Below are 144,179 nucleotides of genomic sequence, written 5' to 3' on the forward strand. Positions count from 1 at the left end.
TGTCAACCGTTGTTTCTTCTTCCGTAGTTTCATCTTTGTCTTCTTCAGTAACATCCTCAGGGACAACTTCAGCTGTACATTCTCTAGGTAATGGTATCGTAGGATCTAGTATTTAATAGAGTTACATATTGTTTATACATTGCTTTATCTTGTATTTATGAAATTGAATTTTAACAACGTATTATTAACTTTAAATTTAATCAATGAAGGATACTGTTTTTAACAACTTTGACAAAATTCCTTTTTAAAATGTTAATGATGTAGGAAGGATTAAAACCTTGTTTGAAAGACAGAGTGAATATTCCTTTTTCATAGGCTACAACATGAATCAATACATTAAATGCTCTTGTAATTGTATTATAGCTGAGCCATATTTCAAATATTGTATTTTCGAATAATGAATGCTTTCCTGAAAATACTAATCTTATTTTTAAACTGTTTGTTGAATAATTGTTTTATTATGTCATAAAATGTATTCACGTTTGTCAAAAGTAGATCTAAAGTGTACAACGTACAGCATTTAGAATATACTAACCAAATTCGCACAGTATCTGTATGTGCCTTTCACATGGTATTGCAAACCACTGTCCTAAATTAACTTTCATTGCGGCACATAGGTCTCCTCTTTGTGGTTCTCCATTTGTCCACGCTGAAAGTAATGTAAAATTATATATATAGGCAAATTACTGAAAAATGACAATGCTGTGGGAATCAGTGACTGGATCTCAATAGAGATACAAAAAAAAAGCGAAAAGTTAAATCAAAACGATAAAGTAAAACAGCCTGAAAAGTTAGCAGAGCTTTTGGGCAACCGCCCGGTGATGTACTGAAATGTAATTAATTAATTTGAAACGATAAGATGAGGAAATCTGTGACAATGAGAAAAATCACCCCAACCGAGACTCGAACCCAGACCTTCTGCTTGATATGCAGCTGTCCTAACCATTAGACCACTGTGGCTTTCATAGTATTGTTCAAACTCGATTGGATAGCGACTATTTAACATTCTCGGCGTGGTACGATGGAAGAGCACTAGTCCCTCAATTGTACGCACGCGCACCAGAGATCATATTGAAACGCCCTCATCTTTCAGTATTTTATTCATGAGGCGGGATCTCAGAGGAGAGACACTTTTATATACATAAACATCACAGGCAAAGAATAAATTCTGAAATACTGAAATTTAAGTAATTATTTAAAACGATAACGATGGAAAAGGATGAGGAAATCTATGAGAATGAGAACCCCCGCCCCAACCGAGAACCCGGAACCTCCTGCTTGATATGCAGATGTCCTAACCATTAGACCACGTGGGCTTTCATGGTAATCTCGATTGGATAGCGACTCTTTAAAATTCTCGGCGTGGTATGGCGGAACAGCAATAGTCCCAAGAGTCTCTATCCAATCGAGTTTGAACAATACCATGAAAGCCTTTTGAGTATTAGTTGTGGAATGCGTTATTGTCACCTCACCCACAATCTAAGGAACAACTCAATGTCATAATTATATAAAGGAACATGCTTTGTTTAGTGCAATACCTTCAAATCGTGATGTCTCTTCAGTTGGAATCCAACGATATTCATCAACCTGTGAAATGTAACGGTAGCCTATCCAGATAAGCTTCGTTCTGTAACCATCGTCAATAAGTCTTTCTTGCAAAAAGTCGTTTTCATCTTGAGACGATATGACAACAGGCCTGGCATTGCATCTTTCCTCGTTACATTGTGCGGCAATGCCCTCAAACGGATTTGCGTTTGCCACAAAGAAACAATTATTTCCATAACTGTAGGTTTGAGCCGGACATTCTGTGAAATTAATAACACAAATAATGTTTCAATATCTAATAATGTTCCCATGTTATTGTCTAATATAAATGTGTATTTTTTTTTTATCACGACAGGGTTAGCAAATATAAATTGCTCCGATACTCTTTAATGTCTTTAATGGAGGAAAGTGCTTAGGTTAGGAAAGTTTATTTCGCCGTTTTTGTCATTACCAAAAAGGCAGCTTCACAAGGAAATAAGATATCTTGCTATGTTACCATGATTATAATGGTAGCTGCATGAAGATGTGGATTGATTTGAGTTCAGCCCGACGACAAAAATACAATGATAAAAATGTCTTACCTATCATAGATTCTGGCGTCCTTTTCTCTATTCTATAGTTAACCTATATAATATAAATATATACACAGTAATAGATATTTAATCACCTTGAAACAGCAATGTAATGTAACAAGCTCAATTATAGCACCTAACTCTTAAAGAAAGTTAAGCTACTCTATAACCTAAATACTCTTTTCCTATATTAAGTGAGTCAAGTGGCCGAGCGGTTAAGGCAGGATCACCGTTTTACCATGCATCGATTCGAGGCCGTCTAGCTCCTAGTTCTGGTGGTGGAGGAACAAGTCTTCAGATAATAGTGGGGAACCTAATGTTCCAAATATCAATTCCGTGAGATTTTAATGCTCAAGTTGAGTTCTTGGCAGTTTTGGAATCCTTAAGACTAGTAGAATTCATTGCAACTAGGGGCCAATTTTCCCGACCTAATTTGGCCGCCATCTTGGATTTCAAAATGGCCACCATTATTTAAAACTGATAGTAGCTCCTATTTTAAACCTCGTACGAAAGTGACAAATCTTACAAGATTATGATAAATCAGTCCAATGGTACAATTTATATATTAGTGGGGAACCTAATGTTTCAAATATCAACTTCATGAGATTTTAATTTTTTTTATTAATATAATTATTATAATAATAATATAATATTATTACAATCATATATAATTCTCAAAATTTACTGACAATGCAATACAAATAATATGTCAAACAACAATAACAATTATTTTAACAATATTTATCTAAAGTTTAACTTCAAAGACGAATAAAAACATACCCTAAGTCCAATGATGTATTTACCAGGAATTGGTTTCTTGGCTTTGCGTAATGGTGCTAGGGTAGCACTGGCGACAACCACCAACAAGAGAAGACAAAATACACGCATGATGTAGTCTAGAACAAAACGAACATTTAAACAAAATTGGTACAAATTACAATGTTATTTGTAAATTACACATTTTATATTATTCAAAAATCAATAAACATTAAACCTAAACTGGACTATGAATAATATTGACTGAAATGACGACATCAATAAATACCTAGTATAGATGTCAATAAGATGATCAATCAAATCAACAAAACAATATGCAATGAACTTAAAACTTAAAACTTGAAATTAGGTATGTCTAAATTAATACTATTACGAAAGAACCAATAACTGATCCTGTTGTTTGGCCTACCTGATCAAATCTTGTCCTATAATGTGATTGAGAATGATGGTCCGACGAGCTGCTGTCCTTTAAATACTTCATTCTGTCCAGAGGCGTGGTAATCAATGGTACAATTTATAATAATAGCATATGGCAGCCATATTTTGATGATTAAATACATAAATGCATACATTATATACGTTTTTATTGGCGGCCATCTTGGAATTTAATGTGGTTGCCATATGCTATTTTTATAAATTGTAGCGTTGGACTAATTTATCATAATATAGTAAGATTTGTCACACACATTACGTTCGTACGTGGTTTAAAATAGGAGCTATACTATCAGTTTTGAGTAAAAAATAGGGGCCATTTTGAAATCCAAGATGGCGGCCAAAGTAGGGATGGGAAAAATAGTCCCCAGTTGCAATGAATTATACTAGTCCTAAGGATTCCAAAACTGCCAAGAACTCAACTTGAGCATTAAAATGTCATGGAATTACATTAGGTTCCCCACTATTAGGAAAAATCTGCATATCAAGCAAACTGTTCCGGTTTCGAATTTCGATTTTGGTGACTTTTCGATCTTTATCGTTTTGAATTTTTCTGTGCCTGTGATGAGTATATGTATAATATAAATATAAATTGAATTGAATAGATATACAAATATTTTAATATTGATGTATAAAGTTATTTTAAATCTTTTTATTAGTATAGATATATACTTTAAAAAAAAGTTTTACGTCCGGGTAAGAAGAGCCAAAATACTTTTTTGGACTTGCACAGTGTATGGACTCTAACCTTACGGTTTTAATTAATTTTTATCGTATTTTTATTGCCATTTTGTTACTTATTTTATATATTTAAATTACTTTTTTTGTATTTTTTAAATGTAAAATAACGAATGTAAATATGGTTTTAAAAACATCAAAATCCATCATTTTATGTATTATACAGCAAATTTTTTTATCACAACTACTTTTAACGTTGTAACATATAAACGAGAGGAAAAAATATGCTTAAACAATATATTATTTATAACAGAGTATGATAATAAAAGTTTAAAAAAGTTAATAGTCCTGTTTCTGTTTTTTATTTATTATTATCGGTTGATAACCATTATGTTAGTCAGGATCTTTTTTTTTTTTTTTTTTGGTTATCAGCAACTTTTATTGCGGATAACCCTTATTATTGTCATAATGGGGAACCTAATGTAATGCCGTGAGATTTTAATGCTCAAGTTGAGTTCTTGGCAGTTTTGGAATCCTAGTAGAATTCATTGCAACTGGGGGCCAATTTTTCCCGACCGTACTTTGGCCACCATCTTTGATTTCAAAATGGCCCCTATTTTTTACTCAAAACTGATAGTAGCTCCTATTTTAAACCACGTACGAACGTAATGTGTGTGACAAATCTTACAATATTATTATAAATCAGTCCAATGGTACAATTTATAAAAATAGCATATGGCAACCACATTGAATTCCAAGATTGCCGCCAATAAAAACGTATATAATATATACATTTATGTATTTAATCATCAATATATGGCTGCCATATGCTATTATTATAAATTGTACCATTTGATTTGATCATCTTATTGAAATCTATACTAGGTATTTATTGATGTCGTCATTTCAGTCAATATTATTCATAGTCCAGTCTAGGTTTAATGTTTATTGATTTTTGAATAATATAAAATGTTTAATTTACAAATAACATTTAACAATAACATCAAACAAATTTGTACCATTTTTTTTTTAAATGTTCATTTTGTTCTAGACTACATCATGTGTGTATTTTGTCTTCTCTTGTTGGTGGTTGTCGCCAGTGCTACCCTAGCACCATTACGCAAAGCCAAGAAACCAATTCCTGGTAAATACATCAATGGACTTAGGATATGTTTTTATTCGCCTTTAAAGTTAAACTTTAGATAAACATTTGTTAAAATAATTTTTATTGTTGTTTGACATATTTATATTGCATTGGAAGTACATTTTTGAGAATTATATATGAACATATATACTTATTATGAAGTAGTACTTAGTTGGTAGGAACAGATTGCTAGCCTTGTCTTCATACTTCTCTGTATCCTGAGATACACGAGACTGTCATCTGTGCGTGTTTTCTTTCTTCTTCTTTCTTTCCACGATTTTTGCGGCGGACAGCATATCTCCAAATATTTGTGAACATAACTTTGCATAACTATGTCAAAAGATTGACTTTGAAGTGTAGATGTACAGCCAAGCTTTTTGACGACTTTATGAATTTCTATGAATAATCATAACTTTAGAACAAACAAATATTTTTTAAGGAAACTTAATGAAATTTATAATTCATATCATTCAAATCCATATCATGGGGAAAATTTCTATGGAGTAAAAAAAGCGGGTTCAAACGAAATTTCGCGCGTAAAAATTAATTTCTAATAAATTTTGAGATTTTTCACGTTTTGCGCACAGCTCGTACAAAGCGTAGAAACATGTTTATTTGCAATTGATTTTTGTTTTTCTTACCGTACCTTCTGTAGAAGATTTCATTCAAGTTCATGAACTTTAATTGCAAAATAATAACTCTTCAGGATGGCAGGTTACCCCGTTTTTTAAAATGTATTATGGAAGCTAATGAGTTGTAGATATCAATTCATTTACATTTCCTACCTACAAGGATGTTTTGACTTCACCATAATATGGCCACTCGAATTTTAGAAATTGATTTTTGTTCTCTTTTGTAGGCCTACTCGTTAATCCCATTTAAAGATGTATTGTCCCTTTGAATAATTCCAAAAAAAATAAAAAATAACAAGATTTCGAAAAAAGGTGGATCATTTTGAAGTATCATAATAGTTATTAAGTTTCACCTAAAATTAATCGAAAAAAAATCATTTAACTGAAATACGTACAGACGTTTTTTTGATCAAAACATATCCCATAATGAAACGCGCTTGTTTGGCTACTCGGTATGCATAATCATAAAACTTCCTGGCGATCTGTGTGAAAACACCTTCTCAACCGTGACGAGTTGTAACAATCTTGAAATCTTTGTTTACTTTCGCTCGCGACGATTTTCCAGACGAAATGTAATCAAACTAATTTACCTGTTAGTTACGTAAACTTGTTTTGTTTGGCTCGAATTTTCGACTTAAAGTGAATAACTTTAATATTACTTTGATATGGCCAATTTAAATTTAGAATATTTTGACATTCATTTTTTGTGTTTCAAATACATCTTTAATAAAGCGCATCGCGCTAAAGCGTTCCAAATTTTCTCCTACATTTTTATATGTTCTTGCTAAATCAATTTTCTTGATGAGTTAAAAACATTTATATTTTTATTACGTCGTCGTATAAAAAAAAAATAGAGTGAGTTACGTGAGTTACTTAATTTCATCTATACAGTATATTTTAATCTGTTATATCTCATCGGAATGAAAAGTGACCTACGTGATTAAACGTATTATGGAAGTTGTTGAATTGTAGATATGAATTCATATATAAATCACACTGTCAAATTATTGAAGCAGTGCTCATATTTGGAACATGATCTCATAATCGCGTCAAGCATAGCTCATCAGCTCGCGGTGAAATTTCCATAATTTTAATTGTATGAAAAAATGTCGCTGGCGGGATTCGAACCTGCGATCTCTCGCTTACAAGTCGAGTATCATACCACTAGGCCACAGAGCCAGATTTTCACCCACCTGATACATTCTCTCATACAACAAACGTACTCACAATCAGTGGAGGCTTAACTAGTCAGAATAAATTCCAACTTTAATACGCAACGGTTTAAAACAAATAATATTGTGTACATGTATTGTGTTGCGTAGCACTGTGTAAATTATATATAAATCATACTGTCAAATTATTGAAACGGCGGGATTCGCCGATGAGGTATGCTCGACTGCGTGATTATAAGATCATGTTCCGAATATGAGCACTGTTTCAATAATTTATATACAGTGTAGCATAGATGAAATTACAAGACCCATCTTTTTTTAAATCCAATTATTAACACGATGACGTCATCAAATTGACGTATAAAGATTAACTATAGTAGAAGATAGTATCTGAATAAACACACTAATGAAAATTTGAAGGATTTTGGGCACGTAAAAGTTAGATGCGTTGTTGTCTTTTAAAGGCGATGAGCTTTTACGAAAGAGATGAAAATCTGACTTTTTGAATTTAACTGGCCATTATGATGACGTCATGACATCAGATAGACAACATTTGTATATGAATTCATATATAAATCATACTGTCAAATTATTGAAACGGTGCTCATAGAAATTACCAGAATGTTTCACCAGATACATGTGATGTTTATATAAATAAAAGTATCTCTTCTGAGATCCCGCCTCGTGAATAAAATACTGAAAGATGAGGGCGTATCAATTTGATCTCTGGTGCGCGTGCGTACAATTGAGGGACTAGTGCTGTTCCGCCGTACCACGCCGAGAATGTTAAAGAGTCGCTATCCAATCGAGTTTGAACAATACCATGAAAGCCCCAGTGGTCTAATGGTTAGGACATCTCTTGATGTAATCAAGCAGACGGTCCGAGTTCGAGCCTCGGTCGGGGCGACTTTTTCTCATTCTCACAGATTTCTGTCGTTTCAAACTAATTAATTATACCGACCAAGAACTCATTGCGATTGTGGTACACGGCGAAGAAAAAGAAAGAAAGAGAAAGAACTCATTAACGACTCTTTAACACTTTCGGCGTGATACGGCGGAGCAGCACTAGTCCCTCTTTGTTTTGAGCGGTCCGAGTTCGAGTCTCGGTTGGGGCGACTTTTTCTCATTCTCACAGATGTTCTCATCTTTATCGTTTCAAATTAATTAATTACATTTCAGTATATCACCATTTCGAATTAATGTTCATTGCCTAATGTGTGTGTATATATATATATATCATCTATAAATAAAATTTAATTATGGTTAATTCTGACATTGGAAAACCTTCGGTACAAATCCATCTATAAATAATGGTTAATTCTGACAATGGAAAAATTTCGGTAGAAATCTCCGCCGTGGATACTTACCTGATCTATCTCAGATGTACCGCGAAACGTAGATTTGATAACATTAATTTCCACTATTACGATATTGTTCCATATTTCTATCTTAGGAAGATAAATTATTATAAAGGGTTTTATAAGACAATTTCTGATTCAATCGGTAAATTTTAACTCTACGCGCGGTAGAAGTAATTTCCGGGTTCACGGTAAGGTGTGTCAATCACCTTGCAACTTCCCTGCATGGTTGGTTTCAACCAGGGAGTTCCTCAACTAAGTTGGCCGTTGGTGCTTGTATTGGTGGCGATAGCCATTTTGTTTTTTTGTTTATTTTCGGACCGCGCGTGTGAAGGTATAGTAGTATAAAGATCAAATTAATTATATTCATAAAACATAGGAGTAAATTCTGAGAAATTATTATATAAAATTACATCAAGAGAACTGATGATAAGAGCTTTTGTTTGAAATCGAATGAAACCCCGATAGCCGAGTTGTTGAGTAAACTACCAGGACTTTATCCTCCTAAAACATCCTTTATCATAAAACATAAAATACTTGCAGATATTGTCGAGTGCAATTCGAGATCTAACATTGTATTTCATGTTTTAAAAATAAATTTACATAATAATTACAAATTAGCAATTATTCAATTCATTCAAAGATGTAATCCTGTAATATAAGATACAATGTTGAAAAAACGACAAATATAGTTAATATTAAATTATGATTATTTTAAGTGTAAAATCGATCGCATACTTTGGTAATCGCACTCGTGGATAACATTCTATTTTTTTCTCCTTTTTTCATCTTACCATTTATTGGTCCTCTGTGGTTTTCCTATATAACTATGCTTTCGGTAATCCTTAAAATATAAATACTCGAAATAATAATTAAACAAAAATAAACAGCCGAAAGCACAAGCATTTATGCCGAATGCTATGTTGATGACATGTATGCAGGTGCGGATAAAAACCGAGATGGTAAATCAACACATCAACCAGCCTGGCGTCACCAGCGAAGCATGCCAGTCCATTCCAAAAATGACGTTACAATGGGTTTACCGGACGATGCAAATGATTTTCAGTGGTATGTCAAGTCAGGAAATTTATAAAAAAATCTTTATTAGCAGGTACGGACCAGACTGAACATGGATAAGTTTTGGCGAGAACTTATTACCTCGGTTGAGTGTCAAGCCAAACAAATTAAAGACTCACATGCTGAGTAAATTGATGAGACCACTAGACAAGGGCTTACGATTAAGTATACAGGGTAGCAAAACAAGCGGTCAAAACAGATTTAAATCTTGAACAGTGATAAAAATAAATTGGAGATATATTCAATAAGAAATAATATTCGGATTGTTGGCTACAGGGAAGAAAAATGGTGAACATAGGCCTATAGAAATTGTTTTCGAACATTATGATGATAAGATTTTTGTTTCATTATACTAAAACAGTTGACCGAAATGGTTACATCATACATACATGCTCAACATATCAACAATTATTCTACATGGCTGCAGTCGCGTGCTCATAAAAGTTAGTGTTTACCGACCCACCGAACGACCAACCAACCGACATAGTGAGCTGTAGACTTGCGTTTAAATTTTATTTAAAAAAAAAAAAAAAGATTTCGAATAAAAGTGGGTCATTTTGAAGTATCATAATAGTTATTAACTTTCACCAAAAATTAGTCGAAAAAAAAATTCATTTAACTGAAATACAGACGTTTTTTGTTCAAAAAATAACTTTGACTTCCAGTCAAAGTTTTCGATCAAATCATATCTCATAATGCAAAGCGCTTGTTTTGCTACCCTGTATACTTAATCATAAAACTTCCTCGCGATCTGTGTGAAAACACCTTCTCAACCGTGACGAGTTGTAAACAATCCTAATTAGCATCATGCATAATGCATACTCGTGGTTTGAAATCTTTGTTTATTTTTGCTTGCGAAGATTTTGTAGACGAAATGTAATAAAATTAATATACCTGTCAATTACGTAAACTTCCTTGTTGTTTTTGGCTCGAATTTGCAACTTAAAGTGAATAATTTTAATATTACTTTGATATGGCCAATTTAAATTAAGAATATTTTGACCTTCATTTTTTGTGTTTCGAGGGACAATACATCTTTAAGTTATCATTTCGTTAATTGGATAAAAATCCGGATAACAATCCGGATAATAATCGTAATGAAACTTAATCTCGAGCTGGATATGCGGTCTCTTACTATACTGAGGAGCTGCGGTAAGCTTGGATATTGTGTTCACATATCTATAACCATATACGTCTATTTAAGATTTGTATTGCTCTGAACATGTTTTGAATACGGTTCGTATAAGAGCAGACTTTTATAAGCACACTGAAACATGGATTGGCAAAAAAATTAGGAATAAATTACGTTAATAATAATGTGTAAAATACTTTGTGAAGGCATTTCTAAACTTCAAGATCCTATATTTACACTGTTAGCAGTGGAAATAGACAGCTGGTGTATATAGTTCATTGAAAAAACATTTTAAGGAAGCGAATGGTATTTCTTTTTATTTAATTAAAAAAACTGTAATAGTTGTTAGGGTGTATTTATTATTATATATTAACCTCGACCTTAAAGGGGAAATTCAAGGTGTCACATCAGTGGGTACGACGTCCGTTTTCATTTATGCTATAGGCGACACCATTTTTTATCACCAGTTGAAATCTGTGAGCCCTAACATTTTTATAGTATATAATTGTCCCTCGGAATTTGTTTTTAAATTTGTTTGTTGCAATTTTAATGTCACAGAATTGATTTTTACCAAAATTGGGATCGCAACAAAATTATCTACCTGATAAAACGGTAATTTAGGCTAAAGCAAACACAATTTCAAATGGGGTTATAGTTAATTTTTCCGAATTGTTTTTGTACTTTTATTTATGAAATGTATTTGAAAGCCCTAGTGTTTTGTTTTTTTATTGTGTAATTTCTTTTTCTTCTATTTTTTAATCGCGTACGTGCGTGCAACGCGACTCTACAGCTCACTATGTCGGTTGGTCGGTCGGTCGGTAAACACTAACTCAAATTTGCGACTGCAGCCATGTATATGGCATTTTTAATTGTTACATAGGACATCACATATTTTTTTGCTTATAACTATGTTGATATGCTTTTGCCAATATAATCTTTTAAACACTATCCTCTATTTTTGATATATTATATGTATTCATCTTTTCCATTTATTGTAGACCTCGAATGAAACATTGTATTTATTTATTTAACTTCTTTTTTTTTCAATAATAGTCAGTATAATTCTAAGTTTTTGTTAATATTATCAATACTGTAAATAATAAATGTATATATTTTTTTTTTGTAAAAATCACTGTACTATACACGTTGTTATGGTTATTATTATGAATTTACGATTGATTGAAAAAATGTTCACAAGAAACACATCTTTACATTCACAGTTTATTTTATCATATTTTGTATAGTATAAGCCTATATCATCATAATAGCTATACATACTTGTTGTAAATAGACATATTTTGTTTCATTTAATATCCTTAAATGGTTTTATTTGTAGTATAATGAGATTGTCAGTAGAAGGTTTAGTCGTTTTTGGGTATAAACCTGAACTTGGCATAGACAAAATGCAGATACTTCTCTTTTAATTGACAGTAATTTACCGGCTGTTGGGATTTGTTGCACTCCTCTTTGAGATTAGTCATCGTTAATAATTGTACCCAAGGTTGTCCCTCCCATCCACTTATTTTGGCACCAGTCAAAATGAAGTCACGAATGTTCCAAAATTTGGTCAGACTGTCCTTTGAACCGGAAATATCTGATATAATTTAATGTATCTAGATAAGTTCGTGTCAAACTTATTTATATAAAGTATTGCTAAATCATAATGTTATTTTGAAAAAAGAAATAATCTTGTAAAAAAGATATGTAATTATGGAAACTGCATAATGTACGTTTCTACAACTCTAAAACATTTATTATTGTTACTTAGGATTGTTTAAAGAAAATAAATTAAAATTTGGTTTTAAACGTTTAAACGTTATTCAAATTTGCTTGCACCGTGTTGATGACTCTAAATAACTAATTTAATTAGAATTACCAACTTCCTGTAGCACTTTTTATATAATTAACCACATTTACTGGAATAACGACTTCATAAGAGACGCCGGTGATATGGTAAATACGAAGTGTGAATGCGTTGGATGACATGAGGTTGTTGATAGTTGAGATTACATCTGCAAGAAGATTGTGATTGTGTGTCTACACATGTCCACAAGTGTTGATTTTTTCGAATCATATTGCTACAACATCCCTGTTTCTGAAAGCAATTGGATTCCGATTGTATTTCTTATCCGATTGACAAACGGATTGAGATAACTGTTCGAAATATCATGAGAGTACGGCAGGATGATATTAGTTTTCAACACTGTGATTGCATAGTATGCTGGTTAACTTCATATGGTTTTCTTTTTACTGGCGCCCATCGACACGGAAATGTTAATTATAAACAATGTCATCAGTAACGAATGGTAGATACAGTAATGCAATTCTGCAGTATACGAATAGAGGCCACAGCCTTTCACGTTTATTTGATTTTTATTCTGTTTAGTACAACATTTTGGCATAACATTTAAATGAGATATGAACTATTTAGACCAGTGTATAAGAGCAATTAAGTAATTGAATTAATAATTTGCTTTTGGGAATAATGAGTTCCGACAGATTTAAGCGCTTGTCATACCGACTCTTTGTCAAAGGTCTGTGATCAAAATGCTTAATGTTAGATCTAGCATGCTATCAGAATAAAATTATTATTATTAATTAAAAATACTATTTAAACGAAAAGTACACCGGTAGGTAATGAAACATAATAATGTGCACAAATTAAACTACGAATAGGCCTCTAATTTTTACATGTAAATCATAATAGACAAAGGCATCTTCTTGCCATATTCATTCAGCAAAAGTTAGTTAGAATTCTTCTTCTACACTATGTATCAATATTGATACCAGTATCTATCTATTTTATCATACCAAAATAAAAATATACAAAAATAAATTTGAGTCTTAGTGATATTATAATCTTTAGGACAGTTGTAGTAGGCCTATATTCACAGCTGTTATATTGCATATAAAATCGTCATTAGAGTACATTGTAGATTGGAACTCTTGTATCGATGTATTGTCTTAACATTGATGTATTTATTGTAAAATGATGTTGTTGTTATCGACCGTCAGTTGCAGCTTTTAACCCTTATGTAGTGTGTTTTTTTTTTCAAGACTATTGCGATTGTGTGTCTACGCAAGCGTTTCCTTTTCCTTGTCTTTTACGCATAAGCTTCATTTAAATTTTAAAGATATAGCCTATTGTTCCCTAAATAATATATTTTTTAATGTGCCATTTTAATGTCACAATAGTTATTCACTTTGACCAAAAACTGGATCAAAAGAAAACAATTTAAAGCAAAAATACCTAAATTGTCTGTCAGAAAATTGTTTTTGGTTAAAATTAAACGTTTCTTTTGTCTTTTTATAAGTGAAATAATAATTGTTTTTGTTTTTTTTTTACAAACGTGAATAACGTTATTAAAACTGCAAAAAGGCCAATTTAAAGTCTGATTTTATTAATCCTTATTCTTCATGTTTTTTTGGGGTACACTGCATCTTTAAACATATAAGGTAAAAAAATGCATTCTTATCGTTTAGTTTACTATTTGGTATATACCACGTGGGTATAGATGTAATAAGACAATGATGTGCTGAGTAGCTTTGCTGTCAAACTAACATAATTATACTACTGTGTGTAATAGTAGAAATAGTATTGTTACAAATTTCATGATTTAAACAAACGATTACAAAAGTCAAATTCCTCATTTTATTCACAGATTGACAGAACTAAGCTAGCAAAACATGCTTATAGACAGGTAAAGGAAGAAATTAAAATATACTACATTGACTTCAACTACATTTCCTACTAATCTCAATCTTACTAGGCCTAATTTGATTTGTTCGATATGATGTGTGGATTTAAACCAAAATAGCTCGATGTATGATTAACATTAAAAACAGTTTATTTTTCTAAGTTAAGTTTCAATTCACATTCGAATCTGATTGGTTGAGAAAAAAGTGAAATGAACATGATTACGAATACCGCTACAAAGTTGAGCAATAGAGGGAGCCAAACATTATCGTTTACACTTTATTATATTTTTTACAAAGCGTGAAATAAATATTATTATTATTATGATATAGTAATTAATTTTGTCAAAAATAGAAGGGTCAAATTTTTTGAAAAAAAATGAAAAAAATCAAGAAATGGGCAGAACCCAATATGTGATTATGCGCATGTCATATTAAGATGTTTCAACTGTATTTAGTAACATAAGCAGAACACAATAATATGTGATTTTGCGCATGTCACACTATAATAATATAGTAACAGGGCAAATTTTGGCCATATTAGTTCTATAGTATAGGCATTTTTTGACAAAATGTTACAAGGCAAAATGTTGACCTTTTTATTTTTTGACATAACTGCTTACTATGCGTCTATAAGATGATGATAACGCAATATACGCATATATATAGTAATATTATTGCATAATAATTGAATTTTTTTTAAACTGCATATTTTGCCAATTTTTCGTAAAATGGCCGATTTTCGACCCCTTTTATTTTTTGACATAAATGGTTACTATAGTATAACAAACATGCGCAGAGTCGAATAATGGGTTCTGCGCGTGTCAATTGTGCTATAGTAACCACTTTTGACATATATGGTTACTATAGTATGATAAACATGCGCAGAGGCGAATAATGGGTTCTGCTTATGTCATTCATTCATTCATTCATTCATTTATTCGGTTATAATCAACATAAAATACATGATTACATAACAATGTTACAATACAAAAAGTTAAAACTTGAGACTCACAATTAAAAGGAGTAAAAAATGTTATAAACAATCTAAAACAATGCAAATGTCTAAAATGATGGTTAAAAATGGTTTAAAAAAGGTTTAAAAATAGCATAAAAACAGCATTAAAACAGAAACCGTTCAGTACCATAGTTAAAAAGTCATTAAAAATACAAATTATAAAACAATAGAATATAAAAAAGCGTTCAGTTAAAAAGTAAGAAACAGAATAAAGTTATGAACATTAAGAGAAAAACAGTTAAGTTGATTTCGACCAGGATAGCCCAAAAAACCAATTACCTAGGTTTATTTCCGTTGGGGTCCTGTAGAATTGTATTCATATCAATTGTGCTATAGTAACCAGTTTTATCGAAAAATTAAAATGTCGACAATTTGCCATTTCTGTGCTATACATGGAAATTTTCGAAAAAATCGCTGATTTTCGACCCTTTTATTTGTTGACATAAATGGTTACTATAGTATAATAAACATGCGCAGAGTCAAATAATGGGTTCTGCGCAGGTCAATTGTGCTATAGTAACCACTTTTGACATAAATGGTTACTATAGTATAATAAACATGCGCAGAGGCGAATAATGGGTTCTGCGCATGTCAATTGTGCTATAGTAACCAGTTTTATCAAAAAATAAAAAGGTCGACAATTTGCCATTTTTTGAAAAATCCCTGTGCATGGAAATTTTCGAAAAATGGCCGATTTTCGACCCTTTTATTTTTTTACATAAATGGTTACTATAGTATAATAAACATGCGCAGAGTCGAATAATGGGTTCTGCGCATGTCAATTGTGCTATAGTAACCACTTTTGACATAAATGGTTACTATAGTATAATAAACATGCGCAGAGGCGAATAATGGGTTCTGAGCATGTCAATTGTGCTATAGTAACCAGTTTTATCGAAAAATAAAAATTTCGAAAATTTGTCATTTTTTGAAAAATCCTTGTGCTATAGTACATGGAAATTTTCGAAAAAATCGCCGATTTTCGACCCTTTTAGTTTTTTTACATAAGTGGTTACTATAGTATAATAAACATGCGCAGAGTCGAATAATGGGTTCTCCGCATGTCAATTGTACTATAGTAACCACTATGGACATAAATGGTTACTATAGTATAATAAACATGCGCAGAGGCGAATAATGGGTTCTGCGCATGTCAATTGTGCTATAGTAACCAGTTTTATCGAAAAATAAAAATTTCGAAAATTTGCCATTTTTTGAAAAATCCTTGTGCTATAGTACATGGAAATTTTCGAAAAAATCGCCGATTTTCGACCCTTTTAGTTTTTTTACATAAGTGGTTACTATAGTATAATAAACATGCGCAGAGTCGAATAATGGGTTCTCCGCATGTCAATTGTGCTATAGTAACCACTATGGACATAAATGGTTACTATAGTATAATAAACATGCGCAGAGGCGAATAATGGGGTTCAAATGTTAATGATATAACATCAAGAGCCTCACGTAGACTATTTTCACTATGTATCCTGAAAAGGTCTAGTGCACCAGTCAGTGACCTGGTTACAGTATTTACATCATATATCAGACCTGTGCTGGAATATGCCTGCCAGGTTTGGCATTCATCATTAACTGTTCAGCAATCTAATTTAATAGAAAAAATTCAAAAACGGGCTTTGCGCATAATTTTGAGCCCACATTATGTTAGCTATGAATTAGCCTTAGAGCAAGTAGGTTTGCCTTCTTTAAAGTCCCGTAGAGAACAGATTCTTCTCAAGTTTGGCAAGAGTCTTTTAGAATCTACCAAATTTAGAAATATGTTACCAGCATATAAATCTGATAGGCATTCAAGATCGTTAAGGAGCAATACTAGTTCAAAGTTGGATTCTTGCAGATGTCGCACTGAAAGATATAGGCGGTCTACTATTCCACACTTAGCACGAATCCTTTAAGTTTAATGTTTAGTTTAGATCTTCTTTGATGTATTTTATTTCTCAGTTGATTGTAATCCAACCTTTTCAGCTCTTGCTGCTGGTTGGAATTTGATGTTTTTATACCTTAATAAATAAATAAATAAATAAATAAATAAAAAAATGGGTTCTGCGCATGTCAATTGTGCTATAGTAACCAGTTTTATCGAAAAATAAAAATTTCGAAAATTTGCCATTTTTTGAAAAATCCTTGTGCTATAGTACATGGAAATTTTCGAAAAAATCGCCGATTTTCAGCCCTTTTAGTTTTTTTACATAAGTGGTTACTATAGTATAATAAACATGCGCAGAGTCGAATAATGAGTTCTGCGCATGTCAATTGTGCTATGGTAACCACTTTTGACATACATGGTTACTATATAGTATAATAAACCTGCGCAGAGGCGAATACTGGGTTCTGCGCATGTCAATTGTGCTATAGTAACCAGTTTTATTGAAAAATAAAAAGTTCGAAAATTCGAAAAAATCGCCGATTTTCGACCCTTTTATTTTTTGACATAAATGGTTACTATAGTATAATAAACATGCGCAGAGGTGAGTGGCCGAGCGGTTAAGACAGTGGAACCGTAATCACGTAGCCATAACATCGGCAGGGGTTCGAGGCTCACTCACTCCATGGTTCTGGTGGTAGAACGAGTCTTCTCGGATAAGGACTATAAACCGTAGGTCCAGTGTACACAACTTGCTCGTGTGCACTTTAAAAAACCTAGTACATCTTTCGAGACGAGTAGGGGGTTACCCCGGTGTATTAGTACATCACAGCCACTGATCACCAACTGGGCCCTCTGGGAGACCAGTCTTTGACTGAAGAGGTTACCCAGTATAAATATATATTTCAATTCAATTTCAATAATGGGTTCTGCTTATGTCAATTGTGCTATAGTAACCAGTTTTATCGAAAAAATAAAAATGTCGACAATTTGCCATTTTTTGAAAAATCTCTGTGCTATAGTACATGGAAATTTTCGAAAAAATCGCTCAATAACTCAATATATACCGGTAGTAATTTATTGTATAATAATGCATATTTTGGCCATTTTTCGAAAAAATGCGCAAATATTCACCTTTTTGTTTTTTGACTGCTTACTATGCGTCTATAAGATGATGATAACGCAATATACGCATATATTAATATAGCAATACTATTGCATAATAATTGAATTTTAAAAAGTTCATATTTTGGCCTTTTTACGAAAAATCACTGTGCTATATATAGTAGAGGGATTTTTTAAAAAAAGGACAACATTTTGACAATTTTATTTTTTGACATAACTGCCTACTGACAATACAATAGGTATATGGCAACCCAATAATATTAATATGCACTGAGGTAATATGCGTAGAAAACACAATGTGATTATGCGCATGACACATTATGATAATTATAGTAACTGATTATGCCAACAATAAAAGGGTCGAATTTTGGCAATATTTTGAACATAATCAGGACACGTGCAGAACCAATAACTGATTTTGCGCAATGTCTCTTATAGGCCTAGTTATTGTTTTTTTCTCATTATTTCAGTATGAGTTTTCTCTCTTGCCAATCGCCAGAACGTGCCGCTATTACAGAAACGGCTGTTTTGTACAGTACATTGAATCGTTTTATCTTGATTGGCATATCGTGACGTGTTTTTTTAATTGATTAATTATTGATAACTGGTTTGTTAATTAGCTTTGACATGCCTTACAAATTGTATTAGTAGGTATTGCATTGTCACGCCCATCGTGTCGTGTTCAATATATTTCGATTAATTAACTCGTCACCAATTAGGAAAGTTGAATACTGTACTATCTTACAGTAATATGTAATTGATATTTAATTAGTAATGATAATTAATAAATCATTGTTTCATTCTTATTCGTATTATATTTCCAGTAACTTTATTTTATTTTGTTATGATAAATTTGGAGAAAAGCCATTTAACCGTTCGGAGATACACGTAAACATGTTGAACGATGAGAACTTACTGTGATCTCGGCGTGTGCAGATACCCAGTGATGTGTTTACCGTAGGTCCAAATAAGTGAATCAAGACAGTAGTGTTTCACTCTTATTGTTAAATTTTTCGTTAAATACAATAAGTGTGTAAAAACAATAATAACAAATTCAAATATTAATATAAGATTACTTTGAATTACTGTACAGCATTACTTTTAGACAGAGGTGTACTTAGAGGGACTATTAGTGATCATTTGAATACAATATATTATACACGCATATTTTCACACACGTTATAATAATGTCATAATTTGGAACGCATCGATTAGACACAGTGACAGCCAGAACGCTGCTGATGATGAGGCGTTCAGCAATATTTATGATCATATAAATTTAATTCGTAACCTAATCTAACCTAACAATAATCTACTTTTTATTTAGTACAATATGTTATGTCGGCTTTGAGGACCATCATCTTTACACACCTTTGCACACGGCACGTCGATGTGAACTTCGATGTGATGTTGGTATTTGTATACAGACATTTGGTAGGTCATGTTTAAATTATGTTCCACACTTCATTCCATTTTAGGTCCTCATTCCTTATTTAAGACAGGGCACCGTTTACCGTACCCAAAGAGCCAACGACATCGGCATGTTCGAGGGCAACTTGTTCCTAGTCCTAGTGGTGAAAAAACGTCTCGGAAAAGTGTACCCGTTGTACTTTAACGAACCCCGGTGAACTGTTTCTCAAAATAGCCATATCTGATAGAACTATAAAATCCCGGATACTGGCAAATAAGGTAACATTACGGTAGGCATATACAGTCCCAGTAACGAAACGACAATGGTATACATGTGTCTTGTTAAAGTAGGTTCGATTTGTAAACTCAATAAAAACATTACATTTGCTGCTGTTTCAAATAGCCTACTTTTTCTAGTTGTATATATTGAGTAGTACTATGCCTAAGCTATGTATGCAGACGGAAGGGCACACTAACCAAGTGCTCATTACTCACGGATACATTCTATTATCCATTCAATTTGTAAGTATGTCTACCTGAAAACTGGAGATGACGACCAGCGAATCAAATTCCCTGGGAATGTCCGAGTCATCTCACCGCTGAAACTACCTGAATCGTGACAAAAAGGTGGCTTCAAGGTACAAATATTCTTCTTCATGCCCCGCTTAAAGAGTCCTATTTTATCTGACCTTATTTATACAATTGTACATTTCTACCCATTGCTTGTACTTTTGTTGAACTAAGTCCTTAGAATTACATCTAATAGACAATTGAATATTGTAGAAGGAATGCATGCTATTTTTGATTGATTACAATTTAATTTTAATTTACGAACATGGGAATCAAGTACATTAATGTTAACCACATACGATTCAATTAATTACATTACTTAAGTTTTGTTTTAATAATTAAATTAAGCTATTTACATAGTCGACAATCGATAATGAAATCATGAGTAGGTTTTGTATAGATAATAAACCCTATATTATTGTAATGTGACCAATTAATTATCTCATTATTGTTTTGAGTTAACACTTTGTTAGCTTTGAATTAGTTAATTAGTTCTTTGTCAACATTTTAATTAATCAGTCAACAACAATGTCATTTATCCCATCATAAATTATATATTTGTTTAAATAAGTAAACATTAATAAGTAAATTTAATTGTATTAAAATAAAGTCTGACACGACTGTAATTGAAAGAAAACTTATCTCTACAGTAGGACACGACTGATCAACGTATGAGGCTCAATGCCAACCTCCTGAAATCATGATGTAATTTAGTACGGTAACTGTTTTTTATTTGATGTTCCTCCTAAAATCTGAATGTGTAAATTAAGGACTTTCTATTAAAAATTGTCAATTAGTCGTTTTGTTATGCTTTGTTGTTGAATGCTCTTTCTTTCTTTCTTTTTTCCCCTGTAGTTTAGATTTCTGATGATATATTTGTGTGGGTGTACATACACCATGCTGCCATTCGTACTGTAGTTCATTTTAATAACATTAATTTTGCCGAAATGACAACCTCTTGTTTAGAGACAGGTAAATATTTCACGAACGAAATGTTGAAGTAATTAAGTAAATCTTTCTTACTTGGCGTTCTCAAAGTTTATATCTGAATGTGTTAAATCTTAATGGCTTTCTGTCAACGATTGTCAATTGGTAGATTGATGCTGCTCTTTTTCTGAATATCAGTGGTTGGGTTATATTTGTCCTGGTATACATGCTTCGTTTTGTAGATGGACCATGGTGGTTGGAATATTGTTCATCAGCAATACTAGTAATATTGTTGAGTGGCTTGAGCGTGCACAATGCGATCCTAGAAAGGCTGTTATTATCATTGTCGTTGAGTGTACAATGCAACTCCAGTCATTGCAACTCTTACAATTGCCTTACAACTGCATTGGTTTTAGAAAGTACACTACGATTTTATGACTGCTGGAAAAACAGTGTTGTTGGTCGACATCATTGCATTAATGGCAAAATGTATATCAGATAAAAAGGTCTCTTATAGATGACGTATTAAGCGTAAATTGAAGTTCTAAGATGTTAACAGGCGTTTTTACTAACGGAGTTTCGTGCAAAGTATGAGCACTGAAGTTGGTAAGTTAACTGTTGGTGGTTGATGTAATTCATATCCATTATTATAAATTATTATACATTATAAAGCAGTTGAGTGATCTTCTACCTCTGGTGATCAAGAGGGTCTCGTGGAATCAGATACCCATCACGATCACTACCTCTAGAACAATTTGACATCTGTGACATATTTCTTTTCATTGTACTAAATTTTAAACTTATCTCATCATACTGATTGTATCTTGAATGATCTGATATTACATTATCGTCAAATCTTTGATAGAATTGATTATGGTGATTTTTGGCAGAATACTGAGCCCGTGGAAGTGTACGTATATTGTAGGCCCGGCCACCTGGATGGTGGTCATGTGTGGCATGTGGGGTACTATATTCAACTTGATGCATCCGGTTTCTTTGTGAACTTGCATATCGTATCGGTTGGTAATCGTGTGGTCCAGAATCTATTATTAACGGCTTTTGTTTTTTATTATTTTCTAATGGTAAATTGACGTATCGTGGCTTAGTTTCAGCTGGCATTGTCTTTGTTGTGTTAAAGCCACACATTCCACCTATCCGCTTAATGTTTGGTTTTGGCTTTATAGGGGGTTTAAAAGATGTTATAGGTCTTCTGCTATAGTCGTTTAAGACCACTTGTTTGGTTGAATGCAGACGATGAGGAAGGAGATTGTAGTAACGATCATCAGGAGCATCTATATAAAAAGACGTCATTCTTTTTGCCCGGTTTAGCATTGTGACCCTGTCCGACATGACCTCATTCACGTCTTCTTTTTTGCTACCACTTGGAAGAAAAGAAACAATCAATCAACCAATCGTTCGATGTATACAGCGCCATTCCAATACAATTATTTCAATAACTAACCATCGAAAACATATTGTGGTTGAAAAAATAAATAAATTGTCGTCGACTTAGCTGACCTGACAATCGCTGTTTTTTAAACGGTCATTTCTAATCTTTGTGTCGTCTCTTATGATATTAATAAATTTACATCCATTAAAATAAACATATACATACAAATAATAACAACACTGTTGTTTCCCCTCATTTCCAAACATCTAGTTCCCCTGAATATAAAACTCAACGCACGGTCACACTTACCTATATATTCTACAAAATACAAATATCACCAAACCCATCATGATTACTCCAAACACACATATAACAGCAATCAACAAATCTGTAATACATTTAATATTGCTTTACTTAACATATAAATCACCAAACTTTTAAGGGGACGTGTTGGTTGTTTTAATTACGTTACGTATTTTAATGTTTTCTTCTACGGAGGGAGTAAGCTTATGAGAAGGAACGAAAGTAGGCTGTTTGGTATTGTTTCTCGCTGTACATTGTATTAAATGGTATTATGTTGCTTCAGTATTGAGAGCTACCTATGTAAAGGGTGTGTGAAAATTATTATAAAGCGGTTAAATACCTTTAGAAAAAAGTTTTTCCGGATGCATTTTATCTGGATAATTGGTATCTGTATATTGTGGCGTGGTTTGAATTATATCCGGATATACACTTGGACGCTGACTTGGTTTTGGTTCCATACCTTATTTAAAAAAGGTCAAGTCAAACTATGTTATTAAGTAGCTAAATGTGAAATTTTCACTGAAATCACATGATCGTATAACCATGGCACTCATAATGTTTAGGTCAAAATGAAAGATGAAGCAGAAAGATGTTCCGGCCAATCGCCAATGTTACACCTTACATGATACAGGCACTGCATGTGATAAACATGATAATGGGGAAATACTGTCGTATGTGGAGATACACAAACTTACATAACTGATAATCAAAAAACAGTTAATTATCATCATACCTAAATTTGTCTTGTATTGCATTACAAATCCGCGCTGGGAAATATAGCCTTTAGTACTAGTTTCCAACTCTACTATTAACTCTGACGTCACAACTGGATCAATTACTGGAATAACTCCTTGGAATTGATCTCCTGCCAATACCAACCTGCGATTCATTTTAGTCGTCAGTGTCATATTATCTGACGACCCTAGTTGAAACATTTCGAATTTAAGATGGATCACGGAAGTACCGCGTGCTTTAATTGTCCATTGGCAGACAGAGTTGTAGGTGGATGTTGACGGGAAAGACGGAGATGTTATGTAACCAGAAGGGCTGCTGTATACAGCACCGCATGAACCTATTTCAGCTGACAATACAGAGACAATCATAATGTTATTTTAATTTCACGTGATAAAAAAATTACATTAAAGTTCCGCAAGAACTGAAAGTATCATGACTCGTACATATTGGAGTGCCAACGATGAGTGAATATGGAAAAACATGTTCAAATTAATTCCATTGCTTCATCATAATTGTTAAAACTTAGTTAAACAAGATATTCGAAATTAAATGTTAGTAATTGTAACAATATTATATAATCTATATCCTGTTTCTACATTTGTTGAAACATATTTTTCTTTTCACAGAGATACATTTTGATGTAAAATACGAGAAGCTATCTATTCCATTTTACTCATGGTAAGGTACTACCCAAGTACAGACAATCCGTGAAATTAACTTACATTTGTAAACGGCTATGTGTAAAGCGCCACCACACGCTTGAGTACTATCCCCAGCACATGGCAATGCGCAGTTCCAGTTTTTACGTCTTTTTTCGGGAAATGATTTCGGATCCTTATTGTCACAGCAACACTCTTGGCCATGAGTTACACCTGCAAATACAAAACCCCGCCTTCTGCAGTATGCAGCGCACACATTAACCGTTATAGAGGAATCCGATGTACATACTTTACGTAGAGCTAACCCGTTTGATAGATGACTGAAGCAACCTTGATATCCAGGAACTAAAAGGAAATATCAAAATGCATTTTGAAAATGAAAATAAGACAGGAAGTAGGTAAATGAAACATGATATCAATTGTGTCAAATTACTAATAATTGGTAAATAAAACGAATGTAAAATTAAAATGTTATAAATCCTGTAAGCTTTCTGATACATTGTTTGAGCGGAGATGTTGTGTGCGTGGTGAGAGAATTAGAAAGGAACAAGCAATTAATGATTTGTATTTTTGTAAATGGACTTTAATATGAGTTGTCATAAGAGTGTTTGTAGTGAGGTACTATAAGAGTGAAACAATGTGTGTAGTCATGGGTGGAACAGAGTGAAGGGTTGGTGAGTTAGACTCATATTGTTCTTCTTTTATTGCAACCATATTTAAATATCACCATCACCGTATGGACCAACAGACCCTCAAAGAAATAACATATTCATGATAAAACCCCCCAAAACAAAATATTTAAAATAGGGATTATTCTCATTGGTTAAAAATTGTGTTTAACTTTCGCTGAAAATAAAATTGATTCTTTTTTTTCAACATGCTATCCTTTATTGGATAGAATTCCTGTTTTCTGTTTTGCGAAACTTATCTGTTATTTACTACAGCTCAATTAGAATGAGTGTATTAATCAGGTAAAAAAACTAGGAACAGTGAACCTAAACGATTACTACAGTAATTGAATGTTTCCCCTAATATGCTGTCAGTGAAGTAATTATTTTCTTTGTTTCGTTTACTTTTTTACTAATTAAAAAGGTATTTTTATATATGTATATTTTGTTCAGAGTATGTATTCAATGTCATTTAATTAAATTATTATTTTTATTCTCCAGATTTTCCCAAGGGCTGTACATTCTGTCATGCACTATAGTGAGTCGCAATAACAGGTTTCGTTACATGTTTAATATTTATCCGTCATCGTTGATAGAATGTATTAGATGCTTGTTTTCCATTATATTAAAATTCTATAAATCAATCCTTTTGTGCATAAAACAAGGAGATAGTTTATTTATTAAAGACAAAAAAACGTTGGGCCAATGGTGAGTGAAATAGAGTTTAGAGATTTTTGTAAACATTGTTAGTTTAGAAATAAAAAAAATGTAAAATAATATAGCCAACATGAAATACATAGGCCTTACTCATAATGATAATAAGTGATTATAATAAATTCGGGTTCTAAAAACATTATAGGCCTACCATTGCACGTTACTCCAGCTGCCAGGCCCGCTGCACATTCTTCTTCTTCAACTGCAGAGTAATCGTTTCCAGTGAGCACATTTCTATGATTGCAATCTTGAACAGTTGACTCGAGGCCTGTACATGCTAAATTTGACAACATATATTTGCTGCGGCTCTTGCCGTTCTTGCCAATCTTGATAAACATGGCACCTCTCCAATAACCTAAACGACATGCATCATTATACAATCCATGAAAATATTGAAAAGGCGTAAATTCTCTTTTGACCTCAGAGTAAACTTTGGAGATGTTGTTTACTAATTTGACCTAGTTAAAAATATATTTAAGCTTAAAGCTTAAATAAGAAAACAAATATATAAAACGATTTATTTTGCAATCTATGTATCTATGTATGTTGTAAATTTTTGTTTTGCTCTTTTAATTTATGTTAATAATTGCCAAATTTACAGTTCATGGACCAATATATAATCTTGAATCTTCTTGAGTTTAAAATAAAAAAACATTATACTGTATTGTATATACCAAGTTGTCGACAAACTACTTCGGCATCTTTCAAATCCCATCCTCTATTGCAGATACTATCCCATGTTCCATTGCGAAACACTTCTACTCTTCCTTCATAAGGGGTGTGACCATCTCGGAGACGAACATATTCTACGAAAAAATGGTATACAGATTACAATAATAATTTTTCTAAATGTTTTTATTATTGGAAAAATTATGAAGAAATATACACAGAACTAGGTAATTTAGTTTAGAAAATATATCTACGGTATATTATAAAAAGGAAATAGAACATAATTACTGTATCCATGCGTCAAGTACAAATAAAGCTGAATAAAACATCCGAACAAGGTTCAACAATATGTCTCCGATAACTGTAGCGTATTGTCCATCTGAAGTCATCGTTTGACACTAACATTGATGGAGTCAACAAAAGGAAATAGACTAATTTCTGTTAATTCTGTAAGCAATTCAAAACACGAAGTCTTTCTAACAATCCCAAACAATATTGTGTTTGAATTGAGATTTCCACAGAGAAAAACAAAAATAAAATGAATATCACTTATTTCTTTTGTCACAAGAAATGACAAATTATATCTGTATGTGTATGTATGTATATATGTATTCAGAAGCTAAACATTTTTTTTCTCTTTCGTGGGATAAGCCCACTTTTATTCATTATTCCATTCATGACAAGGGTATACAAAGATTACATATTTTATGTATGTGTTTATAACATGTATGTACAATTATATGGTTAAAAGAGATATCTTTTTTAAAACATAACATACTTGGATATCTTTTAAAACCTAAACATAATTGGTTATATTGGCACATACCCTCTTATAAAATTTGGCTAAAGTATTGAAGCATTGTTTTTCTTTCTATATATCTTTCCTTCCTTTTCATCTTTCTGTTTTATAGTAAAATACAATAAGTGTATTACAAAAAAAATTACTTTTTGTATTCTTTTTAATTTTTCTCAATATAGAAGAAAGAAAAAGAAAGAAAGAGAAAAGAAAAAAAAACTAGTTTTCATTTCGATTTTATGAAATGTGATTCATTAATTTATCTTTTACTTTAGTCCATTTAATGTGAGCTTTATTTACATTACAAGCATATTGGTTAGCTAATACATTTCTGAGTTCTATTCGGAACAAGCTCCAAATCACTGTTGATCTTTTTGTATACCGGGTATTTTTCTGAAGATTTGATATTTAGAGATTTATAAATACAGAAGGTTAACAATGAGATTAACAGGTGCGGATTTGGTACAAAAAACATCGTCGCGTTGTAAAACATCAAGAATTGTCAGCGCGTACGTATTTTTTTCAAACAATTATGACGTCATTTATGAACATTTTGATTGGTCAGTTAGTTTTACCGATCGTAACGTTGAAGTTGAACTCGGTTAAACTTTAAAAAAAATTGATTTTAACGATTTTTAATGTTGATTTGTACCCCTTTTCCTGTAAAATCGTATGTAAATGGGTGCATAATATATATATATATATATATATATATATATATATATATATATAATACCAAGGGGAGGGGGAGGGGGTAATTATTTCATTTACATTGTTACTTTTGTTTTAACTGTTATTAACTGTTTTGTTAAAATGTATAGCAGTCTTAAATCATGGAATTAAAATTATTCCATGCAAGTTGAACACTTTTAGGCCTACACTTTAATAGCATGTGTTTGAAGTTAAATATATTGTACTGGATTTCAATTCTCCAATACTCAAAAGCACGGTACACAATGTGTATACTGGGCTTAAAATAGAAATAAAACGTAATGGTAAATTCAAATTCTACAAACAATACTAGGCTAAATTAGTTTTGATATTTTATTTTGTCAAGTAAAACCATTCTTCTTAAAGGTGGTGATCCGGTTCAGGTAAACATACACACTATGTAGGGCTAACGTTTCAAACTCTTTGAGAACGGTTTAGTTTTTTTGATAATTGTTTTTGTCATGAAAACAATCGGACAGGATTTGTTGCCGACCATCTTAACCAAAAAAAAAAATTTCCACTCCACTTATGGAAGGTTATACATGCACGCTAAGCAACTAGCTGACATTATTTTAACTGACATGTTCTCGTTTTTGAAAATCAACTGTATGTTTGATGGTAGCAGTGATTAGAACATTGTCTATATACGGTATTATGGAGCGATGAGTTAAGGTTGTTTCACTCCAATGTGACAATCTGATAAGCTATTTGAGCATTACTCATGGAGCCACAAAAATACGCTTCACCCCTGCTTGCCAACTTTGTTGAAACAAATCTATGTTTCCCTAAACGATTTCTAATCATTTGACTTTGGATTTCCAATGGCTTACAATAATAGGCGGAACATTGGATTTACATTCATCCTCATTCCCTTGTACAGGAATAATCTCGCTTATAAAGTTTTAGGAATAGACATGAAGGTCAAATTGATATGTGAAATGCTGTCCGCTCCGAAAATGTTGTTAATGCCTAATGTATGATAACGTCTATAGGTTCACAGTGAGTGTTTTAAACTCAGCAATGACCCAAACAAACCAAACGATGCATTATAATTTAATTTAATACTAAGTTTTATCTTTATGTATATAATCATGTTTTGGCCTAAAGGCTTTTTATATCTTTATCATTCTACGATATGTTGTTTGTTGAAGGGGTTGTGGATACCAATGTGTTTAACCCCAATTAAGTCGAATAAATAAATTAAATACATAAAATGAAATGAAAGATTGTTCTACAGTATCCCAAAAACCCCACTTTATTTTTCAGTAAAAATTTAATTACAATAGACATTGTAGAATAGTAAAGTATTTATTAAAGTCTTCTTGTTAAAGGCAATTAGTGTGTTTCCTGTTTATGACAATGTGAATTCTAAAAATAAATTAAATACTTATTACTTTACTAAGTTGATATTATAAGTAAATTAGTTTTTATTTTTTAGTAAATCACTGAATAATAACACTGACATCCGACATGGATTTATAACAAGACCCACACAATTAGGGCATCTTGAAAAGATCTCATCCGCAACATTACCGAGAGCGGAGATTTACTTACTTTACCCGGATGGATAGATTCGCACCATACACATTTAAAATTCAAAACAAGTAAAGATCTTATCTGCAACCTTACCAAAAAGCGGAGCACTCATCGCAAAGGCAAACTATAGCAACAACAAAGATATAGCCCTAATACCCAATGTTGAAAATCACGTTTCATATAGTATAATGTAATTGTGCGGTCCTCCGCCCCACCCCTTTTTTGTGATTTGTCATAGAGATATCAGTGTAGGTATCAGGATTTGTTTTGTATCTCGTTGAATAAAATATATTTGTGTTTTTTTTTTTTTAAATGTTTAAACGTATAGACGACCTACTATCTGTCTAAATTCTCCAGTTGTAAACAGTTGGGTGAGGTAATGACGTAATAAGTAGTATAACATTTCTTTAAAAAAATAAATTAAGACGAAAAATGATTAGGATAAACAAAAACCAGATGTAATTATTTCACAATATAAAACGCGTAATTGTTATCAATAAAGTCGTCATATAGGCAATTATAGTTGTTTCCCTTTTTTATGACTTCGTCAGTGTGATTTTGCTGTCACCCACTTCGTTGGAGTTATGCCTATTATGCCTAAACATCAATAATGATCTGTTTCCTTTATAAAATAGCTATCACATGATTTTGTATCCTGAATTTCAACTCAATGTTGAATGTCAGTTCTACAGAGAAGGTTAATTGACATGTTCCATATTGGCACAATAATACAACATTACAGTTTTTTAAAACGGTTATCAATCATTACGAATGCGAATTGAGCTTGCACTTGAGCGACAGTTTGCTATCTAGTGTAAATATTAACATTATTTTAATTCAATTTCAATTTATGATGTGTTTATTATTTTAATAATTCAAATAGATAATTTACAAATGTTTTATATAAGAACAAGCTTACTAATGTTTTTAAAACATTTCTGCCTTTAATAAAACTTAAACAAAGTTATTTTCGGTATAAAAAAACAAGAACAAGATATAGAAATATAAAAGATGCTGCGAGGAGTTTGACCAATTACAGTCAGTAATTGGTTTATTACAATACATAATAAAAATAACTTTATTACATAAGTTTGAATAATAATAATGACCCAATAAATACAACAGTTTTACAATTAAATGTATACATTTCTGAAACAAACCTCTCTTTCCATGCACCAAATATATAAAGTTTATTTTGAAATGGTTCTATAAACGATACTTATATTTTTTTAAACTTGTTTTTTTATTTTAGAAAGCGCTAATCATTAGTTTATCTTTATTACTATGGATACATTTTATCCAGATTGTTTTGTTATCTAAGGTTGTACATTATATGTACAAGGTTGTTTTCCGAAGGATGATACAAAAGTAACGTCCCTGAATATTTCAAACAAAACACACGCATTGAATTAATTTAATCAAATTCTGCATTGAGAACTGAAGTTCAAACTACTTGATTCCTAAATGAAAAAAATTAATATAATTTGCATATTTTAATTATTTTTTAATGATTTAAAAAATTGATATAAAATACCAATTTGATGTTGACCTTAGGTAAATATATATCTACTGATAAGGAGAAAAAACATATGATAAATTATCAAAACCAAAAGTTATAAGTTATTCATAGACACATGACCTCTATCCCATTTCCGTGTGATGGAAGCATGACTCATGAGTTCACAAAAAAGGAGCAATCAAATAAGAAACTGCATCGTACCACAGTGACACATCTCAACAATGTTATACTATTTGAACTTGAAAGTTCTCTCCCATTATATGAACATAATTATTAGGACCATAGGCATGGAACTATCAGTAAACAGGGTATAGTCGATCTATTATTGGTCAAAGAATTCTAAACACTATACAATAATATTAGATAGATCGTTGCGATTCTTTAAATTGAAAAACAACATCTACGGAATACATTCTGTAATCAGGCCGCATAGCAGTTAATATTGTTCCGGATAATCTCGCAATTATTTCGTTGGTTTGATCCGGCTTCTCACTGTGGAGTTGTACCGATGATCCTTTAAACCTTAAAACTACTCAATGTTGTAGCCCTACATTACTACGGATGTTTTGAATAAGGATGTTAGCCCGTGAACCCTGGACCATAATAAGTATACCCTAACTATGACTCTTATACTTTGTAGTGCCACTAATCCACATTTAGCAACACCCTGGGTTATTTGGTCCTATCGGCAAAAGTCATTACCATACCTGTCATTTAATTTAATGTTTAGAACGTTGAAGTTCAATAATCTCCCCTAATGGCGATTTTGAATAATTCTAATGACCTAGACACACAGTGTGCAGATTTTAGCAGTGCCAGAGGGGACATAATCCAATACACGTGTACAATGAACCTGTTATAGACTGATATTATTACAGAACTGAGATTACAGCGATTTTAGAGATTATAATATTCGTATTCTGGCTTTGAAAAGATTGCAATTAATTATAAAATATTGTTGTAAATGAAGGAGCACCAATTGAGTTACTCAAAATGTGTTTTTAAAACTTTTGCTCGCGTACTCTTGAATTTTATCGAGCACTGTGACTTTATTTAGATGTTTCCTAAGTTGTACAGTGCATCGTCTGCGAGCACAACCTTAATTGTGCATATTAAAACAATGATTGTGCATGATGTAAATAATTATGAACGGAAACACTCATCTGCTGAATATTCCCATCTCGACACACACTTGCGGTTCCGTAGGCCCTCTCAAATTAATTCGGTTTCAAATGGGATATTTATTTGAAAGACGCACGCTTGAAGTCTGTAAGTATTCATAATTGTTTTTGTGTGTGAAAGAACAATAACACACTCTAGTATCAAAGTATAAAAAAAGATCGTATCCTATTGTCCCTGAAAAAAATCCATTTATTAATACATTTAGCGATTTTAATGTCATATAATATTTATCCTCTATGACCAAAACTTAGATCGAAAAAAAAACCATTATTTACCTGAAGCAAATATGTAAAGCAAAATATCTGCCAGCCAATGGATTTTTGGTTGAATATTTAACCATTTATTTTAGGAAACATTTATTTTTAGGTTTTTTTTCTATGGAAGTGATTAACTTTAATAAAACTACAAAATAACTTATTGAAAGTCTGATTTAATTAATCTTAATTTTGTTCATGTTTTTGGAGGACAATACATTTTTAATAAAATAATTACCAAGTGCATTATAACCTACCAACTAGTGGGCCTACTAATTACGAAACGAATGTGTTCATAAGTTGGAAAGTTAGTATAAAAAAAAAACAATACATTCCTATTTTTTTCTTTGACTTTGAAACTAAATTTCAGTAAACTGAAAATTCACGTTTTTTTAATAAATTCTCTGTTTACAGTGATCAATCACGTAACGATTAAGCTGTAATTTTTGACAGTACTTAAGGCGGGTCCTTTCTTGTGTTATTCGCCTGCTTCCCATCGTTTGATAATCTTCCCTTTGAGATACATGACAGATTTATAAATCATGTGTCATGACAGGTTTAGCAGACTGGGTGTACAAGGTGAAGCAGATGTAATGTTCTATTATGTTTTTTAAACATCCCCCCTTTTTTTATTTGACCTAGATAGAACTACCTGTAACTGAACTTTCTGTTTCTCCTTCCTATAAATCTAATATTACATCGATGTATACATCGCCGTGAACATTATATTGTCATTACACTTTTATTTACCATAGTCATAGATAGGATTGGGGATATTCATTCATATAGATTCATTGGCGGAAATGGATGGGGGAGGGGATGGAAGACTTAAGTGGCTAGCCACCTTCCTTCGCCTGTAGGATTAGCGCAAGGGTACCATTTCCGATATTTTATTAATGTTTTTCCATGACCGGGATCTGAGTGTTTGTGTAATTTACTAGTAAAGCTGTACCGTATAATATCGATTCATTCATTTAACTAGGATGATCAAAGCCAGAAAAAGTATTAAATAAGTTACAAATAAGGAAATAAGCAAACATAAGAAAATAGAAATAAGACTGGTCTCCCTCGGTCTTCGTAATGGCGAATGTGTACAATATAAAAGTAACATAAAAAACAATTTACAGATTATAGACATTTAACAAAATATTACAAAATTTAAGTCGTTACAATCGTAAACTTTAAAAATTACTTTAACACTATATTAATACTGTAGTTTAATCTACTTACATTTATCGCTGATGTTATTGCAAAAATATAAATACACAAATATGTTGTTATTATTATTATTAAATATTTATACAATTAAAATCATCCTCTCTCGACGTTGAGATTAAATATTTATATTAATACTGTAGTTTAATTTACTTACATTTATCACTGATGTTACTGCTAAAATATAAACACAAAAGTATGTTAAAATGCAGATTTCTGTGTTATCTTTAATCGATGGTACCTCATCTACCGTGTACAGTGTTAACAAGAAAGATAAATGCTTGGATCATTTTAACTTTTTATATATTCATACTTTACTTTTTACTTACTCGGGAAATCGATGATTTGTACTTTAAAAAGCATACAGAGATGCAAACAATCAAAACAAATATGTCTGTGAGAATGCATACAGAGATGCAAACATTATCAACAATCGAAACAAATATGTCTGTGAGAATGCGGCAAACTTCTCCACCGAGAAAGTGGAAGGAAGCGTTTTTTTAAACAATAAACAATATTATAGTGGTTACTTTCAGTTGATGGACAATGTTAACATATTGATGCTATGACAGCAGCTATACGAGTATTACCAGATAAAACGAATTACCGGTTATTAAAATATATATGAAACAGAAATAACATTAAATTTAAATCTATATTACCAATTATGTATAAAAATGTGTGTAAAACAGGCATTTCTAAAGAAATAGCTAGGCATGGGAAAAAATCAATTTTAGCGAAAATGTGCGACTAACACTACTAAATGTTAATATCTTTATTAATAAAAATAACTATGTCTAATCGGCAACATACTAATTATATCATAATGTATATCATAATGGCAATAACCTTTGACTTTAAAGTCCGATTCATTTCCACTTTAATTATAGTTGAAGACCATCAATTATCCATCTTTGAATTACGGCATTGGCTATGTCAAATTTTAAATCATACACTACAATATGCAGGAAGAAGGAAAGAGGGAGGTGGAGAATTGCCTTTATGGTAAATACACAATTTTGCTTAAAATGCTAAAACAAATTACTTTAAGTAGGGGTTACCCCCACTCATCTTGTATCCCGTATGAGCATCCTACATCTCGACAAAACTTGTTATTATTGAAATCTAGGCCTACTTACCAGACGAAATTGTTTGTATAAATGTTATTCCAATCCAATTCAGTATTAGTATTAGCCCTTTACATTGCATAGTTGATGTTTTACTAGCCTCTTGCTTTTTTCTACTGTAATTAAATTCGAAAAAAAAGAAACTGGTAATTATATGAAAACACAGAGCACAGAAGCGTGATTCATCAAGTTACCGAGGCATTGCTGACACTATAGTGACTACTGTGAGTAATAATTTATAAACCGACAAAACAAACTCGTGGTGATTATATTCAGGCCACAGAGCCGTTTATACAGTAGCATGTTACGTCATGGCCAACACCGAATCAACTTAATGTACGGATCAAGTTATTCTGGTATCACACTTCAGCATGATTTCATACAAAAAGTGATTTCTGTATTGTACAAAATGAGTCCAAAAATGTTTATACTCGTTGATTAGAATTATCTAGATGGCTTATTTAATTAAGGTGCGTCCGGCATTCTCATTTTAGTTTCTCTTTCTTATCTTATCAACACATGAGAAGCAACTGTTTTTATTTTCTCCGTGAATTAACCTGAACGTTTGCCTGCATTTTCTCCATTAATCACGCATTATTTTATTATTTGACGCGATATTATCTGAAACCATCAGCCTACCTTATCATTTCTGCCGTTTTAGGTAAACTGCAAACAATTAATAATCATATATTCATTGTGGCTAAATATTAGCATCTTGATGTGATGTGAACTGTCCTTTACTTAAACTTCAGTTTCTAAGCTTTCGGATTTACTTAATATTGTTACACAATTATTGTTAACTTGAAATGTCCGGTAATAAATCCTAATCGAAACTGAAGTTACACAGTACAACTTAAGTCTTGTATTACATTACTCGCGACGTTTATTAGATTTTTAATTTAATTAATTGATCATTTAGCCAATAAATTACCCCTTTTTAGAGTATGATTGACATATAGACGTGATCAGGGCAGGTATTTCAAAATACATTAAAGTAATTCAATTTATTTTATATTTCAAAATTGCTTGAATCCTATTTTCTTTGTTTCCTCTATACGCGTAATAGTTGTTATCATCAAATGTCTAAAATTAGTTCGAGTGAAACATTTTGAGTTTATTTCGTTTTCTAATTGAATGGTCTTTTTGGCTCGATGAAACTGAATATTTTATTTAAATAAAGAGTAAAATTAGTCAAAAATTAGTTGACTTTTAATTTGGACAAATCAGGAAAAATTCCAACAACATTGATGCTTACTCGTGCACATGAAAGGAACACATACAATGTCCGAATGCATTTGCTAATGATAATAATTCAGGAAAAGTTTTTACACTTTTCAATCAGTAATAATATTTTAACTTAGCGTACTTACTTTTCTTCATTAAAATTGTAACATTGATATTCTAATTTAGATTTTCATTAGCGAAATGCAACGACAAATCTAGGTAATAAATATATTTTATTTATCAAATGTAGGCAGCACACGTTGTAATATCCGAGAATGTAAATAGTGTGGCTCAATACCACGGTTAATTACCTCCTAAATGTAATTACTTATGAACTTACTAAATTACTTGATTTGTATCAACACAAACCCAATTTTATATCAAAATCACGTGAATAATTCAAATATGTTCAAAGTTGTAAATAACTTTGAAACCTTTTGCTAAGTTGAAAAAGAAATGCTCTTAAGTAAACCGATAAAACGTTTTTTTAATGATCATACTAAAAACACATTTTTAGTACCTCAAAAAAAAAATGTAAAATTGTAACCATTTATTGTAGTATATGTGATTTTTGTTTTTTTATTTTCCAGTATCGTGTTTGTGAATATAATTGACTGGATTACAATTAATATGTTGTCATTAACGTTGTGGCAGAAATTGCTTCCGACGAACGTATTGTATGTTAATGCATTTTTCATTATGTTAATTTATTTGTTCATATGACGAATGCATATAATAAAAATGTTTACAATATTTAGTTTATGTTTAATAGCAGTGATTTAAAATGCTTTTAAAGATATAAAATTCAAATTAATGATTAATTAATGATTAGCCTATTTTACTTCTTTTATTTTTTTTAGATTTAAAATACAAAATTATATATATTTAATGTATCTCAGTATTTTATTTTAAAATTCGGATTTATGAGTTCCTCCTTATTTTGTTATATTTTTCTCTCACGCGCGCGATCTGGTTACCATGCAAACTTACGCACATATGCGTTACTTAGTTTCCAAATACAAAAAGCAGCAGCTGATGCACGTTGTACATTTGTTTTATAGCAAATTATTTTTTTGTTAGTCTTTCTTCCAGTTTTTGTTTAAATGATGTTCACCTTATTTCATAAAACAATCGGACACGGTGTTAGGAATAATGTAGAAATCATGGCACAAATGATGTGCATGCCCTCTCTGCTGTTAGCGACAAACAACAGACAGATAATTTGGAATGTTTCTTCTGAAAACGAATCCCGACGACGAGGAAGAATTCTTAGCGGCAGTCTTGCACACAATGTTGGCTTACACACTAACTGTATAACTCATTTTTGTCAGAAGAAAGACGCAGATAAAGCTGTTGTCGTGAATCCTAACCATGTCCAATGGCAAGTAAGTAAGGTTCTGAAATGAAGAATGCATCAAATCAATGAAATAAATCTAGGCCTATTCATAAATTGGAGTATCTGGTGGGGAAATTTAGTAAGAATAACAATTATTATAAAAGCAGTAGGCCTATATTCGGGAACGTTCCTAGATCGAGATAACTGAAAATTGGTTTTAAAATCTTGCGCAGTGGAAATTTAATGCATGTTTATATTATTTTTACCTAGTCTAATCTAGAGCCACTTCATGTAACCAAAAAAATAGGCTATATTAATAAAAACTAAATTAACTTACTGCTCTAGTCGAGAAAAGCTTAAACTTGTTAATGTTTGATGTAACCAAAAAAGCATATCGTACTCCACCTCAAAATGTTCTAAAAATAGTCACATCGTCACTTTCCGCCTATAATTAAGATTAGACATAAAAACAACATACACATCTACAGTAATTAACGACTGGCATATCTTGGAAAAAATCTGTCTCGCGTTTATTTCTCCCATAAAAAGTTGGTCTACCCACAACTTCGAGCTTTGTCAGGTGTTACCGTGGGGTTATGACTAATAACACGAGGAACAAAGAGTTATTTTCAAATGGTTCATGGTATAAATACTTATATTTCTTTGGTATGAGATTGCAAAATCCGGGGCACTCGGAATGAGAGTGACCGTTGACATGGGATACTACCTTTCCACTTTTAATGTTCTTTTAATATTACATTTTTGTGTGTAGGTATTTGCAGACCCAACGTTATCAGAAACCGTCCGCCAGAATTGCGTTGGAATTGAGCGCTTGAAATCAAGAACAGAGTCACTTATCGAAGACATCAACGACTGGGGATTCGAATTAGCAAAACTGACAGATTCGATCGAAACACTCAAAAAATTATCACTTGATTTCTCGACAAACAACAACACGAATAAATCTGATATTGATTATTTTCAAGAAGAACTTTCTAAGCTTATTCTCAATGCTAATTATGCGAACGAAATTGCTGTTGCACAAGATCAGGAAATCGACGACATTAAAGTAAAAGTCGAAGACACTTTTTGCTTACTAAAATCAGTGACGATGAACTTGGACCAAACCAGAGATGACGTTGATGGTTTGTTTAAAATAAATAATGAAATGAGAAATGATATTGACAGTATTCGCAAAGAAGTATTGGAGATTAAATCAACCAACAATAAAGAAATAAACTCCTTCCGATCAGAGATTCAAGAACTCCAAACCATTGTCAGTAAAGATTCTTTCACTTCATCTTAAAAAAACAAAGTGAAAATTGGAAAGAAATAAATAAAAACTGTATATTCATGGTGAAATAAAAACAAAACGATTTAAATGTCATTTGTAGTCAAAAGTTCATACACGACAATTCTCGTTTCTATTCACCCGGCCATAAATAAGTCTGTTTTATATAGTATAAAATAGATTGCATTCAGCTATTTATGTCATTTTAAAACCTATACACACTCAAATATTTTCGTATGTGTAGATATTGTCTAAAAAAAAGACTACAGAAGTAACATTATGCAATCAAAAATGTATTTATTGAATCTTTCATATAAATACTGTCTGTTTCTTTTAGTTTACTACAACACTGTAGCTTTTACATTCAGAATACTGTTGCATACATCTGGTCCATTTAAACATCATGATGTCGAAGTACCTGGAATATGAAAGTCTGGCACATCAAACACAAGGTTTCTTTTTGTCGTAGTAGTTTCCCGTTCAGCTGTATTTAGTTAGTTACAAAAAATAACTTTAACAAATTTATCATAACATAATCATGTGTAAAATGAGAAACAGGTAACTGTATACTTGTCAATCAGAGATGTCACACGTTTCATGTCTCAACAACATCAATCACACATTAAAGGGCACTTCTATGTTTTAACTATTATATATACTATATATAAAGTATTGTAAAACTGTTATAAACGTGGTTATTAGATATATCATTTGTTTTTTGGTCCTTTTTAAGGCACTTTCGCCATTGGCGGCCATTTTCTTTAAAAAAAAACTTATTTCCCCTACCTGGATTTTTTTAGATTTTAGTATGTTCATATAGGGACCTTATAGAAATGCACTGTGATGAAACATATTCTGTTGCAATTTTTTCAACCATATTTCATAGTTTTCCTGTACTATATTGTTTTAGATGTTTGTACCATTGTGTATATCAAATATTTTTCTTAATTTTTGTTTTACACAGTGAGCGAAACAAGGCTAGGCTGTTTGTTGACAGACTTGGCTTAGCCTCTCATTAAACTTAGGTGTTATAAAAAAATATTTATATTCGTGCAATGGAACAAATCATTTCATTCAGGACTATATTTATGTAATTTATTATATACAGTAACTCCCTTGAAGGATCTAAATATTATATCACACTTTTAAGAAGGCAATATCTGTATACTATAATGTGTAATTTTCAATCGCATTGATTAAACCAAACAGGCGGTGAAGTGCTCTAATTTGTGAAATAAACTTCCCCTTTTTGGTGTTTAGCTTTTTCCTACAGATAGGAATGTTTTCCGATGACTTGCAATTGTTAATTGGGTAAAATTATATAATAAAAATATCATAATCTTATAAACATTTTGAGTATTTATTTTATAATTAATCAGATGTTATTTCCTACTGCGACGTAATTGAGAACGCTAAAAAAATGTTTAAATATTGGGTGGGACTTGAACCCACGACCTCCAGATAACCCAAGAATTACTTGCACATTTGTTTGAAAATAGAGTATAATTATGAAAAACTAGGGCAAAATATCTCACAAATTAACCTTTAATTAAGCTAAATTAAGTAAAAAATACCTAAATTGGGCATATTATAATTTGATTTCCTTATTTAACATTAGAAAAAACATTTTTTTTTAGCTTATTTGATTTAAAATGTTATTGTTTCCATACACATAAATAATGATAAATTAAAAATTTGATACGGCCTCAAGAAATCTAAATGTTGGTGTAACCCCACTCTATACTTGCCCTAAAAACATTGACTGATCCTATGAACTTTTATTTATTTTTATATAAAACTAATTTGAAAATTAATATGAAAAAGGGGAAAAATATATCGATAATATCTATAAATATATCAAGAAATTATTAGGGTAAGTGAAAGAAAAAGTATTATTAATTAAATAATAATTTTCACTGGGATATCTAATGAAATACAATAAATAACAATTTCAACAAAAACCTTAATCCTACCTGTACTGTACCTACCAATCTATGTTTCTTTGAAGGCTTGTAACGTTGAAATAATTTTGGCCTAATAACTCTACTATTTCAATAGGCCAGTCTAATTGGTGCTAATTTCAGGAATTGGTAAAAATCAAAATATCAGTGTGGGTCAAATTTACACTACATTTTTTTTGTATTAGCTGATTAAGTCATATCAATATGGGAAAGATAAATCATAGGTACCTGTTTTGATCATTTAAAAAAAGGGGCGTTTTCCACAATCTCTTCGCTGTTGAAAAAAGTGCATACTCATCAATATGGTGGCAATACACATGGCGAGTACTATACACGCTAAAACTTGGTTCTCATTTGGACGCAAGGCAAGTGAATTGACCAATTACAAGCCTAGAGTTTGGGTGATTCACCCATTGTGATTGGTCAAATTATTTACGATGCGTTTACAGCCTTGCCTTTTATCCCGGTGGGAAACAAGCTTAAAGAATCAGCACATATTTAAAAAAATTAATATATTGTGAGGAACTGTTAGTATAACTAACTAAATTCTGTAGTAAAGGATATTTGTGTAGAAGTTTAAAGGTGCCTGTACCAATAGTCATTGGTATTCCCATAATAATACATTCACTAACACCTGCAAAAAAAATTTAAAGAAAAAACCTTGACAAGCTTCTGTCTGCTTCTATATGAAATGTAGGAGGATATTGGTAAATAAATTAAATATCCTGTTAGTTGGTTAATTTAAAACCATGAATGGAAGTGAAACAAAAAACAGTAGTAGTGGCACTGTGGCCTGGTGATCACCGTGCTTGTTTATCAGGTCTGGTTCAAATCTGATCAGAATTGTTATCATGACAATACAGTGCTATCACCTCATGATGTTACTGTAGAAAGCATAGGTTTATTTTTTTCTGTAATTGGCAATTGACTTGGCTGTTGAATGTATGTAAAGTGTGATAAAAAAAAAACTACTCTATAATTCCAACAAGATAAAAGAAACTGACCACATATAATGTCCCTTTGACCGTGATATGCTGCATCAAATAGATGATCAGCAGTCTTCTCAAACTGAAAAACAAAATGATGAAAAAAAACTGATTGTTATGTTCAAGTACACTAAATATTGAAAGCATTCCCTAACGTTTATCACTGGAAAAAGTTATACAACACTTCCTTAAGAGCTTTTTCTACAATGTGGGAAAATATGTGTAAATTATCTATAGTAATTTTAGACAAAATGATGTTATGATTGTTATGAAGAAGTACATATCCATATCTAAGCAAAATGTCCTACATTAAAGTTTTAGACTGCTACAAATATATTACATGATCAGAAAACAGAAATGAATATTCTATATTTATGATTTCTGATGTAGATAAAAAATGAAATAAACAAAAAGAAAATCCTAATGTACCACAGATATATTACAGGATCAGATACTGTTTGACCAATACAGTTTTATATGTGAAAGTTCAATAAATCTTACCGAGGCAAGCATAAGAACACTTTCTTTCATTTTGGCCAAACCAAATCTTGTGATTCCGAGAACTTCACCCTGAAAATTACCATGTGTAATAAAATAATGGTTTTTATTTTAGAGTGAAAGAAAAAAAAAACTACTGTGATAAAAGTCAAATAAAACCAGCCCAGGACAGTTGAATACATCAATGATAAATACTTAATTTGTTTATGGTCTTTTTAAACAAGATCAACAAACCCATAAATGAATATAGCTAGTCATGCAAAGCAAGAACAAAGTAAAAGGAAATGAATTTAAAGGGAAATCTGCCCTTAAACTTCACTGTTTAATTACTATTCAACCTTGTCGGTGGTGTATTTAGGTACACATGGTAATGCTTGTCAATATTAAATCATTGTCATTATACAGAACTACAGCTGGTTTATATCAACGTCTATCACAAAACATCATCAAACAGTGTCGTATAGACAACTTTCACAATACTGGAAAACTATAGTTCTGGATTTATGGAAAGTATGGTATTACAAATATGTTTTGGGACCTTTAGAAATTCTAGAAAGGTCTGGATTTGGAAGATTTTGGGGTTTTCAGGGATTACAGTATTGGGAAAATTGACTGTATAAGCACAGACTAATGATAGCACATGGGGAAATAAGAATAAATTGCAATATGCCTGCTTAGGTAGAACAGAATAGAATATCCCATAACAAATATATAATGGGATTGAGCAAGCCTTAAATAAGTGAGTTTTAAGGGTTTTATATCATACATTTACGCACAAGCAAAATTATATTCCCTGGAGGAAAACCGCTAAAACTCATTAACATAAAATCTAGTACATACCCTGTAGGTCATAAGGTCAGCTAGTAACATCACATGTCGATAGTCGATGCTCATTCCATGACTCACCATGGTATACTGAACCTCATTCATAATGCATGTTCTATAAAAAAAACAATTAAAAAATACAACATTACAAATTATTTGAATAAAGGCCTAAATAACTTATTTTGTTACTGTCAGCTTCCCCTTATTCACTCCTCCCCAACCCCACTCTCTTCATCTAAAAATTTAATTTTTTTAAATTTATTAATGTGACTATGCACAATTTTGCATTGGTTAAGATACATTTTAATAATGACCAAATATGCTAATCCAATAGTCTTATCAAAAACACAGTCAGTGCTCATAAACTTTAGATCATGTGTCATCGTACGGAAATAGCAAATTCTGCGTACAACATATATAGCAAATATTCACCAGTACCCTACTTTTTCACCATGTGCAGCTTTACTAAAGACACCTGGTCTAACGTTTGGTATTCATTATTTAAGTTTTTAGTTGTTCCTTCAAAGTTGATTTTCCTTTGTTATCACTCTTAAGCCTATGAAGCACTTTCTGTCATGTCAGGTGTAGCTAATTATCCAGGTAAATTGGTTTCAAGGGCCAATTATTGCAAAGTTTGTTGGTTCGGTCACCGACTTATTCAGGTCAGACATAACATACACAAAACACTTAGCATTGACAAACAGATCAATACAAATCTATTTAAAGACAGTTTCATAGTCATGTCATTGCAGAAACAATACTCACCTTGCTGCTTCAATACCTAATGTTTTCTCCATCTCATATGTATTATTGGAATAACATTTTGTTCCATAAACACCTCTTGTTCCAATAACTGCTCGAAGATTGTCGCCCTCTACAAGTAGTTTGTATTCTTGTTTCCCTCCTTTCTCGTCAACATGAATTACAGCCCGAGAAACCGCTGGAATACCCTACCCAATTGAGATAAATTAGGAAAATATATAGTATAAATTAAAATGTTTTTAAGCTCAAGATTTAGAAATGAACAGTGATGAGGATAAGGTGACTGTGTTGTACATTGTCAAATAAAAAAGACACGTTTCTTTAAAGTGGAGCTCCACCCAGAAAATTACTATTTTTCATACATTTCAACTATTATTTAAAAATATCATCCCTCATACTTCATATTTTTTTGAAATTTTTTTCAATGAGTACGATTTTCTTGAAAATCACGCCTTTTTGAGTTTTGGGGGGATACCTTGTAATTTCCTATTCTTTTACATGCAAAAGGGGGGTATATTTGAATAATCCTAAAAAATTTATTTCTTCACTAAAAAAAAAATTTAAAAAGTCTTTTTATGTAATTTTTCCAGATCTTTCTATTTCTTGTATTTTTATCGCGTATACATTGCGCAATTTTGCGTAAATAGACACTTTCCCCCGTTCGGGTCCAATTGGGTTTTTTATTTTGCTAGGGAGTCTGATCACGTGACAATTTTCACAATCACACTACTGCAGAGCTGGCGATCTGTTATTTTGTCGCGATGTTATTTTTGACGGGCGAAAAGTATATTGAAACATTCTGAATGTGACCCTATCATGTTTCACAGTGTAATAATGTGATTATGAGACTATTACTAAAATGTCAAATTTAACGAGATTTGAGAAAGACGTGGCTATATATTCAATAAAGCTAGGCCTAGGCCTACTAGAGTGTAGGTATGTACCGATGCTGTTTGGCCTCTAGCTAGGCTGACAGCAGTGAAGTTTGTTCTGTTGACACCCAACTTCGGCCTACCCATGGGCCATGATAGGGTGCCTGAAAAGTTGCTTTTCAGTCAGGCCTAAGCTTCCACATCGGTCATCGCTTTACTACTCTTGTTCTGTATAGGATTTTGTGTTTCACAATTCTTGTGAATGTGCGAGAAAACCCAGGAACGATAAATGGGGCGAAACGACCAAGCATTTTCAAACCCATGAATGCCATAGGCTTAGACAAAAATTCAAGGCTAGCTAGGCTGAGCAGAGACGGCTTAGCTAGGCCTAGCTTAAAGTTAATAAGCAATCTGATAAGATTAATTATGCTGTTGTTGTACATTGCAAATCATGAGGTTATACATGTAAATTATACTGACATTTTTATCGGAAATATTACTTAGGCCTAAACAAATCGTATTAATTGTGTGTATAAAATTTATTCCCCATTTTTCGACACATAATTTACCAAAGGGGAGACAGTTCACCGGCGACTAAAACGCGTCAGTCGCTAAGTATAACGCGTTTCGCGACGTATTGTAAACTAATAACCCCTAAGTTACTGAAAAAGTGTAATGTATTAAAAAACACTATTTTCTAACCGATTTTTTAGAAATGGGTTTTTGAAAAATATTTCCGTGTTTTCTCTGTTTTTTTTATGTAATCACTTTCAATTAAACATACTTAAACATAATATAAGCTGAGAAAGTCTGAGTGTAGCTCCACTTTAAGTAAATGCGTGTCCTCAATATTAAAACAATGAAATTTTTTTTTAAACAGCCAATCAAAAAATGAGAATTTGTTTAGCCATGTATACTACAAGGAAACTACAATCAGAGTGAATTTATTCCTAGCAAAGAATGTTCTTTTCAGATCCAAGGTTTTAAAATAATTAGTGGCATAATGTAATTGACATTCTCACCTGTATCACTATGTTTTGTAGGGACTTTTTGAGTGACTGTAATGTGTAGTACATTGAACTTTTTGCTGACTCATGTGGCTCTACTGTCAACATACTTTCACTCAAAATCTCAACATCCTAAACATTTAAACAAAATAATTATACAGTTACTTTTAACTCAGAATCTATCTACATATTTGGAATTAGTGAAATACAGTATAAAGTTCAATAAAACTTTGATTATAGGTGTTAAAAGAATCCATTGCATCTTTGAGAAAGATTAAAGAGTTTATCCGCATACTCTGTTTCTTCTCAGTTTTAAACTGTTAAATAGTTGGCAGAAAATCTTAAAATGCGCCTACAACATATCTGGTCAGCGTTAGGTGTAGTCCAAAATTGCTCTGAATGATGTCACAAATCCTAAAGTGGATTAGTTGAAAGTGATATGTCCAACAGTGGACAGATAGACCAAGCAACAATAATTATTAAATAATTTTAACTTTTATGACTATTTCATTTGATTTATATTAATCATATTTAGCAGGAATTAACTTTTTTTTAAAGTCTTTACTTATGATGATTAGGTCATTATGGGGAAATACAAAAATACTTTTGACCTTGATCAATAAATCTGTTAGATCAGGAGTATAAAAATGAGTGAAATACTGTAAAACAGTTAGTCTAGTTTTAGATAGAGAAATAAATTATATATAAATGATGTCAACCAACAAATAAATGTTATGTTGAAATGAGATAGAGAAGACTGAACTCGGCTAGATTGTGCAATGGTCAAGGGTGATGAGATATCTAAATTTATCTGTACAACATTTCATTATTTGTTGTATTTTCATATATTGGTTTTCTTGAAAACAGTTACAATTTTGTAGTTACAATATACATTTTTCAATATATTATAGTGTTGGTAACTATGACTATGATTTACCTTTATCTTTTCATGTTGTTTTTTCTTGATATTAAGTGTTATAAATATTTAAAAAATATATATTTTTAAATAAAATGTTTTATATACCCTTTAATGTACTATTCACATAAAGTGAAATCTTAGAAAGAAAGTGTTTAATGATTCCAGCATTATCTGATTCAAAATAGAAACATGTTGCTACAATAAGTTTGTTATTAAACTTTAAGAATTATAATACTTTATAATTTAATTAGTTAATATAGTTATATATCACGATTGTTTAATTCATTTTGTATTAATCATATTTAACCGGCATTAACAATAAATTCAATAAAAATAAGAAAATAAATTGTTTTATAGTTTTGTTTACTTTTAAAAAAGTAATCTTATTATCATTATGTCATTTTAGGGACAACCAGGGTATTATTTCAACCTTATAATTAAATATCTGTAAATAACAGGGTTCAGAGATATGTGTTAATGGTCTATGAACATCAATATCAATTACTTGATTTCATGGGAATTTGTTAGCTTATGTCTCTTAGAAGTCACATGTTATGTCAACCGATTCAAATTACAATAATGATCACTGACCGCAAATTTAACCTTAAGTCTTGCTCCACAAATATCAGCTCTAATCTTCTCTGGCCAAACTTCAAGCTTAAAGTACAAATTGTTAAATTAAAAATAAAACAACATTGAGTAAATTTCTATACACTTTTTGTAAATACTGCACCTAATTCGCTGTAATATATCCAGTTTTTGCCAGTAAAATAGGAACATTCTTGAAATTCAGTATTGCATGCGGTTCCCATGTATCAAAGACCATAACCCAAACTTACATACAAATACTGACAATATTAATACATGAGATGCTGTATTACCAAATATTGTCATCATGGAAATATATCAATTAAGAATCAGGTAAATACTGTACAGTATACAAAAATCTTGGGTTTTTTTGCCTCTTTCATTTTGTATATAACTGAATCATCTTTTTATACATTATGATTTACTGTATTATATCTCTAAAAAAAAAAAAAATATATATTTATTTATAAAATATCAGAAATTATAATGTTTTTTACTCAAATATGAATGAAAGAAATAAATGTTTATTTGAATTTGAATTTGAATGCACTGGTTTTTTTCTTGTACAGTATGTAGTTGATTCAAGGTACAAGATATTTTTATCGCACGAATGGAAAAATACACACTTTACATTGCTAAACAAGTAATAAAAATTGATACAGAGGTTTAGAACAAACACGAATGTTTACCTTCAAAAGCTTGATTCTTTCCAAATCCAACTTGATAAGAATAAAACATCTGTCGCACAGTACCAGTTCCTCTAAGTATTCAGTTACCTTAAAGAAATGCAAAATATTACTCACAATCAAATTTGTAAAAAATGTCAACTCTCTTCGAATTTGGGACCTTGTTGATATAAACAAATTGGTTTTTTGAAGAGTTTCCAGTTTTCAGAGAAAAATTAGAAAAGTTAACTGTAAAATAATTTGGAAAGACAATTTATTAGTACTTGTATCATAAAAAAGCAAAGATGAAATTAGAGGGATCAGTAAACTTTAAGACTAATTCCGAGATCTATGCATTTTATGATTTCACACATCATACTAAGTATTTTATGTAGAATTTTCACAACGCACATAAATTATATTGTTTTCCAATTCCTCTATATGTTTAGTTTTTACGAAAAACAATGATTTTCGTTTTGTCATCTATGGTTAACGGATCTGTGTGACCCCTTAATTTTATTTTTAATCTATTTGAAAATACAAGTTATAGACTGATTCAGGATTAAATCAATTCTAAAAGAACAGTAAAATATAAGAAAATTAATGAAAAAAGGAGTAATACAGAATTCATATATGTAAAAATGTTACTTATGAACTGTAACGACATTTACAAGTTAAATAATACGATTTTATGTAATATTAGATAATATGAATGTGAATAAAAGTGGTGTTTGCGCCACAAAAGAGAAAAAAAAAGAAGTTTTCAATTAAATTCAATTTATTTCAGATTTCACTCACATATAAACAGTACAGAAAAAAAGATATGTTAACACACATGCTTGGTATGAGAACGAAGTAATCTTAATCACTTTACTTTAGAAATTCAATTAACCATAGGAAATGATAATATAATTCTTTGCAAAAAACATACCTCTCCTAACTTTGTCTTTTCAATTCGACCTTTGACACGACGTGCAAATTCTGGGTCTTTATTGTCTTCTAATTGTGCTGTTATGATAGGTGTGCTTATGTTTTTGGAAGCATTGATGATCTCCTTGATACGTGGCACACCCAGGGTGATATGTACATACATGTTAAGAATCATTTGCATTAGAAACAACTTATAGGACTGGTCATTCTGGTATCGAATATTTTGAAGTATCATACAAATTGAATAAATTTAAATTAACAATTCTATTTTGCAAAAAAATCACATAAAAGCATATTATTATGTGGTTATCTGGCTTAATTGAGTTAACCTTTTTTAATACCCTAGTTTCCTTTCTAAAATTGATAATTTTCAATTTTCATTGTTTTTAATCAATTTAACTGAACATTTATGATGATTATGAAAAGAATACAACAATAATAAAGATGAATAAAATCTATTTAATATGAATAAATACAAGAAATCAATTCAATTAAAATTTTGTAGTAGGCAAACATCTACGTGCCATACAATTTGTTTCATGAACTACCTAACTACCAAGGTTTGTAAAAATATCACTCTATATCAAAGGAAGGCAAGTGGATCTAAAGACACGTTCTTAGTTAGTGTAATTTACAAAAGTTCTTCTTAATATTTAAAAAAAAAAAAATAATTAATAACAATTAGTTATTCCGGTATTTCATTTGGTAAAAGGATATTCATTGATGCTACACCAGCAAAATGAAAGGTCTTCAAAGTCATCTGTGTTCCTGGTTCACCAATGCTCTGTGCTGCCACTGCTCCCACAGCTGTTCCTGGTTCCATCTTAGAACGAAGATGTTTCAATCGACACATGTCAAAGAACTCTTTGAGCTGTGTAGTTGTCACTCGCTCTAACTGATACAAAACTTTGAAAAAAAGCATATAATTTATAATAGAACTTAATTCAATGGTTTTCTTTGGAAACATTAAATAAAAAACAAAACACTCAAATTGTAAAATTATACATCCATTTTTAGGGCACCAACACACTTACTGTTTGCTTCTGTTTGGTCTTCACTTAGTCCATAAGCAAGCCTACATTTTCGCAGTTTTTTGCACATTTCTTCTACATATTCCCTAAAATTGAATGTGAATAAATAAGCACAAAGTTTTAGTTTAACTAAACTACACATCCACCCTTCCATCATAAAAACACAATTGTTTTTAAACATCATCATAACTGCCATCATCTATTATTTAATCTTACTTTAGCTCTTTTTTGAAGATGGTACTACAGCTAGACAACTCTGGCGTTTGTAGAATCTCATTAGAGATATTTTTAATCGATTCACATGTCAAAGGCTTTTCGTCTTTACATGGATACTTAGCCTAAAAACAGAACATAACACATTAAAACATAATAAATCTCATATACAGGTACAGTGTTGTTCTGCAGCATCACTTTTAACACTTTTTTTTCTCACTTTTTTAGCCTTATGACACTCATTTTGCTTCACCACTGTCTGGTAATATTAAAGTTTGGGTTATAGTAAATGTGGTTGCAACGGTTTATATTTTTCAATAAACAATAGAAATTTAACCTGGAACTATCCTTTAAAACAGATAATATACAAGTAATGAGAATTTCTATGAGTGTAACAGTACAAATAATTTTTTGAGGTGAAAGATAAAAAGTTATATTTTCACAAACAACAATGAATTTGATATGATGAAAAAATTGCACTTTTGATGAAGTGTTCATTGGAGTATTTTATTGAATATCATGTGACACATAATCTTCCAATCAGGTGTTTGTGAATATACCTTTATGTGGGATAAGACTCTAGATAGATCTACAGGTTTATCTTTTCCTTCCATAACTGCAGGATCAAGATTATCTTCTCCATAAATAAATTGAATGATATCACCCATCGAATTACGAACAGTTAAATCATAGTGCCCACACAGATCTTCTAGTGACTACAGTATTTAGAAAGCATGAGTATAAATGGATTAAAAACATGATTTATGAAAATACTAAGACTTCCTCTGGCATAAATACTTTCTACTTTTTTCTAATGAGACTTAAGATTTTGTTCTACTTTCATCAATTATTATAATCATTACTCATTGCTAACACATGTAGGATCACCAGTGGTATATGCATGCCATGTTTACCTTGACAAGTCGCCTTTGCATATATCCAGTCTCAGCAGTTTTTACTGCTGTATCAACCAATCCTGTGTTTGTAAAAAAAGATATTTAGTATTTGTCAGTTATTGCAGGGGATACATTGATACATACAGTAGCTTGTTTCGATTAATATTATTTTGTAGTCAAAATAGCATAAAATATATATATATATATATAAACATGTTTACATTTTATTTATAACTTTTTTTCTATTACAAAACAATAAATTGCATACCTTCTCGCCCAGCCATAGTATGGAAGAAAAATTCAGTAGGGGTAAGACCAGAATAAAAACTGTTCTTAACAAATCCTTTAGCTGCTGGAATTTTGGCTAAAAGAATAAAACAAATTGTTAAATAATACTTTAGTGAATGGATGTAGAATGTTTTGAAGAAGATGTTACATGCAATCTTAAAATGGATTCTTTATCTTGTTTTGATAAACCACTAACCTCTGGCATTCATCAACCTTCTTAACAACTATTAGATATTAATACCTGCATGTGGTGGAGGTAATTAATAGATTGCTTTGGAATATACTATGATGAAATTCACACATGCTTGAGAGTTGGCAGACATATTATTTTTACTTTAATGTTGTTGGTGATACCTTTGCGTACAATTTTGCTCAAAAAAAGAGCAAAGCCTATAAATGAAGTATTAGACTTACAATGTCTTTTAAAGTGAGGAAGAGCACGGTCTTCAAAGCCATTTGGAATTCGTTTACCACTGATAGCTTGTTGGCCAACACATGCGATCATCTGTGATATGTTGATAAATGATCCTATGAAAAATATAAGAAAAGAAATGCCCTTGGTTAAACAAATGTTAAATGATGTCATTTTAAAGTCATGATATTTATGGGCTAATTTATTGGTATTTACTAATATCATTAAGATTTCTAAGTAAAAACACACTATAGTACCAACTTTGTTTATCTATCTACTAAACTGTGGCAGGACCAATACTCGACTAATTCAAGCTGACGTACCTTTAATTTCTCTCTAACCATTCAGCTATGTTTTTTATACCAACTTTGTTTTCATCAGCCAAATATTTGTTAATGCGATTTTTCTAATCACAATTATATAACCGAGAGTTCATCATGAATTTACTGTTTAGATGGTGTCTATTACTCTGAATCTTGTATTTAAATTGAGAATTATATTTCCTTACCTTTTGATCCACAGACAGCCATGTTGAGGGGACTATTGCTTTTGTCTAGTTCCTTGAGGCATGATTTGCCAGCATGATCACGAATCACAGAGAGTTCTTTCAGTATGATTGCCTGAAAAAAGTAATTTGAAAATATTATGTGCTAGACAATAGCCAGCCAAAGTGTAAGTGCAAAAAGTTGTGTACTCCCTGGAAGGGGCCGGGCGTCATTATTCAAGTACTCAGCCCGGGACTGGTGCTACGGGTCAAGCTGAGAAACAAAGTGATGGTCTTTAACAATGACAAACTCGAGCCTTGTCACGACCGGCAGGTCTCCGGGTGGTTAACTAACTATAACTTATCTCTTACAGATTCGGATACCACTGACGCTGTCGACACGCCGGACACACTTTACTGTTCCTGTCAGAAACCCTGGGCTGGATCATTTATGATTCAGTGCGATTATTGCAACATTTGGTATCACAGCTCCTGCATGTATTTCACCACTGGATGCCCTGAACATTGACTGGTACAAATGCACAAAATGTAGGGACTGAGCAGTTTTATCACAACTGACAGTCTGGCATCATTGGCTAATGGTTTTTATTGCTTTTTATCTCTGTAGGTTGATTTTGGCGCCACCGATATACGGCTGCTGCCAAGATGGAGGTGACCCCCGACCAAGCCTTAGAGTCAGAGCCGTCCACCTCAGCTGAACCTGTCCGGCGACCAAGAAAGAGTAAGCCCATTTCCCGGGTGTGGCAATGAATTCATGCATACCATCAGGAGGCACGTGTGGGGCCAACACACTCCACCCTGTTTTCAGTACCCGTCGACCGAACAGAAAACGAGGATCAAACTGCGGCCATTACAGAAATGGGCCAATGAGATTCTGGGCGGGCCCGATGCCACCCTGACGACCTGGTATCTCGTCTAAATGAGGAGAAGGCTGTTGGACCTAAGAAAGGGAGATGATGAACAAACTCCAGGCAGCAATAGGGGGTGAAGCGACGGAGGGGTTTTGTATTGTGCCAATCAACCAGCTGGCGGCTTTGCTTCTGGTGGCCATGGCCAACTGTATGGACCTCACTAAAATGAGTCAACTGGTCGCAGAGGCTGAGGCCACCATACCCGGACCGGCCACCTGAACATCGTCAACAGTGTTACATGCTCCTTCCAAGAGAAGACATCAGTCTCCATCTTCACGACAGGGAGTCAAGAAGACGACGTACAACAAGCCCAGAGCCTTTGACTCTCACTTTCATCTCGATCGGCTGCACTCCCATCTGAAGTTATTCAAACTTGCAACCAGTTGGTCCAAGGACCAAAGAAGTAGAGTTGAGTGGGAGTCTCGCCATTTTCTGCGATTCTCCCTTTTATTAGACGGTAGAGCTCCGACAAGACGGATTTGAGGTGGGGATCGTGGTGCACCCCAAGAAGGATGTGACGCCAGGCCAGCTCTCCCGTCTGAAGACCTTTGTGTGTTCCGGCGCAACCCAGAGGGCTTGGGGAGATGGCCTGCTGTCAACTGGTTTCGCCAGGAGGAGATGCTGCGCTGTCTCCTGATGCAAGGCTTTTCTGACCGGGATCACCTGGTGATTTGTCTGCATCTGAGGGGCAGCCGGCTTCACACGGGCAGCTAAGAATTTCAACAGTGAGAAAAAGAAAGCGTGTTGACACATATACGACACAGATGCTCGTCGTCTGCTCATCGAATCTGACAGGCCATACTTTGCTCTGCCTAGGCCAATGAGTGGGTGCGTCTCATCTGGTATACTTGACCGCAGCAATAGTCGGGAGGATCCTGGACCAAGACGCAGAGCAAGTCCTAGACTTGACTCGGAAGAACGGCCGGGATCTTTTCCTCATGTCCTGAGGCCCGAGCTAACACGCGGCTCCAGAGAAATCTTTTATTTGTTTTGGACTATTCTTTTTCGTAAGGGAATTATTTACTTTTACGTTACGTACTTGTTTTTAACCCAAGTTTATATCTGTTCAGTTTTTCAGCACATGACACTGGACTCAGTCCTTATAAAACAGGGGGGAAGTGTAGTGAATAATGGTTGAGCCTCCCAGCGTAACACAAGGTCATGTGAGCTGTATGTTATGAAAAATTTACCTCAAGAGTTTGTTCAGGAGAGCAACCCGGTTGACTCTGCAGCTTACCTGCCTCTAACTCACGGATGTATTCATGGCATTTGGAATATCTGTAAATCCAAAATATTAGTGAAACTCAACACATCATTGCTACAGTCATACAATTTTAAAACATAGGCATCTATAATTATCATATGAATATTATATGTCGTTCCTTCTACATGATTACCAACAAAGATTTTGACTATTTGACTTTCAGGGCAAGGGTCTGTCTTTCTACTATACTAGTTTACCACACAAGATACAGTGCTCCACATGCCATCAGGCTTGGAAATACTGTAAGACCTACAACAAGTTGTATCAAAAATTTAAATTCCAATATCCTTACCCATCCTGTAGAAGGTTCCTCTTAGCAGTAAGAAGCCCTTCGCCTGGAGTAACATCACCAATACCAATCGAAAACCCTCTATTTGCTAAAACAAAACAAGTTCCAACTATTCAAATCCTCTAAAATTTAACATAAGTGGTCATATTTGATATTATCTTGATCGAGCGATATCTGTTTTATTATTGATGATGATATTGCATGGTAATTGCTTTCTTCAATGGTAGCTAGTGCAATGATGTCTGAAATTAATACACCTGTTACATGTTTATTTATTGACTTATTTCAAGTAATACGAAAACAGACGAAAAGGGAGAAAGATCTTCAGAATGTAAATAATATATATGGGGTAAAAAAATATACATAAATATGAACTTACACAAGAAAACTGGACAGAGTCTTGCGAGGCGAGCCATAGCATCTGCCGCTGCTTTTTCACCGACGTCTCGTAAAAGGATGTAAAATATATTAGTCTTTGATCCTGAGCCTAAGGTTACCTTGTCCATTGCACCGCAAAGCAGCTCGCTGTTATAAATAACTACAACTAAAACAAAAGATACATACATTTAAACATACAAACTTTCAGTGGCACCATCATTTAGATAACATGTTATTTCTACTAATTATGCACAACTGATCAACGATGATGTTGGAATGAATATGCTACAATATGAAACATGAACACAACTAACTAGGGTTCTCAGTTCTGTCTGTATAATCTGATATGAACTTTGACATAAACTTTCAAAGACCAGCTCCTTGAGCAGAAATCATCCATAGGTGTTCATAATGAAGGGGTATGCCAGACGTTTTTCCCTACTCGAATGTAGATTTTCCTTTATGCTAACTACATCTCAGTCAGTCATTAGCTTGGAGTTTATAGACCACTGAGCTTGTGCTGATGGCTAGAGTTAAAGGTAAACCAATTAAATACATTTCTACTAAATACAAGAACCAAGTGCAATGTTTTCCTAAAGAAAACTTCCATTATATACGAAGGTAAAGATCAAATGAAGTATGTAAGACTTACATGAATCATTAATACACAAGTCCTCTCCTTGACTATAGTTCTTTCCCTTGGCTCGTAAATTGGCTTTTATTGGCGACTGTTTACTTGGTCGAAGTATTAGACTGAAGATTTGTTTTCCTGTCCACAACATTGCCGGCTGAAAATATGTAAATACATGCATAATTGTGTAATAAACTTTAAAAATTGCTTATCAAGAAGTATTTGAAGTAACTGCAAACCACAGCAATGTGCATTACTAACATTTCAAAAAATTATTTCAAAATCTGCATACTAAAGATCTAAAGTTGCAATAACTTATTGCGACTACTAGTTTGGTATTTAGTAAGTACACTAATTAGCAGTGTATATAATTCATACCTTAATAATAGCAGGGGGAGGTAGTTCAATTCTTAGATCTATATCTGACCGAGATAAAATAGCTGCAGCCAATTGGCAAGCTTTGGCTCTGTCAAAAAATGTATCTTTCTGAGTAAGAAGGTAGCCACCTGAAAAAAATGTATGTTTATTGTTATTTATGTTTGTTTCACATTTTAAATAGCATAATTATTATTACAGCCTAATGATATGGATATCGTAAGAGGTTGAGAGCTTATATTATTAGACAAGGTGCTCTGGATATCGTAAGAGGTTTAGAGCTTATATTATTAGACAAGGTGCTCTCATTGCCGTTATCCTTCGGATGAGATGTGAAGCCATTGGTCCAGTATACATTAAATATTTGCATGGTAAACTATTCAAAAAATTAGATCATCACTTGGTCATGGTCCTGTACTGGTCCTTGTGGACTAACATGAAGTATATATCAATTAAAATATTTAAGAAAAAAATATTTAATAAAAAGCACAATCTAACATTTATTACGAGACTTAAGCTGAACTGCTTTATTAGCCAGAAACGAGATTGATTAAAAGCTATTTTCCCCCAAACTATTTCATGTTATTTTAACCTTCTTCAAACTGATATATGACACTGACCTGTAATGAAATCCTGAATGGCAGCAATCAATGGCTCCCCATTTCTTGGTGTAACCAAGTTGCTTTTTACCTGATAAATAAAGCAACATTATATTAACACAATACAACATAAAAAAGAAAATAAATATTACTTAAAGGTATTTTTCCGACCAAATAGAAAACATGAAAAAAAATGTATGAATGTATTTTTGGGAAGTCGAGGAATCAATTTAGCAGTACTACAAATCTAATCTTCGTTGAGATGGTGGTTGAACAAGAATTGGCAAATTACCCCCATAAGCGTCAAGGCTTCAGCTTTTGCTTCTTCTGTCTGTGGCAAATGCATGTTCATTTCATCTCCATCAAAATCAGCATTATATGGTGTACACACACATTCATTGAAGCGGAATGTTCTGTGAGGCATCACACGTGCCTACAAATTTAACAAATTTTAATATCAATTGGTCAGATGTTTTGTCCTACACTTTATACTAAGTATATTTGAGGAGGGACTCGAACCTACAACCTCCAGATCACTAGCTTGGCGTTCATACCTCTAGACCACCGAGGTTGTGCTGATGGCTAGGGGTTAGAATCGAGCTCAAGTAAGCAAAATATTATTAATCAATAAATATGTTATTGGCTTCTGGAAAATATTAGAATTGAAAAGTTTCATAAAGAGTGTACTTACATAATGAGCCATGATACTCAGTTTGTGTAAAGAAGGTTGTCGATTAAACAGTACAATATCACCATCCATTAGATGGCGCTCTACAATGTCACCAAACTAAAACAGCAATAAAACAAATGATAGTTCATTATAGTGACAATAGAATATTTCATTTTTAAAATCTTCAGGACACAAAAAAGTCTCCACTGAATAGGTATTGGTCACAATGTTGAATTATTATACCTCCCCTTTTGTTTGGTAAGAAAATCTCCCCTTAGTAGGTGTCCCAAGAGAGAGGTTTCACAGTATTTGCCAAGATTGAGGACTGACGTACCCGATTGTGCAAGGAAAACAATACTTTTGTCAAATTTCCTAAGGTCCATATTCTCCACAACCTACTTACACAATCGCGTCACGTACCATATAAATTAAGATCAGTCAATGAATTTTCAATAAAATTGATCAAATTTTAAATCATAAAACTACTTGCTATTATTTCACTATATAACTGTCATTTCAGATCAATCAACAACAAAATAATACCTTCAACTCCTGAGCAATCTTTTGCCTGTTGCCATATTTAAGGAACCTAAAAAAAATATAAACATTTTTTCAATCCATATATTTATTATTTGTTCTTTATTTGGAATTACCCATGTTTCAGTTTGTCTGAAAATATTCATTTGGATCTTCTAGTATATATATCATGTTTTAATATGAAGCTCACTTTTTGACATTGGTGAACCGTTGTTGGATGAAATTGGCTCCAGGGTGTGTATCAACTCCATTGGACACCAGTTTCCGCATCAATTGCATATTGTATTTAGTAACCTGATGAAATTGAAGTACATACTATATATATTTTAAACAAAGTGAATGATGTGGTCATCCATAATAATTTAAACCAAAACAATTCTTTAATTTTATCAAATATATAATAATCAGGAAAATATTTGAATGAATTTTTTGTTTAGTTTGCATAAAAAAAACAACAGATACTAACCCTCTCTGGGTAGGTTAAGATCTTTGCGACATGCACAGGAACAGCAACCTAAAAACGAAATTAACATAGAGAAGATAACTACAGAAAGCACCTGTGGTTTATTTCAATCACTGATGAAGTATTGGAAAGCAAACATTTTTGGTTTGAGAATCAACTTTTATTATTAACATTAGAAAATGGTACCAGTCCAGGAGCAATCTCTAATGCTATACTACTGTATAATGACACATTGTTAGTCTATAATAACCTAATCATGAATTTATACCTCATCAATACGAAGATTTGGATCCGGAGAAATGACAGTTCGACTTGAGAAATCCACACGTTTTCCTGATAGATTACCACGAAAACGTCCTTGTTTGCCCTTTAACCTTTGACAAAAGCCTCGTGTAGGTTTCTTGGGCTGAGAAACAGAAAAGTACTAAATATTAGTATTATATTATTGCATACAAATTATGAATGTTATTACGATACAAATAATTTTGAAAGATGAAAGGTTATATTTTCAAGAGGCTTTCACAAAATTATTTGTACCATTGCACGAATATATACAACATTCATTATTTGTTATATAACATAACGAAACGCTAGGCCAAGGCCTAAACCATTCGAGAAGGCAGCTGTAGATAAATTTTACACAGCATGAAACTACAGGTTGACTTCTGAACAGCTTAGTTTTGTGTCACATGTTCCGGTTGCTCATTGTGTAACAAAAATAACTTGCATTATACAGTAACAAAATTGCACTCTCGATGACGTATGGGTTCAATAGAGTATCATGTGACCCACCATCCTCCAATCAAATGAATCATTGGGATTACCTTCTCATAGGTAATCTTACAAATGTAACTAATACCTGCATGTTTAGTGGAATCCCTGTCGTCTCACTACTTATATAGAGAGCACACTGAAGCTGAAGGAAATCCCAGTCTTCCTACAATGAAAATGATCATAAAACTATAATAACTTATATTATTAGTATATTTATTTTATCAGATTATCTAGAATTTTTCTTAACATTACATGAATTATCGAGTGATGTTACACTCCTATACTAATTCTTAAAAACGTTCTGTTAAAAATTAAAGTATTATGGAAATTGAATTATTCTAGTATCAGTATACAGTAATATAAAATACAATTATTAGGCTATAACTGACAATAATCATGTGTAATATTAGATATGAAATATTGAACTTGGTGAACCGGTGGTAGAATATCATGTGTGTTTTATATATTAATCTATGCTTACCCTCATCATCATCATATCATAATAATATATTATAGAGAGGTTTCACAGGCTTACAAAAATTAATGTTAAAGATGTATTGTCCCCCAAAAACATGAAAAATAAAGATTAACAAAATCAGACTGAATATATTATTTTGTAGTTTTAATAATGTTAATCACTTCCGTAGAAAAAAAACGGACAAATTTAATGTTTTCACTTATAAAATGACAAAATAAATGGAAAAATTGGCTGGCAGCGAATTTGACTATTTTTGCTATAGGTTTTTTGGGGAAATACATTTTTTTTTCGATCCCAGTTTTGTGGTTTTAGGTTATTTTTTTTTCAGGGGAACAATACATCTTAAATAAGATACACCTTTCTGATGCCTGTTTCATATTTGTCCATTTGTTATTGTTGTATCAGTTTTAAAAGCCACATTCATACAAATAGTTTTAGTATATTTATCTATTATTATATATCTATTTATCACCTTTTCCTTTGATATGAATCAAGAACGGATATATGAAAATAAATTCTTTATTGAAAGTTATTATAGTAATAAATAGTAAAAGTTCTCATTTGAATAAGTAGTTAAAGTAGTTAAATTTTCTGTCAATTGTTGATCCTCTATATCTAATTAAGTAAAAAACCAAATTTTAAACGAAAAAGTATTGTGATATATTCATAATGTTTCTATCTCCCTTGTAACATACCATAATCATAGCCATCTTTGCTCCAGCCTGTCTGTGTTTCTTTATCACATCATTTAGAAAAATTATCTCAGTTAACTTAACAGTTAAATCATCCTCATTCCTATTAACAAAAATGGAATTCAATAGTTATATTATAAGATTTAATGCAAATTAAACATGTACAGTGAACTTTCCAAAAACTGTTATATTCAATCACATAACTTCTTTTCATTCTTTTGATTTCCAGATATTTCAAGTAATCTTCATTTTTCCCATTATTTCTTTTTTTTTTACTTGTATAAAATAAATTTTGCAGTTAATTAGTAGAGTAATATAATAAAATCTTTATGAAACATTTCAATCTTTGAAAACTTTTGTATTGAATCACCAAATCCAAAATACTTACGTTCCAGATTTAAGATCAGTTATAACGGATGGCCGAATGCAGATAGGAGGTACCAAAAGCCTAGTAAGTATTAGGTCTTGGGGTCGAGAATTTCCACTGTCCATTACCAATAGAGGGATATCCTAAATAAAAATTTGTGAGTAAGGTAAATTGAGTGTTTAATCTTATTTTAAAAAGTTATGGAAAATACTTCAGTGCAGCATACATGAATTACTTGTATAACTTTATTAACTGTGCACAATTTGCTGTGTGTGTTGTTTTTATATGAGTTTGTGACAGTTGCTGTATGTGAACTAGTACACCGGGGTAAATATATTACACATTTAGGACACCTTTATTATAGGTTAAATGCAATCAATTTACTTTATTGAAAGTCCAAACATGAAGTAAACAACTATGTCAAGTTTTACAGATAAAATATTGACACAGTGCATTTCTGACCTAAATCATATACTTAATATTATTTTTATCTAAACCATTAGCCACACAATGTAATTAAAATGATAACATTTACCTCATCTGAAATATGCTTGAAAAGGTTTAATACAGCCAGTGGGTGCAACGATTCCTATACAAAAATTAATAATTAAAAAATCTGATATGAGTATTAAAACAAACATAAGAAATGTTGATAATTATCAAAATGTGATTAATGTGTGCATTGAATTTGATAACATTTGACAACCATTGTTGTCAAATGAGGGGACTTGCCAGAGTAATATCATTACTTCATATAGATAGAAAGACAACACAAGATAAGAGTAGTAAACAAGACATTTTTCTATTTTGCCCTAAAGATGAACTTTCCTCCAAAAACATGAAGGTTAATAAAATCTGACCTTGATTTTACTTATATAAAGACAAACCAAACACGTAAATTTAATAAAAAATCCATTTTCTGACAGACAATTTGTTTGCTTTAAATTACAGCTTTTTTTCGGGTACTTATATTTTATTCTATTTTTGGTCGAGGTGAATAACTATTTTGTGACATTATTGTCATATCAAAAAAATTAATAGTACAAAGAATAAGAAATATATCTATAATTCTTATACTGTATGTCTCATTTCTTAAGTTTGACTAGTATACATGTATACAAAAGTTAAACAAAGAAAACAAAATGACATAAAGACACAAGATAGATTTAGTGGAGTAAGGTTTGCTGTCGCCGTATAGTTCCAAAGAAAATGAAGTATGGTAAAGAATGTCTAAAGTAGGTATGAAACATTCTCAACCACGTGAGGTGGTTTCCCGATTAATTGTACGATCAAAACGGTACTGGGTATGATCAACTAGCGTTCGTGTTCCCACCTAATCATCCATTCATAGAAGTACTGATGAAGATATCAATCTGTGGCGACAATAGAATGGACCAGAGACCTGGCTATCTTCGACTTTTAAATAATAGAAAGTTTAGAAAAATGTTTTTGTTAGACTAGAAATGTACGTTGTATGTATATAGAAAAATGGTTGTAGTTTTCAAAATTACGTTGTATAAGTTGCGATGTGAAAAACTGTTATTTGATCGTTAGTGGTCGTGTACATAAAGCAAAAATATAAATATAATAAAATAAAAATCGTTAGTAAAACTTTTAAAAAGAGTAAAGATATAAGGAAGAAAAGCAAAGAGATCATGGAGCGGCTGTACCAGAATAAAAAATTTAGGCGATCTTGTCAAAGGTCAAGCGCCTTCAGCCTGCCACGTTTCGATATTCAATATTGAACTTGACCTGACGTGGTTCCACAATATCTTTATATGAAAATGGTAGAATTGATAGAAAACATAGAGAATGGTGTACGGCAAAACTATAATAGTGTTTATTTGCCACACAATCATAACAATTATTGTTAACAGGTATTATACCTGAGCTTTGTTCAGTAAACCATCAATTTCTTTGTTGTTTTCAGATGCAATGTTAAACTGAGAGTGGAACTCGGATACAACAGGGTCAACTTTCTTTTTGGAACTCTTGTACTTTTCATGAACAATTTTTAGCATTGCACACTTTTTGACAGGACCTGGAATAGTAACGTTGTTGTAATAAGTCTTATTAAAGGATTCTGTATATTAAAATGTATACATGTGCAAAAGTTTTCTCTGGCCACTAGACCGAATCTGGGCTTAGTGTGAACATTGCCTTAAGCCTTGTCTACAGTATCAAACTTTATGTCCATGCTCATAATATGGACATGATGATGTCATATCACTACCATATTTAAGCTTATCACTACCATATTTAAGCATATCTGTATCACTACCATATTTAAGTGTATCACTACCATATTTAAGCATATCACTACCATATTTAGGCACATGACACTTTTTTGTCAAACTAGATTGATAGTGTAGACAGAGCTTTATACCGTGGCTAGGTGTCAGAGTATTGATAATATTGAAGCACTGGATCTAGGAAATAGTTATTCAATCAAGTAAAAACCATGACTCCATACCATTTGCCATATCACAGTAAGGGCAAATCTTAAGTTTTTTGCTCTTTTCACTGATCTTTTTTTTCAAACCACGCTTCTGAAGATACGTCAATTCAGAGCGCTGAAGCATATCCAAGAATGTCTTTCTGTCGTGTGCTAGCAACAGGACTCTACTACAATTCTGCAAGAAAGAAGACACATAAAATCTCAGTTAGGTTTTAAAACTGGAGATACTAATACTTAAGGTAAACTTTATCTTAGATATCTCAATATATTGATAATCAAACTGGACATTTTCTCAAAACCAAATAATTTGAAAAATCAATCTGATCTTGCTGACTCAAACTTTTTACTTATTAAGATGTTTTTTGAAAGACTATTGACAAACATATTGGGCAGTGATATATATGTAGAATGTATACAGCTTGTAATGTAAGAAGTGCTGTACATGAAGCATTAATAATAATAATTATTTATATGGTCACCACTTAATATCAACCAGGTGAGAATAGACTAAAGCCCAAAGAGATTAGATAAGGCCTTTCCCTTACCTAAATGTATACTTATAATTGTTAACTCAATCACGTCATATCACTATCATATTTGATATTGTAGACAGAGCTTTAAGCCTTGTACTACACTATCAAACTTTATGTGACAAAAAATGTGATGTGACCATATATGATGTCATATCACTACCATATTTTGAAATATTACTATACCACATTTGGGAATACCATATCTGGGCACATCACACTTTTTTGTCAAAATAGTGTAAACCTAGCTTTAGAGTACTATATTATCAATGTTTACCTTACAAATTACTTGAAGAATTGATAATATAGAGCGAAAGAATCCAATATGGAAGACAGGGAGCTCAAGGTCAATGTAACCATAGTGACCAATGCAATCGGCCAGTGGTTTCATACATGTTAAACAATCATTTTTCTTCTCACTTGTTCCCTATAAAAAATAATATAATTGACTGTAAAATACAAGAACACTTTCACTTTCAAATACCATTCAGTGTGCAAAATGAGTGTACAGTATAGTGGAAAGGCAAGAGGACTCAAGGAGGATGCTGACAATTTACCAAACACATATTCTTACGACCATAGTTTTAAGTACTTCATAATATTAATAAAATGCAATTTTTTTATTCAAATTATTATATTGTTCCGGAAACCTCCAGACACTAAAGTTATGTTAATCTACAGACTATTAAATAATGCATTTGACCAGTATAGTGTTTTTCATAAATCTCCTTAATTTATCTATGTGATTTTATTTATTCTAGTGCCTATTGATTGACGATTGGTTAGGTTATCTACGTTACAAATATTAAATCATCAGGCATTTTGAGTAAAACGGGCTGACCAGTTGTGATACATCACTAACTTCCCACCTGAAAGTAGACGTCTGCCATATTTCGACATACATGTCAGATGTATTGTCCCCCAAAACATAAAAAATGAAGATTAATTAAATCATACTTTGAATAGGCCGTTTTGTAGTTTTAACAAAGTTAATCACTTCCGCAGAAAAAAAATCCCGAAAAAATAATGTTTAATGACAACATAAACAGTTAAATTCAACCAAAAACCCATTGGCTGGCAGCCAATTTGACTATTTTTTGCTTTAAATTACAGTTTTTTCAGGTAAATCATCTTTTTTCCCGTTCCAATTGTTGGTCAAAGTGAATAACTATTATATGACATTAAAATGACATATTCAAAAAAAAATTGTAAACAACAAAAATGTTCAGGGGGAAAATACATCTTTAACTAAGCAGCCCATGTTTATTTTGTAACATTGTAGGTCAGTGATTTTTCGGCAAGAAAGATGGAACGTTTGATCTAATACTGATGCATACCCTTGTGTTCATTTGTCCATGGTACAACAGTGCTCTGCAATTTCTATTTTTTTTACACAAAGATTTGCTCATTTTTATATTACAAATTTATATTAATCACTGGCAAGCATCAAATAATGATATGATAAACGCGGACTCATATAACCTATATCTGTATTATTTTTTATTATTTATTACAACAGGTACTAAATATCTAAATATGTCTGTTTAATTACCATTCTATGATCAAGTACACCATATTGAACAGGAGTGTGAGACTCCTGTTGGTACAGTCCTTTACTCACAACATGAATATGAGCTTGTTGTCTCATTTGAGCCGCTGACATTATACCAAAGCATACTTGGCTTCTATAATGATATAAAATAAAAAGTATTTAATTAACTAGTAGTGTATTGTTAGCTATGATACTAGAATCTGAGGACGAAATAAAATGATAAGATACAGGCCTAGGTGTGCTACAAATTGCATTCCTCAATACATTCAGGGATGCTGTAGGTGTGCTGTTTGTATTTTGGTGTGTAGAAGTTTACCAAATTTAAGCATGTTGTAAATCACACTCCTCAAGGGCAGTTTAGGAGTGTGTTAGGTGAGTGATCGCACTTGCTCGCCTTAAAAGACAAGGCCTGAAGATATAATTACTGTAATTAAACTAACTGGTAGTATTACTAGTAGTAGTAGTAGCCTAGTATTAGCATATATTTGTTCACCACTGCTTCATGTACTGGGTGACAATGGTTGCCGTTCTGTGATAGTCATCTTATGCACTTGTCAATTGTATGATCCACTATAAGACCCCCGGGAGAGGTGCGTCATGTACAAATAATTACTGACGCAGTGGTGTGTCAAAAAACCTAGATGGTACGTCACATCAATGAACAAGGTGTGTCAATGTCCATCACTTTACCCCCCACCATATCATAAAAAACATGGTCACAGTGCGTCAAAATGGGTGCGTCATGGCATAGAGATATTATAGTTCACTATAATATCTCTATGGTCATGGTCACCTAAAATTAAGTCACATTTTTGACGCACGAGTGCGTCATGGTATTCAAAGGTATGACGCACATTGGACAAATGACGCACCGCTCCCGGGGGTCGTATAGTGGGTCATACAATTGACAAGTGCATAAACACAGCACATGTGTATCTAAAAAGGCATAGATCGCCCTTGTCTCATTTGTTCATGACAATACAACAATGTATACCTAATAAAAATACATTCTATTTTTCAATCTTTTTGGAGTAGTAGCTCAGCTAGGTACATTGTCTGGCATTGTAGTATAGTGACGTGTAAACCTACATTTGATCTATTTTAGTTATTAAATTTTGTTGTATTTACTATTAGTAAGTATTACGGTATCACAGTGAGTATAATTCTGCTCAGAAACACAGGAATAAAAACTGTATACAAATGTTTTAAAAAGTGTTGGGGCATTCTTCAGTAGAAGTTATGGTCATTTAAACATTATTTAATATAAAGGCAAAATCGGCCACAATTTTAGCCTAGACATATAGGCCTAAGCATATGTGTGTTAACATTTATAATTTGCAATTTGCAATGTTTAGAATTAGATGTATTGTATTAGACAGGCCTATATTAAATTTAACTTTAAATTATTTATTTAAATGCAAAGAAATTAGCCTAGGCCTACACTACAGCAAGAGAACAAGACAGGAAAAAGAATTGGCCAAAGAATTCAGCTATCCATGGAGTTCAGTATCTGGCCTTCTAAAAGGCCTAGCCGGAAATTCATGATATACAATACAATTGACAATACTTAATAAATAGCCTGCCTGGCGGGTGTCACGAAACCTAAGACCACGGAAGCTAAGACCCCTAAGACCTAAGATCACGAAAGCTAAGACCCAAGACCTAAGATTACAAATATTTATCTTTCGCACCTGCCTTGTATTTTAACTCCCAACATTTATTCTGAATACCACACCTTAGAATTGGCACTTTCATGAAAAAGAATCACATAAAAAGTAACAAATACATTTTTAAATTGATGATTTTACAGACGTTTTTCTCGCACACAAAATGACTAGCCTACAGTACAGTAGGCCTACCCCATGTTCAATGTTTTTGTTTCTACTGTATGGAACGTCAAAAGAGCAAAAATTATATAGAGGGCTGAAAACTCTGTGGAGTCCATCTACAGTGTGGATGGAACAATGTAAAATTAAAATTGTAATGATAATAGTATAATCATGCAAGTACGAAGAAATAAATACTGGCAAATAAATTTTAATTTAAAAATCATGATAAGTTTTTTTGTTTCTTTTTCTTATTATTGTTGCTCTTTTGGCGCTCCATAGAAACAAAAACATTGAGCATGGGGAGCTCGAGGAGTTACAGTATACAAAGAAACACGTCTGTTAAATCATCAATTTAAAGAATTTATTTATTTGTTTTTATGTTTCTCCTTCTGAAAGTACTTATAAGTCCTAATTTTAAAGTGTGGTATTTAGGATAAAGTTAATCAACAAATTTGGAGTCAAAATACAAGAAAGGCAGGTGCGTAAGAAAAACATCCTCTGAACCAACACAATGGAGTAAATATATACCAACAAACAACCCATCAAGTTTGTTTGTTGTAAAGAAAAAATATACATTTACTCAACGGGCGAAAATAATGCGAGTTTAATCTATGTTTTGCAGTAGTATTAAATTATATTTATGGTAATATTTTAATGAAACCTACTGTGTTTAAAATTATGTATGGATAAACAAGTATTGTTTTTAAGCTGTAGTATATCTTAGAATTTGTAATCTTAGGTCTTGAGTCTTAGCTTTCGTGATCTTAGGTCTTAAGGGGTCTTAGCTTTCGTGGTCTTAGTTAGGTTTCGTGACACCCCCTGCCTGGCCTACTGCTGGCTAGTTAGAGAGGCGAGCCTATCTAGGTCTAGGACCAGGTAGGCCTAGCTAGTAGCTAATAATTAGTAGTACTAAGTAGCTAGGCCTAGGTAGCCTAGCTAGGCTAGTACTAGGCTAGGCTAGGCCTACTATCTACTGTACTAGTCCCCTAACTAGCTAGCTAGAGGGTAGGCCGCCTGGCCGGGCCTTGCTGGGCAGCCTGGGCATACCTAGGCCTAGCCAAACTTACATTTTTTTAGCCACGTCGGTTTCTCTAAACTGTTCCTTCATTATTACAACAATGCCGTAGAAAATTAAGAATTTATAAATTAAATGATATTTGCTAGGCTACCACGCAGTAGGCCTATCTAGGAGGGAGGAGGCCTAAATCAAGAATATCAACATGGAGAAGCATGTGCGACGTGCGTATTGAATGAGCGATTGTGTAGCTATGGAACGCCATTACCGTCATTTATTTTCATAGTGGCCATCTATGCCTAAATGTTGTCTCAGGTAAACTAATAAAACATATCAGTATCAGTATATAATAAAATAATATAAATAAATCCAAAGGCAAATAACTGAAAAAATGACAATTCTGTGCGTATCAGTGGCTGGATCTCAATGGAGATACAAAAAAAAAGCGGAAAGCTAAATCAAAACGATAAAGTAAAACAGCCAGAAAAGTTAGCAGAGCTTTCCGGCAACACTAGCCCTTCATCATTGCAAAATAATAATATATATATATTTTTTTGTACCACACAAAGATATATTATTTGAGAACATTTGCGAAAATTATGTCTAATATGTCCGTTAAAGAATTATCATTGCTGATTTCGTGATGTCATTTCTGTGTTAGGCTTCGCGCGCCTACATATTGTGAAAATTATACTCTAACGTCTGTAAAAAAATGATGTGGAAAAAATAGGTCTAACATCTTCATTAATTAACCAAAACTGTTAATTAACAACAAACGCAATAGAAAAAATAAGACAAAAAAAAAACAAAAAAACGAAAAAATTTACAAATTATTAAGATAGTTGCCCAATTTCAAAAGGATGTTTGAAGTTAACAACGATAACATCTTTCATCAATTGGAATACGACTACACAAATATAACAGTGTGTAATGCTGTGTGTATTGCATATTTAATAATAAACTTAATAGATATGGTTGATTTAGTTACACGTTGATAAACATGCAATTCGGGAGATAGTACTATATAGTTTGTCTGATACCTCAGCGCAAAAACCACATTGTGATACAACCTTTGGCCTGTCCTGTTTCTCGATGATATCATTTCACTTTGAATTTTGAAATGTCCATCTTACGTTACTGAAGTTGTTATTGTAATGGCGTTTAAAATAGGATTGCTTATATGGATTTTAATTACATATGGCGTACTTATTGCTGGTAAGTTATGATTTTATATTAATTTAGGGCTACGTGCAACTAATTGTTATATCTCACTCCACCGAATATAAGAAATGTTGTTACAGTGGAGATTCATTTATTTCCGGTTGTAACTACAGTAGTATATCTATGGAATAAAACATAATACACAACAAAAAAACATTCGACAATCACAACCTAGACATATTAACTTGCACTAATGCTGGTATTGTGGAAATACATTACAGATAATTGTTTTTATAATTAAACCATTACAACTGTCATGAATTCTGTTTTCTTTAACTATTAATAGAGTTCCTCCAATATTAATAAAATGAGTGAAAATGTTTTACTACAAATTTAGTTGATTGATAAGAGGCGCGGCAAAGTAAGAAGAAAAGTCAATTTCTCTAAGTAACATTACTTCACCATTATCTTTATTAAAAACAAAATGTACATCATGTAGATTGTGATGAGAGTATGTTACAAATAATTACATTATAATCATAATCATGATCACATAATTGTAATCTCATTTAGAGTGGACCTCTGATTAGGAGGCGAGTTAAATACACTTTATGTAATAATAATAAATTAATAAATGCAGCATTCTAAATTCTAATTATTTAAATTTTAGAAACGACGGGGATGTGATTTTTGTCAGTCTTTCAGATGTCTTGATCACCCCTAGGCCTATTTGAATACCCAATATTGTAACATAGATTATTATAACAATTATAATAAATAATAATTATTATAATAATAACAACAACAACAACAATTCTAAATGTAAATATGTATGTTTGTATGATGTAGTATGTTTAAGCGGATATTAGCCCTTGATGGCATTTGCAGCAATAAAGAAATTGAATTGAATTGAATTGAAATAAACTTAACAAGCAGACAAACATGATTATGTTTTTACACGAGAAAATGCGATCGTAAAACTGTTTGTATAAAACAACCATTTTTGTGGTTATCTTGCCTTTTAGTTTTTCAAACAATTCAATAAGTTTCCTTTGTACCTATCCTTATCGGCAATTTCCACTTTAGATAGCAAGTCCGTTTGCCCATCTGGATGGAGTGGCTATGGTTCGTATTGCTACCAACACATTACGTCACGTGTGTATTGGGGATCGGGTGTGAGCGGCTGTCGAGGAAAGGGCTCTGGGGTTGACATTGTATCTATACATTCATCGGGTGAAAACGTAAGTTAACTGATCAAAAGTCACACACCATACTACTCGCTAACATTTACCAGATCTATATCGTACGCGTGATCTCCATTCATTTCTATATAAAATATCTGGAGAGATCCTATATGCTTAATGATTAATTTGTTTATTTTGTGTACTTTTGTTGACATTTCTTTCTTTCATGCTTTTTTTCTTTCTTTCTTCTTTCTTTTTTTTTTGTTAATTATACATATTGTGTAGATTTTTGTTAGTCATTTTCACTGTTTTACCTTACTGCACTTTTTTATCAGACTTTTGTTGGACAGTTAATTTCTACCGATGCATGGATTGGTATGACAGAAGATGATGACGAGGATTATTATTGGAAAGATGGAACACATGATAATGTGCAGTAAGTCACGGAATTCGTTAGCATTTAACATTCAGAATGTTCAAATGTAAACAGTATTGTGAATTGGGTGGAAATTTGTTGAATTTAACGAATTTCAAAATACACCATGCAATCTTCGTAATAGGTCTACTTTGTCGTAATAAAAAAAGTTTCACACTGAAAATTTACTTCTGTATTAATTATTGATAATTACTATGTCTTTATAATATTTTTGTTAGTTATTGGTCTTCTGGTCAACCTAATCTAGACGGACGCTGGCACGATGCTGATTGTGTTAAGATGCAGAAATCTAACTACCGTTGGAATGATGAGGAATGTAATGACAACGTTAAGATTGGCTATGTCTGCAAAACAGCATGTAGGTGTAGTACAGGATTTTCAGTGTTACAAATAATGTCACAAATATGGATTGCCAATTTAACATGGTAAAACATGGTATACACAAAATATGTTTTTTTTTCTCGTGTCCCAACCTACTGTAAGTTCTTAGGTTTGATGTATGTTTTACTCTAATTATAATTTGGGCCACATTAATAATGATCATTATTGCTAAACATTGTATTTTCTAACAGATTGTAATGTTGGCAACTGCAAAGATCTATCATTTAACCTGAGCCCTCGTAGTTGCAGATGCTCATCCTGTAACAGTCAGTATTATTTGGCTTCTGGAATATCGTGTCCTGGTATGTATCATTATTTTTGTGTTATCTTCTGTAGGTATAATTACTTCCACTCAGCTATTATACATATCACAGTCTCTATGATGTGTTCATAATGTTAGTATCATCACCATGAGAACTACTACCTTTTGAGTTTACTTCTATACGTCTCTGTGTAATTTCACTCTTTCCTAGTACATTACACTTAAGGATCACAGATCAACCGATGTTTGTATTTTACATACATGTCTGTGGATTTGTAGATTTATTTGTATATACAATACTATATAGCTGTAACCACTAGTTCTAGCATGGTTGCACACAATATTGAGTATGGCAGTAAATAAGTAGGCCTAGCGTCAATATAAAAAGTCAGTAATTGGCCAATTCAATTTAGTATTAGAGTAATCAACAACATTATTGTCTTACATAATTACAATTTCAAAATCAAATAATTTTGATTAAATACGTGTGTTTTGTTTTTACAGCCTGTACTGTAATACAAAACTGTGATCTAAGAAGTTGTACAACATCTAGTAACCAAGTATGTATGAAATGTAATGGTGACTATGGAACGGCAAAGGGGCAAGCTTACCTAAATAAGAATACTGTTTGTGAAGGTACTGTTGATATTATCAAGTTAGTTTTAATACATAGAGATATTGCATATGTTGCAAGATTACTATTCATGTACTCCTGTTCCATGTACATGCCCGCCCCACTCAATAATTAGAAGTCACCTTTTAAGTACCTAATTGTTTTTGAAAACCAGCCTACTATTTTATTGTATCTTGTATTAACCTATAATTTGATAGAAAATTGTTCATGGAGAAGCAGCAGCACACTTTGCTACCCAGGAACTTGTCCAGATGGAGAGAAGAGTTGTACATGTACAGCAGGCTTTTCCGGATCTGACTGTAGAACAAGTAAGATTACTCCAATAAATTATCCAACAATAGTTTCTATGGAAAGTCAAGTTGTCTTTATTAGTTCTTCAACATAAACTACATCTATTTGTTTATAATGTCTTTAACAGTGACATCGTCTGCAACACCTACCATGGATTACTGTCTTTCAAAGATTCATGATACATCTGGTGGAACGATAGAACTCCAATGTGTAGATAGTGGACATACATCCTACGTTCGACAGTTAACCTTAACCAATATAGAGAATGATTGGAGAAGTTCTTACACTCAACCAAACGTACAACCACGTCCACCGTATATATCTGGCTTTGCGCTTGGAATGATTAGAGGTGTAACCGTAGCGACAATATACAATAAGGGTAGTTATAATCATCAATTTTACCTCTATTGTTAATATACATTTAAACAACACACATAAAGAATAACCTATTTTTACGAGTAAATAATCTAAGTCATGAAAATAGAAATAAAAATTGAAGCGACTATGTAGAGGATATCATTCATTTTTATGTGTCACACTTTTACATTTTAACCTGTATAAATATGTGGAACAATGTTGCTTTTTATTCTTATTCATGTTTATACAATGTTTCAGGTAATACAAATTCTAAAGAAGTTGCCAGGATTCCATGTAGTGATTCAGCTGATAAAACTGCTCCGGAACAAAATGTCTACCATTGTGTCGGTATGGATACGTTGGATTTAACAGGATGGACACTAACTACAGGTGATAGGTAAATATTGCAGCAGACGACACTTTTTATCTTTTAAACAATTTAGCTTTTTAGTGGGAAATACATTCAATTCAACTTTTTCTGTACAACATTTTATATGTACAACGTGTACGTTGTGTGTTTCTAATTAGGTAATTTCACATGTTTTATTTGTAGAATGACTATTGATATAGAGGTGGAAAATGGTGGATATGTAACAGTCGTTGACCGTGACACAAACGTACAATCCAATCGCTATTACAATGGCCGTATTCTCAGAAGAAACGGGAATTATATTTTTGACTTTATTGACCCAGCTCATTGTGTAGTCACCACTTCTTGTTCTTTGCAGACATTTAACTGTGGAAAAGATGTTACAAAAGAGGTATTTCTTTTCTGAAACCATTTGATAAAACATCTGCATTAGTAGTTAGTGAGAAGATTCTCTTTTAGTATGTATATTCTTCTAATTGACAGGGAAACATTTCAGTGAGTTGGTCAGGATGGACTGATCCGGATTCTGATATCAAAAGATATCGGTATGAGATTAGACAAATGTCAGTACAATCCAATGATAAACTAGAAGAAGTTCTTACAGGAAATCCGGTTGCAACTGGTGACAGCAATGGAGGCACTTACATCACGTTGCCTCATCCGGGTATGTATTAGGCCTATGTATTACGTCTAAATAATAATTTCATTGCGCATGTCTGTGGCTCCACTCGATTTTGTAATCACATACAAACGTTTTCTGTTCCTTATACTTGGTTCGATAACTGACTGATTTTATTTTGTTACTCAATATAATGTTACACTGAAATAAATAAACGATATTGGTGATTGATGGAACGGCTCAAGAAGATCCGTATTTTTGCCCAAGTCTATTGAGTCTCAATTTCCTTTCAAAAATACCCTTTTATTCATTTCTGATATACTGACGAGACTCTCTATTTTCAGGTTTGTATTCAGTTGTGCTAGAAGTTTTTGATTTGGCGGGAAATGTACAACTCGCTCGGCGGTTTATTCTATTTGATGACAACCACAACGTAACATTTAAAAAAGACACGGTACTACAGGTGACATCAGCTTCCCCGGATACTGGATTTGAATGGCTGACTGATCTACAGTCAAATGTACTTGTAGATTGGACTAATCATTACATAAATGAATTCCATAATGTGAATAAACTGCTGAATGAAATTGGAGACTACTTTAGCTCTGAATTACTATCAGGTAAGTATAGAAAAGAAGATTTTGTTTTAAAAAAAATTTGAGTCAACGAATACTTGCGTTAGAATTAATTAGGCAAATAGTCTGCTGTCTAGTATTAAAATTAAAATACAACTGTCATTAATTAATTGTTCTTTTCTTTTATTTCAATTCAATTTAATTCCAGAATACACAATAATATACAGGATAATAAATACAATGAAATAATCATGTAGGGAAAACGAAAGAAAAAAACTGATATAATATCAAATAACTACAGTATCAACCAGAAAGTTGACTTTAATTAGGCGTAAATTAGTGGTCAGCAAAGAAAAATATTATAATTTGATGTCAATTTAATTTTTTGTTCAGAATATGACCAATGGACAGGCACTAGAGGGAGAAATGCCATACCAAATAAATTAGGCGTTGTAAAGTTCGAGGATACGTTCTCATTGGATCATAGTGGATGTTCAAGCTGTAATCAAGGTGCATGGAGTGATGTTGGGCTATCTACCTCAGAGTCTTACAATATTCCTCGTATTGACGGTGATTCAATAACATTTTGGGTTAGAGGGACTGACATCATGGGGAATACATTAGTTGACTCGGTCAAGGTTCACGTTGACTCCAGTGAAGCAATCATTGACGATCTGTTCTTATCAAAAGACGGTGAAAGAAGTATTGCAGTGCATAATTCGGCAGATTTGCTTGAAATGAAGTAAGTGACAGATATATTTCTCATTCCATTGGCATCAATAACTTATTATTTTATTCCGTCAACGTTATTGCTGCAGACATAACTAAATATTTGTATTCCTTAACATATTTACACTTTTACGTCAATTTGTTTTAATCGAATAATATACTGAATGTTCTATTTTCTTTTAGTTTTGAATTCCAATCGTTTGATGCGCACAGCGGTCTTAAAACTATACATTGGGAACTTTACGATATGCATGAAGGTACTAGCATATACCTTGGTTCAGATCATCTCAGTGCCAACCATATCAGTGTAAGAAATGATAAATAATGTCGAATTATTCACGAAATTAAGAACATTAGACAATTAAACTAAGACTTCAATTATCCATATCCAAATGCTACGTTAAAATCTTTTTTTTTTCCTTTTGACATACTCTCTTTTATTCTTGTTCTTCCTTTGTTATTGATGTTCCTGCTGGTGTTCTAAATATGTAGGACCCACTTACCTGTCATCCACCGGATTGCATATGTATTCCGAAAGGAGATTGTTACGGAATCAACTACAGCTTCAAACCAGATTTGAGCAGAATGAACATTAGCAACGTAAAACATGATCAGGAGATTTATTTGAAGATTACGGTGACAAATTACGCAATGCTTGTGACAAATTTAACAAGAAAGGTATGTTATTAATCGGATTTATTTGCAGTATTTGGAATCTACCATGCATTAACCTAATACTCTGTTATTCAAGAGCGTTTCTAATCAAATAATGCAAGACTTATACAGTAGACGTTCACCGAAAAAATATAAATAATAGCAATGATTAATAATACAAATGACGTGACATACTGTACTATAAACAATTAGTAACGTATAGCCTAGCACATAAAAATGATATCATTGTAAGTCTGTAGATCCATAAGAGTTCGAATTTTGGTTGCCTTTAAAAATAATCATTTTTAGATTTTCATTGGTTTAAGAGCTTCTCTTTGTTTAAAATAAATAAAAATAAAATGTTGAAAATGCTTTACACTAGATAACTATTGACACATCTCCTCCGCATGAGGGTACTGTGAGTGAAGGTATATCTGGAGAAAATGAGATTGACTTTCAGCAAGAATTAAAAATTAATGCACATTGGTCTGGATTTTTTGACAAGGAAAGTGGCATCAAATATTATAAATATGGTATTAGTGACAACTGCTTAACAATTGATGATTTTTATAATACAAATATGGTAAGTCATATTGAATTTTATCACTAACATTAAGTAAGATTTCTGTTTCTCGTTTCGCATTTTCTTGATAACTAATAGCATTAGTATCTACTACGGTTCTAAAAATGTAAGTCTAAAGCTAAATTTAAATATGTTCTGCTTGATAATTATTATCTAACAATTTTGTTTGAAGACAATTTTTACAACAACTTCAAAATTTGCAACGTGGACAGCATCATCTCCAGGAAAGTACTACTGTACTGTTGTTGCATTCAACAATGCTGTTGACCCATCCAATCCAGTATGTTCGGATGGTGTAACAGTTGACAGTTCACCACCCACTCTACGAGACGTAATCGTAGAAAACCTGTACATCAGACCAGGACTTGTAACTATCAACGATGATAACTCGACAGTTTGGTTTATCAGTCCGGACCTGAAAAGATCACTTGTCGAGAGTCCATCAGAAGAATGCAGGTAAGTTTTACCCAATTTCTTGATTTCAACTTGATAATTCCTAAATGTATATTAATAAAGCCCTTCCCTGATGACGTCAGACGTACGCATGGATCGTAGTTGCTAATCTATAGTATGGTAACTCTAATTTTATGTAGCTTCATAGTTGACGATGTTTTTATCTTATAGTTCTTCTTCTCGCAAAATCGATGAAGCAACATTATCAATGATTCCAGTTCTATTCTCAAATGGTACAATCAACATGATCAGTGATTTAGAGTGTTTGAAGAACAAGCCATTACCAATGTTTTTATACTTGAGAGAGGACAGATATGTGAGTACTACTGTATCTTTAAAATATCTGCGAAAGTATTTATGTTCAGTCATTGTTCCAACTTGCAGTTATACCATAGAAGGATTAATCTAACCTCACACGATTACATTTTTGTAATTTCAGTTATCTTTCACGTGGAATGGAGCAGACAATGAAAGTGAGATATTCGTCTATTCGGTTGGTTTATCAAGTACGCCTTCTGATGTTGGTCCAGACTTGATGCCATTTAAGTCGACAGGATCTCATCCGATGTTTAAAACGTATCACCCTCATCTTGGTGAAGGTGTGGCATTTTACATTGTCTTAAAAGCAATAAACAGAGCAAAGATTGCCACTACAAGGGTAAACTTTCTTTTAAAGTCATTCAGTCACTGATAGTTATGTATTAATATATGCCATTACGTCACATTGAGTATTAAAATATAAAATATAGGTATAAGTGATGTTTATAGAGCAGAGTAAATAAATAAATAAATAAGCATGACAAATTCCGGTACTAATTATTCAACAACATTACAATCTTTCCCCATCTAAACAATGCCTGTTTGTCAACTATAGTCATTAATATGTATGTTGTCAACAAACAACATTTACTATACCTTGCTGTATTGTGTTTATATTTCAGTTGATTGGTCCAATCATTGTTGATGTTACTCCGCCCTCTTTCACTGATATAATATACGTCAGCCTTGTTGGAGAATATCTTTTAGCTGAATGGAACTCTGATTGTTTTATTGACGAAGAAGATGACGAACCTCTTACATATCATGTCGCTGTTGGTAAGCACTTTTAAACTAAGGCATAGCATTTTAACTGGATCTAACTATTTTATAGAAGAAATCCATACGGAAAATAGATAATTAACACAAAATTGACCACATAAAGTTACCACGTTTAATTCTGTCAATCGTAATGACGATTGTATTTTATATTTGGCACAATAGGCTTATTTGACAGAATGTTATGTTTACTTTATATCAAAAGGACATTCTAAAGGCACATCTGAGCTTCTTCCATTTCAACCAATCAACACAATGAGTCCATGTACGTTTGATGCTACCAAGTTGTGTACAGCTATACCACTCTCAGACTTGGATTGGGAACTTCATGTTAACCATCTTTACTTCGTGTCGATCAAAGCAATCAACGTCGCCGGCCTTTCCACTATCGGTGTCTCTGATCCGTACTATCATAACAACGCTCTTCCAACACTTGGAGTTGTGTTTGATATCTCAGTTAGACAGACCGCACCAACTCCATTTGCGGTAAGAAGACTCATTCCAAGCAATACTTAACACATTTAAGGTTGTTACCGTATGAAAAATTTATTGCAGCTAAATCCACATGAACAATGGTGACAAATAAAATATTATTAAGAGCCCAATTTTTTTTTAAATATTCATAGAGTTACGTTGACATCGACTGTCAAAGTGAGACAGATGCCTTAGCAGTCTATTGGTATGGTTTCCAAAGTGTACACGATGATGTCAGTTACCAAGTTGCCGTTGGAACAAATCCAGAAGATAGTGACGTCACTAAAGGACTAGTAGACGTTGGTTACTTGGACTACTTTGAAATAAAGAATTTAAATCTTTTGTATTTTAAGGTAAGTGTCGTTTTTTAGATATGTAAAAAGAGAAAAACACAAATAAAACCCATATTCATATAATAGCAGTAAACAGCCTAGAGTTTAACTTTAACATTAAACTGGGCAGGAGGAAGAATTACTTACTGTAGTTGATTTTTTTTAAATTTAACTTACAATACAATAATGAATAAATGTAAATATTTTGTTTTTTTCTTAACACGAGATGTATTATACAACTATCATCGCTACATCTTCTGCCGGAAGTGTCAATGTAAGTTCAGATGGCGTGAATGTTCTTCCTAAGGATGCATTTATTTACGGAACAATAGTTGCTGACGGAGAACCATGTTCAGATATTGGTAAATATTTTCCTAGATTGAAATGAATACAAATAAAATCTAAAATTGCCTTTATTAACATACATTGGAACATTTTCATACTGGTAAACATTTCTTCAACAGGTTCCTGCGTTGAAGATGTTGATTTCCAAAGTAGTACATCAAGTTACAGTTTGCATTGGCAAATATCAAACAACATGACGTCTTTGATTACACACATTATTTGGACTTTGGAAAAAGAGGTCGATGGTAAGTGAACATATGTAATTTTCATTTATAAATACTATTAAATTAAATTACTATTACATTTGCCCGTTATAGTATACGATTGAAACAAAACATTACAATTAAAACAATTCTTTTATTATAGTCAACAACCAAATTTGGAAAACACTCGATGGTCCAGAGAATCTCGGATTCGTTAGTCACATATTGACATCTGGTCTAGAACTTGAATATGGTGGACACTATAGGTCAAAAGTAGAATTTTGCAACTCCGATATATGTTTTAATCCACTTTTCACTGACGGATCCTGGGTACTGTCTGTACCACCTACTGCAAGCAGAGTTTACGTGGAGCTCGTTTACAAGAGTGACACACACATTGAAGTCGCATTTGAGCCATTTTATCAGGATGCTTTCCAACAATCCTTAAGCATTGATACTATGGATCATTATGAATGGTCTTTAACAAATGGTGAAGAAGGAAATGGAATGATATTACCATGGCAACAAGTAGTTGATATGTATGAAGGTGACGAAATGGTAATAACAAACAATAATTTTATTTAATGATTTCCTATAAGTAGTCATCTTGTCTTTAATTTTCCTTATTCTACAGTATTTTAATGCTTTTACACCGTTAACGGTTTTATAGATTTTGTCTGATAAATCTTTTAAAAGTAAGTTGATATACTGTCTTCATTGATTCTATTAGTCAATGCATGATTAGTGTTTGGATTATCGCAATTGTTTTGTTGTTTTCTCACAAGCATAAAGTAGTAACATAAACTATGAATGAATTGATGATTCAACTAAAAAATTCATGAAAAGTAAGAAAAACAGTAACATTGATTGAAATTGATTGATTGAAATTGATTTATAGAAATTGATTGATTGAAATTGATTGATTGAAATTTATATTTATACTGGGTAACCTCTTCAGTCAAAGACTGGTCTCCCAGAGGGCCCAGTTAGTGATCAGTGGCTGTGATGTACTAATACACCGGGGTAACCCCCTACTCGTCTCAAAAGATGTACTAGGTTCTTTAAAGTGCACACGAGCTAGACTCTACCACGAGAACCATGGAGTGAGTGAGCCTCGAACCCCTTGCCGATGTTATGGCGATTGTAGTCTTTTATCAATACCGATAGCAAAAAAAAAACAACAGAAGAAGAAAGAAGCTTGCAACACCATTAAGAAAGGAAAAGTTTTTACACAAGTTTTAATAGTCATTGGTAAAATGTTTAATTATACTTTTATTTCAGATAACATTCCAAGCAGAATTGACGTTTAACACATCAACGTTTACTTGTATAAAATTGCTTGTCAGAGGTTTCAATAAAGCAGGACTTTCATCAACAACCTCAACTGAACTCTGGGATTGTGACAAAGCACAGGAAGCAAATCCTAATTTTGTCATCGATGCTATCGGTAATATTATACGCATAAATTAAGAAAGTAATTTGTATTGGAAAACATAAAAATATGCATCTGAAAAAATATTGTACGTATACATACTGAACAAAATAACAATTGAAAACAATCCACTAGCATTATAATTTGGTAGCTTAATACAAAAAAATGTATTGTCAAATTAGTTAATATTAATATTGCAATAATCAATAATCATTCTGGTATACTGATGATGAATTATAAGTTCTCATACTTATTGAATTCAATATAATTTGATTTTTTTAGGTAATGTTGAACTTGAAGAGAATGACTTATGGGAGAAAGAAGACGTCGACTATAGTTTGCAGAAAACATCTTTACATGCTGTCTGGCCAACACTTCGATACTTAACCTATGAATGGGCTGTAATTGGTGTATCACCGTTGGAATTTACGACCGACTTTGATCTCGAACATATAACTAAACCATGTGCTCACCCCAACACAATTAAATGTGGCGAAACAGGTAATGACGTTGTTCAAGAATACAAATTGCTATTTATATTGAATACAAGTACTAACATGATATTGATATTAATAAGAATACATAATTTATTTCGTATCAGGAAATAAAAAAAGAAAATATTTTGTTTAAGACTTGTAAAATATACATTTCATTGTCGTGGTATCTTGTTTGTAGATGCTGAGTATATTAACGTTGATGAACTTAACCTTAAACACGGTTCAAAATATTTCATCTGTATACATGCCGAGAAAACAACAAAATACCATGAAAAATGGACAGAATATTTACCAGAGTTGTCCTCATGTAGTGATGGCGTTGTGATTGATCATACACCTCCAACGCAAGGAGATGTTTGGTTAGGTTGGAAAAAAGGAGACAGGTATCAGGTACGATACGTTGTATTAGTTTTGTCGAAAAAATGGTTGAGATTTATGTGTTTCAGAATAGTACTGATTGCCTTGACCAGAATGGACAAGGAAGACTAAAACTAGAGAGTTACTAGGGCCTATGAATACATTACATAAAATCATTGAAATTTCAGTTAGTATTTTTATGTTGAACATTTTATTAATAATTATTTATAGCATTCAATGTCTGACTTAAGTATTACTTGGGACTCTTTTGTTGACGTGGAAGAGCATGGGACATCACCTCACCATTCTGGAATAAAGTATTACGAATACTCTCTTGGTAAGCCATGAATATATTATTATGATATATCTGTAAATTATTGTAAATTATGTATTTATATCTTATTCACCCGTTTTTCAATGTGGCACTAATGATCATGAAAGAAAAGCGTCAGTCACATTAGACAATCCGTATTAAGAGTGACGCATCTAGCAGGATTTTAAAATATGGGTACGGGGCATGAAAATGGCAAAACATTTAAATTACCCGAATGTTGTTTTGCATTGTAGTTTTTTATGGCTCATAAACCATTTTTGAAATTATTAGAGAAATTATGTTTCTAAATACAGTTTCTAAATTGTGAACTTTATAGGCACATATCCTGGAGGAATTGACGTCATTGATTTTGTAAAAGTTGGAATTACCGAACATCTCATTGCTCATAATCTGAATCTTATAAACGGCAGAATATATTACGCAACAATTAAAGGTAATTATATTCTAGTAATTATAGCATAGTATAATTATTATTGTTTTTAAAACCACGTTTGAGTTGTTACTATTATTGTTTTAAAATTGGAAATGTATCTATTTCCAATGCAAGTTTACAGATCATTCACTTTAGTATTACGTTAATATAATAACCTTAATTACTCCATTTTGGAAACACATGCTACACCTACGTTTATTATGTAAATCTTGTAATTAAAATACATTACTTTTATAGCAACTGACTTTGTTGGGTTAACATTATCAGCAACATCTCAAGGGATTACAGTTGATAGTACACCACCTGTGTTGGGACAAAATAGCATTGTTGTTGATGGCGATGTCTTCTATTCTACGTCTCATGTAGAAGCTAGGTAAACTAAACGAAAGTATACACTTATTCATAAGTTCAATATACTGTAATTGAATAATATTTTAATATCAAGTTTTTGATTTCTAGTTGGGATGGTGTTTTTATTGACCATGAAAGTGGAATATCTACTTACGAATGGAGTATTGGTTCACAGCCATTTTGGTCCGACATGTATCCAAATACCAAGACAACATCAGAAGGTGCAATTACAAACGAAAACTACGATCTCAATTTACAAGAGGGGCATCACTATTACATTACTGTAAAGGTAACACAATACAATACATACATTATTGAGTTATAATGTAAGTGTTCTATCTTAAAATATATTTACGTGAGTGCTAAACAAATATACATATATTTGAATGTTCGGTATTTATATTACGAATTGTAGAAGAGTACACATATGCTAGAGTACAAATTGTATGCTATGGTGAATTTCTAAAGAAATAGAAAAACAACAAGAATTGAAGTATAATATTATAACCATAATATAACATATATCCTTTAGGATTCTATAATACAGTTTTCTATTTAAAGTGTAAGCTACTGTATATTGACGGAATACCTTTGTTACAGGCTTACAATGGAGCTGGGTTATCTGCAATGATGTGCAGTGGCGCAGTAACTGTTGATACATCACCACCATCGGCTGGTTTTGTGTATGATGGACAATTAGTCATGCCACCAGAAGACAAAGATACCCAACAAGAAACATCCACTATTTTTGCTAATTGGGGTGGGTTTGTAGATCGCGGAACACAAGTAATTGGTTATAGTTGGAAAGTTGGTCTGTGTCCTGGATGCGATGATGTCATGGAAGAACAAAATGTTGGTTTAGCAACAGGTAGGTTGGTACAATTTAATTTCACTGAACAGCTTTATGATTTAGTTTCATGTCAATGATTCCTCTTAACTTCTGAAACTTGTAACTTTATAACACATTTTGTTTCTGTCTTATGCTATAGATGGAAGAGTCAATTATTTGAATCTTGTTGCTGGCCATGTATATTATACAACCGTCACTGCATGTGATGCGGCAGATCTGTGTACTGAAGTTATCTCAGACGGAATACTTATTGACAACTCTCCACCGGTAGCAGGATTTGTTTTTGATGGCAGCTCTGGTTCTGACATAAACTTTCAGAATTCTAGGTAAGTATGAAGTAAGGATGTTAACAATGGATTTCGTTAGTTTAGCCTAACGATTTATGAAAGACAAAAAAAATTATAGAAGATTAATATGTATATGTAGTTACTATACTTCATTATGTTATTTGTACAGCTTTTGTCTTTAAACGAGTTCAGTTTTTTCGTATTTGCGTGATAAATATTACTGTACGTTAATACAAATGTATCTCCAAATATCTCTGATCCAAACCCTGCCAACGCTTATTTTACTATGATGTTTATAGACGTGTCTTAGAGGCACATTGGTGGGGATTTAATGACCCACACTCCGGATTGTCTAATTTTGAATGGTGGGCTGGAACAACACCAGGCGGAAGTGACATCCTGGATGTACGGACGCATCATTTATCGGAGTCTGCATTTACTACTCTTAATTTTGATCTACCATTAAACACGAAGATTTTTGTGACAGTAAAAGCGTATAATAAGGTTGGTCTTTCGGCGAAAAGAACGTCTGATGGTTTCATAGTTGATGTCACACCGCCCAAAATAATCAAGTCAATTGAAATGTCAACAAGGGCAGGAGTTGCTGTTTCAACTACTCAGGTGAGTTAGTAGAGTAAGTTTATAAAACGACCAGTATTTTTAGCCAAAAATACGAACTGCATTGCCTAATGTAGAATAATATGAAATTAAAATCTAATGAAAATGTTGGATTATTAAGTAAATGAATGTCTTTATCAGGTATTGAATTCGGTGTTACGAGTAAACTGGGAGTTTGATGACAGTGAAAGTGGTATTAGGCAACAATACTTGTCAGTGTTTACACATAATGATGGCGATGTTGATGTTCCACTTACAAAGGTAATTATAATATAACCGATTTTAGTGTTGGCCAGAAAACAAGATATATTTATTTTGCAATATTTATATTTTGTCATGCATTCAAAGCTCAAAAACCTAACTGTAGGAAGCAATCCATTAACTAATTAATCATGGAGTAATAACTCTTCATGATTTAACAGAAGAAAGATACATTCATTTATGTTCATATTTTTCAGATCGCAGGCTCCGAAGTTGATTATTCTTTAACAGATCTAGCTCTTCATGACGGAAGTAGATACCAAGTCAAAGTTGTAGCCTGTAATGGTGCTGAACTTTGTAATGAAATGTCATCTAAGCATATATTGGTAAAGAAAACAAACTTTAATTTAGTGTACACTAAATTTAATTTTTTAATTTAAAATATTACATTCGAAATAATTTAGGAAAATTGTTACCTCGATACTTATTCATAACGAATAAACAATGTGTACAAAAGAACAAGTATTTTTAACCTTTCAAAATACTTCCTTTCTTTCTTCAAAGGTTGATTCAACACCTCCTACGGTTGGCACGTTTGCTATTGATACTGATCATGCAGCTGACCTAGATAGACACCAGTCTGGGTGGATGACCTGGCGGCAAATCTCACCGGGTAATGGAATTTTGAATCTTGCTTGGCTTGGCTTTGTGGATGCTCATTCCGGAGTGAATCAGTACCGATTTACGATTGGCAGCAGCTACTCAGCTTCCGATTTATCTCCTGTGAGTATAAAAACACAGATAAAATATTGTAATAAACGTGTACTTTCTTTTTTAATTACTAGACTTCAGTAATCTTACGAACCATATACATAATCTATTCTACTCAACAAATGTATTACCACAATATAACATTAAACTTAAGAAATTACTTTTACAATTTATATAGGATGGAACTATTGTTGTTATACCTAACAATAGCACTGTGGTAGTAGATGGTGATGAAGTGTTTGTAGCATCGGTGCCGGTAAAAGGTGATATTCAATCAAATGTAGTTCTTTATATTTCGCTTTGGGCTGTAAATGGGGTAAGTTCAACTCTTTGGTTATTATTATTTCACCTTACAAAATTTATATTTTTTGTTGAATTAAATATGTGCATATTGTTGGCTGTAGTAGGAGAATCGATTATGAAACTTTAAGTGTTTTTTAAATGTTAATACTTAAAACAATATTTATTAATGTTATTTGAATAAGTTTATGATAACATGAATGTTCAATCGGTACAAGGTTGGTTTGTCATCATTACGAGCACACTCTGCATTTGAAGTCGTCTCATCTGGTGTTGTAAATGAAGGAACGTTAGTTCTAATACGAAGGTGTTCAGCTTACTCATGTGAAGGTCATTGTACCTGTGCACCCCAAAACCAAGTCTGTCTTCCTCCAGCGAATGCTAATTGCCAGGATATAACTGAAGGTATATTAAATGACATATAATGTTAAACTATTAAACTGTTTCAAAAGACAAACAAATCATTATGGCTCTACATTTCTAAGTCTAAACATTTACTGATGCAAATCAATTATATTAAGTAATATTTAAAATTTACAGAATCTAGTACGCCGATCGTCACAGTGAATGATGTCATTGACTTAAAACTTCTGAAAGCAGACAATCAGAACATAGAAGTAAACTATACTTTAAGTCGATGTATGTTAGCAGCGACTTGGTCAATTGATGCATCTTCTACACGTACAGTGGAAAGGTAAATATTTTGTTTTTAAATTTACATTTTGTAACTGGTGGTGTGCAACAAGGTGTGACTAACGATAGAAGTTGGATTAATAGAAACATTAATTACTATCAATTACATTACGCCATATTTTCATAAAAAGCTCAACATTATTAGCAGGATAATTATTCTATCTTTAGAATTTACAAACAATGAATTACATTAACAGCAAATATAAAGTTTAATTTTGCTGGTCTTTTTATTTCTAAACATATTTTATTAGTGTATTGTTTCAATATTATTATTTAATTACATCTATATTTAAATGGAAGGTATGAGTGGAGTGCGGGTGACTTTTCATCAACACCAAAGCAACCAAAAGGAATATTCAATGCTGCCGTTGATCAAGTATGGTTTGATGTTGGTCAAGAAACTTCAGCTGTTCTTATGCTCGATGAAGGTATTAATATTATTCTATGACATATTTTGGTTAGTTTAAAAATTTAACAATTAAAACTTTCTATTATTTGTATCTGTCACGTACCTACTAGGCTTAAACATAATAGTACACTTATAACACACTTCTCGGATAAGGACTATAAACCGTATGTCCAGTGTACACATCTAGCTCGTGTGCACTTTAAAGAACCTAGAACATCTTTCGAGACGAGTAGGGGGTTACCCCGGTGTATTAGTACATCACAGCCACTGATCACCAACAGGGCCCTCTGGGAGACCAGTCTTTTACTGAAGAGGTTACCCAGTAAAATATAAATTTCAATCAATCAATCAACTAATCATTTCAGATAAACTACTGACGCCAACCTTTTTATATTACTTCTACATCCGAGCATGGTATTCTTATGACTCTTACGCCATCTATCGGTCAAACGGAATTACTGTAGATGTACGTCCTCCAGATGTGACAACAATAAAAGGAATTACGGTGATTAAAAGCTTTTTTCTATTCTATCTTTACTATTACTCCGATATGCCGTTTGATAATTTAGTTTAATTATGACTCCTCCCACTCAGGCTTGCCTTTTGGAGGTTACCATCTTCTTTTGCTTTCTATTTTTTATTATACAGAACTGTTTCATAAATGTTGACTTTTTTTATTCTATGATGACATTTTTTTTATTTGTACGTTGCATTTTTTCTTTTTTTAAACCTTATTACGTTTCATTGTTGTTAATGATTTTTTTTTATCTTTTCTGTTTATTTTGATTTGATTTGATAAATTTCGTATATGTTTTGTTCGTCTCTCTGTACAATTTTTGTCCATTATTGCTTACCTTATTACTTTCCGCAAAGCAGGTAAGCTTCTAGGTGATTTCACACTTTATAGAATAAACGATATTACAAACTTGGGAAAACAAATACATTGCACAATAATTCTAGATACTATACTATAGAAAATTTCAGGATGACTGGTAGGCCTACTGTAGTGTTGGAATTTGGCTATAGTATTATTATAATACAATGGAAGACATTTGTAGCCCAACAGCTCTTTTTTCTCAATAATTAATTTACTTCCTTTGTATGTACCGCAAACCTAACTTAATGCCTACTATTAATATTTTCACCTTCAAAATACAACTATGTATATAATAATATCATTACAATCTTCTCTGTTTTTAGCGTATAAACTAAAATTATATAAACATAATTATTTAGGTTAAAGAACACATAAACGAAACATTCACAGTCGACACTGACTTTTTGACTGAAACTGACCACGTGAGTGTTTCTTGGCGTAACGTATTTCGTGATGAATCTGGAGGCATCAGTCACTTTGAAGTGTCAATCAGTACATTTCCAGGTGGTGAGTTAGACATGCTTACAAACACACAGTAGTACGCCTCAATATTATAATCATACGCTTTATTTCTATTTTCAATTTAGCTATTCATTTGCTAATTATTTAAAAATTTAAATTTAAAACGGACGAAATAAAGTTCATTAATGTGTGTATAATATGCATATGTTTAACTTCTTATTTTATATATCGATGAACTATTTTCCCGATAAATATTCTTATGCGTTTTCAATATTCTAGGAGAAGATGTAAGACTATTTTTAGAAATATCTGGAAACATTGAGCAATATACCTTCATAACTTTAACACTAAAGAACGGACAGCGTTACTTTACAAACGTTAGAGCATATAACCATGCTGGTCTCCATACTTTAGTTGTATCTGACGGGTTTATCGTTGATCTACAAACTCCGGTTGCTGGAACAGTCACTGATGGTCAAGGTATGTTTGCTGAATTATTAGACGTTAGTGTCAAAGATATTGTCCAGAATTTATATAATTTTATATTTCAAAAACATTCCGATATTGCTTCTCAATATAAAGTACGTTATAAAGAAATGTGTTTTATCGTTACATATACAGAGGAAAAACGTACAAAACTATATTCTGTAGAAAGTATTTGCATTTTGAAAATTTTCGATGTTAACTAAAGATGAACTGCTCCACAAAAACGTTTACATGTATAAAAGAATGTTTATACAACTAGTGGTAGGCCGTAGTTTAGCTGAGCCAGAAACCCCATAGGACAAATCTCATAGGACAGGCCCAGTAAATGTCAATGTAAACTATGTGAAGTTGCCCGCAGTGGCTGTGTCAAAGTAGAGCTATATTATTTTTAATCTGGTTTATGCTAGAAATCCATGATGTCGAGTACCAGTCATCACCTAATACTATCAAGACGTCTTGGCATGGATTCATTGACTTTGAATCTTTCATAAGTCATATTGAATCCTGTATTGGTGAAACCACAAGCCCAACTGAGTGTAACATTAAAATATGGAAGAAAGTGAAGATCGGTAACTCTGCTACAACATATCTTTCCAAAAATCTTACAACAGGTGAGAACATTTTTTGAAGAAAAATAAGTCTCTTTTACTAATAATTCTTTTTAGTAGCATTATAATTATAAATATGGTACTTCATTAACTTAAACATATAATAATTGAACAGAGAGGGTTCTTTACTTCATATTGGTAATATCAATCGTTTTATCATAGCAGGAACATTAAATAAATGAATGAAAACTACGTAACGTTTACTTATTCTACAATAAAAAGAGATAAAGGTTATTGTATCAATCATTACTTTTTTTCAAACAAAAAGGTCTCAGGTATTTTGCAAAAGTTAGAAGCTACGATGCGGCCGGCCATGTTTCGCCAATCGCCGTATCTGATGGATTTGTCGTCGATACAACACCACCAGTGCCCATAGAACTTATTTATTATGGAGAAAATATTTTGACGAATCCCTCATTTGAAGACAGTCTACATACTACGCCTTGGATTGGACACGTAGAAGATACACCTAACTGGATATCTGAAGAACTATTACCAACGGATTGGCATCTTTCAATAAACTCTAGCATAGTCGTGTATTCGTCTGAACAACAAGCTCAAGATGGCATATTATTTGTGTTGGTACATGGTGGACTGACTCAATCTGTCAAAACCGAACCAGGTCATCATTACATGCTGACGTTTCACACTCATTTTGTTACGTCATCATCAGTACCTTTGATTATGCAAGAAGCTGAAGTCAAAGTTCCCGGTATACATCATGTTTTCAAGTTATATAACACTGACAACGTTGATGACAAAAATGGCGACATTTGGCAGAAGCATGTATATTTCTTTACGGCTGAAGATACAGAAAGCGCCATTGTCTTATCTACAGTCAGCACATTTGGTATGATGCTATTAGACAATGTAACGGTTAGTTTATGCTTTAATTCTTCCTGCTGAATGACAAAAAATGTTCTATTGATTAATACATTCGTTAAGCTAAATGAGCGTTGTGAAATAACGTTTTAAAAGTGGTGCTACAAGGCCAATTTTACAATTCGTGAAGTTATAATTGATTTGTTTGTAGGCCTATGTTTAACAAAAGGGCAAATATATTTTTCATAAAACTGTTTTATGCGGCCCAAATCAATTAATATGCTATTTAAAACATATACTTTATACTTTTTTAAATTATTCTATAGGTTTCAACATATTCGTATAGTGACAACAACAAACACTCCTCAAACGTGGTTGGGAATGGTGCTATTCAGTTTAAAACTCAAATAATTCGTGATTGGTCATCGGTACATGCTATATGGCACTTCATTGATCCCGAGAGCCCGATTGTGGATTACACTTGGGCAATAGGTAAACAAAACATTGCATGTATACTTGATGTCATTTTATAGCAATATTATTAATTGTTGGTTCTCTTTTACTTGCAACAAAGCCATAATAGTGTTGAGCATCTGAAATTGTATTGATTCTTTGAAGATATGAAGAATTTGTACGCCTATTTGTGGAAATGTTTTCTATAATATAAACTTTGATACGTGTATGACTCTTACAGGTACTATTCCAGGAGGAACACAGGTGCAAGGATTTAAATCAACTGGATCAAAAAAAGAAGGAATCAACAGTGACATCACTCTACAAAATGGAGTCAAAATATACATCACTGTTATCGCTACTAATGCAGCTGACCTATCAACTCGAGTTATAAGTGCGCCCCTTACCATAGATATGACTGAACCTGTTGTTGACTTTGTCTATGATGGTTTAGAGTCTAATGATATTGACTTTCAAACTAATCATGATATTGTAGTCACGTGGTCAGCACTTGATGCGGAGAGTGGAATTTACTTGTGCGAATGGGCAATAGGTTAGTTTATGCGAAAATCATAGTAGACCCTAATTAGTACAATTATAATTTAGTACAATAATTACTCGTGAAAAAACATGAACAATAGAAACACAAACATCAAGGCCAAAATAATTCCTGCGTAAATATAGAATACAGGATGTTACACTGTTCTGTAGGCCTACCAGATTTTTTTTTCCATTTCTTTATTTATTGAATATGACATATTAAAGAATAGAGACTTATATACAGAGTAAAATATAGTATTACACTTATTTATCTAATTAAAAGAAATTACAATGATTGCTTCATTAAGAGACAAAATAAACTCACACGAGTAACACGCTGTATAATATTACTAAATTACACCTAAATTAATTCTTAATTTTTTTCATCATATAAATAGGTTATAATCCATATTCGGAGGATATCCAGGAATACAGAGAAGTAAATTGCGATGACGGATTTGGAATAACTTTATTGAACGACACGAAATACGAAAATGTTCGATTGTTTTCTACCATGAAATTTCACAACAACGCCGGAATGAGTTCCAGACGCAGTTCTGATGGTGTTGTTATAGTAACACGTCCACCAATTGCTGAATACGCTAATGTTCGTGTACTGATATCATCACCATCTCCATACACGCAGCGTGGATATTATCAGTCAGATACCTCTCAGGTAGAAATCGGGTGGGATGGTTTCTACGATCCTGTAAATATTGTTATCTATGAAGTAAGTTCATATGCCGCACACGAAGCATTTTTATTTAGTCTACCTTTAGAAAGCTCGAATTCTTTAATCGAATCGCACACATACAACGGTGTGTGTTCATCAATAAAACAATGTAATATTTACCCCACCATGTTGGCAAATATTGTAAATGTTTATCTGGTCTTTATTAGGCCTATGTCGTCATCAGTTGGTCATAACATTATCTCATATAACCCATTTCACACCCTTCCAGTTACTATTAGAGTGATATATCATTGTATTGTGCCTATTATTCGTAGAATTGGATGATAAATTGTGGCTTTGCTAGATTTAAATATAATTAGTTACAAAACTACGTGCATTTCTATGGATAAGTTAATATTGATTTTTCAATCATGTTACTGATAACAAACTTGTCATTTATTATCGAGTTAGTCTTGTTTGTCTCACTCCATAACAGCAATGTAAACAATATATCTGTTTTGATCAGATAAGTTGTTCTAATTATATAAACCAATGTTGATATCATTATTTAGTTCCTATAGCAATTATCAGTGTAAATTTATTCATACTCAACATAATCAACGAACCTGATAACGCATCTATGGGCATGATGGTTTAATTTACGGTTCAGATAAAATGTACACAATACCATGAGAATCATAAATCCCGTTCTACCAGTAATGTATTTGACTGAATTTAAAGCGTTTGCTTTTTTTGCGAACTATATATTGAAATTTACTGCCAAAAGTCATAGTGCTTTGAGTATTAGTTACTAGTTTTGCGATACGAGACTTGGACAACAAGAAAAAAGTTCTCGATCCTGCGTTAATGAACTCTTAAAGAATTAATACCAAAACGGGAATTGAATCTTTTCGGTGTTTTACTGTGATAAAAACAAAATAAATCGCTGTTAAAAGTCCCCCTTTTCCCCTAAATTATTAACATACACTTTACACCTTGATTGTAAAACATGTAAGTGGTCATATGAAACCACAAGTGTTTGCACGCTATGAAACAATGGTGGATTTTAAAATATTTATTTTTATTTTGAACTGTAAAGTTTTTGACAACATTAGAAAAGAAGAATTAAGTAACCTAGAAAATGACCCTCTGTATTGATTGTAAATTCAAATGATGAAAAACAAGATCAGTTTTATCTTAGGGAAGAGAGTCTGTCCCTCTTTCTAATAAATCATGCGATTCATTTGATAAATGTTGTTCAAAACATTTAAGTTCTGCATGGGAGAAACGGTCCTCTTTAAGGTACTCCCAATGATCGATTTCTAGTATTGTATTGTTGCTTAAATCGTTATAGTTTAGTTATAATTTAGTTATTCATGTGAATATGTTCTCTTCTGTTTTGTTTCTTAGACCGCCCCACATGAGTGCCACCGATTCAAAGGTGCATGGTCAACAAATAAATTAATAATACACATTTTCCTATTAAAAATGTTTTTTTATCATCTGTTTTGTTCATCTCTTTACATAATATCTTTTAATACATTTCTTTGTTCATAATCATCCACTACTATTTTGTTTTCATCTTTCATCTACATATTTTCCACTTATATTCCTCATTAAATACATATTATCTAACAATTTAATAAATCATTAACATGCATATTTATCGTTTATTCTGTATTTATTATTAGCATTTATTATCATAATATAATGATTATAATGGTACATGGTATGTATATAGTACCATACTGAATGTCACACAATAGAATGGTTTAATGTTATGGTATTGTAAAGAAAAAATAGTGATCGATAGCATCGTAACATCATGTTTAATTTAAAAACGAATGAATACCCAGATGTTTAAACAAACATATAAATATACAAATTTGTCTTTTTTTAGTGCTGCATTGGAACCAATTCATCGATGTGCATTGATCAATGGGTTCTCTGTGGAACGTCAGATGATACACACGCAATAATTGAAGGCCTATCTCTAAATGCCCACTTTAAATATTCCGTATTTGTTCGTGCCGTGAATCAAGTTAATATGACCAGCAAAGCTGTTGCTTCAGAGTTTGCTACAGAGCCGTTTCCTCCTTTGACTGTCAGTAAGTAATCAAAACAGTTAATATAACAATTATAAATATCTCGTTTGTTTAAAACAAATACTTCATAAGACAATTTTTAAAATACTATGCATTAGTTGTAAATATTAACTTTCATATTGGTAATCTTTTCTGTCTCAGATGACGTTAAAATATCGTGGCCTACAGCAGGAACCGTAAAGCTGGACTGGAACGAAACATTTCAATCCAATTCATCTCTAATCTACGAGTTATCTCTTGGAAAGCAGGATGGCGCTTCCGATGTTGCCCAGTGGCTCGAAACTTCAGAACAAGCCATTTTACTGAATAACATCGAAGTGAATGTCAACTACTTTTTAACTTTAACGGCAATTAACTGTGCAGGGCTGGATTCTACCGTTAATGCCACATTCTACCAGATTGACATTCCGTAGAACACATGTGTTGATTGATTGTTTGTTTTATTATGACATTTTATACATTTAAAAATCAGATTAAAGTAAAGCAATAATTAAATCACTAATTTATATTTTTGATGATATTATTCATTATAGTGTCCGTGTTGTTATCTATAGTTATTTCATTAGGCCTATTATTAACATTGGTAATGTATAACACCTGTGTGTGAACTTCTTAGATCAAACGTAGGCGACACAACCTGTTCTGTTTTATCTCTACTGAACGGAAAAATGATATCTAATGGTGACAATGGTCTATTACAGAACGTTCAAATTTGTTCAACAATGTTGTGCAATCATTACTACCAAACTTATCCGGGTTCGAAAACAATCTGCAATGTGCGCCGTCTTATAACTGTTCTAACTCCGCGTCCACAGTTAAAGCGCTGCCTTTCTGAATAGCATTCCTCCTAGCCTATATACGCCGATTCGAAACTTGTTCAATAGGTGACACAACCTGTTCTGTTTTATTTCTACTGAACGGAAAAGTGATATCTAATGGTGATATTTTATGGCTTACTACTGAACGTTCAAATTTGTTCATCAATGTTGTGCAATCATTACTACCAAACTTATCCGAGTTCGAAACCAATCTGCAATGTGCGTCGTCTGTAACTGTTCTACTCCGCGTCCACAATTGAATCGCTGCCTTTCTGATTTTATAGCATTCCTCCTAGCCTATACACTACACTAGCCGACACTTGTTCAATATATAATTAACGATCTCGTTGAAATAAATTTGTTAAATGGAGAGAATATTTAATTCGTTGAAAGATTGACTTTACATTTTCTCCCATTCAACTTCTTTGCATTCATTATTGTATTGTACACCAAGAACCAATAATTAAAATGCAATGTAGGCCGAATGTAATTTAAAAGTGAATCAAATGAAGTAAACTAAATAATAAATGATGACGATTTAAAGGATGATGTATATGAGTATATTCAATAATATATAATTGATCTAAAATATTTAACATGATTGTGATTACTATTATTATTATGTTATGTATATTGATTTAGTGTGGAGAATGAAATTATTCACAATTAAAATATTAATTTATGAAAGTTACGGTAGTGATTATTAGGAAGTGTAGGAAGTATGATGTCGTTTATGATAGTAATATTTTGATAAAAAATGATTATGAAAAATGAAGACGTCAAAAATCGAGCTGAAAGGATCATGCACCATCAATCGCCTAGTGAAAATACAGGCGTTTTAGAATCATGTCATATTAATAATACAAGTCACTTTAATACAAGTTTCACAAAGCAAATATGTGTCTGTAACACTTGGTCAATGTTCACGCAGTAGATGCTAATAAGCTATATGAAAACAATATGCCATGATGTAGCTATACTGTGTTCGAATCAGAACATGTTACAAAACGTGTAATGATGGCTTTATATACCTCGCTGGTATACATATTGCATATCAATACCAAACTGACAAATACAATATATATAATACATAACTATATTGATACTTTTGTGATTTGTGATGTATGTTTATATAGCCAATTGATTGCGATTGTTAATGATAATTAATGATTAAAAGGAAAATTATTCAAATTATCCAGGTTGTTGTCTTTATACCGGTACATTTTTTTTTAAATTTTTTTTAAACCAGATAAATGATTGTTCTTTCTGGTTTAGTAATCATTCGAGAACTGGTTAAAGTTTTCCATGGCGAATAAACACTATACTATAGGCCTAAGTTAACGTTTAAAAAAATATTGTTGTATAATATAATAAATATGGAAGCTACACTTTTGAGACAGTGGCACACTTTTTGTGAAGATGCGTCCACAATAATTATAATAAAGGAAAAGAAAGACTTAACAATAGAAGAAGCAAATAGAAAGAAGCATTTATCTAAGTTTAGATAGACAATATTAATGTCTAACAATCAAACAATGTGTATATTAAAAATAATCATTATGCAGAATATTGATAAAGGTTAATGTCCATTTCTTGACAAGGCAAATTAACATAGTGGTGGTGTGTTTAAGTAAATAACAACGCAACAATAATATGTTGTTTTCATAGAGACAAATGAGAAGCGTAGCTAGGCAATGTGAATACAGACAATAATCAACTAGATAACACGTTTGAATACCGAATACGTTGTTGCCTAATACAATGTAATACTTTAAGCTGTTTTACATAGGGAGGCTTATTTTAGATGTCCTATACGCACATTCGATTTGTTTTTTTATAGGAAACCGCTTTACTGTTACTAGGACTACTGTACGAATCCGCTCTATAAAAATTTAAAAATTACCAACACGCTTACGTACAAGCCTATTCCAAAAGAAATAAAAACAAAATTATTATTATCATTATTATTATTCATTAAATTGTAATATTGTATTATTATATTATTATATTATTATTGTATTATTATTGTAATATTGTAATTGTAATATTCGTTTAAAAAAAATACCAGTTTAATCATAAACATCTTAATGCAAAATTTACAACACTACCTTCATATTGGCAGCATGCTGTTGGTATTTTATATTAGCAATAATGTGTATGTAGTTAACAACAAGCAATAAATAAATACAGAAGACAAAAAAAGTATTTATATAAATTGTTATAGCCGAACTTAAATAATGATTATGATTATTCACACCACAGTTTCTTTCGTGTGTCGAAATCGTGGACAAAAGAAAAAAAGAAAATTATATCAAAATTGAAATTTTACGGTTTACAAAAAATAAAGATTTTTATTTTACAGAATTATATAGAATTTCTCCGGATGTCTTTAATAATCAATTGCGACCACGTTGATAATACGATATAATGCTTATAAAGCGTCAGCATGAACACAGCTGTCTTGTTTTAGTAATTTCATCATACAGTAGTAAAATAGTAATTTATTATAGGATTCGCTGAATCACATTATTTGACAGGTAAACATTAATTTAAACAAATAATGAATGTTGACTTGAAAGATTGACAGTTTTCTTCTTCTTTCAGCCGAAGAACTTCATACTTTAATTCGATGTCAGAGGCCAGACCATGACGGAAAAAAAATGGGGCATGTGTTTTTATCGCGAATAATTTATAGGCTGGTTATAGTCTAGAAAAGTGTTTTTAGAATTATGTTTTTGATCTGGTCCTACTAATCATGACATCATAAAAGATTATCCTATAGAAGATGAACACCTTTCTTGTTATATGTAAGAAAAATGCATAATGTATCTAGATATCGTCAATCGTCATTATCCTATAAATGGGCTTTTACCCACTCGTAAAAAAAACTTATGCCACAAAATATCACTGACACAAATTAGACAATTAATTGTGTTCTTTGATTTTTTTTTTATTCCACAACTAAACACCTTTTTGTATTAGAAATATACAATCTGAATATTAATCGTACATATAACAAACACATCAAATATATACAAACAAACTCTATACAGTAATATCAATGAAGCAGTTCGTTCCATGCTACGTGGTATACTGTATCCAGCGTATTATAAGGCGGCACAACATCATATTTATTCTATTTTGTTTAATTTATACGTCTATAGTGAAATGCAAGCAAATACATTAAATGCAGTTAGAAAAATATACCATTAGGCCTAATTAAAGTAAATTGCATACGTATTATATTAATGCATTATCTCTAAACTGTTAAATAGAAAGAAAATTTCAATTTATCGTCTCTCTTCTTTTTTTTCCCTTAAATTTTCTGTAAATCAATAACAAAAATACAACATGTACAATATTATTCATAAAAATAAATTAGCGAACATAACATGTTTCGTCAGGAAGTCTATATAATTGATAATTTAGCCCTTGATAAAATATAAAAACCCAGAACAATTACATTAATCTAATTAGATATGTTATTTATTAGTTTGTTATTTAAACATAATTTCAATAGGCATATATATGTACAGTACAAGGCAAAACGAAAGTTTTCATTTTTGCTCCTGAAAATGTAATGTTCATACTTTCCAAACCTATTAGTTTGTTCTTTTTAGTGGAGTTTATCTTATGGATTTACGAGCATTTTTTCCATGGTAGTTTTGCCAAAGAGTCTATACAGTACAGAGATAGACACAATGCTGTTATTATTTTACTGTCTCTTATGTTGTCCCGCGATAATTACGGTTGATATCATAACCTTCTTTAGATGCATTTCATAACAAACATTTCACATCATAGGTGCTTCTTTAAGATACTAACTAAATTAGGGATACACATAGTGATTTATGGCGTGCTCGATGATGGTGTAGTCATGTCAGTGAAGTCGTCGGTGATTAATAATGTTGAGTTCATTTCATCAGTTGTAACGGCTGTCGTGTTAATAACGGTGGTGATTGGATCTGTAGTTATTGTTGTCGTTATGTTAGGTGTATTTGTTGAGGGTTGGGATACTGACGTGTTATTTCCATTTACCGTTGTATTTGAAGTTGTCAGACTATTTGTAGTAATATTACTCGTTGAGATACTTGGCGCAGACGTCATTATTGATGTTGTTTGAGAATTTGATGTAGTCTTGTTAACTAATGCTGTAGTAGTAAAATCAGTTGTTGTAATTTGTGTATTTGTAGGCAGGTTTGGGTTGGATGTAGTCTTGTCAACCAATGTCGTAGTTAAATCTGCCGTCGTTGATGATGGTGGTGTTACGTTCTTAGTTGTTGGTGTAGTTGGCGCAGACCTACTTATTGATGTTGTTTGGGGATTTGATTTAGGCAGGTTTGAGTTGGATGTAGTCTTGTCAACCAATTCCGTAGTTGAATCTACCAGTAATGTACTTGGTGTTAAGTCCTTGGTTGTTGGTGTACTTCGGGTATTTGCTATAGGCGGGTCAGTTTCGTCGGTTGTGTAGTTTCCATACGCCCACGTAGTTGAGTCAGTTATGTTTAAATCATATAAAGGATCAGTTGTTCCTCCTGGTAGGATCGTTTCTGTTTTGGTCGTTGGTGGTGTAGCTAAAATACAAAATGACATTATAGATTCGTTATAGATTCAATTGCATGGACCGGTAAGAACATCTTTAACAAAAATATGTTTAAAATGTAAAAATCAACAGGCTCTTTACCCAAACAAGAACAAACAGCATTGTTCTACCATTTTAATAACTCGTCTTGCTAGTTTACAATGTTTTAATAACAATTTAAAAAAGTGAATACTGAAATATTGTTTCCATGTACATAATGTGTAGTATAATTGTTTTAATACTAGACCAAAAGTCGCTATCCTATCGGGTTTGAACAATACCATGAAAGCCCCAGTGGTCAAACGGTTATGGCATCTGTATATCAAGCAGAAGTTTCCGGGTTCGAATCTCGGTCCTCATCTTATCGTTTCAAATTCATTAATACATTTTCAGTATATCAACGGGCGATTTAGAACTAACATACACCAATGTCTGATACAAAACAAATTTCAATGACCAATATTAAAATAATTGTTTCTTTTTTTTTAAATGAAATTAATGATTTCATTTAAAAACGGTAGAGATGAGGAAATCAGTGAGAATGAGAAAAAGCAACTGAGATAATAGTTATAGTATAGGTGGCATAGATTGCATCACACACTCCATATTTAGAATTGTATGCATTGCTGATTAATAATTATATTTTTCTTTGATTTTAGGTGCACCTATAGGCCTAGTCTTAGTAACTAAAGATCACGTTATTTGTACCTATCTAATGTTCATGGTAACTTATAACATTGTGGGTTTGGTGACCCGTATACGGAATAAAATTTCTCATTGAAGAAAACTGAATATAAATATATGTATATAAGTTAATTTTATACGATTATACTATGTTTACAGTGTGGTGTTCATTAACTAAACTAGTTAACTCTATTAAATCCATGCTTATTATTTTATTTTTTAACTACCGACAATGGACAGTATTCATAATGTTTAGAAGAACATACAAGACACTTACTAGGATCAGTGGGGTCTTCAATGAGAAGAAGACATAAAGTAACAGTGACTACAACGACTACTACTGTAACTGCTCCTACAATTCCAACAGCCATAGTATGTGCTCCAATCCATGATTTACACCCGGACGTTTCTTGGTTCTCCACATCTTGTTCGACCAAATGGTCTGTTGATTTTACTTTTTCAACAGTTTCCTTGTCTTCCACTTGTCCTGGAATTGAAATAGTGCTAAGCTCCATATTGCCATTTCCATTTGTTTCCTTTTGACTCATGGTGAAAAGTGGAGTAGTTTTTTTCTTTATGAAAGATGTTTAACCATGAACGTTATAGTTTGAAGTGACGGTTGATATCAGTCACTGAAACATCACCATAACTATTAACACATTAGCATCGCCATAGTCATGGAGACAAAGTAAACAATGCTAAAGGTTGGAATATCAGTGAAAAGTTAATTTAGACATTCAAACAAAACCAAATAGCAGGCAGCTTATAAATTAAAAAAAAACACTCGAGAGACAAAAGCTGATATAATTTCTTTGAATATTTTGTTGAAAAATGTGTTTGATTTTTTTAAAATGTAATAATTCAGAAAACCAAAAAAACGAACTGTCTACTAAATCAATTATTAGCAACTAACTTACGTCTACCAAGGCAATCAGCAAGATACTGAGCTCGTCTCGCCGCGATAGATAGGAACTCAGTCTGTCGTATGTCTGGCTACCAATAATACCGTACTATGTACATATTCTCCGCTCTTTTGAGGGGCATGGCAATAATCGTGTCGCAGCCACAGAAAAACCCTTTGGTCAATGAACACGTACGCTGAGAGTATAGTAGTGTTTTTAAATTACTAATAAATATTTGTAGTTCCATATAATGGTTTCTATTTTAATTTTATTGAAATATTAAAATATTATTTTGTTTATCAAAAATGCATAAATGGTTATCCTATAGTTCTAGAATAAAAACTTTCTTTCGTTTGATTTAGGCCTATGTAAGAACATTATTTGTTTATCCAGTGTAGCAGCCTTAAATTAGAACCTAGACTAACATGGTCACTAAGAAGCTAAACTTATAATATTAATAATATATGTACCCAATTCATTTTTTAGAAGGTTTTAATAGAGTACAAATTGTAGCAAATGTGTAGGTACCATCTGATAAGAAATTTAGATTAAGGGGTTTTTTTTCTTTATAAATAATTGTGAATTGAAAATACATTTTTATGCACAATTAAATAAATTAAGCCGAAAATAATTGGCAGTTATCAAAACGTTCTTTATCATAGTACCAAGCACTAACAATTTACGCAGGAGGCTAGAAAATATTTTTTGGTTCCAGCGTCGCGGGACGCTAAGATAAAAGTAAAGAAGTACTTACTAGTGGAATTTGAGTTAATGAGAAGAATACATAACGTGACAGTGACTGCAACTATTAACATAATTCCTCCTACAATTAAGACCATATATGTACCATATGTTCTTTAATCCAAGATTTGCGCCCTGACGCATCTTGTTGCTCAACATCTTGATCAACCAAACGTTTGGTTGTTCAATTCCACATCTTATGTCAGCCGCTGTATTATCGTCTGTCGTTCATGGAATTGAAATATTGCTAGTTTCAACGTCTGTGTTTCTATCTGTTTCTTTTCCACTACTCATAATTCGAATGTAATTGATTGATTTCAGTTCATAAAACTAACCCCCGAATAGTACACTTTCCAGTGATTATGTCTGCCAGGCATCAAAATACCAATTATAACACATTGGCAAGATATATATTAATAACTATAACAATTAGTCATAGAGACAAGGTAAACAAGAAAATAAAAGTGAAGTTTCTTTGAAAACTTCATAAAAAAATATAACTGTTTTGCGGAGTTAAGTCTAGAAGGAAATTGTCTACTGCCTAGGTAACTATTGTGAATGATTCTTTACAAGTAATAAAATGTATTAGTACCATGGTGGTACCAAAACTCTATTTTGTCTATTGATACGAAAGCAAGTTATACAAAAGCAGTTATGTTCAATCACTCCCATAAAAATACAAACAATAACATCTCATCATCCAGTCTGGAAACAGCAAATTTCGATTTCCTGCGCGTCCAATCCTCTAAATCATTTTATTTTGAAATGATCTTGATATATTGTTGGGGTTTTTTGAGCCATTTACTACAATAAAAGTATTGAAACTGTATGATTCAACTTATAATAGACACATAACGTAGGTCACATACATTGTGGTGGAACAGGGAGTATATTGGCTTTGATTTTATCTAACTCTACAATATAAATTAAATTAGCATAATGAAGTAAAATAATTATTACTCCAAGATGTGACCAACTAGACTAATAAACGTTACACTTATTGCACCTCCCAATTGCTACACAAATTTTAAAATTAAGGACGGTTATAAAACATACCATAGGCTGACAACATGACATAATTATGACAACTAGATGGTACGCTCGCTTCGCTCGCGTACCATCTAGGTCGTGCCCATGGTTCTCAAATACACGGTAATTTCAGCGTAACAAAACTGGCGATTTCAAATGTACGTACTGCAGGACTACAATACATTGTCGTTTACAGAAACGAATAAATAGACACGATGATTTATGTAGTCAACTAAAATTAGCACCCTGGGAATTACTTCCGAAGTGAGAAACTTATCACAAAATGAGTCCACATTTTTGATTTGGACTCATTTAAAGAAACCCAATTTGTGTTTTGTATGTAACATTAGGGTTGAGGGTGGGAAAGCGGATACGTACAAAGAGGAACAATTTTAAAATATATTCTTCATCCACTCAGTAACGAAATATTTTGTTCATGTTTTATAGGTCTGTAAGTAATATACCTCTCAATACAGTAAAACATTTGCGATTTAATACTTTGTTAAAACTGTCACTGTCATAATCGATTGAATAATATTTCACGATACACCACTACGACGTTTATATTATTGGTAATTATCAATTAATACAAACGTTGAGAAGGAACTGTCAGTATAAAGTTTATTTGTATATAATAATGTGTTTATATATCTAACAGTAGAGCCTATCCACAATCTCAGTAATAAAGTTTATTTGTATATATTTTTATACTACATCTAACAGTACGAACATTCACAGTAAGAAATGTTCGATTCAAATGAGGACCAAAAATCGGGCCAAAAATAGTTAATAGGTATTTACAGTATTGTCACAGTATTGTTCAAGTTTATTCTCAAAGGGCCCATATATTTACCTACCGTATGTGTTAAACCCAGGGCTCATAAATTTACCTACTTGTGTTAAACCAAACTCTGGCAGACTGAGAGATTGGGATGTTCCATTCATCGCAAATCAATACATTTGTATAATCGTATATTAAATCTATCAAAATAGTATTTTTTAAAGAAAATCGGCCTGTCTTCACATTATGATGCTGTACTCTAGCTGTTTAACCGGTTTTCAGCTATTAAAAACAATTATCGTAGGAGGAGATAGGAAAATGCGAAGCCTCCTCGCATTTTTGTGGCGGGTATTTTTCAAGATGGACATCCATTAGACAGTGTATACCACTTATTTAATTAGTAAACAGGGTTACATCAGGTGGTTAAAATCAGTACCGAAAGTACGAACCAACTTTATATACCATCGAGTTAAAATTCTAGAAGTAAGGCGCGATTTACCGAATATTGCCCTTACGTAAATTTATATATAGATAACTTATTTATTCAAATGCATTCAATTGAGATTGAACAATTAATGCTCACGATATTGTCATGTTTTTCAGTAATTGGCTTTTGAAATTATAATAATACTATACTCTATAACTAACAATGGGAAACAAATATCAGTGACTAATGTTTAATCGATACCCTCACTTTATCTGAGTTGAAATGGTAATTTCGTCCTTTTAATGTTTTAATGTTTTAATAGAAAAATACAATTACCAAACTATCATTGATGTATATGCTTACCTGCAGAATTATGATGACTTGTCAATGTCTAGAACATGGACTAATTTATTGGCGATTTAGCGATTAAATGAAAGAGTTACGATGTCTAACTTCATGTGCATTTTACTATGCGTCTTTTTATGTGGTAAGACTTTTTTTTCAATTTAGTTATATATGTTCACACCTTTTCTAGCCATTTTATATTCTTTAATAAGTTTCTTAACAATTTTAACTGAAGGAAAAAGTGATGAACGCCTGAAATAGTTTTTCTACATACAATAGGCCTAATGTATTTTAATTTTATTTCATCCTATATAAATATCCTGTGTAATATTTTACTACAAAGAGCAAGAAGTAGATCAGTATATAAAACTGTTATGTAAGTATAATGTTAACAAATAAAAGTTGGACGAGCCCTCGAAAAATGAGTGTCAATAGAGAAAATAAAAAAATGTTATTATAAGCCGAAAACAACTGGCGTACTTGCATAATATTTACCCGATAATCGTACTGTATTATAGGGGCCTATGTCTAGCGACAATTAAACCACAAGAAGTTGCAATTTCTTGTCTACAAACTATAACGTTTCTCCTTCTATTTGTCTATATTAGGTTGTGTCTGCGGTAAATATACGTCTCGAAACAAAGACTACGAACATGAATGTTTGAGAACTTTTGAATATCCACCTCAACCTAAGATATGCCATTACACCTTTGTAGTTGAATGGGTTCATTCGATGTCTGCAAATTGCTTCGATTGCCCATTTAATATCGATGATTGCTTTCTTAATGGATGTGTGACGGGTGAAGGGACAGCCCGCGCACTTATTGCAACTAACGGATTGATGCCAGGGCCAAGTATACAGGTAAGAAAGAGATTTTAATTACGTATTTCTTTGAAAAAATGTACTCGCAGCCCTACCGCAGTTAATTATTGATTAATAAACACAATTCATAGTGTTATAAGGAGCGAGATAACGAGTTGCTGTCTGCCAGCACACTTGAACTTTTATTGTTTATCTTTGAATAATGTTTCGCAAATGAATTCTATATGCTCAATTTGTTTTTATATTTTGTCAAATTTTCCTGAAACTTTTAATTATTTTCAAGCAAATTATGTCGCTATTATGATCCCCAAACTCTAAAAGGAATTAGGCCTACGACAAATTGTTTTTCGCTTGACTTGAATTATAAAATATCGCTGCCTTAGCTTCATGAATTAGTGTCATTACACCCATATTATTATTGTTATAATTGCACTGCTTACATCTGTAGTCTTTTCAGCGTCAATTCATTATATTTCTTTCAACTGCTGTGCTGTGTGCTTATGCAATTTAAATTGTTCACATTGTCAATAATATTTATAGGTTTGTCAATGGGACACAATACGTGTTAAAGTTATTAATAATCTGCAAGATTATTTAGGTGTAACAATTCACTGGCATGGCATGTACCAAACTGGAACAAACTGGATGGACGGATCTTCAATGATAACTCATTGTCCCATAGCCCCAGCCTTTGTTTATACGTTTGTAGCATATCCCCCAGGCACTCACTGGTGGCACGGACATTCAGGTTTTCAGAGAAGTGATGGTTTTTATGACTCAATTGTTATATGAAAGCCAAAAGAATTGGAGGAAGTTAGCAACGAATACGATATAGATCAGCCAGAGCATGTGATCCTTGTCTCTGATTGGAGATCACCTTGGTCTTTACCAAGATGTGCAGCTATTTCCCCTTTAATTACACGATCCAGCGATATGACTAAACACTTAACGATGTTGATTAATGGAAGAGCAATTTGAACAAATTTCTTGGACAAAAATGGTTTTGAATATTTTACACCACCAGCTACGTTTAAAGTTGTCGAAGGGATGAGACATCGTTTTCGTTTCATCAACAGTGGATATGGTTTTTGTAATAATATACAAGTTTCTTTCTTTTAGGCTCCTCCACTTTATATTTATATATTTGTAAAGTGAAATAAATAAATGACATGAAATGAAATATCTCTTGACGGATCCGATGTCTTACCGTATACAGCCGATTCGTTCATCATAAATCCGGATGAATGGTAGGTTTGTGACCGTGATCTTATCTGCAGTATATTGCTTCATGTCAAAACATTGAAAAAATATCTTTGATCAAATCGTTACGATTTGTGGAAATACAACTAAACTACCTTTAACATTGTGTTATTTTGGTGTGGATACTTCTGTATTCTAAGCCTATCCTATAATAAAATAATAATTAGAACAAATAAGCGAGGAAACCAAACTAAGTTTGTCATTATGTTGCGATTAGGCCTACTTGTTTTTCTACCAGAAATGTGAGAAGAACGTATGATTTCGATACACCTTTAAATAAGAAGGTGGCAAACTTAAAGTATACTATATTATAAAAACACAATTCAATTTATTTAAAAAAAAAGATATTTATATAATAATTGTAATTGTTTAAATGTAGGCCTAATGTATGCTATACATAATATTAGGCATTGGTTTGGTAAGTCAGGGATTCAGTAAATATAGTATTATAGTAATTGTTTAAATTTAATCTATACATAATAACATGATAGTAAAAAGATTTCTTGGTAGGCATACACATTTGGTTTTTTAGGGAATTCAGTAATAACTAGTACATTTGAATTGTCCATACTCGTTTTTTTTGTAGAAAAACTATCCAAAATATCTGCACACTATTCATTAAACGATATAAATTTGGCATTTGTTTTCTCTTAAACAGTTACGATGTCGTGTTTAACGCGAAGACAGATGACTATTCACCGTTTTGTCTGTTTTTCTACGGACTCCCAGAAACTGACTGTTCTGGAAATGGAACAGCCATAGTACGGTATAAAAATTCGCCTGAATACGGTATGTATTCCATGTGTAGGTCTAATGATATTCCAACAGATAAAACCAGTCTTTCTTTTAAAAACACGTGTTCACTAGGTGAGTATATAATACGTATTGACAATTGTTGGATTTTATTTGATTTGAATTTATTTTGCCCTTGAAGTGTGTCTTGATTTAGGCTTAAAAATTTTTTTTTGTGGGACTTTTAGTGGGATCGTGTCGTGTAACCCAAATGTTACTTCAACACATGAATGGAATTATAATAGATAAATTCATTTATATACCCTAAATTATTTATGTTTGAAAAAATGATCAGTAGTGAGTAAACACGCCTCTAAACATAATAGGCTACATTGTTATTAATATGACGTAAAACGATATTTTTAATTCAATCAATACCGAGGCCTGCTCTATTTGTGTTTTCTCAGATCATGTAGATCCTAATTTGTACCATGTTGATTCAGAGTATTATGATAATAATGTAGCATTAAAATCATTTAATAAAAACATTAAAACTGTTTGTGGTGGACGTGAATATAATGTTGTTAAGAATCGGATAATTCAACGAATATACACAGGACATTGACTGTTCTCAAGAGATTTGTAAATGTACGAACATCATTACAGTGAAAGTTAGCCAGGTACTGTAAGAATTTATTTTTGGATAATTTGGTCTAATTTTGGTACACGTGTTCATGTGTATACAGAATGTAAAAGTACAAAAATCAGTTTTAATTTTGGAAAAAAATATATATTTATATTAGGCCTATATATTTATATTTGAAATAAGTTGTTTTGCAATTAATATGTAAGGATAAATTCAGTAATCGGCGAGTTATTCGCTGTTGGATGCGTATAAAATAAAAATTCAAAAAACCACCAATTACTCAATTTATACTATAATCTCGATTTAATTTCGTAATTAAATTGAATTTTAGTAATATAATTTAAAACGTACATGGTGTTAATTTGGAAATGGACGTTGAATACATTAGTTAGAAACAGTTTGTTTTTGTCTTATCTTGTTGAATTTACAGACAGGAATGGCTGTGATACTTCAATGCCACCGGCAGATTTCCCAAGATGTGGGTCAACGGTGTTTGATGACTAGTTTAATTATCATAGAAGATAGATGGTTAACAATATAATTAGGAAATTTCGAATTTTGATTTGTTGTAAAGTTTTCATTTTGTCCGAGTATGTGTCAGACTAATTTCCATCTCGCTTCCATAATTCCTGTAGAGAGCGTTAATTAGACACCGGGATCTCGCTTCTCGATACTTTTTCTCTTTATTGTCCTGGCGGAGTTTACAACTCTCTGATTGACAAAAAAACCAATATTGGCCTACGATGTTCAAAAATGTTTTATTGGTCAAATTGCACTAAGGATAATACTACATTACTAACAAATAGTTGTGAACATTAATTGAATAATCTAATTATCTTGATTTGAGGCGCAGGCCGTTTTCACATACATTATAATTTACAAATTTGTGGGTGCATAATTTAAATATCGAGTAAATTTTTTTTTTAAGGTTGAAAATACTAAATACTAAATACAACTTCAGTTGTAGTAAACAAACGATTATTTTGAACTAACATACAGTTGAAATAAACAAAAGTTTGAAGGTCAGCTTATTGAAAAAAAACACACAATTATAGTTTACTTATAAGGAAATGTTCATTAAATTATAAAGTGATTTTAGATATCGTGTTAATGACACAAGTATTCGGAAAACTAACTAATTTTCAAATGGAGCATATTATAATAACACCACAAAAACAAAAATGCCATATCTTTTCACACAATATGTTTATGTTTATTCAAAATGAATTTTGATATTTATGAACATATTTGCGAAAAATTGTGATGTTATTATGTTTTCTTTAATTTAGTTTTATTAGTGTTCAAAATAATAAGAATTACATTTTTTAATTCAAGAGATAAATCAAATATGAAACCCATTTTATTTTTTGTTATGAAAAAATCAATTGGTTTTTGGTTAACTTGATTTTAAAATGGATTGTTATTCTATTTAGTATATGAATAAAATAATGCTGTGAATAAAATAAATACTTATACATTTAATTATGAGATGTCAGTTTTCTAACTATATTATTGCTACAATACACCAAAAGTTAAAACAATAACTACATGGATTTAAAACTTGTTAACATACTTCACTGAATATTAAGGCAATATACTACACATGAACGGCACTTTTTTGACAACAGCACTTTGGAAATTACATGTTATTAAATCTTTACAATATTATTACAAAATAATAATGGTATGCTGGGGAATTGTACTATAATATGTGAAGATACGGTACTGAAAATCAGGTAAACATTGAGAGGATAATGCCTTTGATATACAAAGTGATTTAAAATGCAATTTTCCGTTTTTTTTAATGATTTCAATTAATCTATAATTTCTTATATACAATATTAACAATTTATTATTGAATTTTGGTCAAAGTGTCCTAGCTGTATCGACAGCATCTAGAAGATTCTTGGCATCCATTGCAAGCACATGTCCGGCAGCCAACATACCTTTCTTGTAATCTCCATCCAATGTTGTTGTGGCGTACCTCTGAGCTAGTTTCATCGCACTGATCAACTTAGCTAAATCTGAGCTGAGCACTTTGTGAGCCATTTGAACATCTCGATGCGTTTGCTCAGCTAACTCTTCAAGGACATTATCAACACTTGCTAATAATGTCTTCAGAGCCATTCCAATGTCCTAACAATAAAAAGAATAATAATTTGTTCAGTTTGTCGGTGTGTGGAAGGAAGCCTAAATAAGTTTTACTTTACGCATAGACTCTAAGAAAATAAGCAAAGTAAAGTAACAAGTTGGGCAGAAAAAGAGACAAAATAATACTATACGACATAATAATCAGTCATGGTCACTCATTGGAAAAGTCATTCATTGCAGGAAGGCTTTTAATTGCATGAAAGAAAATAAATCATATAACAAATATAGAAATTCAGTTAGAGAAATTTTAAAAAGTAATCCAAAACCTGTATTCATTTAAAATATTGAAGGTACGCTTTTTGTAAAATTTAGTGAGACACTTTGGCTAGTGAAAACCAACATGTGGAGTATGTGTAAACTGCTCATACTGTGGCGATAAAATCACAGAGCAGTCTTTTGTAATGACCTAGCATTCGACATTGGATTAAAGATGGAATCGGCAGATTAATTGAATCAAAAATGTCATAAAACAAATATGAAAGATTTGTATTAACTAAATATTTTATTTGTTGAAAGACCTTTCTATTCGTTTTTTAATAGAACAGTCACTCTTTCAACTTATAATATTCTCCATATTCAACTCATGAATATTCATTATTTACCTTAACAAGGTATATTCAACTCATGAATATTCATTATTTACCTTAACAAGGTCAACATATTGTTCTGATTTGACACAATGTACCATGTTGGCCATATTCATTACAGCTTTCACTACATTGGTTGTATTTTCAAAGACAAGATCATTGGTTCTATCCAAATCTAAAGTAGGGCCCGTCTGAAACAAAAATGAAGGAAAATAATAAATCAATAAAAAATATCAATTAGATAGCCAAACAAAGAAGAAAAGCTGAGGAACCATTTACACTGCTCCGTTCTCCGGCACTGTCGGCAATGAGAGCCTGCCGTAACAGTATTCACAGGAGCTTGAGTAAAAAAAGGTATCTGTATGCACCAGATATTTTAACAAAAAGCATCATAAAAAAAAGTACTAACCTCAACCTCTTGTGTTGCTCCTGTTGCTTCTCCAACAGATTCTAAAAAAAAAATGTAAAATTTGTACTTTTTTATAATTGCAATGATTGAGCACAATATTATCAAGATTTTCAACAAGAAATTATAGGAAACTATATTTCAACAAGAAATTATAGGAAACTATAATTCAAAAGATTCATCAAAAGTGCTTACCAGCCTCATTTGGTACTTCTGTTTCAGATGGTGCAATAGACTAAAAAAAACCCAAAATAATAGCAATTAAAATAAAAAACAAACATTGCACAACAATCATTCTCGCTGTATGTTTTTCTTTTTTCTCAGTTTCCTTCTCCTATCAACTATCTCATCCTCCACTCAAACCCATCTTACCTACCACAAAATTCCATGTGTTATTGTGTTGATGTAAAGTTCTTAAAAAAACTGTTGAGTTTCTCGACGTTTCGATCAATATGCTTTGATCGTCCTTAGGAGTGAGAATGAAACATTCTCACTCCTGCGGTACGTGGTGTACCGCAAACTTTATATCAACATTTGATTTCGTCATGCAAACCTTCAAACAATTTATTATTATGATTATAATTTAGGTAGCACTAACCCACAACCACAACTGGTTTTTGTTAAGACAATGGACTCAATAGAAGTACAGAATGATAGATGAGACCATTTGGTATGCACGGTTTAAGGAAGCCTCTAGTTTAGGCCTTCTAGACTGAAATAGCCGAGACCAAAACTAAAATAGCTATAATTAAAAGGCTATGCATCTCTGCATTAACAAACAACTTGATTAGTACTCCATACACGTTTGAAGGTTTGAGAAACGTCATTTGAAAATCTCATTGGAGTTGCTGATACTGCAAGCATTTACTAAATAAGAAAAATAATGGATGACTTACCGGGACAGGTGGTTGATTTGTTGTGACAATATCAGGTACTGAATCAATTTTTGGTTTCTAAATTAAGTAAAAATATAATTTTATTGAAAATGTGTTTGGCCTTTCAAAACAGTTACAATTAGGCTACAGTTTTCACAATGTTATATGACTAAAAGGTGTTGTTTTACAGTTAAATGTTGCTATACTTAAAGTTTAAAAAGCAGCTCAGAAACAGGTCATGAAAAAGGTACTCACCAGTGTTTCAGCATTAGTTGCCAGCCATTTTGAGTCTTCTTCTGATTCAAGTTTCTGTATACGCAACTGTTCTTCAAGCTGTTCTATTTCTGTTTTTCTTTGCATTTCTTGCATTTTTTCTAATTGTAATTGTTGGTCTTGTCTTTCCTGTTGGTCATAATTTGATTTTTATTTACTTGAAAAATCATTATAAAAAATACATACAAAGTGATAACATTAATACTGATAAATATATTTACAAACAAGTATATTTTATAAAGATTTTCCAGGACAGCCCAAAAAGTTTATTAGTTTATTTGCAATCCTTTTATATAAAAAAAATAATCTCAAAATTACAAAATATTGTGTTAAAACCAAAATATAATGAAAAAATAAATACATAAAAACAAGTTATTATAATCCCTACTGTGTATGCAATGGAACAATAAAATCAAGCAATGCTTACATTATATCTTGATATCTAACTAACTGTACTTACTTGTAAACTTAAAGGCCTGTTAGGTAATTCGCTAGATGCAGATTGTTTTCTAAATTTATTAGGTACAGCATACGGGTTTGATGGATCATGTAATACAGGTGTTGTTGGTACTGGAATCATTGGATACGATGGTCTTGATGGCTGAAATTATTCAATAGCAATTTTGTAAATGAGTATGATAGAGATTACCAGAAAAGTACTATTCTATTCCATTAGTATTTCGACACAGTGGCAGGTTAAAATGTATAATTAATGAAAAGTTTCAGTATCAGAAACAATTTCATAGGTTGCGGAATGACGTACTACAGCACCCAATTGAATTTTAGTCATGCACAGCAAATGGTGCAAAGTTTGTTGGGCGTAGGGCCCCTTAAAATCAGCTTCCGCTGGTTGGGTCACCCTCTTGAAACATGGTTGAATAAATAAATAACAATACATGAAACATTGCAGAAAATATTCACAACACAATAATTCTAAGATGGAGCAATGTGGAAAAAAATGTGTACAAGTTTAAAAAGGGCATAACTAACTTTCTATTTTGTCTTCACATTTTTATGGACAATTGTTAAAAATTCATAATTTGACAAAAGTAAAATGTAGTACCCTATGATGCAGATGCAAAAATGAATTAAAATAATAATTCACATTTATTTTAGATTGAAATTATAAACAAAAAGTTGTTTTTTTCTGAATCTGTTATAGTAATCCTATCAAGCATATTGATTGTATGGAAATGTGTATTGGAAATATATTGCATATTTATTGTATTTTATATTCTAAGAAATTTGTAAATGGAATGATTAGTGTTACAGTTACACTCTCTTCCTAATAACATGGACATATTACGAGTTGAATGTAAGCCACTTTGACATTCAAACAGCTGAAAAGGTGATTCAAACTGTAAGTGACACACAAAATGGCAGTAAAGTGACTACAGACACTAAACATGTCAAATGGATTTTGCATTTTGTTCATGAAGTGACACTAATGCTTTAACATACTAGTTAATTATTTTTTAAGATTACATAACACTTTATGTTTTTAGCTTTACAGAAGAGCAAAGGAAATACTAAATGAAAAATTTCTTCAAGCTCTCTTAATTTAAAAACGTTTTTTTTGTGAAACGCTGACTGCTTTTATCAAACACTATGAGGTTAATAGGAAGCCTGTGATTTGCATCTACTTAGTACCTATGCGTATGTGTTTCTGGTCTACATCTGGACATAGAATTTGCTAAATAGGTTCTCAGGGAATTAACATGACATAATTAGTGTCTAGGTCGCTGCAATTTGACAGCTTCCTACATATCATTTTGCAGTGTCACTAGCAAAATATCTGACATAACCAACACAAATTATAAAAATAATGAACTGTATTGTAAACTGGGATTTTTTATAGCAAAAATATATATAAATCCTAAGGCAAATTACTGAAAAAAAATGACAATGCTGTGGGTATCAGTGGCTGGATCTCAATGGAGATACAAAAGCAAAAAAAGCAAAAAAACTAAATCAAAACGATAAAGTAAAACAGCCAGAACAGTTAGCAGAGCTTTCGGCAACACTAGCCGTTCACCAGTGCAAGTGATTGTACAAAGTCTTGATAGATCAGGCCAAAAAAATATATATAAATGACTTACTTTTGGTGGTGGCTCATCAGCTGCCACTAAACCAAGAGCAACCAAATCTTGTTTTCTTTTTTCTTGTCGATTGATGGAATCCTCTGCTTTCTCCTCTTCATCTAATATTTCACTATTAAAAGAGAAAATATAAAAAAATCAGCAATATAATCATTTTGCTTTGACAAAACACTTTTTCTAATATATGTATAGACTAGTTTCTAATTCATTTCAGCTTATTCTTGGAAAGACTCTCGAGTTTGGTGACCAATGTATATTATTCAAAAGCATTACATCAAACACTAATTACCAGCTTTATTTTTAACTTGAATTATATTCTGCATTTTTCCTCCCTAAATATAAACTGGTATATCAATGTTGCTTGTGTTTGCAAACATATGCTACATAATTGTATTGTAGATGGAGAAGTATACTATATATTTAACCTTTAGTGTTTGCGAATTTTCTTTTTTTGTTTGTACATTTGTTGATATGGATGAAATTTCCGAAATAAAATAAATTGAAATGTGTGGTTGTTGTTGTTGAAAAAGTGATCTTAAAACAACATATATGCATAGAAATACAGCAATTGATTATAGATTTCCAACATGCAATCAACTGGGTGTTTTTAATCAGCCAGCTGGTGTCAGAACATTAGGGAAAAACATTTTTAAAAATTCACACATTATACAGGTGTTTGCAGCAAAAACTCTTGTTAATTTGTTGAAAATGCCTGTATAAACCTATTTCTGTACACACAATTTACAGTAAAATTACAAACAAATGGAAATACAGTTATTGAGAACCAATCCTCAAAAATCATCATCAATAAAAACCATCATCATCAAAAGATAATAGAGATACGTGCTAAACATATTTTCAGTTTTACGCTAATAAAACATGTGTATAAAGCGTTGTCTACACTATCAAACTTTATGTGACAATAAAAAGTGATGTGCCCATATATGGATATGATGATATTTGGGCATATCACTACCATATTTGGGCATATCACTACCATATTTTAGAACATCACACTTTTTAATAGTGTAGAATGAGCTTTAAGATGCATACCGAGTTAAATCCGACAACATGTTTAAAGTTGATAAATTACCACAAAGCTGACATCTATTCAGCAAACGATCTGATGCTACAAAACGGTGACGGTTCATCATAATGACTCAATAAATCCAAATAATGAATGTAATACAAATTCAAATGAAAGTTACAGTTTTAATATAAAATTTAACCAACAGCGATTCTTCAAAATAAATTAAAATATCCAAGTAAACAGATAGAAATTATGCGCAAGTTTTGTTTCAGGAACGTTCCAAACCAATGATTTCCAATGAAGTTGTCAATTTAAACTTTGCAAAACTGCATAATTAAGTAGATATATCATGCGACATTAAAAATAACCGACCAATCATCTTTCAGAACCACTACTAATGTAGTTGGAAACATATCCATTATAACATCCAATATAACAAAATCACAAAGGAAAAGCACTATTCAGTAATCCATGCAAACCTGTTTCAGAATCCGACGTTAAAGTACAAAATGCAGTTACAAAACTAGTTATATGCTAATGTAGATATATTTAAACTGAATGAAACTGATAACTGTAAAATAGAATGAATAGAAGATAAAAGTCAAACACTTTATGTCAATGCAAAGACTGCTAAACTTTGGATGGCATAATTCCTAATTGTGAGTCATTGTGCTATATTTGCTAACTACTCTTGTCATATCCTGTATAAATCTCCTTTTTCTATAAATCCTAGATATAATATACTTTCACATAGGATTATCTAATAATCTAAAATATCTGACATTTAATCCTTTTTATTATATTTTACATTTTTTCTGGTATTTCAAAACTACGTACTGCCATTTATTTTTCAATTGAAAGTGTATAAATAATCTATTTGTTACTAAAAAGTAAATAATTAATAATACTGCCCAAATATATTATAATATTAAACACTCTTTAATCTAGAATTAGTTTGGTACTGTAAAATGTGCCTACGCTGACACTAACACAAATAGACATTTTATTTTTAATTTAAATACCGGAATATTTATATAAAATATTGTTTTTTCCAATCATGTTTACTTAATGTAATATTAGGTACAGGTAAGAAATTACAGAAGAGCATAATAAAACTAACAAAAATGAAAACAATATTAGAACAATTGTAATAAAGAAATGACTGATTACTAAAAAATACAAATAAAAAAACCTTTCCTATGTAAAATACTATTAAGAGCCTAACCATGTGCATAAAGTATTCACTATTTATTCATTTATTCAAGATATTTAAGGTAAAAATTTGAAGTATACAATTTGTATACTACAGTATAATTACAGCTTATGATTAAAAAGAATAGACTATTTAATTAAGGAAGTCATTTGACAAAAACACTCTCTATAATAAATTACTTTGACTGACTCAACAACATCCTAATTCAATTAAAATCTCAAGCCAATAATATATAAAAAATACTCAAGATAAAATCTAATTTTTCAAATGGCTGTAGCATTACTGTATTGCTGACCTTTACCTAGTATAATAAGGGAGTCTGGTTTTGCAAAAGTTTCCAGTAATCTGGAAGTCAATTACACTGAGATATTTCCCTTGAATATTAAGTATTTCACTTAACTCAATAAATATTTAAATATTTCACTTATGTCAATAAATATTTAAGTATTTCCTTAAAATTGTATTCACTTAGATGGGAGATTCTTTTTTCATTTAAAGAGTCGGTGTTTCTTTTTGCCAATGTGTGAATGGTATCATATCATATCATTTATTTATTCGACATTATGTCCTGGGACCCCAAAGGCAACAGTGTCACCATAACATGAAATGTCTGGGCCCTAGAAGAACTCAACTACATAAATTAAAAATCAATGTACAGTTCAAAATTACATTTTAAAAATGGTAAATATGGCCACTGATTTTGAGACAGTTGACTGAATATAGAAACATACCTCAACCTGATCTTGAGATCTTTAAATGTTGGCCGTAATGATGGTTCATATGACCAACATAACGTCATAATGTTGTATATAGTTGGTGGGCACCCTGCTGGAAAAGGTAAACGCTCTCCTCGTTCAATAAGACCAATGATATCATTGTTCTTAATACCGTGGAATGGTTTTACTCCAAACATCATGATTTCCCATAAACAAACACCTAGATAAAAAACATAAAAAGTATTTAAGACATTTTAAAGTTAAAGGTTACATTATATAAAATAAAGTTGCTTATATTGTAAATATTTCTAGTGTAATTGTTTCTCTTCTTGTTTTTTTGTTATGATTTGTATATAGATGGACTATCCAAAATAAAGAAATGAATGAATTAATTAATAAACGTAAACATGAGGATAAAGTACAACTCATTCATATAATTTTCGAATAAAAAATTGTTACATACCAAACATCCAAACATCACTTGCAGCTGTTGTTCTTCTAAAATTGATAGACTCTGGTGCCATCCACTTGATGGGAAGTTTCCCAGGAGAAGCTAATTGTAAAATATAATGTTGTACAATAAAGGACCAAAAACCAACTACAGACACATGTCAAATAATATTAGAGTATTATTATTAAGTTGATGAAAGGACACCATTTAAAAAAATTGAGAGATCTGGGAGGGATCCTATGTATTCTGGACGATTTTGTTTCAGAATGTGTTACATAGCTCCTGTATGTATTGGTAAATTATCTTTTATTGACAAGCGCATGATATTTGTAAAAATGGTCTTATGTGTTGTGTCAAAAAAAAAATTATAATTTTGAAATGCTCAAATATGGGCAGAAACGTCTACTAAATTGATTAATGCAATGAATTTATGAATTTTAATTGGTATTTTTATATGTATTCAGATTGGCATAGTGGTGCACTCAGTAATGAAATTTAGGCATCTGCCAGTAAAATTTGGAAATGATGATGGAATTAGTCATTATAATAACCAACCTTTATAATATGATTTATCAGTATTTAGTAATCTTGAAAGACCAAAGTCGCCAAGTTTGACATTGTCCTCAGCCACAACTAGCACATTCCTTGTGGCAATATCTCTGCAAAATAATCAAATCAAATGTTTGTTTAAAATAGAATTGAGATACTGTATTAACATTAATAGTAGTTAAATAGTCATATAAATAATAATAGGTATTTAATGTAAATCTTCCAAATAAATAAACACACTCACCTATGAACAAACTTCTTACTTTCTAGATAAGATAACGCTGTGCTTATTTGGTAGGCAAATAGTATCAACGTCTTTAATGACAAATTCAACTTATTTTGTTGAAGATATGTACGCAACTAAGGAATAAAAGTAAAAGTTACAATTAGAAAACTTCTAATTCAACATAAATATTTTCTTTAGGTTTTAGAAAAACTATCCTGAAGTCAACAAATATACCTTGATGTATTGTAGGCACCAGCATGCCTAACAATATTGCTGTAGTAATGGCAGATTATCCAGTTGTATAAATTTAGGTATGTCCCGGATTAAGTGAGTAGCCAGAAGCCTCATTTAATATAGTGGGCATGCACTCTATGACTCACACATGTGATTTAAATCTTCTTTTCCTTGGCACCTCATTAACTACCGCCGAATGACGTTTCCCCAAGATAAAGTCAAGGAGGAAGTGGTACCATTAATTATGCATCATTTCTAGCACTTGAGTAAAGTTGAGTAGTATATGTTTAAGAGAATAGAACATATGTTTTCTCCTAATAAAGTTTATGAAGGTATCTCAAACACTTCTGCCTTCATCATTTTCCATGGTGTAAACTTCAGAACTATCCTTCGCTCATAATTTAAATGAGAACAGCAGGCTGGTTCAAATTTTTTACAGTGATTGATAAAAACATGAATAATGAAATAGATGATAAGTACCTGACCAAGAGGTGCCAGCTCCATGACAATCATATTAGGTTGAAAGTCTGTACAAATACCTATCAACTTTACTATATGTGGATGGTCAAATTGCTGCATTATATCTAAAACAAATAAATACTTATTATGAATTTCAACAAAAAACTCTCTTTCACCATATCCTCTATACTATCTTTAGATCTGCAAGACTTTTGGCTTGACCCTTTTACTAATTTAGCAGAAAAATATACAAACTATAAATGCAGCCATGTTGTTTTTTTTTATATTGTTTTCCATCAAAGTATGAGTTGCAAAATGTGTAAATGTCATACAAATAGCAGGAAATATCATCTGTACTTACAGGCTTCTTCTAAGAATTTTTCACCAAAGCTTTCTGTCTTGCAAGTTTTGACAGCAACTGGTATTTCTTCTCCATTCTAATAGAAAAAATTAACAATCCATTAATTTTGTGTCAGAAGACACTACGGTATACTGTACATATTCCACACACAAAAACAGGACGTATCTTACAAAAGTGTCACACATGTTCTCCCCAGGGAAAGGGTATTTATTATACAAAATATAAACCTTTTCTGAAACAATGATAATAACGTCACATAAAACCCACACCCCACCCAAACCATGCACCCCATTTTATGACAGTCGTAAAGCTGAATGTGCATTGATAACAATCTTTTTAAAAACGTGGCTGTTACTACAAGACTTTTCATAACGTGTTATTATTAACATTTTTGTTGCTAAGGTTTATATTTCATTGATAGGACATAATGTAAGGAAGTAAGCCGCAACGTAAGCGAATTGACCAATCAGAAATAGCACATAATCCATTGATTTTGGTTTGTCCATTTTCTTGCTTGTAGCTTACAACCTTGTGCTGTGTCTGATGGGGGAACCAAGCTTTAAGTTTCGGTGTATTGTATGGTATATGGTGTTTCAGTCTTTTGGTAGCACATTTAACTAATAGGACACCAATTTAAAAATTGCACCTTATCATGATAGATTCCTTTGTTGACATCTCCAAATTGACCCTCTCCTATAACAGCATCAATTGTGATGTCTCCCCTCAAGAGTTCGTAATCTTTGGTAGCTGGAAGTGCATAATCATCATCATTATCAACAATTTCTGCATAATCGTCCATGGATCCTAGGGGAAAAAACAAATATTTTTAGAGCAAATCAATAACTGAAATATATCCGAGGATTTCCTGGAAAGGTCAAGTAATATTAAATACGGGTCAGTCATGCATGTTAGAACATCAAGTAATAGATTAGTAGAATATCGATGGGAAGAGAAAAGGTTGATAAGGAGTTGAAACAGTGAAGAAAAAACAATGATTATTGATTAAATGTTTAGTTCGCAATTGTTTAATCTGATTTAATACTGGATCATAATAAAGGTTGTTTTGGTGTAAATCATCATCATCTCCATGGTAATATACACTAGATTGAAAATTCTTCCATAAAATTAATACCATTTTCGGAAATCCTTTAACAGTAGTTAAATTATTTACCTGAAAATGACTTCTTCTTCAATCCAATTCGACCAGCATGCTCCTGTGACTTGGCACTGAATAAATAAATAATTTAAATAATTGTAAAAATAACTATTGAAATACATATATTATATATTTCTCCACCAGAACGTCAGAACATTATGCATATAAAATTTAATTCATGTATCATACAGAAAACTAGAAGACTATTATAGAAGTGGGAGACTGAAACGGCGAAGTAAAACTTAGATTAGAAGATGTAGTTTACAAAATGGCCGTCATTTCTGTTTGAAATTTTTGAAATCAAAATGTGCAAAAGGCGTGTAGATTATTTGTATTTGAGAAATGATTGGCAATGAATTAAACATATTTTGTTAATAAATTTGAATACACTCGTTTTAGAATACAGTATGCAGTAAGTATCTCAGACCTGATATGGGCATAGGAGTAGTGGTGTGTGATCGCTGACCATAAGAGCAACCCAGGTTGGATTCTATTGGAGTTGAATTATTAAGATCATGAATATTATTACTCCTTAAGATCAACTATACTAATAATAAATTATCTATAAATGGCCATTATGTGTTGGTTAGGGCTGGATTTAAAACTTGAATTACTTGGTGTACCAAATTAAATTAATTTAAAATGAGATAAACTACCTGTCCACTGGTATTGAAGGCAATTCTCTATCTCCCTCTGAAAAAGAAAAAAAATAAATCTAAAAATCAACACAGAAATCAAAAATTGGTTAATAAATACTCTTTTAAATCTTCTTCTCATTTGGATTCCGTTGATAATTTTTGTAGAAAAGAATTAGTACTGCACATATTTTAAAATTAAATATAAAGCATATAGTCTATGTAACAATTCATGTAGAGGTTTGAAATTAACAAATGTAGTTAAACAATTTTGCGAATGATAATGATTGTGAACAATGATTATAACTACAGGTCTACCTCCAATTAAAGACCAAATTGGTTGCAGTCATTACATGATGAGCACCATATAAAATGAAAAAGAAATAAAATATAAAAAGAAATAAGAAATATAATGATCAAAACAATCCAACATTTGTGATGAAAAATGTCATAAAAAACCTCAAACTAATAAAAACAAAACAAATGAAAATGCTACTAATCAAACATGTTTGTGATGAATATCAATAACAAAATAATAAATATCAACCATATTGAACAAATAATCAATAAAAAAAAAACACAAAAATGAAAACCCCAATTCCAATAATATTTGTCATGACTATATTAAACAATACATGTTAAAAAAAGATTATGAACTTAAAAAACTAAAGCAATAATTCAGCATTTGTGATGACATTGTAGTTAAAGTTACATAGGTGGGACTCATAACAAAAGCAAGAACTGAATTTTGCCGACAAAAATACTCGGTGCATAAAATATTATGACACTGCAATATCAAGATGCTGAAACTGTATAGAATTAAAATCCTTTTTTATTTGGTTTGTGGGTTTTGAGGTAAACGTTACAATGTTGATATCTATCTTACATATAACAATGCCTTTTATTCACAGTGGTTTCAATAATATACACTACTGTGCCAATAGGTAAGTATTGTTTTCCTCAAACCATTTCACCTTTTGACAATTACACATTTCCTTTGACATGGGATGCAAAATTCAACAACAAAATCTACCATTATTCATGATAAATGTTTATATCCTGAATCACTATTTTGTATTCACATTTGTACTGGTTATTACATTTGAACTATGATTAATTTGTAGTAAATGAAACTTAAAGTTTGTTTAAATTATTAATTTAATGAAACGTGTATACACATTGCTTAATATTTCATTGTATGCATACAGTTTCTTTTCAACACTTATTGCCTGTGAAACATAAATTTGTACTTACTGTATATGTTTGTTAAGGATTTAAACACCCTTTAGTACTCAAGTTAGCCATAATGTCAATTAAAATATATTGCCCCACTGAAAACATTTGTTGATGCGATTTCATTTCATCGACAACAACAACACACACAAAATCTGTGCAGGAGGCACATATATTTGGTATATACCCGGTATAAGGTTTATCGATAAGTAGATGTTTCAATGAAAAATGATAATGATTCTTACTTTTTTTTATGACGGTAATGTTTTGTATTCATATTTCATGTAATTGAAAACAATTTTTGTTATATGTTTAAAGTTTGTCATGTGGCAAACTTTGCGACTTAATATGAAAAATATCAAAAGAGAAAACAAACAAATTTGTAAGAAAAATATTGTAGAAAAAAACAATGTATTTTACTCTTATCTAAAACATTAGGTAAAAGCCTAAATAAAAAAAATTTTTGAGCATTATAAAAATTACCACCATATTTCAGCTAAAATGTGGTGACAAGTAGACTTATAAATAAACAATTAAAAGCAATTGTTAAAAGTACACGGTACAGTAATAGCACTATATTTCAAACCACACTTTTAACAATTTCAAAGCATGGTTTATGATATCAACAGAAAACGTATGAAACAATGCAGGAAAGAAAATTGGCCAGCATAAAAATAGTAAAATATCAGACAATGTAGGTACATAAAATTAAAGGGTAATTTATGGTGTTATCGGAAAATTAACAAAATGACATTCATTGCAAAAACATTCTACATATGGGTGTGTCACTGCCACAAAGGGTGAACTTTGCAAAGGGAGAAGCTTATTAAATTATGTTTTACATTATATAATAGGTAATTAATAAATATTTTGTTTACATTCATTGTAAATGTTATTTTATTTGTTAATAAACACATATAAATCACCAAGATTATCATGATGACATCACCTACTGTAATTCTTATTGACCTTTTACTGACAAGTTTTATTTTGACAAATGACATTGGATAAAATACCAATACAATGTCATTGACATTGCCTATTCTCCTTTTAACAATATATATGCAGGCAACAGTTCAAAGCAAAGGCTATAGTTGTCATATTTAAAATTGAACAATGTCATTGCAAATACAGCACTTACAATATAGCAAAAATTGGTAAGTTTTTCAGGCTAAATACTACATTTTTAGGCAAATATCAACAGAACATGCCTATAGATTTTCAGGAAATAAAATGATGTCGCCATTGTCACTTGGCCACTAAATTCATTTAGGGAGCTTAACTTATTCATTGTTGTTTGGAATTGGTCTTGTTATTCACTATTTATTTGTTTATTCTTAATTTCTGGATGAAATAATATGATTCTCGATATGATCAATAGTCTTGAAGATGGTGATGCTAAATACGAAAATCTACGCCTATTACAGTATGAGAAAATGTGGTAACAACATTGTTATCAGTAAGCATGTGATTGCAGAATATAGCTACGCTTAAATAATCTATGATTTAACAAAGACTAGATGGTAACTCTTACTCTGAAGCCTAGCATATAGCTCACTCACTCATAACATTAACACCAAAATCACAAAAGCAATACACAGTGCAAATATTAAAATCATGAGTCACTACAATGATATATAATTCAAATAATATATGACCATGGTGATAAAGTAACAACAATAACAACAACAACGAAGTGGAAATGCTGATGTACTGTATGCTAAACTTACTTGGATAGCTGTACTCTGATATTGTACGTACATAACCTAAACCTGTTGATATAGTATTAAAACAATTCTTTTTATAAATGAAAATTGTAAAATAACAATTGGTCAATATAAATATTGTGAAAGAGATTGACAAGTTACTTTTGAGTAAATAATAATAATAATAATGATATCCTAGATTTATAAAGCGTCTAATGTTGTGAAACTTCTAAGCACTGTAATACAAACGGAAAAAAAATAAAGCCATATCGAAGTATGGGAATATCCTTCGTCGCTAACAAAGGTTCTGTCTAAATTGAACCCTGTTAAGAACCAGTCGTGTCCCAGTCACACACAAAACACTTTGGACCCTTTTAAATGCTGCACAGCTTCTAATGTACAGGGACCCATAGAACAAGGCGAATTGTAGGACAAATAATCACTTAATAATAAACTGAAATTGAAGCTTTGGTTACCACTAGGGTGCAACATATAAAGTGTGAATACATGTTTACAATTTACATATTGTGCATAAACAGCTCAGGGAAAACAGTGACATATAAAAACTTGCCAGCTAGGAGGTTTGTAGGGTTCAATCAAATGAACCACCCTTTTTCTGAAGTACCTTTTAAAATTAAAGTGCTAGTAAAAAGGCATAGCCTTTTTTTTTGCCAAGATTACTTATTCGGTACACAAATCACAAAAACAATGTAGATTGACGTTCCCATGCAAGGTTTAGTGTATAAACAATGTATAATACACAGAATATAAATGTACAGGAGATAGCTTTCCTCCACATGATTGATGTTTTTAGTTAGTTAATTAATTAACAATAAAATCTAAATAACTTACTAAACATAAGGTAATCTTTCTCATACAAATAACCGCATCGTTTGGTCAAATAGTCAAAGTTACGGAACCACCAGAACATATTTCCAAACTTTAGTTACAGTTAGCGAACAAGGTACAATGTTTTGATAGCTGCCTAGACAATGGCTAATGCATAGAATTCTAATAATTATAAAGCAATGACACCTGCAATGATACATCCTCCATACGTGGTTTATTGCTCTACCAGTTTCCTTTCCCACGCAACAAATATTATACATAGACATTTTTTGTTTTTGTCTTGGTATAAATAAAATAAAAATGTCAATATTGTTTTTGAAAATTGCTGACATTCTTGGAAATACAGGAACTGACTGTAGTTAAATAATATGATTATTATTATATACAGTAGAGACAAATTTTTTACATTTTTGGACGTATTACTTTTTGTAAATTAAACTTGAACTAATCAATAAATCCAAAATATCTGCTTGCCAGTAAGTTGCTTGTTTGCTACTTTGACAAGCCAAGGTTTGCTGGTGGATAAAAAAGTAAATGTCTAGCTCTGCATGGATAATAAAAGCAGGCGGTTGAATACCTGGATAACTATGCTTGTTCGCTACTTTGACAAGCCAAGGTTTGCTGGTGGATAAAAAAGTAAATGTCTAGCTCTGCATGGATAATAAAAGCAGGCGGTTGAATATCTGGATAACTATGAAATAAAAAGAAAACTTACATATATTGCTATATACTACAAAACTGTTGTGTTTTCCATAATAATTTATAGAAATTATTTCAATAAATCTTTGTCTATTATTATACATCTATATTTAATATTCAACTTAGAAATGCACCAAATCGGAATCAGTTGCAACATTGCCGAGCAACACTCTGGAGCTTAACAAACACCATACAAAACACCAGTGCTGACGACCCGGTGTGTAAAACTCTGGTGTTTGCGAAAGGTATATATTGTAGTGTGTTGGTTGCATGTTACAAGCAGTTGTCCATGCCAAGTGAATTAGTAGCAATTCTAAAGATTTTCAACAAAAAGTATTATTTTACCATACTAATCTGACATTTTATAAAACTTTTTCATCATCTACTCTGTTAAAATACTATTGTATCCTGGCCTAGGTAATCAAAATGAATGTGTTTCAATGTATCAGAAAGAAACATGGTCGTTAGTGGTCAGAAATTATAGTATTTTGTCGCTACCAATGCACATCTAAATAGGGAGAACCAAAGAAAAACATTACATACTTACTTGAATATTATATCACAATTAATGTTAGTCATTAGCTATGATCGCAAATTGATATTCATTGTGAAGGAACTATCTCTTTGAAGCTACCCTGAATATCTGCTACAAGATTAAGCTACAGCATAGAAAAGTTGCTATACTATTGAACCACATGTAATGCACTGCTAAATACTACAATAATTGTACAGGACAATGTCTAGCACTTTCACTGCCCACTACAAAGACAGGAAAAAATACAGATCAAGTGTGGTTGGTATATAAAGGAAGTGAAATTTGGTAGTTTAAGATTACATCAAAGATGCTTGTTGGGTTAGCCATTCTGACATCAAGTAAATTCTGAAAATGCCAAGATTTTTGGTTGATAACTGGTTATAATGATAGAAAATGATCTTCTGTAGTTTAATTAAATAGCATTAATAGCATAATTATCAGAAGAAATAAACTCAAACAAATCTATAAGAAAGAAAACTATGAAAGAATGTATTCAAACTTTAGTCAATGCTACATTTACAAAAATGATTTTTAAAAATAAATCACATGGTACAACCCAACCAAGTTATTACATCTAACCTTTTAAATGCGGACTAAATTAGAACTTAAAATTTGGAATAATTAATACATGCAAAAGTACTGTATAGGCCAACCACCCAACTTGACCAACTTCAATGAGCTTACACTTATACAGTCAGTATGGTAATGAAACCAATTTAGGAAGAAAAATATTAGTACAAGAAATATGTTTAATGTTTAAAGATTAGTAAATTCAACAACACCAAAAAAGCGAAAAAAAGTTCAAAATTTGAATTGGTATGAATTCATATTACATGCAAGAAAGAAAAAGATGTTAATTTTAAAAATATGGTTATAGGTACTTACTAGCATGCCTGGTATCATGGGATATCCTCCTGGCTGGTGGCACTGTTTAGCCAATAGACAACAACGGTTTGATTACAATACATGAACACACACAATATCATGCAGAACACAGCAAGAACCATGTGATTGGGGGAAATCATTTATCAAGAAACTCAATGTATAAATAGACATATTCTATGTTCAACCAAGGAAGAAAATTGTTGTAAAGGAAAATTTTATAAAGACAGATGGTTAGTTTTACCGAGACTGTGGTATGTTCTACTGGACAAGCTGCATGAATTGTAGCCAGAATGTGGATTAGACTTTTCTTTGTAAATATGCTGGCAATTCTGCCAATTCGACCAAAATGAGTCCATTGCGATTAGCTTATTACCCTAATGTAACAGACTAGGCTCTTGCAGCAGGAAAGAAGAGTACACATTTACAACATGCTAAAATGAAACCGTATTCTACTTGACAATGCACAAACATACATCTTTCAAACATGCACAACCATACATCTCTGAAACCATGTTTGTTTGTTATTATTTATTTACACTGGCCGACCTCTTCAGTCACAGACTGGGCGACCAGAGGGCCCAGTTATGATCAGTGACTGTGATGTACTAATCCACCGGGGTAACCCCCTAATCGTCTCGAAAGATGCACTACAGTAGGTTCACATGAGCTATGTACACTGGACCTATGGTATATAGTCCTTATCCGGAAAAAACCTTGTTAGAACTACCAAAAGACTGCATAAGAGAAAGGTCAGACAGGATATTAAACAGAGGGTAGGCACATAATTACTGTACTTAATTAATTATGTAGTTTAAATAAAACAATGGATATACACACCTTGGGGCTTAACAACAGATTCATCATTTTGGGTGAAGAGACGACAATATCCATCAATCAAGTCTGCCATGTCCTCAGCTATGCTTGTAGATGGTGTTGTAATGTATACCGCCTGAAATAAAAATAAACATTTTTAAATTTACGCACTTAATGTGAACCTACACTTTGCTAATTCTTAATGACAACATTGTGATGGGTGAGTATAAAACAACATGGAGGTTTTTGAAAAAAAAAAACATTTTGAAGAAAAAAACAATTATCAATGTTCCAATACATATTTCATTAATACTTCATCATCAGTTAAAGAGTTTTTGATTAGGCCCTCTATGAACCCATGTACACATAGGAATGATCCTCTACTCTTTTTAATACAGGTTTTATGTTCTACACAATAGACAAGACAAATGTGTAAAGGATTTTGTCTACTGTAGGGATACAACCAATATATGGCAAAGACAAATCCCATGCTATGCTTATTTCTTTACCACTAGGCCATATTATTCTCATACTGGTTTACAAGAAAATAATAGAAAAAAAAACATTGTAACTAAATTATAATTTTGTACAGCAAACAAAGATTCTTTAAAAGATAACATCATCACTTTTCATCTCAACATATGAATATGAATAATACACTAAATACACTGGATAAGAGAAAAATAGAACTATTTCATTCAATATCAAGTAGTACATCTGAAAGTTATGGCATTTATTTGAAAGAAACAATTAAACAATAATAATTAAATATAGAGTAACATATAGAAAAGAAACTTGATTACAGAACAGTAATGGTAAGGAAAAATAGAACAAGATAATGTAATTTGTCAGATTCATTAGATACAATAGTGTACATTAAATAACATTGCTTTATTAATTTATTGGAAAATTGAAGGAGGTTTAATGAAAAATAAAAACAAAACAGATGACAAACATTAAACATCATAAAATATATCATTATGACCTAAACAGATATTAAAACAAAAGCATTAAAACTTGTTATGAGCGAGCAAGCAAGCAGATGATAATGAGTTTAACAAAATGTGAAACTTATCACCATAAAATGAGACATGATGTGGTCAAATACAGTATGTATTCACCACAACATGGTGAATTTTGTACAAAACTAAACCTTGAGGCCGGTTCACACCTTAGTGGATTGTTCGTTATCCAGATTGGGAGCTAAATATAATTATGCCTAACCGATCACTGTCTGGAAAGGGTTAACGGTTATTCGGATTAGAAACGAGCCAACGGTTAGTAATTTTTAAATGTTTCTTTAATAATAGTCACCAAATATTGGTTTTAGGAGTTTGTTTTCTGTGATTCTTTGATTTTTGGTAAAATATTCATGTGGATGATGTTAACTGTTGCGTGTATGAACATAGCATTAATGTTTTAATTGATTGATTTTATAATAATAACGAAGCATTGTAATTGTTTCACTTTCTGGTAAATTTCAAGAAAATAGAATATTACAAAATCTCAAATTTTCACAATATGTCTCATTCTCTGGTTCAATAGTAAACAAATTTAAAAAGAAAAAAGTTATCATTAAATTAATTGAGATGCAAAAACAACCAAAATGATAAATAAATCTGTCAGTTTTCAGCTTTAAAACCAGGTAGGAAATACATGTGAAAAACAGATTATCGTATTACAGGTATAAAATGGTATCATTCAACCAACACCATGGTGTTTCCACCAAACTCATTAGCATCAGTATGATGGTTCAACAAAACTACAGTCTTCTTTCTATATTTTGATTATACTTTATACTTACATGAAAATCTATTGTTTCGTTTCCTGCGAAATTGTCTGGGGAGGGAAACTACAGGAGAGAAAATACCATGACTAGAGAGGTCAGTTATTATATTAATATTTATTTTTACACTGTAGGCAAGACTACCCTATTACAAATTGATCAGTATATTAATATAGTTTGAAGTAATTTCTTTTATGTTCCATTCACTGAAAAAGAATATATAAAATAAAAAATGTTCTAGAATGTATCTCAAAGAAAACAAAACAAGTTTGCATCAATCTATCAACATCTACCAGGCTTGTTTACAAAGTTTCTATTTAAAAAGTAAAGTGCTTTAATACTTAAAGTAGAAAAAAATATGTGTATTGTGACAGGTTTTCATTGGGTACATTTCTGTATCAATTATTATGCGTGATAAAGAATTTAGGACAAAAGCAGAAAAACACTATTTTTCTAAAAATGTAAATCAAGTCTTATCGCATTTCCAGTATTGTATCGGCCCCACATGCAGTGCGTGGCAATCATTAGACCATTGGCACCAGTAGTGAGAGAGTGATGGAATGAAAATATATTCATACTCTAATTGGCTATTTTGAATTAGATTAGGTTAGATTAGGTGAAATATTGACATGCTGTAGATACATGCATGTTATAGGTTAGTACAGGGAACATTGTTGGTAGTTTTCGGGACAAAACTACCTTTTACAAGCTACATGTTCATATTGTACAATAGGAGAGGAAAAGGTCAATACAAAATAGGCAGAATGAGGTGTGACAAGGCATATCTTGAAAGAAATGTTTGTAACCAAGCAATTGTTTGGATTGTCATAAAATCGAAAGATCCACAGAAGCTACAAAAGGCTCTACTAGTATAGTTATTACAAGTTATAAATATTAAACTTTCCAAAAATCAAGAAATAATTTTGCCACTTTAGCATACTAAAGTAGCAAAAAGCTATACAAAACCAGTGGCGTATCTAGTAGGGGGGCCGGGGGGCCCGGGCCCCTCTGATTTCGTTTCCGTCGGCACATCATCGCGGCCGTCGGCAAACAAAGGTGCCGGGAAAAAAAAATAAACTATTTATTCTGACAATAATTGAACTGTTAACATAATTCTTTTGAGTGTTTGTTTTACATATCATATCATCATTGATCCCTTCAGATCAACTATTTTTTTTTTTATTACATCAAACGAAACACGTTAAAAATGTGTAGCACGTACGTACGGCCGTACGCGGTAGATTGTTTACTCAAAAGTCTTTGACCTTACCCTAAAACCTTGTTTTTGCATGCAGTTGAGCCTCTCATGACCTGAGATTTGTATGTCTTCCTACGCTAAGAGATTATATAGTTCCACATGCCATGTGCTTTTTTGTCTAAGATATATTTATTATAAGTGCCAAAAACCCGTTTTTTTTTCTCGATATGAGGCCTTTATTATTCAAAATATTTAAAGAAAAAGCACATATACCATAAAAAATATCCATGTATTTCATTTTTGGAACAGAATATTACATGAGGCTCAACTACAAAACCACCATTTTGTGATATGATGTCATCGTAAGCCAATCAAAGCTGAGCTTTCTCGCGATTGGCATTGCTCACGGTTGAATGATTTAGGATTCTAGCTGATTTGATTGGTGGTGGATGCGAATCATCCGCAGCGGAATGTTTTCTCTCGCGCGTGTACCATGAATCTCTCTGATCGTTACTACACAAAGTTAGAGCAATGAATTTGTCCGAATTCCGTTAAGTAAACAACTTTATATATTTTATAAGCATTATTTAATAACATGTTTTATTGATATTTCCAATGGTGATATATAAAATAAATTACTAAAAAACGTAATTATATGTAATTATTTAAACCAAAAATGGCGTAGTTAATAGAATTGTCGACTGAGGCCGCAAATTGTTTTACTTCTTTCGTGGCTAAAAACGATCATTTTCGGCGATGTTTTAGACCCTATATTTCGAAAACTACAAGTCAGATTTTCCTAATTCTTTCTTTATTGTAATATGAATACAACATACTAACAGATAATGTTGGTTTGGTTTTAATTTTGCATCGTTATCCCATATAAGACAATATGACTATGTAATCCTAGAACATATATTGATCAGAGACGTCGTGTAGTATGTACAGATAATGACACCAATTTTGTCGGCAAATTGGCAATTCCCGGCCCCCCCAACTTCAAAATCCTGGATACCCCACTGTACAAAACTACATTATTGCTACAAATTATAACAATGTATAGAAACAAATACAAAAACTATGTTTATAGACACAACATTCGGTAACTTCATAAATTATTTAAGTATAGCTATTTTTCCATTAATCATACAGCCAGTTTTATGTCATATTTAAAAGTAACTTAAAAGTACTTTTACTTAAACAAAAACTACAATTGTATCATTAATACCTGTGCATCATGTTATCCACAAGTTGACTCAAAATAGTCAGCTACTATTAAAAGCTATTCTATAAACATATACATTATTTTGTATTGGTTATTCATTTATTCATTCATTCAATGTTTTATTTCGGAATCTCTGTTCCACAGAAAGTAACATTACATATAAATTAACAATAGACAAATTGTAGATACAAATTATGAGTTTTTCACTGTAAGTAATACCAGGTAAGGGTGAATCCTCTGGTAATATGCCTACAGTATAATTGATTTATTGTCAATGTGAATATCGCCCTCTACGTCTAAGGTTAAATCTATGTCTATGGTTTGAAATCTTCTCTATAGTGAAAATGTTTTCCAGCATTTAAATATGATACACTAAACATTAATACTTTCATACTAACCTCATTTGCACCTGTAATCTTCAGTTGTAGTAAGCCCTTCTTATCTTTATCCTTAGTCAAACTCTGCACGGACAACACCTGACTAAAATCTGCCATTTTCGTTGGCTGCAAAAACAAATTAAACTGAATACATTATTCAAAATAAAATTGCATATTTATCCAGACACCAAACTGTAATGTGTTTAACATGCCAAATGCAGAAATGTTTAGTGTATGGCACAACCATATGGCGTGTTACAAATCAAGCTAATCAGATACGCCTAGTGGTTCCTCCCCTCTGAAACAAATTATCTTGATGATAATTAACCGATAATTCAGTGTTAGTAACATACACATTTAACCAACAATCATCATTATTCTATCATTCGATAACCATAACAACAAAGAAAAACAAATATAGTGTACAGTAAGAATAGTAAACAGTCATATTCATTTACAGTACAGACAGCTTGTACTATTTTGATCAAGTCTGAAAAGATAGTTAATGGAGTACAGTACACACCCAATTGAAATTACATAATTTATGTTACAGAAATATATCAAATTTTGTATTAGAAATTAGTACCCTCATTATAGAAATTATACAGGGTTTTCAAAGCACGATTTAAAAATGTTTTATTGATCGGGCATGTGGATTTAGGCCCGAGACAGATCCAAGGCAGCCCCTGTCATGATCAGCAAACTAATTTCTTTATCATGCCTGAAAAATGAGGCAAATACACTAAAGCACAATGCAATGCAATGCTTCCCTGGGCACAGACACATTTTCAACCCATGCCTTTTCACATGCTGTAACTCAAGTTCATTATCATATTGTTCTCTCGAGTCTTAACCTTATTGTAAAGACTTGCAGTAACATTAGTGGTCATAAAAAAAAAAGTGTGCATGTTTGCCAAAATGTTTGTTGTTGTAGGGAGTGAAAAGATGGTTGTGTTTTAAAGTGCAAAAAGGCATAATTATAATGATGTTTTATATAAGAAACTGTGTATATTTGTATTAAACTATTATCAAAATGGTTATCATTTTAAGGATATGCAGCAGAAACTGGCAAAAAATTGACTAAAAATACATTCTTAGTAAATTAAAATCATGTTGCTGTTAACCTATTTCAGTTGGCATGCATTAACTGATACTGTATTAAAAACTTTGATGATACAGTTCCTAAATACCATACTGTTAGTCCATTCTGTCAATATCAGTCCTTCAGCATAAGGACCCAGATTATTTGCTTTTGAAATACAGTATGCTTTGCATTTTTATAAAATTGGGCCAGAACAAAAGTGTTTAACAACATTAGCAAAAAAAATCAGCTATAAAAAGTCTGTCATTATCCACATGAGTTTCGGAGAGTAAGCAAAATGACTTTATGACTTGAAAGCTGTATTGTCAAGTGGACAAAAGCACATTATCAATACAAGTTAAACTTCTAGTCATCTTGAACTTTTGTTTAAAAAAAATGTTGTTAGTTTTCTTCAATCAAGTGCATTTTCAAGAGATACTTGCCAGTTTTAAAATTAAAAAAATATGATTATACCTTACTAATTCTAAGCTGATACATCTTGGTGATAACTACAAACTGTTATTTAATTCAATCTGAATATAATTCACCGCACAAAAAAAAATTAAATGTTAGAGATTTGCCAAACTGAGTAAAGTGTACTTTATCCAAAAACACACATTGCAAGTAATTTGATAAGAAAAATGTTAAAGTCATACTCTACCTTGAAAGACGGACTTCTAAAATGGCAGTTATTGGAACTCTGGGAATTATAACAAATTTTCAGTAATTGGGGAGAGCACACACACACACACAGTTTATGCATCATACATACAATTCTCCCATTCAAACATCCAAATTATACATATTGTATATGTCTACCCCATGACTAATGTTCATCTTAATCATGGTAAATAAGTCTTGTACAAAACGTTTACAGTGTTTATAGTGTTCACTTTTTCCATTGTAGGTTTGTGTGGGAAGCAGTACACAGAAAAGTAACAGTGCCCTCATTGTCTTAACTTAAGTACAACCAATGTAACCTGTAAGACTTGTTCACTAAATACCTATGTTAATAATAAAAGGGTACATGATTTGTAGTTCAGGGTGAATTTCTATGAAATGGGATTGTAGTGTAGCAACAGTAAAGTTTAAATTACAAAACACATGACAAAACCAAACCAATACTCTTTCCATTGATAATTCAACTAAAATAACTGAATCACGCACAATAACAATGTTATGTTAAAATTAGGTATATAATATAAAACAGATTTTCTTAAAAACAAATATAAAAATATAAAAATGAATACATTAACTCAATACATATGGAAAAGTAGAAAAACATTTTAAACATTTTTGTAAACCTTTATAGAATGAACTAAACAACAGACCAACTAGACATGGTACTATTAAAATAGCAGAAAGTGAATCTCAAAAGTCAAATACATCATACTGAACGTCCAAGACTGGCATTGTGATAACTTTGGCGACTATTCAAATTCAAGCATTTGGTGTAGTTGCATAAGCTATCACAACGATAATTGGATTGTACATGTTAATACTTAACTGCACTGAAACAGCATAGTGTTTGTTAAAAAAGATTATTGAAAACATTGCAAATTAAGAGTCACCAGCTAACAATACATACAAGACATAGACACAATCATAGACCTTTTTTAACACAAACTAGAAAGCGTATCGTTGTAACTTCGCTGTTGCCTAGAGTTGACTCTCTAGTTTAAGTTTAGTATCTCTATTCTTTACTCACAAGACAACCTGTTGGTGCAATGCTAGCATTTTTCAACATTTTGTTGAGTAATATATTCCTCAGTTCCACTGACTTCCTATGTTCATTATGTTGCTGCATGTGGTAAACCAAATGTTTTACATAATACATTAAAGTAATCAATTATTTAATATTTTTAATTTTGAATTGAAATATTTTATTTATACTGGGTGTCCTCTTCAGTCGAAGCATAGTCTTCAAGAGGGCCCAATTATGATCAGTGGCTGTGATGTACTAATACACTGGGGTAACCCCCTACTCGTCTCGAAAGATGTACTAGTTTCTTTAAAGTGCACATGAGCTAGATGTGTACACTGGACCTACAGTTTATAGTCCTTATCCAAGAAGACTTGTTCTACCACCAGAACCATGGAGTGAGTGAGCCTCAAACCCCTGCCGATATTATGGCTACGTAATTACAGTTACACTGTCTTAACCGCTCGGCCAATCACTCTTAAATTGTAAACAATTAGTACTGGTGGAGCATATAGAACAACACTGGTGAACAGAAATCTAGAAAATGCAAATTTTCTGGTTTTATTTTGCTATTACAAAACTTCAGATCCACTAAATTGATCTTTCCAAATTAATAATCAATTTATTTTGTTTTTAATTAATTTATTCAAATATCAACAAATCACAGAAAAAAACTGAATTGCATGGGATTTTCAAAATACAATAAAATCAACAAGTACAAGGACTAACAAAATTTAACAAAACATTACAAAAGCGATAAGGCATCATAAATTTTTTCATGAGTTTTCTAGTTCTATAAAACTAAGACATCCAGTTTTATATTTATAATATTTAAGATATCTGAGATGTCTAAATTATAGTTATCTAGACACCAGAATAAAAGTTGATACTAACATGAAATTGAAACTATTATCACATCATCATATTGATATTAAAATTGTTTTATGGAAATTAAGGGATTGTTTATTAGTATCATAATCTCTTTCAATAATAACCTAGACATTTCCTGATTCTTAAACCAATGGTAACTATGTCTGTGTGTAGTAATAAGAGAGCTCTAAACAGAGGAAGGAAATTAAATTCTATAACTATTGGGGCTTGTGTTATTATATCATTATAACAATGTTTTTATGACCAGTACAAGAAACATAAGGTCAAAGTTCAAAATGGTAGAAAGATATAACATTTTCTATTTAAACTACAGACAATTTCAGAAAATTAATAAATATTATGATTTATTTATGCAACAATGCCTGGAATGCAATATTTGAATGGTTACATATCAGTTGGAAAAGAAAAATCTTGTTTTAAGAATAAGAAACTAAACATAACATTATAATATAATATTTCCCATTAAAATATTATTAGTTATGGAACAACGGGAAAAACAATTGACTTACAACATTGGCTTTGTCTGTTAAACAACTAATTCCATCATCAGGACCAATTACCAACTCTACAGATATACTCCAACCAGTCTGAAAAAGTAGTTAAAATCATGGATAAAAAAATAAATAAAAAACTACAATTAATCATTATGAGCTGGTTCACACTAGTGGATTTTCATCCTGTTGGGTTAGGCTATCCATAAGTAGCCTAACCAGTCACACTTTGTAAATAGCAACCATTAAAATTAACCTAATGTGTCCATTTTTGTAAATGTGCTTATAAAGCTGTAGATATTGTAAAATATGATAATATTGTCAAATGTTCAATATTTCTATTTTTTTTATATATTTTTTATTCAATAACATGTTTATTGTGTACTTTATGGCAATATTAAAGCTTCCGACTTGGATGCAATGCAAGGATGTAAGTGTACCGCAACCCATTGGACAAATCATTGTCAATGTCACAAATTTGGAAAGTCACACATATCTCTATTGAAATCTGTAACTTCTAGTAAGAGTAAAGTCAGGATAAAATATGTTTCTTTATGATAATTTCCTTATACAATATACCCTATTATCAAATGGTTTGTTCCATAAGATGGAAGCCAGATAAGTTTAATTCTATTCACTGGTTATAAACCAAAGGATGTAATTGAAATTAAAGTTTGTAATAAAAAATGTTTAATGTTAAAATGATGGATTAGCAGTTTCCTTATTTGATAATATGACACTCTTTATTTCAGGAATTATAGCATAATAAAATAAACTTAGTTAATAAAGAAGATAACAATACGCTACAGTATTTTGGAAGAGGTTAAAGATGTATTGTCCCTTGAAACACAAAAAAATGAAGGTCAAAATATTCAAAATTTATCAAAGTAATATTAAAGTTATTCACTTCAAGTCGAAAATTCGAGCCAAAAACAACAAGTTACGTAAATTAACAGGTAAATTAATTTGATTACATTTTGTCGGGAAAATCGTCACAAGCGAAAGTAAACAAAGATTTTAAACCACGAGTATGCATTATGCATGATGCTAATTAGGATTGTTTACAACTCGTCACAGTTGAGAAGGTGTTTTCACACAGATCGCGAGGAAGTTTTATGATTATGCATACAGAGTAGCCAAACAAGTGCGTTGTATTATGAGATATGTTTTGATTGAAAACTTATTTTTTGAACAAAAAAATGTCTGTTTTTCAGTTAAATTATTATTTTTTTCGACTAATTTTTGGTGAAAGTTAATAACTATTATGACCTTGACTTTTTTTTTAAATCTTTTATTTTTAATTTTTTTTGGAATTTGTCAAAGGGACAATACATCTTTAAGGTTTCTTTTCCTGCATCTATTTGAAATTGTTGTTGTGTGAATTGGATATTCACAAAATTTAAAATTGTACATTTTTTCACATTTGTCTGTATTATCCAATGTATTTAGCCTATCTCTAAAACTGGAAAAATATTACAGATTGTAATAAATAAATAAATACAATTTTGTTTTTTAAATAAGTTTTGAATTATACACATTTTAAAATGACATTCAAATCAAGGTTTTGCAATGGGTTTGGAAAAGAATTTGTCCTCGCAAAAAAATATTTTCTGTGTTCTGATTGGCTATTACTAAAAAAATGTTGCCATAACCTGCATGGTAACCCTGACAAGATGTTGGGTACACTAAAAATTGATTTTAGAAATAAATTGAGATACAAAGTTTTGATTAATTCTATACCTTTCTGTTATCATAATAACTGTAATAAACTGTACTTACTCCTAATGCACATTTAAATTTTTCATGGTCATATCTGTGTACTCTTGATAAGACTTCAAAGAATTTAAACACACACTGTTCTTCATTGAGGTTGGCAAACTGCTTGAAGTGTTGTAGTATTAACCGGCGCAATACTTTAGGCTAAAAACAGTTTTGAAATATATCAAAGTTTATGGTTAATACAAGTTCCATTCACACTAGATGTTTTCAGCAACTATGTTACCAAATTCGTAGCTAGAAAAATCTCTAACCACTGTCCTAGTAAATATTTGAGGGGCGCTTTTCACTCTATGTTGGCTAGGTGAACATTTTTACTCAGTTTTTCTGGGTAGGCCTGTTTTTAAAAATGTTCTAGGTTGTTTGCACAACAACATGTTTTGTGTTTTTAAATGGCTAAGCAGTTTGGCTCTCAATTGGCCAAACCTCTCGGAAGTAGATACTTTTACAGGACCTGAGGTAAGTCTATTTACTAGGCAAGCAGTGTTATGGAAAGTTTCTGGGTTAGTGAAAGGAATCCGACTCCCAGCCCGTTTAAGTAATAGCGACCACTGCAATTGGCAATTGTTTGTTTACTATTTTAGGGTCAAATTCCATGATTATTGACGATAAAAAACATAATCAACTATTACCTTTGTATTTTCAATAACAGTTTTTGGAAGAAATTTCTTTAACCCTATTTCCTTCCTAGAGAAAGAAATATTGTTAATTCATATAAACAATTAAATAATGAGATAAACAATACACTATAAATCAAAACATTATAATAACAAAAGTTCAAAGTCTGAATCACTAAGGATCAAGCAACAACATAGAATACAAACAAAACTTTGTTATTTTCTTTATAAATAAAAGTATAAATTGTTTTTAAAATTTATTTTAGATTTAAGATGTTTTATATTTCAGAACACAACATTACATCAAGCTACTCAATGAGAATGGTGCTTTTAAATTGCACTAATAAAGTAGTAAAATTACTGTATATGCAAAGATAAAAAAGAATAGTCTGAAAGTTTATCAAAACAGGATATTTTGGGCCAGCCCATGTGTGTCCGGTATTGGGAGAGTTGGCTGTATAGTTTACAAAACAAACAAACGACCTTGACAAAAATAATATGACGCATTTAAAGATTATTTTTAAAAGTAAATAAATTTCCAAATACAAAGTAAAATACATACTCTAAATACTCAAAGTTTGCTTTTTTGTCAAGAGCATAATGCGGCATATCTTTGAAAAATCTTCTCATTTCCAGACAGCCTAGTTGTATTGGAATGTCCTGTTCTCCAATGGTCTCTGCAACTTCATTCATATAATCTTGCCGAACCTAATTAAAACAAATGATGATAATGACATATTTAATCAAATCTTATCTCAAAGATTTGTATATTATTACTTAATACTAATTCAATTGTTTTAATACTGTATTAAGCATTAGTACTGGTCAACTACAGAGAGAAACCCTAATCTTCCAAAAGATGTGCACGGAGTGAGAACTTTAAAGTGCCCATGTGTACACTGGTCCTCTGGTCTTAAGTCATCATCCGAGAAGACTTGTTTTATCAGAACTATGGTTGAGGAGAGCTTTGAACGTGTCCTGATATTATGGCTACGATTAACTCTCATACCTCTCACATGTGGACGCCTTCCATAAGTAGACCCAGCTAATCTTGTTTAGTGTACAATTGAATTGTTTAAGTGTTTTTGTATTACAAACATGGGGTACAGGGTTCAATATCCATTCCTTTAAAACCCATTTTCCTGTTTTTAAAAAGAGATGTCTTTCTTTATCTTACCAACTATTCATAGCAAATAAAAGTAGACAAAACACTAATTTTACCATTGTAATAGTTTTAAATAGAAACTAGACATCAATTCTGTCATAAAAGACAAGGACAAGGTCTGAGATAATCATTACATACAATTAATAATATTGACATCTTAAATTAAATTATTGTAGTGTGAATTCCCAAGCAAATCATTCAAGGTCAATTAAAGGTCATATTTTACACATGACTAAACAGATAGTGTTAATAATTGAAATAAACAATTTGATCAAGATTTCAAAGCACTGTACATGTACAGGACTGTTTATCAGACTCTTCAGTTAAATCATGGACCTATAATTTATAGGTCCATGATTAAATAATCAGAAACATTCTAGCTAATGTCCTGGAAGAAAGTGGCTGTTTTTTCTTTTTTTCAATCAAATGTTCTCAGTCAAACATGGAAGAAATAGTTTTAATTAATTTAACACAAACAATGTGTGCAGAAAGTTGTTGTATGCCATCCCATGTACAGATCATCAGACATCAGAACTATTAACAATAATACAGTATTATACTGTATATTAAGACCTTTACATTTACATAGATTCATGTGGGTATGGAGAGTTGGTTTGAGGGAGTAACATTCTAGTCGATTCTGCACTTGACAATGCACATAAATAACAACTTTAAAGACACCTTCCCTACGTTTTTTACATCTATTTTAAGATCACAAACTATATTTAATCTAAAAATAATACTATATGGTCCTATTGCAATAACTTTTTTCGTCTTTAAATGGTTAAAAATGTGAAAAATAAGCCGATTCTAATAATTATAGCGGCCCGCTATAAATCCCAAAATGCATTGCGCGCGGATTGATATTTCTGTTTTTCTTCTGTAATTCACCCACTTTTCGATCGATCGTGAGGCCAAAACAAATGGAAGACTCCTAACTTTTCAGCGAAAAAAAACCGGGTTTTCCCCAATTTGTATCAACGGAGTCTGGCAAAAATAGAAAGACAATTAATGCAGCAACTATACAACGTCAGGCTAGGTATATCGCTAGCGTACGATGTTCATAAGTTACCAATGTTTACCAGCTAGGCCTACAAAACTATAAGCCTAGCTAGGCTAGGCCTGAAGACCGTCCACGAGAGGTCAGTCACCGCGAGCTACCTAGGTAGTGCATTGTTTCTCACTTTTTATCATAATTTACCATAAAACGTACATTTAAGACAAGGAATGACCTGGTTTAATGTTTTTAAAGTAATATATGTATCATTTTTACAAAACGTCACAAATTGTAGGGAAGGTGTCTTTAAGTACAGTACGTTCCACAAGGTCAGATTGAAATTGTATAGGAAATATAGATTAGTTCTTCCATGGAGAATACCTTCAGTGGTTTAGGCTGCTCAAAATGAAGGCTCTTTTACCTTTGTTATTTGGTTCATTGATATTGTATTTTTCTACACTAAATGTTCCATTTAGAATTAGTATCATCACAGTACTGACCTGTTCATAAAAGAAGTTAAATGTTACTTTATCCTTCTCCAGAAGCTCATGTGTACTTCTTGGTAGATATCGCACTCTTAACATGTATCTAAAACAAACAAAAAGAATGTTTTTTTGTATTCACTTTTAATATAATTTATACATATTAAAACAATCATTGGTTTGGTCTAAAAGTGGGATGTTTCAGCTAAATAATTTTGTTTCGCCCCTAAAAATTGGCCAAATCGTCCCACCAAAAGAAGGCTGAACCTGTGTCTGAATTCATCACTTACCTCCATTCTAATGTTGGATGTATATTTTCATATTTACGTCGTACCTCACCAACAGTCAATTGTTGATTTAACCAATGGCTTTCATCACTATGGATATGTTGAAGCCTGATTGCATAGGAACCCTCAAAGGCAAGCTTTAACTTGGACAATCTACCAACAACTGCACGTATAACACTCTAAATTTAAATCAATAACAGTAAATTTAAAATGTATTGTCCTGTCCACTGCATTACATGCTAAAGTAAAGCAAATGAATGATTTGGAGTTCGACAAGTTTCTATTTCCTCTAACAAATCTGGCGAAATGGTGAGGGTTTCAATCAACTATGATGTACAAAAAGAATGATAAAGTATCAACTTGAAATTTAGTATATAACACTGATAATGTTGTTGGTGGCAAAATAATCTTAATTTCTTCTATGTGTAAAGGCTTTATTTACCTTGATATCAGTATGGTCTAAAACTTTCACAGAGTTAAAATTCCCATTAGGTTGGTAGACTTTGACAGTTAGTTTGTCCGCAGCTGGTTTGGTTGGAACTGCCATTTTCTTGAACATCAACTATCTAACATCTTAGAACTACTACTGTACTGTATGCATTAAATAAAAAGAAAATACAAAATTGCACTATACAGATTACACACAAACAATTTATAATATAGTAGTATATATTGACAGTATATTATTAAAGTCTCAGTCTATGTGGGTGGGAGGTGGGGTGGTGTGTGCAGGTAAAGTACAATTAGCTGACCAATCCAGTCATCATTCACTTCGGTGTTCTTTTCCTGTGTGCCATTTCATTTTTGAGTTGTAATTGACAAAAATGCAACTTAACACAACTGGCTCACGCAAGTTAAGTAAAATTGCCGTAACGGTTAAGTTAGGGATGCTGAAAACAATTAATTAGTCATAAATTACAGTAATAGAGCTTTTGATTTGCAACGACAGATGACCTAAATAGGACTGGACAGGTCAATCGATGTCTCGTCGGTTGTCACCTGGACCTAGAAATCATTAAATAAAACTGTTTCAGGGTGTGGAGCAAGGAAACGCATCCAAATATTAATAAAATAACATAACTGAAGTCTGGTTTTCGGTCATCACCAATCAAGACATCCTTATCAGCAGGTTCAAGGCTGGTTTAAGAAGAGCATAGTGTTGTGAACGACACCCGCTGGGTAAACAGACCACCCCTCCGACCGAACGAGGGCGTCGCGCCGATAGCTTGATTTGCATACAAGGGGTATGCGAATGTTAACGTGGGACCTCGACGTCGCCCAAACCGGACTATTCAAAGCAGGAAACCAAGCAAACAAGACGGAAGATACCGATTACATATACTGTATATTGACTTGGACTTGCTCTTTTACATTGCGTGTGATTTAGGACAAGCGGGACTGTTAAGGTAAGCCTAGTAGTAGCTTTAATTATCAGGCCATTCCAGCACCAACCTAAAATCACAACATTGGCGCTGCGAGCAAAAGCTCGGAAATTGTTTTTTTTTTTGGAGAGGCGGGAACCTTGATTGCTTTGCATTCTTAACGTGATCGGGTCGATCACGAGGTATTTCGTCCTCCGAAATCTATTAACTTATTGTGCTTACGGTGCATTTGTTAGTTTATTGAAGTTGGTATATTTATTGAAGGTATAACATACCGGTAAAGTTAATCACGTAGTATTGTGGCATTTGGATACTTGCTGATTAGAATAGCGTATCGACGGGGTAGTCGATACGGACCGGGAGTTGTATTTTTTTTGCTATAGTTGAAGTATTAGTGGGCAGTTTATTAGGCCGTATCACCTGGTGGGATACTAGGCGTGGTGAGCAGCCCAGCCAAGCAGAAACCAACATGCCATCTGGGATGTGGTCGAGTGGCCAACATGCGGGTCCACGTCACGAAGATGCATGCTCCGGCGTGTTTTCGACCACTGGAACGAAGTTCTTGGCGGAGGGCACGAGTGCAGTGGCGGGCACTCACCAGTTTGGCAACGGAGGGCCTTGGTAAAGGCTTGACACCGGAAGACTTGAGGTGTCTCCTGAACGTCCAGCACCTAATGGGGGATGGCACTGATGTCCTACCTCCGGATAGGAAAACTCGTGGTGCCATCCTTATGCTGACACAGGTGATTGGAGGAAAGAGGCCCCCGCCTCTCACGATAGCTCCGGTTATCAGTCACCCATCGGCTCTCATACACTGGCGCTGTGTGATTGCTCTCATCGCTTCTTTTGGTGAAGAGCTGTTGAAGGAGTGTGGTCGTCGGGTTGAGGAGGAGGAGCTGGCAGTGGACCAGAGCGCCAAAAAGCCGACGAAAAGGAAAGCGGCAGGTAGAGAGCATGGAGAGCGACCGACCAAGCGCGATGCCCCGGCACCAAAGGATGGTAGATCAGTGGCGGCGCCACCAATTGTGCAGGGTACATCGGCCTCGCTTGGTTCGGCGCCCAAAGTGTTTGACGCCTGTTTCCATCTCGACCGGTTGTAGGGGGACCTGCAACTTTCCCGACGAGCGGACCTCTGGGACGTGGAGCGAGCGGTGCGGGTGAAAAGTGGAACGTAGCCTGTGGAAGTGGTAGGCGGGATTGCCCTGTTTGGCGATCCAACCACTTACCCCACCGAGCGGGAGATTGGCAAGCAACGGCTGTGCGGTGGGCTTGGGAGTGGCTCCTGGCTACTCGCCGACAACGGTCCAATTCGATAGGCTTCTGGCCTTAGCCCGAACTCGAGATGTTCGAGTAATTGGGAGGGTGGGGTTTGACCATTCGGCCCCGCCTACGGATTGGCTGAGACAAGATCAGCTGCTAAAGAGGGTGTTGGGTCGGCCGCCACCACCGCATCCTGTGTCTTGGACATCCT

General features: G+C 32.1%; 9 protein-coding genes across 14 annotated transcripts in view; 3 read left to right on the forward strand and 6 right to left on the reverse strand.

The window, feature by feature from the left end:
- Positions 1-601: 601 nt before the first annotated feature.
- LOC140052501 (uncharacterized) lies at positions 602-3,483 on the reverse strand. The gene is made up of 6 exons (XM_072098108.1): positions 3,304-3,483; positions 2,898-3,013; positions 2,127-2,169; positions 1,539-1,805; positions 1,300-1,397; positions 602-649 (listed from the first exon to the last, which is right to left on the reverse strand). Exons 2-6 carry the CDS (start codon positions 3,003-3,005, stop codon positions 602-604), a joined length of 564 nt encoding a protein of 187 aa, XP_071954209.1. The 5' UTR covers positions 3,006-3,013; positions 3,304-3,483.
- Positions 3,484-20,582: 17,099 nt separating this feature from the next.
- On the reverse strand, positions 20,583-23,377 carry LOC140051833 (uncharacterized). Its single transcript, XM_072097155.1, has 3 exons — positions 23,178-23,377; positions 22,844-22,922; positions 20,583-22,525 (listed from the first exon to the last, which is right to left on the reverse strand). Exons 1-3 carry the CDS (start codon positions 23,293-23,295, stop codon positions 21,832-21,834), a joined length of 891 nt encoding a protein of 296 aa, XP_071953256.1. The 5' UTR covers positions 23,296-23,377; the 3' UTR covers positions 20,583-21,831.
- Positions 23,378-23,448: 71 nt separating this feature from the next.
- Positions 23,449-29,437, reverse strand: LOC140052502 (kremen protein 2-like). The gene is made up of 6 exons (XM_072098109.1): positions 29,419-29,437; positions 26,288-26,419; positions 25,765-25,968; positions 24,295-24,576; positions 23,571-23,918; positions 23,449-23,471 (listed from the first exon to the last, which is right to left on the reverse strand). The coding sequence occupies exons 1-6, from the start codon at positions 29,435-29,437 to the stop codon at positions 23,449-23,451; spliced, it is 1,008 nt and encodes a 335-aa protein (XP_071954210.1).
- Positions 29,438-36,900: 7,463 nt separating this feature from the next.
- LOC140052356 (uncharacterized) lies at positions 36,901-38,559 on the forward strand. Its single transcript, XM_072097892.1, has 2 exons — positions 36,901-37,231; positions 37,955-38,559. The coding sequence occupies exons 1-2, from the start codon at positions 36,950-36,952 to the stop codon at positions 38,486-38,488; spliced, it is 816 nt and encodes a 271-aa protein (XP_071953993.1). The 5' UTR covers positions 36,901-36,949; the 3' UTR covers positions 38,489-38,559.
- Positions 38,560-38,738: 179 nt separating this feature from the next.
- Positions 38,739-67,818, reverse strand: LOC140051568 (DNA-directed RNA polymerase III subunit RPC1-like). Its single transcript, XM_072096822.1, has 39 exons — positions 67,696-67,818; positions 64,800-64,932; positions 63,525-63,674; positions 62,733-62,892; positions 62,146-62,300; positions 60,795-60,848; positions 60,281-60,402; positions 59,896-59,995; positions 58,808-58,885; positions 58,217-58,354; positions 57,952-57,999; positions 57,676-57,779; positions 57,492-57,537; positions 56,970-57,065; positions 56,571-56,711; positions 56,300-56,369; positions 55,683-55,810; positions 55,326-55,461; positions 54,675-54,839; positions 54,299-54,383; positions 53,933-54,020; positions 51,835-51,946; positions 51,329-51,442; positions 50,895-50,990; positions 50,645-50,706; positions 50,291-50,446; positions 49,734-49,855; positions 49,521-49,603; positions 49,199-49,392; positions 48,488-48,634; positions 47,581-47,667; positions 46,895-46,960; positions 45,400-45,516; positions 43,509-43,693; positions 42,759-42,858; positions 41,922-41,990; positions 41,439-41,502; positions 40,999-41,068; positions 38,739-38,959 (listed from the first exon to the last, which is right to left on the reverse strand). Exons 1-39 carry the CDS (start codon positions 67,734-67,736, stop codon positions 38,875-38,877), a joined length of 4,167 nt encoding a protein of 1,388 aa, XP_071952923.1. The 5' UTR covers positions 67,737-67,818; the 3' UTR covers positions 38,739-38,874.
- Positions 67,819-68,840: 1,022 nt separating this feature from the next.
- LOC140052504 (uncharacterized) lies at positions 68,841-93,753 on the forward strand. The gene is made up of 52 exons (XM_072098110.1): positions 68,841-68,858; positions 69,830-70,045; positions 70,324-70,424; positions 70,643-70,782; positions 70,997-71,107; positions 71,572-71,703; positions 71,899-72,009; positions 72,120-72,371; positions 72,608-72,746; positions 72,903-73,110; positions 73,203-73,383; positions 73,683-73,958; positions 74,307-74,655; positions 74,826-74,949; positions 75,135-75,320; positions 75,679-75,879; positions 76,052-76,335; positions 76,504-76,648; positions 76,772-76,990; positions 77,274-77,427; positions 77,633-77,913; positions 78,054-78,254; positions 78,460-78,595; positions 78,698-78,823; positions 78,945-79,339; positions 80,063-80,228; positions 80,496-80,714; positions 80,889-81,100; positions 81,299-81,404; positions 81,718-81,834; positions 82,072-82,207; positions 82,294-82,474; positions 82,747-83,053; positions 83,175-83,361; positions 83,622-83,943; positions 84,082-84,201; positions 84,399-84,527; positions 84,706-84,924; positions 85,091-85,228; positions 85,431-85,617; positions 85,753-85,906; positions 86,206-86,333; positions 86,680-86,819; positions 87,551-87,698; positions 87,933-88,133; positions 88,547-88,750; positions 89,016-89,623; positions 89,896-90,061; positions 90,264-90,575; positions 90,961-91,292; positions 93,136-93,343; positions 93,482-93,753. The coding sequence occupies exons 1-52, from the start codon at positions 68,841-68,843 to the stop codon at positions 93,751-93,753; spliced, it is 10,305 nt and encodes a 3,434-aa protein (XP_071954211.1).
- A 3,960-nt stretch (positions 93,754-97,713) lies between these two features.
- Positions 97,714-99,972, reverse strand: LOC140052505 (uncharacterized). Its single transcript, XM_072098111.1, has 2 exons — positions 99,702-99,972; positions 97,714-98,732 (listed from the first exon to the last, which is right to left on the reverse strand). The coding sequence occupies exons 1-2, from the start codon at positions 99,970-99,972 to the stop codon at positions 98,008-98,010; spliced, it is 996 nt and encodes a 331-aa protein (XP_071954212.1). The 3' UTR covers positions 97,714-98,007.
- Positions 99,973-103,748: 3,776 nt separating this feature from the next.
- LOC140052506 (uncharacterized) lies at positions 103,749-105,264 on the forward strand. The gene is made up of 3 exons (XM_072098112.1): positions 103,749-103,791; positions 104,258-104,511; positions 105,013-105,264. The coding sequence occupies exons 1-3, from the start codon at positions 103,749-103,751 to the stop codon at positions 105,262-105,264; spliced, it is 549 nt and encodes a 182-aa protein (XP_071954213.1).
- Positions 105,265-107,728: 2,464 nt separating this feature from the next.
- The window catches only part of LOC140052195 (focal adhesion kinase 1-like), a 38,878-nt gene continuing 2,427 nt past the window's right edge, over positions 107,729-144,179 (reverse strand). The window contains exons 2-30 of one of the 6 annotated variants that reach the window (XM_072097644.1): positions 141,769-141,917; positions 141,330-141,505; positions 141,058-141,145; positions 138,958-139,103; positions 138,411-138,465; positions 137,782-137,922; positions 136,021-136,098; positions 133,580-133,618; positions 131,859-131,963; positions 129,056-129,103; positions 127,276-127,387; positions 123,495-123,536; positions 120,553-120,589; positions 119,912-119,967; positions 119,387-119,544; positions 118,741-118,816; positions 118,401-118,504; positions 117,705-117,820; positions 117,467-117,570; positions 116,924-117,013; positions 116,476-116,680; positions 113,502-113,613; positions 111,863-112,003; positions 111,385-111,531; positions 111,151-111,207; positions 110,450-110,489; positions 110,258-110,298; positions 109,905-110,039; positions 107,729-109,246 (exon numbers count right to left, since the gene is read on the reverse strand). In XM_072097644.1, the coding sequence (XP_071953745.1) occupies positions 108,977-109,246; positions 109,905-110,039; positions 110,258-110,298; positions 110,450-110,489; positions 111,151-111,207; positions 111,385-111,531; positions 111,863-112,003; positions 113,502-113,613; positions 116,476-116,680; positions 116,924-117,013; positions 117,467-117,570; positions 117,705-117,820; positions 118,401-118,504; positions 118,741-118,816; positions 119,387-119,544; positions 119,912-119,967; positions 120,553-120,589; positions 123,495-123,536; positions 127,276-127,387; positions 129,056-129,103; positions 131,859-131,963; positions 133,580-133,618; positions 136,021-136,098; positions 137,782-137,922; positions 138,411-138,465; positions 138,958-139,103; positions 141,058-141,145; positions 141,330-141,505; positions 141,769-141,885 (3,036 nt within the window). In that variant the 5' untranslated portion in view covers positions 141,886-141,917 and the 3' untranslated portion in view covers positions 107,729-108,976. Of the gene's footprint in view, positions 109,247-109,904; positions 110,040-110,257; positions 110,299-110,449; positions 110,490-111,150; positions 111,208-111,384; positions 111,532-111,862; positions 112,004-113,501; positions 113,614-116,475; positions 116,681-116,923; positions 117,014-117,466; positions 117,571-117,704; positions 117,821-118,400; positions 118,505-118,740; positions 118,817-119,386; positions 119,545-119,911; positions 119,968-120,552; positions 120,590-123,494; positions 123,537-126,438; positions 126,481-127,275; positions 127,388-129,055; positions 129,104-131,858; positions 131,964-133,579; positions 133,619-136,020; positions 136,099-137,781; positions 137,923-138,410; positions 138,466-138,957; positions 139,104-141,057; positions 141,146-141,329; positions 141,506-141,768; positions 141,918-144,179 lie in introns of all 6 variants that reach the window. The other 5 variants (XM_072097643.1, XM_072097647.1, XM_072097646.1 and 2 more) reach the window with 5 other exon arrangements.

This window comes from Antedon mediterranea, chromosome 6, assembly GCF_964355755.1.
Source record: "Antedon mediterranea chromosome 6, ecAntMedi1.1, whole genome shotgun sequence".
Taxonomy (NCBI): Eukaryota; Metazoa; Echinodermata; class Crinoidea; order Comatulida; family Antedonidae; genus Antedon; species Antedon mediterranea.

Coding starts and splice junctions, on each gene's coding strand:
- LOC140052356 (XM_072097892.1), top strand. CDS start 36,950: ATGATGTTCACCTTATTTCATAAAACAATCGGACACGGTGTTAGGAAT. Junction 37,232..37,954: donor CTAACCATGTCCAATGGCAA/GTAAGTAAGGTT, acceptor TTTTGTGTGTAG/GTATTTGCAGACCCAACGTT.
- LOC140052502 (XM_072098109.1), bottom strand. Junction 25,969..26,287: donor AGTAGTTTGTCGACAACTTG/GTATATACAATA, acceptor CATGTCGTTTAG/GTTATTGGAGAGGTGCCATG. Junction 23,472..23,570: donor GCAATACAAGACAAATTTAG/GTATGATGATAA, acceptor TATCACATGCAG/TGCCTGTATCATGTAAGGTG.
- LOC140051833 (XM_072097155.1), bottom strand. CDS start 23,295: ATGGAACCAAAACCAAGTCAGCGTCCAAGTGTATATCCGGATATAATT. Junction 22,923..23,177: donor GGAAAAACTTTTTTCTAAAG/GTATTTAACCGC, acceptor AATGTATTACAG/ATTTGTTGATTGCTGTTATA. Junction 22,526..22,843: donor GTATTTTGTAGAATATATAG/GTAAGTGTGACC, acceptor TTTTCTTCCAAG/TGGTAGCAAAAAAGAAGACG.
- LOC140052505 (XM_072098111.1), bottom strand. CDS start 99,972: ATGAGTCAAAAGGAAACAAATGGAAATGGCAATATGGAGCTTAGCACT. Junction 98,733..99,701: donor TGAAGACCCCACTGATCCTA/GTAAGTGTCTTG, acceptor TTTGTATTTTAG/CTACACCACCAACGACCAAA.
- LOC140052504 (XM_072098110.1), top strand. Junction 71,704..71,898: donor TAAGAATACTGTTTGTGAAG/GTACTGTTGATA, acceptor ATAATTTGATAG/AAAATTGTTCATGGAGAAGC. Junction 83,362..83,621: donor ATAAACTTTCAGAATTCTAG/GTAAGTATGAAG, acceptor TGATGTTTATAG/ACGTGTCTTAGAGGCACATT.
- LOC140052501 (XM_072098108.1), bottom strand. CDS start 3,005: ATGCGTGTATTTTGTCTTCTCTTGTTGGTGGTTGTCGCCAGTGCTACC. Junction 2,170..2,897: donor AATACATCATTGGACTTAGG/GTATGTTTTTAT, acceptor TATATTATATAG/GTTAACTATAGAATAGAGAA. Junction 1,806..2,126: donor GACGCCAGAATCTATGATAG/GTAAGACATTTT, acceptor TTAATTTCACAG/AATGTCCGGCTCAAACCTAC.
- LOC140052506 (XM_072098112.1), top strand. CDS start 103,749: ATGTCTAACTTCATGTGCATTTTACTATGCGTCTTTTTATGTG. Junction 103,792..104,257: donor ACTATGCGTCTTTTTATGTG/GTAAGACTTTTT, acceptor TGTCTATATTAG/GTTGTGTCTGCGGTAAATAT. Junction 104,512..105,012: donor TGCCAGGGCCAAGTATACAG/GTAAGAAAGAGA, acceptor TAATATTTATAG/GTTTGTCAATGGGACACAAT.
- LOC140051568 (XM_072096822.1), bottom strand. CDS start 67,736: ATGAAGGAACAGTTTAGAGAAACCGACGTGGCTAAAAAAAT. Junction 55,811..56,299: donor CATTCAGGATTTCATTACAG/GTCAGTGTCATA, acceptor CATTTTTTTCAG/GTGGCTACCTTCTTACTCAG. Junction 48,635..49,198: donor GTGTAGCATCAATGAATATC/CTTTTACCAAAT, acceptor TATGTACATATC/ACCCTGGGTGTGCCACGTAT.